The sequence below is a fragment of the Procambarus clarkii genome, chromosome 52, assembly GCF_040958095.1.
Source record: "Procambarus clarkii isolate CNS0578487 chromosome 52, FALCON_Pclarkii_2.0, whole genome shotgun sequence".
NCBI classification, from domain to species: domain Eukaryota; kingdom Metazoa; phylum Arthropoda; class Malacostraca; order Decapoda; family Cambaridae; genus Procambarus; species Procambarus clarkii.
This window is the reverse complement of record NC_091201.1, coordinates 29,923,835-30,068,013: the sequence shown is the minus strand read 5'-3', so window position 1 is coordinate 30,068,013 and position 144,179 is coordinate 29,923,835. Positions and strand designations below refer to the sequence as shown.

At 39.8% G+C, this 144,179-nt stretch overlaps 4 protein-coding genes across 8 annotated transcripts in view; 2 read left to right on the top strand and 2 right to left on the bottom strand.

The window, feature by feature from the left end:
• LOC123763491 (uncharacterized) overlaps positions 1 to 16,541 on the top strand; it is a 22,071-nt gene extending 5,530 nt beyond the window's left edge. The window contains exons 2-5 of the mRNA XM_069304490.1: positions 8,373 to 8,438; positions 8,931 to 9,071; positions 10,034 to 10,183; positions 15,433 to 16,541. Coding sequence (XP_069160591.1) covers positions 8,373 to 8,438; positions 8,931 to 9,071; positions 10,034 to 10,183; positions 15,433 to 16,163 — 1,088 coding nt within the window. The 3' untranslated portion in view covers positions 16,164 to 16,541. The remainder of the gene's footprint in view (positions 1 to 8,372; positions 8,439 to 8,930; positions 9,072 to 10,033; positions 10,184 to 15,432) is intronic.
• Positions 16,542 to 28,381: 11,840 nt separating this feature from the next.
• LOC123763614 (uncharacterized) lies at positions 28,382 to 48,519 on the bottom strand. The gene is made up of 3 exons (XM_045750836.2): positions 48,153 to 48,519; positions 40,998 to 41,200; positions 28,382 to 34,765 (listed from the first exon to the last, which is right to left on the bottom strand). The coding sequence occupies exons 1-3, from the start codon at positions 48,443 to 48,445 to the stop codon at positions 34,587 to 34,589; spliced, it is 675 nt and encodes a 224-aa protein (XP_045606792.2). The 5' UTR covers positions 48,446 to 48,519; the 3' UTR covers positions 28,382 to 34,586.
• Positions 48,520 to 48,801: 282 nt separating this feature from the next.
• On the top strand, positions 48,802 to 119,145 carry 5PtaseI (inositol polyphosphate-5-phosphatase A). 5 transcript variants are annotated; one of them, XR_011222729.1, is made up of 16 exons: positions 48,802 to 49,166; positions 60,238 to 60,279; positions 69,309 to 69,409; positions 72,593 to 72,680; positions 75,552 to 75,615; positions 80,729 to 80,832; positions 86,901 to 87,039; positions 89,149 to 89,265; positions 89,416 to 89,471; positions 90,341 to 90,425; positions 91,955 to 92,119; positions 93,173 to 93,361; positions 94,532 to 94,591; positions 109,529 to 110,898; positions 112,989 to 113,517; positions 117,138 to 117,275. XR_011222729.1 is itself a non-coding variant. In XM_069304610.1 (15 exons), exons 7-14 carry the CDS (start codon positions 87,019 to 87,021, stop codon positions 110,864 to 110,866), a joined length of 2,031 nt encoding a protein of 676 aa, XP_069160711.1. In that variant the 5' UTR covers positions 48,802 to 49,166; positions 60,238 to 60,279; positions 69,309 to 69,409; positions 72,593 to 72,680; positions 75,552 to 75,615; positions 80,729 to 80,832; positions 86,901 to 87,018; the 3' UTR covers positions 110,867 to 110,898; positions 117,138 to 119,145. The 5 variants fall into 5 exon arrangements, 3 of the variants coding, with proteins under 3 accessions (XP_069160711.1, XP_069160710.1, XP_045606791.1); XR_006773462.2 differs by lacking the exon at positions 86,901 to 87,039; XM_069304610.1 differs by lacking the exon at positions 112,989 to 113,517 and having other exon boundaries at positions 117,138 to 119,145.
• A 21,644-nt stretch (positions 119,146 to 140,789) lies between these two features.
• The window catches only part of LOC123763612 (protein CDV3 homolog), an 18,872-nt gene continuing 15,482 nt past the window's right edge, over positions 140,790 to 144,179 (bottom strand). The window contains exon 6 of the mRNA XM_069304489.1: positions 140,790 to 144,179. This exon is cut by the window's right edge and continues 597 nt beyond it. The gene's annotated coding sequence lies outside the window, so the exon portion shown is untranslated.

The window sequence follows — 144,179 nt, the reverse complement described above, 5'->3', positions numbered from 1 at the left end:
AGAGAGAGAGAGAGAGAGAGAGAGAGAGAGAGATGACAAGCTAAAATAAATTGTAATTCATCGCTTATTCTTCTCTCTCAAAGAAAAAAAAATAACCATATTGTCACGTTTCTGGAATTTTCACATCATTTAATTTTAATTTCACGCTAACATCTGGCACCTTCGTCCACCAGGGACTCGTGTACTAGTGGTCTTCGTGATAGAATTTATCTCAAATTGATACCGTTTGGTTACTGATAAAAGGCGATAGGTTAATGAAGTAGTAATTATTAACGCAAATGATTTTATATTTTGTGGTGCATTTCTTTCTCGTGGGATAATTTTAGTTGTTATTGTTGTATGGCGGAGTATGCTGAGTTGTATTGTATGCTGATGTATGTTATCATGGAGTGTAGGAATGTTATGCTGTGGGGGGCGTATTATACAGCACTATGGCTTGGTATAATGTAATGCTTTACTATGCTACGGTATTCTGGATGACATAATATGTTATACTATGCTATGTTATGCTGTAGTGCTATATGTAATATTATAGCATTTTTATACTATGATGCAACATATGACGCGTGTTATGCTACACTTCAGCATAATAATGTATAAAATGCTGCGTTTGTCACCACGATAGTAAACTATGATGCTGGATGTTGTTATCTCGCAGCATATATCATGCTGCGATATTATGGTACAATATCATACTACACTATCATGCTGCGATATTATGCTGTAATATTATACTGTAATGTTATGTAATAGGCTATTTTGCCCTTTCATTTGCAGAGCATTAACCTACAGCTCGCTTACTCGCTCCACTATGTAACCTCTGTAGTTTACCTGTAGTTGGTCTCGAGAGTTCTACTCCACAATCCTGGTCGTATTTTGTAATAATTTGTTCGGTCAGACTGTTACTTGCAGCGGCCCGCAGGCTCTGACATGTACACTACAACCCGCTTGATCCGGAACTTCCTACTGCTTTCCTACACCCAATAATGTAGGACAATAATTATGGCTCTGCCCGAAGCGCTGCGCGTACTAGTGGCTTTACAAGATTGTAATTACTATCCTATGTATCCTCACAATCCCAATGTACCTTCTTGTATATAAATAAATAAATAAATAAATGAGAAACATTAGAGCTGAGACTGAGAACCAGAGACAATCAAGACATGCTGGGAAGTGTATTAAACAAAACAGGTAGTTACTGACCTAGCCCGGCCTCTGAAGGTTCCCGAACGTCAAGAAACTGTCGTACTAAAGTGTGCCCTTATCCTAACCTACCAGAGGACCCAAAACAGAAAACGGGACAGTATATGATTATTACGGGCTCACCATAGCCCGTGCTACTTGCAACGTCTTGTTCCAGGTAGCAAATCTTAAACAACCACCACAGCAACAAGGGACAGTATGTCAATTTCGCGAGCCGTTATCATTTTCTAGTATGGCGATTTTTGGCCTGAAGTAGAGTATACGTCAAAATACGACGTGCTATTAGGAGGATGGGTTGAGGTCAGGCATACTCAACCCCATAGTTGAGCAAGTGACAATCTTGTGAAACTAGTTGCACAGTCGTTAGTATTACTTCATTCCTCCAAGGAGTGCCGGACCAACCGGGCTGTGGTGGGTATGTGGGCCTGCGGGCCGCTCCAAGCAACAGCCTGGTGGACCAAACTCTCACAAGTCAAGCCTGGCCTCGGGCCGGGTTTGGGGCGTAGAAGAACTCCCAGAACCCCATCAACCAGGTATCAACCAGGTATCAACCAGGTATCAACCAGGTACCTCCATGACTCTCCCTCACTAGCCACGTGTGTTGGTGTGGGGATGGCGCCCAAGGAGGCGTGTTCATCAGTGACAAAAGTCCCAGGAAGGGCTTGGTCCCAGGAAGGGTTTGGTCCCAGGAAGGGCTTGGTCCCAGGAAGGGTTTGGTCCCAGGAAGGGTTTGGTCCCAGGAAGGGTTTGGTCCCAGGAAGGGCTTGGTCCCAGGAAGGGTTTGGTCCCAGGAAGGGCTTGGTCCCAGGAAGGGCTTGGTCCCAGGAAGGGCTTGGTCCCAGGAAGGGCTTGGTCCCAGGAAGGGCTTGGTCCCAGGTAGGGCTTGGTCCCAGGAAGGGTTTGGTCCCAGGAAGGGCTTGGTCCCAGGAAGGGCTTGGTCCCAGGAAGGGCTTGGTCCCAGGAAGGGCTTGGTCCCAGGAAGGGCTTGGTCCCAGGAAGGGCTTGGTCCCAGGAAGGGTTTGGTCCCAGGAAGGGCTTGGTCCCAGGAAGGGCTTGGTCCCTGGAAGGGCTTGGTCCCAGGAAGGGCTTGGTCCCTGGAAGGGCTTGGTCCCTGGAAGGGCTTGGTCCCTGGAAGGGCTTGGTCCCTGGAAGGGCTCGTTGCGGCGCCTCCCTCCCGGGTCCTGCACCTCACCTTCCTCAGGCGGGGCGAGGACGGAAGGTCACAGGTCTTGGTGGGCCCGTCAGCGCCTGCCTTCACTTTAAGTTATTGATTTCCCATAACGAGGAAGGCGAGGGTCCTCCTGGTGTGGAGACGTGAGTGATGGCTGCCATTACAGGTAAACACGGCCCTTCCGCTCCTGGCAGGGTGCCCGCGGCCGCCATCTGCCCATTTGTCCTCGGCCGTCCGCCATGTTTGGTTATGGTTAATAATCTCAGGTGTGTGGTGTCCTCCACCCTGCTCCAGGCAGCTTCATTAGTGACAGGTAAACAAAAAGGTGGGGTAGGAGGTAAATACAAAGGTGAGGGGGGGTTGTGGGGAGGGGGGTCTTGGGGAAGGGGGGGGTCTTGGGGAAAGGGGGGCGGTTAGTGGTATAATGATTCCCGCCAGAAACTGCTCCAGCTGTTGGGAAACTAGAGGAGGGAAGATGGTGTTCTTGGGGGAATTGAGAAGATCGACCTTCCCCTACGAGGCAACCCCACAATTTTACTTATTTACCGCTAGGTGAATAGAGGTATTAGGTGAAAGTAACTCTGCCCAACCATTTCTGTCCGTATGGGGATCGAGACGAGAACGTAGCCACTGTAGTACGGAGGCTCCTTTACCACACATGGTTCAATAAGCTTACCAACTACTGAACGGTAACTACGGTTGTTATACAACTGTGGCAATAAGCCTCCTAAATTAAGCCACTGACGTCACAGACGCTAGTGGCGACTTAGATGGCTTCAACATCTTCTTAGCCAATCACACACTAAGCGAAGGTGACATCGGAAACCCCTAAGCCAATCACAGGCGTTCCCGCTTCGACGTCATCAAACAGGTGTACATTCTCATGGCAGAACTCTTATAACACTTGTGGCGTAGAGTCATTACAGCTGTGTAGTGACGTCATAACAGCTGTATCGCGATGTCATAACAGCTGGTTCATGACGTCGTCAGAGCCGTGCCATGGCCTCATAACACTCGTGCCGTGACGTCACAACAGCTGCACCACGACAGCAGCAGCAGCAGCAGCTGCCAGAAGACCCTTTGGCCTCAAAGTTTTAATTAAAATTCCTCGAGTGGATCTTTGTTTAGTGGGCGCAAACAATAATGCTTCACCTGAGACTCGTGTCATGAATCAGCCTCAGGTTAATGATCCAGATGCGTGCCGGGGACAGGTGTCTGGGACAGGTGTCTGCCTCCTCACGCTTGCCAAACTGCTTTTTCTCTAGGATTTCCGCTCTGAAAAACGTATATGTTGTTGTATAATATAAGTTATCTCTAACAATTGCTCACGTGGCCTCACAAAATGAGGTGGTTCTATGAAATATCTATGCCCAAGCTTACCACCAAGTGCTGTCGGGATGTTGGGGAATTTCATATTTCATCGAATCACCTCACTTGGTGGGGCCACGTGAGCAGCACAAATGCGAATAAGCTTGAATGGTCCCCAAACCAATATGCAACTGAAAACTCCACACCCCAGAAGGATTCGAATCCAGACAGCCAAGAGCACTATGCACCATAGCGTACCCGGTTCTTTAACCACTCGACTAACAGTGACTGTACAAAAGACATTGGTAGCCGAGGCTACTTCCCCGACATAAAGATAGCACTTGACTGGGTTCAAATCCTTCTGGAGTGTGGAGTATTCAGTTGCATATTAGCTTAGGGACCATTCAAGCTTGTCCGCATATATATATATATATATATATATATATATATATATATATATATATATATATATATATATATATATATATATATATGTCGTACCTAATAGCCAGAACGCACTTCTCAGCCTACTATTCAAGGCCCGATTTGCCTAATAAGCCAAGTTTTCATGAATTAATGTTTTTTCGTCTACCTAACCTACCTAACCTAACCTAACCTAGCTTTTTTTGGCTACCTAACCTAACCTTACATATAAATATAGGTTAGGTTAGGTTAGGTAGGGTTGGTTAGGTTCGGTCATATATCTACGTTAATTTTAACTCCAATAATAAAAAATTGACCTCATACATAGAGAAAAGGGTTGCTTTATCATTTCATAAGAAAAAAATTATAGTAAATATATTAATTCAGGAAAACTTGGCTTATTAGGCAAATCGGGCCTTGAATAGTAGGCTGAGAAGTGAGTTCTGGCTACTAGGTACGACATATATATATATATATATATATATAATTAATTTGTCTGAGTTGTAAACGGCAGAAACGAATTTTTCAAATTTGAAAGGAGGAAATGTATATGTTTATCTCTCAGAATGTTCGGTAATATGTTTATTGTTTGTGATGTGTGTCTATGTATGTATGAACACGTTGTACTGAACGGGGTGAGAATAGCTTGAGCTGCCTCATCCCTTTGTGTGTATTTTACCTCAATAAACTTATTTCAATTTCAATTCAATTTCAAATTTGAAAGTGTTTATTGGGTCGCTTCGAGGTAAACAAAATTTGAAACTTGCGCGCGCTGCTGTGATCTCGTTCAAACGGGATGACGGTTATATATTTAATTCCCCCATTCTGTGTTTTCTTAATTTTTTTTCCATACACAGTTTCAAGTGTAAATATGATAGAGCTCAGTAGGCTCTGGAATCTGTACACCAGTTGATTGACAGTTGAGAGGCGGGACCAAAGAGCCAAAGCTCAACCCCCCGCAAGCACAAATAGGTGAGTATAAATAGGTGATTCCACACACACACACACACACACACACACACACACACACACACACACACACACACACACACACACACACACACACACACACACACACACACACACATCACCAGGAAGCAGCCCATAGCAGCTGTCTAACTCCCAGGCATCTATATTTACTGCTACGTGAACAGTTGCATCAGGGTGAAAGAAACTCTGCCCATTTATACACAGAAATCACAATAGCGTGATATATCAAATGAACAAATCTACGAGGAAGATAATTAAAGCGCATCTGGGAACATCCCGTACGTAGGTTCGAACCCTCATCACAGCTCTTGTGGATTTGTTCATCTACCTATTTATTGCTGCCACTGCCGGGGATCGAACCCGGGCCCTTAGGACTACGACCCCAGAGCGCTGTCTAACCTTCTCATTTAGTTAATTACGTTTTTCTTCTCGTTTTACGTTAAACAAAATTCTAAAATCCTTATGACATTCGATCCCAGGCGCCGGCGAGAAACAATGGGCAGAGTTTCTTTCACCCTATGCCCCTGTTACCTAGCAGTAAATAGGTACGTGGGTGTTAGTCAGCTGTCACGGGCTGCTTCCTGGGGGTGGAGGCCTGGTCGAGGACCGGGCCGCGGGGACACTAAAAGCCCCGAAATCATCTCAAGATAACCTCAAGATAACACATCTTTTTTTTGTTTAAGAGGTGGGTACAGGAGGAGACGACCGCTGACTCCTGTTAGCAGGCTGAGACCTTTCCCTTCCCTCAGCTCATGGTGAGCCTTAATGACCTAACCACTCACCACAAGATGAGGAAACGACCCGGTCATTTCCTCCTCTTGTGGTGTATGGTTTGGTCATCATGTCATCAGCCACGTTATTGTAGTCGAATTCCCGCCAAACATACACCGAAACTACGACGTTGGTACAACGTTCCAACAAGTTTTAACACCTCCTAACCAGTTATAACAACCCATATAGCAAGTTGTAACAACGTTCTAATACGTCATAAACACGTTAAGCCAAGATGTAACAACTTTATTACAAGTTGTAACAAGCGGAAAATAGAGACAGTTACGGTTTGTGTTTCCAGGAGTGACTCCTCGTCTACTCATGGTAAGCCTTACCATGGAACACGACTCGCCAATCGTTTAACAACCAGGTACCCAATCACTGCTGGCTGAATAGAGGCATACAATTAAGGATTGGCGCCTATAGTCAATCCTCCTCGGCCTGGATACGAACCTTGGCCAAATCGCTCGCGGGGTGTGTTACCGCTGCCCCACGGGGCAATCCGTTCTCGCACTTGCTTATAGTGAATATTGGCTTATTTAATAAGTGCATATGTGACATACTAATTGATTGTGAATATTTTAGTTTACCTTGAAAAGCTTCATAGAAAACACCGACCTTACCTAACCTTCGTAGTATGTTAAGATAAGCATCTTATTGCTTCTTAATTACAATTATTACTTAACCTATACCGTTGATAGGTTAAGTAATAATTGTAATTAAGAAGCAATAAGATGCTTATCTTAACATACTAAGAAGGTTAGTATGTTAAGCACCCCCCCCTACTCCACAGAGTGCTTGTGGTGGAGTAGGGGGGGGGGGGGGGTGATGTAAACATTGGTGAGTTACCTGCTGCCACACCAAGTAACCAAGTCGATGTCTCCTTGTTGAGGGAGCTGGGATCACCATTCTCACTCTGGCTCCCGTGAGCTCAACACGTGAGTATGGTGGTGGTGGTATGGTGGTGGAAGTGTGGTGGTGGTGGTAGAGTGGTGGTAGGGTGGTGGAAGTGTGGTGGTGGCGGGGCATGGAACTGTAGTGGGTGGTTTTATGATGTGTGTGATAGCTATAGTTGCTGCTATGGTGGTGGTGGTGGGGGGGGGGGAAACAGTATAGTGATGTGGTAGTATAGTGTATATGGTGTATATTTACATCTCTATTAGTCGTAATTGGGTTCTAAGAGAAGTTTAGCACTTCAAACAGCGCAAAAACTACTTAAGAATATAAGAATAAGGGGAACGACAGGCCTATTGGCTCATATATATATATATATATATATATATATATATATATATATATATATATATATATATATATATATATATATATATATATATATATATATATATATAATGTCTAACCTACGATTGAAACAATGGATTCCATACCTGATATATTAGCTGCTAATTTGTTCCATAGATCAAAAACCCTATTTCCTAACCAGTATTTGCCCAGGTCTTTTCTAAATCTGAACTTGTCCAGTTTATATCCATTGTTTTGTGCTCTATTTTGTGTTAATATACTTAATATTTTATTAATATTTCCTTTCTTATACCCATTTGTATACTTCAATCATTTCCCTTCCAACTCTTCGCCTTCTTAGAGAATGTAAATTAATCTTTCTCAATCTCTCTCTCTTGAAATGAGAGGTTTCGAATTCCTGGGATTAACATTGTCATCATTCTTTGAACTCCTTCAAGAGAATCACTCTTCAGTTGTTAGTATGGCGACCAAAATTTAACTGCATAATCTAAACGTGGCCTAACAAGAGCAAGAATCTTTCTCTTTCTTTCTTGCATTCAAACTCCAGAAAGTTCTGGAAAGATTTTTCCAGATCTTTCTCGCATTCGAACTTCTCAATTTGAGCACCATCATGGTGATATTATTACCTAGTCTCAGATCCTTATGTTTTTCAGCATTAAACTGCATCTGCCAATATGTCGTTGGTTTCAAAAGCCTGTCAAGATCGTCTTGAAGAAATGTCAAGACTTCAAGAAAATCGAGTCTTCTGAATGGATTTCCATTCCAGATTTCCAGTTTCTGGATTTCCAGAAGTCCAGAATGGATTTCTAGCTTGATTTATATATTTATACAAAATTCCCGTCGAATTTTTTAATCGTCCACAAATGTGTAAATACTGCTGCTCAATCCCGCTTCTAAATCATTTATATGTGATTACACACACTATAGGATGATATAGGTGTATATAGCCCTATATCATCCTATAGTGAGCAGCGAAGGTCCCAGGAGAGAGCCTGGAGACTCCCCGCTTCAAAAGGTTTCCGCTTCATCTTAACGCAGACTTAAGATATCCATTATCTTAATTATCAAGATATCCTCAATATCCTCAGCCACAATACCCCTATATCATCCTATAGCCCCAATATCAGGAACCTCTAGCTTTCTAGTCAGTCTCTCCTGAGGCACAGTATCAGAAGCCTTGCTAAAATCAAGGTACAGAACGAAGCAGTTCATTCTGCTATCCTATGCCTCGGAATTTTTTTAGAAAAGATTGAAAGCAAATTTGTTAAATATGAGCGGCCCTTTTGTACAATTATTTTGTGGATCCTTTATTCATCTCTATTTTTCAAGATGTAGAGAAGAGTGACTTTTGTGATTATCAATTCAAACCAGTTTTCCGACGTTAAGATAATCGGTAGATAGTTTGACGCATGTTTATGGAGAGGTTGGTTGTTTGTTGTGGTTGTTCATGGAGAGGTTGGTTGTTTGTTGTGGTTGTTCATGGAGAGGTTGGTTGTTTGTTGTGGTTGTTCATGGAGAGGTTGGTTGTTTGTTGTGGTTGTTCATGGAGAGGTTGGTTGTTTGTTGTGGTTGTTCATGGAGAGGTTGGTTGTTTGTTGTGGTTGTTCATGAGGGACTAGGTTCATTGTTGTGGTTGTTCATGAAGGACTAGGTTCATTGTTGTAGTTGTTCAGATAGGTTGTATTTTGTGGATATATATGTGTGATGCCGTACTAACGAAGTGTTGTTGCAAACAGGATGGCCGGCCTGTTTGTAGGACGGGTGGTTAGCGGGCTCCTGCTGGTGGTGGTGGTGGTGGTGGTGGTGGTGGTGGTGGCAGGGGGCTCCTCCACACAGGTCACCACCAAGTACCGCCGACTGTCCCAATACACTCGCTGCGGGGTCACCCTTAGGACGGAGCGGGTCCCTTCCCTCACCTTCTGCGCCGCCTTCTGCAGCCTACGTAGGTTGACTGGCCTCGTGAGCGGGCACACACATACTTATACATACAAAAAACATGCATATATACATATACTCACAGGCCGAAGTGACACTGAATTAGATAATCGGCGGCTATAAAAGCTGGGTCCAAGAGCTGATGCTCGATCCTGCAGGCACACAGTTGAGAGACCCAAGAGCCGAAGCTCAACCCCCGCAAGCACAACTAGGTGAGTACACACATACATACACCAGCTCGTCCTCTCAAATTGCCACAACGTTACAAAAAATGATGTACTCAATTTCCCAGGACCTAACCTAATAGTGGACCCACGAATAGAAAACGGGACATCACGTCAATTTTGCCAGCCGCTCCCATTTATAGTACATCATATTTTGACCGTTGGGGATTTATATGTAAAAATATTTATTTATTTATTTATTTATTTATTTATTTATATACAAGAAGGTACATTGGATTTGTGAGTATACATAGCATAGTATTTACAATCTTATAAAGCCACTAGTACGCGCAGCGTTTCGGGCAGGTCCTTAATCTAACAGATTATTTTAAGTAGGTAAATTCTAGCAGAATTAATAAAATGATAACAGGTACATTGCAAGAAAAAAAATGAGATGAGAGAGATTAGTATGTATATTAAAGCACATCGGTAGCTCTGATTGATTGCATTGACAGCTTGATTGGTAATTCAAACAAAGATTAATAGGCACAATACAGCATATTGATAGCACATATAAGAAGACAGCAATGATCACACTGGTAAAGTTGTTTGCATTAGGTACATAAAGATTGAGAGGTTGGGCAGCACTAGATACAGTGCAATCTTAAATATGATCTACTATTGGAGAGGACGTGATTTATACCTGATGCATGGAAAACCTCAATATTACTCTAAATTGTGATATTTCGTTGCATTTTTAACGGATTGGTCGGGGTGATTCGCTCTAGAGATTGGAATTCCTCAGAGTCCGGCTGCGTCGGCTTCAACCTGGAGGCCGACGGTGGCTCTTCCAGGTCTTGTGAGCTCAGTAGCTCCTCCTCCAACTGTACCTCTGACGCAGCCGTCCACTTCTACTTCGCCTCCACCACAGAAGCATTAACGACTCTCCAAGCTGGTAAGTGGGATGTTTGACGTGTGTGTGTTGGGATTAAGGTGTGTCCACCATGGTAGGGTTACCTTGACAGCTGACTGACCAGCTGGAAAGTTTAGTTTAGGCATGACAAAGTTGGGGGGGGACTAGGGTAAACTTTTGATGTAGATACACCGAGAAGTGAGGCGTATATATATCCCTGGTTGGTTTACTTCCAGCTGCTTGGTGGAGGTGGAGTCTTATGTGCTGGAGGCGAGGAGTACAGACACAAGCTCCAGGCTGTAGTGTTCCTACTGGTTATTGAGTCAACACAACCATAACTACAACCACCAGTACCACCACTACTGCTACCACCACTATACCTATTACCAGCCACACCACTACACCCACCACCACTGCTGCCAACACCACCACCACCACACAACCATCATACAACCACCACCACCACACAACCATCATACAACCACCACCACCACACAACCATCATACAACCACCACCACACAACCATCATACCAGCACCACCACACAACCACCACCACACAACCAGCACCACCACACAACCACCACCACCACCACACAACCACCACCACCACCACACAACCACCACCACCACCACACAACCAGCACCACCACACAACCACCACCACCACCACACAACCACCACCACCACCACACAACCAGCACCACCACACAACCAGCACCACCACACAACCACCACCACCACCACCACACAACCACCACCACCACCACACAACCAGCACCACCACACAACCAGCACCACCACACAACCACCACCACCACACAACCACCACCACCACCACACCACCACCACACAACCACCACCACCACCACACAACCACCACCACCACAACACAACCATCATACAACCACCACCACACAACCATCATACCACCACCACCACACAACCACCACCACCACCACACAACCACCACCACCACCACACAACCACCACCACCACACCACCACCACACAACCCCCACCACCACCACACAACCATCATACCAGCACCACCACACAACCACCACCACCACCACCACACAACCAGCAGTGAGGGAGGGTAGGAATGTGAGGCCCAGGGAGCCTCAGACAGGGCCGCCAACCATATTGAGGCCCAGGGAGCCTCAGACAGGGCCGCCAACCATATTGAGGCCCAGGGAGCCTCAGACAGGGCCGCCAACCATATTGAGGCCCAGGGAGCCTCAGACAGGGCCGCCAACCATATTGAGGCCCAGGGAGCCTCAGACAGGGCCGCCAACCATATTGAGGCCCAGGGAGCCTCAGACAGGGCCGCCAACCATATTGAGGCCCAGGGAGCCTCAGACAGGGCCGCCAACCATATTGAGGCCCAGGGAGCCTCAGACAGGGCCGCCAACCATATTTGACTCACATCTCCAACCCAATTTCCTCAGAATTCCAGCTTCACTGATATCGGTATTTTTATATTAGTTTTTGTCCCGTAGTTTTCTTAACAAACTCTTTTGAAGTTTGAACATTTTTCTGGTCTTTGTTATTCGCGTATTTCCAGTTTATTGTTATAATTTGTCTCCTTGATCGTAATAAAACGGAGATTTTTAATTACATTAAGTTTAAGATCATGATAATTATTGAAAGTTTGCAGGTAAGTCCTCAGAGGATTATATAGCATGTTTTTGTCTTGTGTCCTCGTGAGGGCCTCTATATCAGTGTAGGTGGCAGATGTAGCCTACAATTTATTGGTCAAGAGGAATTAAATTATTTCAGAGTTGCAGAATCTGAGGTGAGAGTGAGGGACACCGCCTTGACCACTACCTGAGAGAGTGTGAACACCTGAGAGACATTAGAAATATGTGTGGAATAATAAACCTCACATTGTTTGAGTTTGGAAAACACTATTTGTCAAATATTGATATTGTTCTTAAAAGATTCCTCCATTTTGCTCCCGCAAGATAACGTAAGATTTTAAGGGTTGACAGATGTTAATCTTCTTGTTTGAGGAGCTGTTCACTTGAGACAGTTCAGCAAGTCCCAGCTGTGTCTGGGTACAAGTGACAGGATGAACAACCCAGCGGGTTTTCTTCCTATTGAGGAGTGTTGTACATGCTGCTATGGCGGTGTGTCCACTCACAGGATGAGTGGCGCTGCCCAATACTGTCACTATGGCGGTGTGTCCACTCACAGGATGAGTGGCGCTGCCCAATACTGTCACTATGGCGGTGTGTCCACTCACAAGATGAGTGGCGCTGCCCAATACTGTCACTATGGCGGTGTGTCCACTCACAGGATGAGTGGCGCTGCCCAATACTGTCACTATGGCGGTGTGTCCACTCACAGGATGGGTGACGCTGCCCAATACTGTCACTATGGCGGTGTGTCCACTCACAGGATGAGTGGCGCTGCCCACTAAACCCGAGGGAGGGACTCTGGATCACGGACCACAGCCCAGAATGAAAGCTCTCATACAACGTCAGCTCTTGCTTGTCAGGTTGTGAGTGGAGGTGCAGCTTTATGGCTCCAGCTTGCTGGTCAAACAATAGTATATTTGGGAGAAGGTTGTTGACCAGACCACACACTAGAAGGTGAAGGGGTTTCGGTCCGTCCTGGACATGGAAATGGCTCTTAATACCCGATTGATTGTAGTGTCCCTACCTACAGCCACCCAAAAGGTGGCACGGGCATGAATAGCCCGTAAGTGGAGGCCCTTTTGAGCCATTACCAGTATCAAGAGCTGATACTGGAGATCTGTGGAGGTGCGACTGCACCCTGCGTGACGGGAGATGTCTCCCGTGATGAATAGCCTGTATGTTATGGCATTTATACCTGGATTACCATTCAGGTGGGGTTGCTTCCCAGTGTAGCACTGCCCAAGTGGCTCTACCGTCCAACCACTTGGGCTGGACGGTAGAGCGACGGTCTCGCTTTTTGCAGGTCAATCCCCGACCGTCCAAGTGGTTGGGCACCATTCCTTCCCCGCCTCCCCATGCCAAATCCTTATCCTGGCGTAGAGAGACGTAGCCCTGTCCTATCCGGACGTAGTGACGTATGTGAAACGTACGCAACTCTCCTTTGTTTGTTGTGCTCTTGTGGAAGACGTGTTGAGCGCCCCAGTGAGGGGGGGGGGCCGTGACCTCACCCCGGGGAGGCTGTATCGGCATCATGTTCCTCTGCATGTGGGCCTAATAATCCCCCCTACTCCTCCTCCTCTCACCATGTGTTGGTCTCCTGCATCTTGTAACATCTATCTTTCCCATGATTTGTCAGCACCCTGCCTCAAGACCCAGGGCTGATCCCGGGGCTGATCCCAGGGCTGATCCATCCAAGGACTGATCTCAGGGCTTCGTGAGATTCTGAGGGCCGGAATGGACCCGCCTTCAGACCCCAAGGTGTTCCTTGCTCACTCTCCATCATCATTTTCTGTGCCTTTTTTACTCAGTTTCATACTCCATTACTCTCACGGTAAACACCCATTGGTGTTTACTCTAATTTTCTCATATTTTTCGTTTTTTTTGTAAAACTGAGAACTATCGGAACAGAGAAGTTACTGCCTTCAATAGTGCTTTTATATTCAATTCGTTCCGGGTCATTTGTATTCTTGGTGGAGAGATTGTGGAGGTTTGTTGTTGGTGTGGCCCTTCTTCCTCCTCGTGTGTCCTCACCCAGGTGTTGGGGAGCATGCTTCTCCCCACCAGTGTACTCAACAGTGTACTCACTGATGTACTCACCTAGTTGAGTGTGTGTGTGCTCACTTGGTTGTGCTTGCGGGGGTTGAGCTTTGCTCTTTCGGCCCGCCTCTCAACTGTCAATCAACTGTTTACTAACTACTTTTTTTTCCACACACACACACACACACACACACACACACACACACACACACACACACACACACACACACACACACACACACACACACACCTGGAAGCAGCCCGTGACAGCTGACTAGCGCCCAGGTACCTATTTACTGCTAGGTAACAGGGGCATTCAGGGCGAAAGAAACTTTGCCCATTTGGTTCTGCCTGGTGCGGGAATCGAACCCGCGTCACAGAATTACTAGTCCTGCGCGCTATCCACCAGGCTCCTAATCCTCATGTTCGGTTAATCCTCGTGTGTGTGTGTGTGAGTGTGTGTGTGTGTGTGTGTGTGTGAGAGTGTGTGTGTGTGTGTGTGAGAGTGTGTGTGTGTGTGTGTGTGTGTGTGTGTGTGTGTGTGTGTGTGTGTGTGTGTGTGTGTGTGTGTGTGTGTGTGTGTGTGTGTGTTTACTATTTGTGTCTGCAGAATCGAGCATTTTAGGTCTTGGACCCCCTTTCTAACCAATCTCGCTTATTTTCCTCTATTTTATCTACTACATATATTTCTCTCTTAACACACACACACATCCCCAGGAAGGAGCCCGTAACAGCTGTCTAGCACCTAGGTACATATTTACTGCTAGGTGAACAGATACATCAGGGGTGAAGGAAACTCTGCCCATTTGTTTCCGCCTCCATCAGGAATCGAACTCGGACCATTAGGACTACGACCCCCAAGCGTGTAACACCAGATTCCAACCCTGATTATACCCCAGCTTAACACAGCTTACAAAGCCCACTTTGACCCAGAAATGTTTTCACCGACTCTTAACTGAATTTTTTAAAAGGGAAAAACAATCTCTTGTTATGCCTTAATATTTAATAATGCTTATAAATAACACTGCCACAACTCCCCTGTTGACGAATATGACAATTATAGGCCTCTTAGGGAAGACGGAGTCCTATAATAATACTCGAAAGACGTAAGGGAAATTAATTACTTGGAAAAATTTATAGAAACTGTTTAATTTACTTCCTGAGAATCAGGGGACCTCTTTAATTAAACTGGTCCCGCCTCTCAACTGTCAATCAACTGGTGTACAGGTTCCTGAGCCTACTGGGCTCTATCATATCTACATTTGAAACTGTGTATGGAGTCAGCCTCCACCACATTACTGCCTAATGCATTCCACCTGTTAACTACTCTGACACTGAAAACGTTCTTTCTAACGTCCCTGTGGCTCATGTGGGTACTCAGTTTCCACCTGTGTCCCCTTGTTCGCGTCCCACCCGTGTTAAATAATATAATTAAATAAGAATAATAATGTGTGTGTGTGTGTGTGTATGTGTGTGTGTGTGTGTGTGTGTGTGTGTGTGTGTGTGTGTGTGTGTGTGTGTGTGTGTGTGTGTGTGTGTGTGTGTGTGTGTGTGTGTACAACTGTGCATATGCATGTGGTGTATATGTATATATTCATTATCTATTGTTGCAGATACAACAACAACCATCTCTACGACCGAGATCGACTCAACAACCACCACCCCAACCACGACTTCAACAACCACCACAATTACCCCCACTAGTCTCACCCCAACCACAACACCCCCAACTGTAACCACGGCGTCTACAATAACCAGCTCCATCACCACATCAATCCCCACCACGTCAAGACCCACCACTTCCGTGGCAACCACACCTCTGCCCTACACCATCGAACTCAGGTTCTTCGCCATCAACAAGGACATCCATTGCTCGGGCGACCATGCCATCACCACCGTGGTCATCACCCCAAGGGACTCTAACCTCACTACCATCTCCTACTTCATCTGCAGCAAGGTCATGGGCGTCAAGTTCAATGTGAACGACAAACCTAACGCCATAGTATCCACGGGCTCCGATACCAACTCCACGGGAAACTGTACTAACAACATGGTACTCTTCGAACTCCAGCCGGATTCTAAACAAAGTTTCATGGTTCCTGAAACAGTGGTGTGTAAGACGCTGGTCAACTGGAACGTAGACTACACTAACTGTCGTTACGAGTATCTGAATGGCACGGGGACCGTTTGGCCGACGGTAAGTGCCATGTACACGGAGACGTGGGAGAAGTGGATCTCCTGTCTCAACTTCTCCTTGGCGGTTGGTCTCCAGCGCGAGAAGGTCGGCTCCGTCTGGCAGATCAAATCCCTCCTCTGTTGCTACATTATTTATGCGCCCAACTAAATATGTGCTGTTGCCGCTGCTGCTCCTGTTGTTGTTACTGCTGCTGTTGCTCCTGTAACTGCTGCTGCTGCTGCTGTTACTGCTACTGCTACTCCTGAATAAATTATAAGTTTATAAGATCAATACTGTACCTAATTAGGAAACAGTCAGAGAACAATTATACACTAATGAACTGTACTAAAACTTTATAGATGTGGTACCACGTGAGATCTACACTATAGCTATTCCATGTACCATCATACTACCATGCAAGAAGAGCCACATATAAATGGATCACTCAGGAACACCAGAAGACTCCTAGACGTAACTACGCCTCACCTTCAGCCCGATCATAACTAGTTTTCACAGTACACATCACCTTTACGGGCTATTCATGCCCGTGTCACTTGGCACTTGGCACCTCGGGGGGGGGGTGTAGACCTGACCAAATGTAAACTGTGTCAGCAAAATTATTCGCACACCCCTGGCACCAATGTAATGCAATGTCAACAAATTAGAGAATTTAGAGATCATTCTATAAATAATTACAATAGTTCAATAGACGCCTAAGTTTTTCATTTAGAGTTGTGTGTTACCAGAAATATTTAGCCAAGCATTCAGAGTTTGCGTACGGCCGCCTTCTGAATGGATGCGAGGTGCACGATAGACAAATTAAAATTATATCTATCTGATCACATATGTGAATTGCTTGGCTGTAAGACCATTGAGGTCTTGTATATGGACCGTTATTTTCTTGCAAAATACTGCCACTCGCATACAGGATGAGTATGGGGTCTACTACTACTCACAGGATGAGTATGGGGGTCTACTACCACTCATAGGATGAGTGTGGGGTCTACTACCACTCACAGGATGAGTATGAGGTCTACTACCACTCACAGGATGAATATGGGGTCCACTACCACTCACAGGATGAGTATGAGGTCTACTACCACTCACAGGATGGGCATAGGATCCATTACGCTTCACAAGCTGGGTATGGGTTGCATAATAAATGACAACCTGGAGTAGTTCCATATAATGTCTCCCTGTTCGACATGTTTCCGAACCAGCGGTGTGGACTCAGGAATATGTGATACTTATGATGTATTACGTGTTGATACACTACTGATCTATATTGTGTATTCTATATTTATATATTTGGGATGTGACTAATGTGTCAATAAAGTAATTGCTGTAGTTTCTGGTTTAGCGATTGAATAAGTGTGTCTAGAGCAGTTAAGGAAACAAGAGGAGTGCTAACTGCCTCTCTAAGGTTAGGGTTTCTTTCACTATTCTCTGTGAAAAGGAATCAAAGAAGGAGGGAGGGGGGGGGGGTAGTTGGCAGTATTAAACACCAGCACAGAGCGGTGGTTGCCGCCTCGTAGTGACCCACGAAGTCGAAGTTACGAAGTCGAAGCCACGAGGTCGAAGCCACGAGGTCGAAGCCAAGAGGTCGAAGTCACGAGGTCGAAGCCACGAGGTCGAAGCCACGAGGTCGAAGCCACGAGGTCGAAGCCACGAGGTCGAAGCCACGAGGTCGAAGTCACGAGGTCGAAGCCACGAGGTCGAAGTCACGAGGTCGAAGCCGCGAGGTCGAAGCCAAGAGGTCGAAGTCACGAGGTCGAAGCCACGAGGTCGAAGTCACGAGGTCGAAGCCACGAGGTCGAAGCCACGAGGTCGAAGCCACGAGGTCGAAGCCACGAGGTCGAAGCCACGAGGTCGAAGTCACGAGGTCGAAGCCACTAGGTAGAAGCCTTCGACTTCAAGGCTGCCGTAACCGCCTGTCCTTGTGTCCGTAATTCTTGCTTTCAGAAGTCTTGAAGCTCAGTGGTCTACGTCCTTAACGTGCAGTCAAGAGAACTGGGTACAATTCCCCGTGCAGGAGAGAAGCGGTTGGGCACGCTTTCTTTCACCTGATGCCTCTACTTACCTCTCAGTAAACTAGGTATCTGGGAGTTAGGCAGCTGTTGTGGGGTGCATCCTGAGGAAGGCTAGTAGTTGAACTAAGGAAAACTGGACGACAGGAATTAATTACAATATTCCTGTACACTGTACAACAGTTGATTGACAGTCCAGAGACGGGACTGTCACAATAATCTTCAAACGCCTTTACCAAACTCCCCAAATCAACAAAAATACATGAAACATCATAAACTCTAAGATTTACCGTATTGGAGACCAGGAAGATATCAAAGGAAACCTTTCACCTGTTGCTCGTACTCGGCCGAGCGTTCCAGCCCAAAGCAATCAATGAAAAGGTATGAACGTCTCATCTTTAATACGAGTCTCTCTCTCTCTCTCTCTCTCTCTCTCTCTCTCTCTCTCTCTCTCTCTCTCTGGGTCTCTTGCCCCAATGAAGCAGTCTCTCAACCTGCCGGAATTAGAGCTTCGGCCAGGACAAACAGCTTTGTAAATTTGCATTTTGTCAAGTCATTTACTAAAGTTTGCTAGAACCTTTTATGCTCAGTTATCTGTAGCAATGTTGGATTTTATACTTTTATTGAACGCTGTATTATTGTGTAGTATTTGCTATTCGTTTGCGTTTTTAAGTTGTTTCTATTGGTGACCCCATGTCCAAAGTATCCTGAGAATAAACACAATTTCAGTCTGCCCAACGCCTTCTTTCCTGTTTGATTTATAGAATCTTGTCGTAAATCCCTAAAAAGTTGGGCAAGCAGGATTTATCCTCTCTGAATCTGTGTTGACGGAAACAAAACTCATCTCATCTAAGTGTTTTACTAGTCTGTTCCCACTTGGCCTCTTAGTACCTGTCAGGAGAGGCTTGTTAGCTACAACTGTCTGTCTTTCTGTGGTGCTTGTCTGCCATCTTTCTTATATACTCGCAGCACATTAGCCATTTTCCAAATCTCGGGTAGTTTTCCCCTCAGTTGTGGGAACAAAACTATAGCAACTGGTCAAAACAGTCCTGCTTCTTTACCATAGATCTTATCTATGGTAAGATCTTGTCTGGGCCTGTGGCTTTCATCTCATCAAAGTCTTCTAGTTGTTTCCATCTTCTGATGTCACTTATTTCTTGGGTCTCTTTTCTGAGAGTGGGTGTTCCCTCCGAAGTCATGGATATAGAGGTAGATCTGATTCCATCTTGAAAACTTGCTAGACATTTTAATGGAGTACTTAGTAGTAGTAGTAGTAGTAGTAGTAGTAGTAGTAGTAGTAGTAGTAGTAGTAGTAGTAGTAGTAGTAGTGGTAGTAGTAGTAGGCATCGTGTAGTCTCGGGAGACTATGGAGTCGCGCTCCGGTTGTCCATTACTCAACATATCTGGTGATCACTGTGTGTCAACACTTGCATCTGTGGCGCTCGATCACATTCGCTGATATTTCCCTGCTAGCGTGGCTGCGTAGTGCTGCGGTCGCTGGCCTTGGGCGCTGTGTCAGTCACATTTCCTCTGTGTTCATTCCTTGTATATATGTTACGGCTCACTTATGTTTAGTCTCCTTGTGTTTCTTGCCATTTATTTTCTTGGCCGCTTTAATCTCTATAGACTCAGCCTTCCTATGGTTCCTTTTCATTTGCTAGTTACGTAGTACGTCATGTTTTGTGCTGTTTTCTCACTAAGTTCTATTTTCCCCTGGTGTTCACTTTTAAGAATTCTCAGACTCATTGGTACTCACCCTGAGGGTTGGGTACCTCTCGCCCCGTCACCGTAGCATCACAGTAACGTAACCAGGGGCCAGATTCACGAAGCAGTTACGCAAGTACTTACGAACGTGTACATCTTTCCTCAATTTTTGACGGCTTTGGTTACGTTTATTAAGCAGTTTACAAGCATGAAAACCTTCCAATCAACTGTTGTTATTTTTATAAACAGCCTCCTGGTGCTTCGGAGCTCATTAACTGTTTAATAATTGCAAACAAAGCCGCAAAAAGATTGAGAAAAGATGTGCAGGTTCGTAAGCGCTTGCGTAACTGCTTCGTGAATCTGGCTTCGTTTATTAAATGCAAACAATGCCGCCATTATTGAGGAGTGGGGTATACAGCCCGTCCTCTCGAATAATACATCGTATTTTGACGTAAACTCCCCAATGTCAAAACATGGTGTGCTATCAATCACAGCGGCTCGCTCAATTGACGTTTTCTATTCTTGAGTTCGCGGTTAGGTTAGGTCCGGGCGATTTAGTACGTCATTTTTATGATGTTATGACACCTCGAGAGGACATGCTGGGTGTACATACTTCTAGCCTGTGTGTTCACCTAGTTGTGCTTGCGGGGTTGAGCTCTGCTCTTTCGGCCCGCCTCTCAACTGTCTATCAGGCAACTGTTTCTAACTACTAACTTTTTTCACACACACACACACACACACACACACACACACACACACACACACACACACACACACACACACACACACACACACACACACACACACACACACACAAAGCACAAGATCCAAGATCGGCATCCAAGAGTCAATGCTCGATCCTGCAGACACAATTAGGTGAGTACACACGAAGCAGCCCGTAACAGCTGTCTAACTCCCAGGTACCTATTTAGTGCTAGGTAACAGGGGCATCAGGGTGAAAAAAACTGCCCATTTTTGTTTCCGCCGGTGCCGGGAATCGAACCCCGGGACTACGTATCCAGCGTGCTGTCCACTCAGCCACCAGCGCCCTTCCACTCGGCCACCACTAATCCATCCAACACCAACATTATCACTAATGTGTGTATGCGCGCACGCGCATTTGCGACGGCGGGTGTGCCTGTATTTACCCGACTAGGTATTCACCTAGTTGTATTCACCTAGTTGTGTTTGCGGGGGTTGAGCTTTGCTCTTACGGCCCGCCTCTCAACTGTCAATCAACTGTTTACTAACTACTTTTTTTTCCCTCACACCACACCCCAGGAAGCAGCTCGTGACAGCTGACTTAACTCCCAGGTACCTATTTACTGCTAGGTAACAGGGGCATTCAGGATGAAAGAAACTTTGCCCATTTGTTTCGGGAATCGAACCCGCGCCACAGAATTACGAGTACTGCGCGCTATCTACCAGGCTACCAGGCCCCCCCAAACGTGAGGTGTTTGGGGGGGGGGCCTGGTGTAAGGTGTCCCCGCCACCCTGGGTACACCTCCCAGGTGGGATACAACTTGTCACATCACTATTCCTCTGACACATCAGCACTCATCAGGAAATTTCTTAATACAAACAGAACAATTATCGTAAGTCAATTCCCTAAACAGGTAAATAATATGAAATATTGACAAATTTTCTTGGTAAAAAAAAGGGGGGAATCGACATAATTAATGACTGCTGGTACGGATCCCCCCCCACACACCTGGTAGGTCCCTACAGGGCCTGGTAGCCTGGTGGATAGCGTGCAGGACTCGTAATTCTGTGGCGCGGGTTCGATTCCCCGCACCCGGCAGAAACAAATGGGCAAAGTTTCTTTCATCCTGAATGCCCTTGTTACCTAGGAGTAAATAGGTACCTGGGAGCTAGTCAGCTGTCACAGGCTGCTTCCTGGGGTATGTGTGTGGTGTGGTAAAAAAAATAGTAGTTATTAAACAGTTGATTGACAGTTGAGAGGCGGGCCGAAAGAGCAAAGCTGAACCCCCGCAAACACAACTAGGTGAATACAACTAGGGAAATACAACTAAGTGAATACAACTAGGTGAATACAACTAGGGAAATACAACTAAGTGAATACAACTAGGGAAATACAACTAGGTGAATACAACTAGGTCAATACACCTGTGGCGCTGGATCCTGTCTGGCCGTGTTGACGGCGCCGACGTCCCCAGGAATTTCCACCGGTCGTCCGGAGGCGTCAGGTAGGTACAGTACTTTTATTTTCTCTCCTCACAGTCGATGCGTTAACATTAAGCTCTTGTTGAAGTGAGCGGTTCATAGAGGCGCTATATACCCGAGGTCGTCACTATGGGAGCATTTATTTGTTTACGCAAACATCAACTAAATATCTGATTGAATGAATGAATGATGAAGATTAAGCCACCCAAGAGGTGGCACGGGCATGAATAGCCCGTAAGTGGTGGCCCTTTTGAGCCATTACCAGTATCAAAAGATGATACTGGAGATCTGTGGAGGCGCAACTGCACCCTGCGTGATGGGAGATGTCTCCCACGTGAATGTGTTAAGATGAACATGAAGGCACCCAAAAGGTGGCACGGGCATGAGTAGCTCGTAAGTGGTGGCCCTTTTGAGCCATCTCCAGTATCAATAGATGATACTGGAGATCTATGGTGGTGCGACAACACCCTGCGTGACGGGAGATGTCTCCCGGACCAAATGGTGACCAAATGGTGACTAAATATCTGAAGAACAAAATTCAGATCATGTGTTAACGACAGAGATAGAGACGGTGGGGGAAAATGGACAGACAGAAAGAGGTCCGTCACAAACAGAGACAGAGTGACGGACCTAGATGTAAGGGGAACTATTTCTTGGAGGAGAAACACTCACAGTTCCACCTGATCTTCTATGAATAAATTAATAAATTATGGAGAAGACATTTAATCAGGAAAAACAGGAAATTTATATCAGGCTCAAGAGGAAAAATATCCATAAGGAACAGCAAGAGGCACAAGTCAGCGCGATATACAACCCAAAGGCTGCACAGCATACCGTAGTATACATGAAACTATACAACACACTCAAGCAACACACTCAAGCAACACACTCGCATCTGATTATAAAACACTTCTCTCTAACAGTTGTAACATATAAAGTTCACAACATAGAAATGAATTAACAAGAGTTTATATATCTTAACAAATATATATATATACATATATATATATATATATATATATATATATATATATATATATATATATATATATATATATATATATATATATATATATATATATTACATTTTGCTAATGGTTTATATGTGCCCTCTACAAAATGAACAGTATAAACCATGAACATTATTGACCAACTTAGGAGTTTGGTGAGGCCAAATGATATATTCCCAAACAGCCTGGTCTCAGCTTGGCGTCTCTGCACATTGTTATCAATGCTTTGTGCAATGTCAAGCAACAATAACAATCTTGGCATAACATGCACAACCACTCCACAACAGCGTGACAAATGTTGTAAACAAGAGCAGGATAAACTACATAACAGCGCCACCACCAAATGTCACTTCTAAATACAACCGAAAAATAGTAATTCATCACTACACTTAACAATAACACAAAATACGACCAAAACGAATACATAAAAACATGATCTGTGTGTGTGTGTGTGTGTGTGTGTGTGTGTGTGTGTGTGTGTGTGTGTGTGTGTGTGTGTGTGTGTGTGTGTGTGTGTGTGTGAGTCTGTGTGTGTGTGTGTGTGTGTGTGTGTGTGTGTGTGTGTGTGTGTGTGTGTGTGTGTGTGTGTGTGTGTGTGTGTGTGTGTGTGTGTGTGTCAATCAATCAGGCAGTTGTTTTGACTGGCTGTGTACCGTCAAGTCATTAAGATTGACAACTTCCTCAGTACTGACCCAGTGACCACCGTCAACAACGGAATATTAGGTCAGAGTTCAGGGAAGCCGAGAATGGTATCATTACTTGAGTACCTGGATACGACGGATGGTGGTCTGGGTAACATAACACAGTACAGTACAGTACAGTACAGTACAGTACAGCTTCACTATACACACTACACTTCCTACAACTGTTCCATCAAATGTAAAATGTACAGTGTGCATCAAGTGGGTCCAGCAGTGCAGTCGAGGATCTCTGGTTTGATCCGCGAGCGAGACAGAAACGGTTGGGCACATTTTCTTCCCCCCCCCTAATGATTCTGTTCACCAAGCAATAAATATGTACCCGGGAGTTAGGCAACTGTTGTGGGTAGCATCCTGGGAAAGGTCATCAGTAACGGGTCTAAGGAGAGCCTCGGTAAGCCCAACCACAAACTTTCTCTCCTTGATAACGAGAATTTTATATTATAGTGTACTGTACTTTTGTTATAATTCAGTATGGTGGATACGTGATGACCAAACCACTCATAGGAAGGTGGAGAAGCGACGACGTTTCGGTCCGTCCAGGACACAGTACTAATCACTATCTACCGTACACTGTACTGTACTGTGCCACCAGTCTCCGTGGTGTAGTGGTAAGACACTCGCATGGCGTTCCGCGAGTGCTTTGTCATGGGTTCGTATCCTGGCCGGGGAGGATTTGCTGGCCGCAAATCCTTAACTGTAGCCTCTGTTTAACTCAACAGTAAAATGGGTACTTGGTTGTAACAACGATTCTTCGCGGCGGGGATCGTATTCCAGGGACCTGCCCGAAACGCTACGCGTACTAGTGGCTGTACAAGAATGTAACAACTCTTGTATATATCTAACAAAAAAAAAATACTCCATAAGCCACATACTTAATAATGGTCCAGGACGGATTGAAACGTCGTCATCTCTCCATCTCCATGTGTCTGTAACTTTAACAATTGTATAACTTGCTTCAAAAGATTGTCACTTGTTTAGCTAAACGAACTACGGAGGTTCAGTTCCCGAGCCCATTATAAATAAATAATAAATATGTTTATTCAGGTAAGGTACATACATACAAGTGATGTTACATTAATGGATTGATATATAGATAGAGCTAGTACATACAATGCCTAAAGCCACTATTACGCAATGCGTTTCGGGCAAATTATGTGCCTCTGTGACCCTCTCCACCACCTCCAACGGGATGGGTATGAGGCGCATAATAAAAAAAGAAATTGAATTGAAATTCTGGTGTGTGGTTTGGTCATGATATCTTCAGCCACGTTATTGTGACTCATCGTCTGCATCTGGAGGCTACGGGCGTATTTCAATCACCGGAGTCACATTTTTGGAAAATATTAGAATATAGAATGTTTCCATCGGTGAAGCTGGCTATCCAAAATAGTGTCTTGGTATGTTATGGAGATATTCTGGTACTGTGAATATTGTGTTGTACAGATATGGAGGTGACAGGACCGCTTATGTCAACCCCTCTACGAGGTTGACGCCCTAAAGCTGAGTAACCTCTCTCTCTCTCTCTCTCTCTCTCTCTCTCTCTCTCTCTCTCTCTCTCTCTCTCTCTCTCTCTCTCTCTCTCTCTCTCTCTCTCTCTCTCTCTCTCTCTCTCTCTCTCTCTCTCTCTCTCTCTCTCTCTCTCTCTCTCTCTCTCTCAACTTACTTGATACGAGGAGACACTACTAAGTTGTAAAGTTGACCTGGCAAGAGGGCGGGTAACACTGATGGAAAGGTCAATTGATTTGTAACATTGATGTGGGTGAAGGTAGAGTCTTGCTCTCCCTCTGCGTCTTCAAGGCGATGGTGTGACATTCTTACCCATATTCTTGTAAACAACTACGTCAACTTCACCCCAGGAAACATTACAAACTAAATTATGTGTTTGATACATTTCACGGAGGTGAGTGTGCGATATATCGAAGCTGATAGCTCATTGGTTAATGGTATATACCTGCTCTCTGGGTTGATTTGTTGATAGCATCTTTGTCATATGCTAATCAACAAATCAACTAATTGATCTGAGTAATTCAGTGTTGTTTCTAGATACTGATAGGTTAATGACGCCAACGCTCTCAGTCACTCTAACTTACACTTGAACTTTTATTATTGCTATTGATTTACAATGGCATTTAGTCATCTTATTTCCGTAGCTGTTAATTACACCAAGCACTTCCTCTCAAACCCGCTTGGGCTGGACGGTAGAGCGACGGTCTCCCTTCATGCAGGTCGGCGTTCAATCCCCGACCGTCCAAGGGGATGGAGCACCATTTCCTTCCCTTCTACATCATCATCTATCTCTTGTACTCCAACTCTCTTCCATACTTATCATTAATTATGTATGTATATATATATATATATATATATATATATATATATATATATATATATATATATATATATATATATATATATATATATATATATATATATATATATTTTTGGTGCCTCCCTCTGTGCTCTCAAAAAGAAGGACGAAGGAATCAGGCCAATCGCTGTTGGCAACACTCTCCGACGCCTGATTGCCAAGGCTGCTACGAGGGTTGTCAGCCAGCAAGCGGCTGAATTGCTGAAACCAATCCAGCTAGGATTTGGAATCCCCCAAGGCTGTGAAGCGGCTGCCCATGCAGCACGAGCATACATCACAAACATTTCTGATGAAAAGGCCCTGCTCAAACTGGACTTTAAGAATGCCTTCAACATGGTAAGAAGAGATGCAGTACTTTGTGCCGTACATCGCCATTTCCGGCCCCTCTACCCGTTCATACTATCGTGCTACAGTGGCGAGTCAAAACTGCTCTTTGGTGAACATGAAATCAGATCATGTGAAGGTGTTCAGCAAGGTGATCCTCTTGCTCCCCTTCTTTTCTGCTTAGTCTTAAAAGAAATCACCGAAAGTTTGTCCAGCGAGTTCAACATCTGGTTTTTGGATGATGGCACTATAGCTGGCACCGTAGACCACCTCTTGTCAGATATCAGGAAAATAAGGGAGCAAGAAGTAAGCCTGGGTCTCGTCCTGAACCCTTCCAAGTGTGAAGTAGTCTCCTCCAACCCAGACATCGTAGCTAGAATAAGGTCTGCCTTGCCTGGAGCCCATGTCATTAGGGCCGAGAACAGCACCCTCCTTGGAGCTCCCCTCGGGTCTAACGCCATTGAGGAGATCCTCGACAAGAAAATCGCAGACCTTAGGAGGATGGAAGACAGAATAGGTGACATCGATGCCCACGATGCTTTTTATCTCCTCACCAAATGCCTATCCCTTCCGAGGCTAACCTACTTTCTGAGGTGCGCCCCATCTTACAACAACCCAAAGCTTGACGAGTATGACCTCCTACTGAAGACCATGCTGGAAAAAGTTGTTAACCTCTCTCTCAACGAATGCCAGTGGAAACAAGCCACTCTTCCTGTCAGGCTCGGTGGCTTGGGTGTCCGCACCGCCACCCAAATTGCAGTCCCAGCCTTCCTGTCTTCCTCCTCAGCATCAGATGACCTGGTTAAGGAAATTCTACCTGACACCCTGAGTGATGTAGCGGGGATACAGGACCCCCACTACACGGAATGTGACACGAAATGGGGTGCCATGACAGACCCAGCACTCAGACCAGCCATGCCGAAAGCCAAGAAACAATCCAGTTGGGACAGCCCCATTGTAGACAAAGAAGCCACAGCTTTGCTGGAGGCAGCAACAACCCCCAGTGATCGTGCACGCCTCACAGCTGTGCAGGCTCCCCATGCAGGGGACTTCCTTCTGGCAGTCCCTATGTCTGCGACAGGCACACGTCTTGATCCGCAGGAGCTCCGTATTGCAGTCGCTCTCCGCCTTGCTGCCCCTATCCACACTGTTCACAGGTGTATTTGCGGCGAGGCAGATGCTGACGAATATGGATTGCATGGCCTGCACTGTGGAAAATCGGGTGGTTGGCACACTAGACACGACGAAGTCAACGACATCATTAAAAGAAGCCTTGCCTCTGCTCAGTGTCCAGCGGAGAGAGAGCCCCGCAACCTACTGAACCGTGACTCTGTTAGCTTTGCCGGCCGACCAGACGGAATCACACTGCGTCCGTGGAAGGGTGGCAGGCAGTTAGCATGGGACTATACTTGCGTATCCACCCTGGCAACGACATACATCACCCTCTCTGCCGGCACGGCAGGAGCCGCAGCGACACACAGAGAAAAACAAAAGTCAGTCAAGTACAGGCAATTAGATCAAAGGTACAATTTCGTTCCAATAGGGTCTGAGACCCTAGGCCCATGGGGTGAGAGTGCAAGAAGGTTTCTTAAGGATCTTGGTTCCAAGCTCATTGACACCACAAGAGACCCTAGAGCAGCAAGTTTTCTCTTTCAGCGCCTCAGTGTCGCGATCCAGAGGGGAAATGCCCGCTGCATCCTCGGTTCCTGCCCGGCGTCGGAGGAGTTCGAGGAAATCTACAGCCTCTAGGAAGCGAACTTTTTCTTGTGTCCTCTTAATGTTCATTTTTTGTATAAAATCAGATATGTAACTGTATAACCTTGCATAATAAAGTGTACATCATAATAAAAAAAAAAGGGGGTGGTAGGAGAAGTGAACACTCTTTCGTATTCAGAGTTAAATGTCAAGTTTTTCCCTGAGTGCTCTGTGTTCCCTTCTCTGAGGCTGTGGGTCCCTATAATTACACCAGTGGTGGTACCCCCCTATATATATATATATATATATATATATATATATTCACCAAGCAACTTTATTTTCTAAACCTCTATAAAGGACAAAAGATACTATTGAATATTTCGACAAAAACGTTTATTTGGTAAACATTCAAACTTGTCCCAGATCAAATGGTTCACACTTTTCACAATAGGTATAAAAATAGCGTATATTATATAATTCTCTGTAATATCATATTGTCAGTGTTGTGGGGTGTTATGTGATCACAGGGATCCTGTGTTTATAACATACACCTGCAACACGCTATCCTGAAGATAAAGTTATGTAAACATGTATGTATGTAATATAATACACTTACTTAAAGAAAAAAATGCATATCAAGATGCTGCCTGCAAAAATAACATTTTAATTTTCACGTCAAGATTTTCTAATTGTGTCGTATTAAGTGGACAAGTGACAATGTTAAGACACTCGGACCATCGCTTTATCTGTGACGTCACTAAGTCACACATTACGTGTGACGTCACAGGAGCACCTGTTGCGTGTGAGGGCCAAGGGTTTGCGTGTTACTGGTGACGTCACGAGGCCACGTGTTGCGTGTGACGTCACAGGAGCACCTGTTGCGTGTGAGGGCCAAGGGTCTGCGTGTTACTGGTGACGTCACGAGGCCACGTGTTGCATGTGACGTCACAGGAGCACCTGTTGCGTGTGAGGGCCAAGGGTCTGCGTGTTACTGGTGACGTCACGAGGCCACGTGTTGCATGTGACGTCACAGGAGCACCTGTTGCGTGTGAGGGCCAAGGGTCTGCGTGTTACTGGTGACGTCACGAGGCCACGTGTTGCATGTGACGTCACAGGAGCACCTGTTGCGTGTGAGGGCCAAGGGTCTGCGTGTTACTGGTGACGTCACGAGGCCACGTGTTGCATGTGACGTCACAGGAGCACCTGTTGCGTGTGAGGGCCAAGGGTCTGCGTGTTACTGGTGACGTCACGAGGTAACGTACCGATGACGTACCGCTGGTTCTGGCACTAATTGGGATAAAATTGTATCATATCCAAAGAACTATCAAACTCTCCACAGCATCTCAATATGGCTGATGGGAAATATTTAATTAAAAACGGGTTAAGTTGCTGAGCTGATGCGTCATTAGGCTGTGTTTACAAAACTCGTTGATGTTCCTTTTATATATTAAAAAAATATATATCTCGATGGCATTATTTTTTAATATTAATAAATACTGTGTAAGCGTCGTCAATGAAGTATTATGGAGCAAATTATCCAAATATGGTCCGGGGTATCTATTTACTGGTAAGTGAACAGAGGCACGAGGTGAAGGGAAACGTGTCCAGCTATTTCTGACTGGGAATCGAGCGGGTGATCACCAATTGTGAGTCGAGAACAAAGCAAATTGCACAAAGGGATCCGATACTCATATTGTCCACGCCACACTACCGTCGTGCGCCGCCTGACTCAGAATACACGCTGGTATTATACTCAATGTTTACATGGCCAATATATATATTTTAGCAGTGATAGTTAACATGTGTAAATTATCTTAGATACTGGATGTTTTATATAATATTTATGTGGAGACACTGCTACACACCCGCCCATTACTGTACTCACAGCTGTATCGTGGCTATTTTCAAGTGTAGTCTATAAATATATACACACAGGGATATATATATACACCGAGAGGTGAGCCTCTCTTCTCCGTGTATATATATAGTTGACTTTAGTCCTGTACTGTGTTTAGACTTCAGACCAACACCAAACTAATATATATACTGCCTATTATCTATGGTTTATTTATTTTCATTATATATCATTGCATTTACTCGCAAACACATTAATAAATACATATTTCATAACAAAATATATATTTTAAAGATGGGCGCAAACAATCGTACCTTATATAGTAACATTTAGCTCCAATTGTACATGAAAGATTCTCTTAACTGCTCAAATGTTATTGTGTGGGATAATTGGCATTATAAATGCTCTAACTTCCGATATAATCTAATGATTCAGAGCTGATGCTGTATTTTAAAACGGAGGCAGCATTGGTTACTCCCCCATAGTCAAATGTAAACAACAGGAGCACATGGCAGAGCATCATAGGGAAAGTGGGTCCATACTATATGTTTTAATAAGTTCATCTTATTATACCCTCCCGCGAGCTCCGCAAGAGATGTTTCCCCAATAGATTCTAATCCTTTGTCACCACGCAAACCTTTCATCCAATTAAGCTCATTAACGGCACTTTCCTCATCCTCTTTGTTTTCATATATTTTCCAGTCTTCCTTTACAAGATGTTGGTGTTCCGTCTCAACCACATGATCCCCTTATTTACCTCTTGTGCACCCTTCTCGATTGCTAACGAATTTCCAGGCAGTCTGTTAGCATCAGTAACATGTCCATACCACTTTCATGTATTGCTCCTCACCCAGTCCACTACTGCACATATTCCCTCACCCAGTCCACCAACCCGTTCTCGCACTTTCGTATAGTCAATATTGACTTATTAAATACGTGCATATGTGACATACTAAACATACTAGTTTACCTTGAAAAGCTTCATAGAAAACACCGACCTTCTTAGTATGTTAAGATAAGCATCTTATTGCTTCGTAATTACAATTATTGCTTAACTTATACCTATAATAGGTTAAGTAGTAATTGTAATTACGAAGCAATAAGATGCTTATCTTAACATACTAAGAAGGTTAGGTAAGGTTGGTGTTTTCTATGAAGCTTTTCAAGGTAAACTAGTATGTTTAGTATGTCACATATGCACGTATTTAATAAGTCAATATTGACTGTAATTGATATTGATTCCACATCTCGCCTGTACTTACTGATTGTTATAATCATTTTCACTGCTTGAGCACTGTGCCCTTTCCATATACCAGAGCTTTCTCTGTCATGTCTAAATTTCCATAATACAATTCCTTTCTTTCATTGTACTGATCACATCTATCAATCTTCTCCAACTTATTACTTTCTCTTATTTCACTTTCCGTACATCCATTTTAATCAAATATTGTTCACAAGTTATTTAAAACTTAATGCCTCTTCCCTCATGTTGCATCACTATATGTTTTGCCACTTTAAAATTTGTGGAACCAATTACCGCATAACGTGGTGGAGGTGGGGTCCCTCGATTGTTTCAAGTGTGAGTTGGACATGTTTATGAGTGGGATTGGGTGGTTATAGATAGGAGCTGCCTCGTATGGGCCAATAGGCCTTCTGCAGTTACCTTGTTCTTATGTTCTTAAAACGATCTACCATATCCACATCATCTCGTTCTTTTCTCTCAAACATCATAATCTTACCTTTTCCTACATTGACCATCAAATTTCTTCTGATGGAAGTTGTGGAATTTATTCAGAAACTTATGTAATTCTTCCTGGTGAGGAAAAATTACATAAGTTTCTTATGTAATTCTTATAAATAAACAACAATTTATCCCCATCACAGTCCACACTCCTGCGCCAATTACGACACATTAATTTGCACTAAAACCCTGCCATTTTGACGATTTGGCTAATTCAGTTAAAAATGCAATTATGTTGGCACGATTCCCCCCAAAACAGAGCTGTCACCATGATTATCACTTAGCATTAAACTTTGTTAATAATAATGACTAATAAACAAAAAACTCACCAAAAATTAGTTTTTAGGGACAGGCTTCAGATGAACTGATGTAGAATAACAGATCTTAGCTTGCAGATAAACTGTAGCACAATTACTAATCAATCCTAGTCTTCTACCTTCAGTTCAAGTGAAAATAGTGTAATAACAAGGCCACTGGGAGAATAACATGTCCTCCTAATAGTACGTCGCATTATGACGTATACTCTACTTAAGGCCAACAATTGTCGTACTAGAAAATTGAAGCGGATCACGAAATGGACACGTTGTCCAGTTTTCTGTTTTGGGTCTTCTAGTAGGCTAGGATAAGGGCACTTTAGTACGACGCTGGGGTTAGGCTATCATACTTTGTTTCATATAATATCCTACACCCAGGTGCTATGGTCTTATAAAACTCCCCTACAACACGTAGCTTTGCCAGTACAAACCTATTAGGTCTTACTGATTACAATGCCGCCACTGCACAAAGCATATATGGATGTCTAAGACTGAAAAACAAATTTTAAATGCTCTGCATTTTCAAATTTATTGATACTGTTATGTTTGGCTTGCACCGAAGCACCGGACGGAAATCCTGTGATAATAATGTGGCGAAATTATTTCAGTAAGAAACATTTATATAGTTTAATTGTAAAAGTAGAATTACAATCCTTCTCTTGATTAGGCTGCAACAGAGCAAAACTTGAGTAATTCAGCCCGTAGCCTCATTTATCTAAAATATACATCAAATAAAACGGAACAAAATAAGTTCATCCATTCTAAAACAGATATCCTTAATATTAAACTGTAAAACACATGAATTGAAGCTTAAGTATAGTCCAGTTGGTTCCTAAAATAAAATAAACCATAATGATCTGAACGATAACATCACATTCTCTTCTCATCCTCCACTACGCTTCAGAAAAAAACAAAATGTCATCGAAGTTCAAAACAAATTAAGTGGTTTAGCTTCCCGAAGTGGTAAGCCCCTGAGCAACACCGGGCGACTACTTGCTGTTGTGTAGCGTATATGGCTTACTTAATGATCTATGCTGCCAACTGTCCTTATTCCAGAAATGATTCCCTACAAGTGTGTGTGTGTGTGCGTGTGTGTGTGTGTGTGTGTGTGTGTGTGTGTGTGTGTGTGTGTGTGTGTGTGTGTGTGTGTGTGTGTGTGTGTGTGTGTGTGTGTGTGTGTGTGCGCGTGTGTGTGTGTGTGCGCGTGTGTGTGTGTGTGTGTGTGCGCGTGTGTGTGCGTGTGTGTGCGTGTGTGTGTGTGTGTGTGTGTGTGTGTGTGTGTGTGTGTGTGTGTGTGTGTGTGTGTGTGTGTGTGTGTGTGTGCGTGTGTGTGTGTGTACTCACCTAATTGTGCTTGCGGGGGTTGAGCTCTGGCTCTTTGGTCCCGCCTCTCAACCGTCAATCAACTGGTGTACAGATTCCTGAGCCTATTGGGCTCTGTCATATCTACATTTGAAACTGTGTATGGAGTCAGCCTCCACCACATCACTTCCTAATGCATTCCATTTACTAACTACTCTGACACTGAAAAAGTTCTTTCTAACGTCTCTGTGGCTCATTTGGGTACTCAGCTTCCACCTGTGTCCCCTTGTTCGCGTCCCACCAGTGTTGAATAGTTCATCCTTGTTTACCCGGTCGATTCTCCTGAGGATTTTGTAGGTTGTGATCATGTCCCCCCTTACTCTTCTGTCTTCCAGTGTCGTAAGGTGCATTTCCCGCAGCCTTTCCTCATAACTCATGCCTCTTAGTTCTGGGACTAGTCTAGTAGCATACCTTCGGACTTGTGTGTGTGTGTGTGTGTATTCACCTAGTTGTGTTTGCGGGAGTTGAGCTCTGCTCTTTCGGCCCGCTTCTCAACTGTCAATCAACTGTTACTAACTACTATTTCCCCCCCACCTCCCCACACACACACACGAAGCAGCCCGTGACAGCTGACTAACTCCCAGGTACCTATTTACTGCTAGGTAACAGGGGCATCAGGGTGAAGGAAACTATACCCATTGTTTCTCGCCGGCGCCGGGAATCGAACCCCGGACCACAGGATCACGCGTCCAGCGTGCTGTCCACTCAGCCACCCGCCCCCCCCCTGCGTGTGTAACTACCTTAGTGTAGTTACAGGACGAGAGTTATACGCACATGGTGTCTCGTCCTCCCAACACATATATAACGCCTTTAAGTTGCCTGTTAACTTTCAAGCCATGTATGTGTTGGTTCGAGACCCGTGGAGCAGAGCGGCACTGATCAGACGTCTCTGTGTCGGGTGAGTGTTCTCAAGTTTCTCTCCCTCTTGGTTCCTACATATAAAAAGGCATTAGGTGAAAGGAAACGTGCCCAACCATATCTGTCTCGCTGGGAATTGAACTCAGGATCCCCGATTACCTCCAAGGAGTGCCGGACCAACCGGGCTGTGGTGGGTATGGGGGCCTGCGGGCCGCTCCAAGCAACAGCCTGGTGGACCAAGCTCTCACAAGTCAAGCCTGGCCTCGGGCCGGGCTTGGGGAGTAGAAGAACTCCCAGAACCCCATGAACCAGGTATGAGTCGTGAACGAAGCGAACTGTACTGCATTGTCATGTATGTGTGTATGTGTCAAGAGTGTGAGAGAGCCCGTAGACTCCTCGGTAGTCTAGTAGTTAGCACCCGGTGGTTCACTACTAACTACTGCTGCCGGTTTTACTTGGCGAACCAGTTGCCCAGATTCTTGAAGAACTCGTGTCTGGCGAGGTTGATCTCAATAACGCAGAGGTAGTGGAAGAGGAGAGGACAGTCGCTGAAGACTTCCTGCTCTACCAGAGTGCCTTCCCGACCCTCTCGAGTGCTCCGTCGGAAGTGCATCTTGCCGTAGTTCTTGACTGTGGGCACCAAGAGGTAACAAATTAAAACGTAAACAAGATAATAATAATATAAATAATGACCCAACTACATGCAGGCGATGAGTCACAATAACGTGGCTAAAGTAAGTTGACCAGACCACGCATTAGAAGGTGAAGGGACGACGACGTTTCGGTCCGTCCTGGACCATTCTCAAGTCGATTGTGACTCAAAATGACCCAACTAGATATTTTCCGGTTTCAGTCAATCCATAAAGGCATCGCCCAGTTATGTATGCCAAGCATATATCACAATACAAAAGTTTAAGACATGGTGGGTGGAGAGGAGGTGGGTGTATTGCTAGTGGGATTGCAACATGGTGGTCGTGACTTCTGAAGGGATTGCTGCAATATCTGTATGGCAAATCGAAACTCCGAATGGAGCCTGAAAGGAAATCACGGTACCCAGGGAGATCACCTAACACCGAGATTAATAAAGTTTTCACAACACAGGTTTTTCTAAAGACCGCTCATGTTAGACAAATTTTCTCTCTCGTATTTTCCAGCATGTTTGAGGCAGTTGATAGTGGCAAGGATTGCAACGTTGTGTACCTTGACTTTAGCCAAGCCTTCGATACTGTGCCTCACGAAAGACACGTTAGAAAGTTAGTTGTTCATGGTATTATTCTAATTTAGAGAAGAGTATTGCTATTTCAAAGAAAACAATTACCATAAATGGAGCTAAGACGGATTGGGAAACTGTTGTAAGGCTCTGTCCTGAGACCTCTGTTGTTTACAATATATATATATATAATATATATATATAATATATATATATATATATATATATATATATATATATATATATATATATATATATATATATATATATATATATATATATATATATATATATTGCCGCCGGTTATATATACCAGTGTTATATATAATATATATATAATATTAAGGATTTGGAGAGGATTAAACAGTAATATTTTGATTTGCAGACGATACAAAATTAGACCGGGAAATAAATTCAAGACTCAAAATGGCTTCGAGACAATCTAGACAGGCTTTTAAAACGGAAGAAATCCTGGCAGATGCCGTGTAATGTTGACCAACGGAGTGTTCTCGGCCTACGAAGTATGATACTTGCCAGATATCAGCTGAATAGTGTTGAAATTGAGAATTCTGAATGCGAAAAAGATCAGAAAATCATTATTGTAGGAATTTTAAGCCAAAAATAATTGCATAAATATACGATATAAGGCCAATAGGATACTACGATATATTTTTAGAAGCGTTAGCGATCAGGGTTATTATGATCTTATTAGGCCGAAATTAGACTGTATTTCATTTTAAGTCGCAGTACTATAGGATGCTCATAACTTCACTCCAACGGGTACATAGAAAGATGACAAAGTTTATTCCAAGAATTAGAAACCTCCAATGTGTACATAGGTTAAGAAGGTTTAGTTTACATTCTAGAAACTAGAAGAGTAAAGGTGAAATGCCTGATGTATACAAATAAATTACAAGAAATATTAATGTGTTAAATACAGAAACACAAACTAGAACACGATACAATGTATACAAATTGGATAAGTTTAGATTAAAATAAGACCTGGGTAAATACTGGTTTGGAAACATGATAGTTGATTTTTGGCGTAAATTGCCGAGTGACATAATGGACGTGGGAGCTATGGATAGTTTTAAGCGTAAGTTAGACATATATATATATATATATATATATATATATATATATATATATATATATATATATATATATATATATATATATATATATATATATATATATGAATGTGTGTGGATATAAAGAAGAGCTGCCCCGTAAATGGGCCAATAATCCTGGTGCTTGTTATATTATTATGTTCTTATCTCTTGCAACAGTAGAAGACGGACTATTTTGTCTGGTAACATTACAGGGTTCCGACTGCACACTGCAGAGACTTCACACTTACAATACCTAATGAAGCTGACTATTACTATTACTACTACAACTACAGTATAATAGTACTACTACTACTATTATAAGTAATGATCAACATGAACAGCCAACGAGGCCACAGTTGAGTTGTAATGACCCTTACTTGGGTCCCTCTATCAATACTTCCTGACGCTGCAATTGACCTTTGACCTTAAGAACACAGCAAGTCATATAACATGGGACTCGAGGGAATTTAATAGATAAATAACTAACTTCGCCTCTATCAATCGCTGCTTACTATTTCATTGTTCCTGACCTTTGACCTCTGATGCCACAGACTAGAATGTAGCGAGGAGTAGTGTGGTGGCGTCGGCTTGTGGGTACCCTTTCTAACGCAGCTATTGTTAAATGAACAAATCCACAAGGGCCGTGACGAGGATTCGAACCTGCGTCCGGGAGCATCCCAGACACTGCCTTAATCGACTATATTATACTTAATCGACTAACGCAGCTATTGTTATTTTGTTGAAAAAGTTGCAAGTAGCACGGGCTATGGTGAGCCCGTGATGGACTTTAAAGCAGCTAGTCCATCCTCAGACTATGCTCGTCCAAGCTCTGGTCGTTCCCAAAGCCACAGTCGTAGATTCATTTGTACTCGTTATTCAAAAACGTATTTTCTCTAATATATATAAATTATTATTACGTAGTATATATTATAGTTTTGTGTCAAATTAAGCCTATGTTAGATGTTTTGGTTTTGTGGGAAATTATATCAAACACGACATACTGCCGAATATTCGACGCACTGCCGAATATTCGACACACTGCCGAATATTCGACACACTGCCGAATATTCGACACACTGCCGAATATTCGACACTGCCGAATATTCGACACACTGCCGAATATTCGACACACTGCCGAATATTCGACACACTGCCGAATATTCGACACACTGCAGAATATTCGACGCACTGCCGAATATTCGACACACTGCCGAATATTCGACACACTGCAGAATATTCGACGCACTGCCGAATATTCGACGCAAGCCGAATATTCGACACACTGCCGAATATTCGACGCACTGCCGAATATTCGACGCACTGCCGAATATTCGACGCACTGCCGAATATTCGACGCACTGCCGAATATTCGACACACTGCCGAATATTCGACGCACTGCCGAATATTCGACACACTGTCGAATATTCGACGCACTGCCGAATATTCGACACACTGCCGAATATTCGACACACTGCCGAATATTCGACACACTGCCGAATATTCGACACACTGCCGAATATTCGACACTGCCGAATATTCGACGCACTGCCGAATATTCGACACACTGCCGAATATTCGACACACTGCCGAATATTCGACACACTGCCGAATATTCGACGCACTGCCGAATATTCGACACACTGCCGAATATTCGACACACTGCCGAATATTCGACGCACTGCCGAATATTCGACACACTGCCGAATATTCGACGCACTGCCGAATATTCGACACACTGCCGAATATTCGACACACTGCCGAATATTCGACGCACTGCCGAATATTCGACGCACTGCCGAATATTCGACGCACTGCCGAATATTCGACGCACTGCCGAATATTCGACGCACTGCCGAATATTCGACACACTGCAGAATATTCGACGCACTGCCGAATATTCGACGCACTGCCGAATATTCGACACTGCCGAATATTCGACGCACTGCCGAATATTCGACGCACTGCCGAATATTCGACGCACTGCCGAATATTCGACGCACTGCCGAATATTCGACACACTGCCGAATATTCGACGCACTGCCGAATATTCGACACATTGTCGAATATTCGACGCACTGCCGAATATTCGACGCACTGCCGAATATTCGACACACTGCCGAATATTCGACACTGCCGAATATTCGACACACTGCCGAATATTCGACACACTGCCGAATATTCGACACTGCCGAATATTCGACGCACTGCCGAATATTCGACACACTGCCGAATATTCGACACACTGCCGAATATTCGACACACTGCCGAATATTCGACGCACTGCCGAATATTCGACACACTGCCGAATATTCGACACACTGCCGAATATTCGACGCACTGCCGAATATTCGACACACTGCCGAATATTCGACGCACTGCCGAATATTCGACACACTGCCGAATATTCGACGCACTGCCGAATATTCGACGCACTGAGGAATATTCGACGCACTGCCGAATATTCGACGCACTGCCGAATATTCGACGCACTGCCGAATATTCGACGCACTGCCGAATATTCGACGCACTGCCGAATATTCGACGCACTGCCAAACATCCATATTCCGGAGTCTGGACCGTGTCTTTCACAGTTTACAAAATCCCGCTCTGCGTATTAGTGGCTATATATATAATGTACATTTCTTGCATGTGAATTTTCCATTGTATCATATGTATATACTTTAACATTGATAAATTATTATTTTTATTGTTATTTTTATTATTATTTATATTATTATTATTATTATTATTATTATTATTATTATTATTATTATTATTATTATTATTATTATTATAAAGTTCCTTTGTGCAAGATAGCACGCCTGAGGATGGGTTTGGGACGACCATAGCTTGGACGAGGATAGCCTGTGGATGGGCCAGTGCTGACTCTCCTATCATAACACGCACAATTAGCTATCTTGCTCTGACAATAGGCTGCCAATCATAACGTGGTCACTTCAAACATCGTGAATGGATGTCTGTGACACAAAATGGTGTTTAACAGACGTCAAGTGCTATAATTTTACTAAAAGAAATTAACAATACTAATAAGCCAATATAATAACAATTATTATTGTTAATTATTGTCATTGTTACTATTATTATGAAGGTTGCCCGTAGCCAAAAATGGTTTGGTGCTGCGTTTAGGCCTATCAGCTTCTGGAAGGTTATTACGGCCACCATAATAGTTTACTAACCAACTCGTAAGTATACTTTAGTTTTGAACAGTCAGAACTAACCTAACCTAACCTAACCTAACCTAACCTAACCAACTCGTAAGTATACTTTAGTTTTGAACAGTCAGAACTAACCTAACCTAACCTAACCTAACCTAACCTAACCTAACCTAACCAACTCGTAAGTATACTTTAGTTTTGAACAGTCAGAACTAACCTAACCTAACCTTTCAGTGTCTATACATCTAAACGAGGAATACACCTCTCGATGTATATCCTTGTGGTCGACAAACATGAGTTACAAGGATGTTAACTATTAGGCTGCGGACATCGTCACTTGTTGATTCACAGGGTAACTGAGGTAGAGCAATTTTAGCTTACTGAGTGACCAGATGTACATGAGGTAGTAGAAGCTGATATAATGTCTTAGACAGACCTCAAGCCTCCGTGTAAGGTCATAGGTGTGGTCATGCTTGTTCTTTGACCTTATGTCGTGAACCAGCCCGTTCTTTTGATTTGCCTTTGATCCAACCTTTTAGCCGGACGAAACCAATCAACCCACCCAACCTATCGAGTCTGATGCATAGAAAACGTGAATATTTATGAGCTATTACTTTCGTAATAGGTTGTATTTTGTAACGTTAGTTACATTAACGTATTAAAAACGCGACCAATTAGTCGAGAGGACTAGTTAAGCAGCAGCAATCTGAGAACGCTGGGCTCGAATTCCCGTCAAGGTTTTCACTTGTCAAATACAATGACTTTTTTATCTAACCTAATTAGGTTAGATAATTTGTTATGATACAAAAAAATGTTTTTTGTATCATATACGCTTTTGAAATTATAAATGGAGTTCACTTCCACAATCTGCTTAATTAGTTTATGCAATTTTCCTCCTACATTTAAGGCTCGTCTGTTTTTTTTTTCTCTCAATCTTCCATCCACACCGTCTTGTTCTATTGGTGTTCATTATGAAGATTTCTTCATTTTCCACTCTGTCAATCCCCATAAGTATTTTATGTGTTTTTAATAGGATTATCAAGCTAATCAATTCTGAGCTCAACTGCAGTTTAAGTAATCCATTTTAAAAGAAATTTACCTTCAATAAAGGTTGAACTAGAGTATTCTATAGAGATTAAAGCACTAATTTCTTGGATTATTGTTTTCATTTATTCAATATCATATCATAATTAACATTGCCCTTTTTATTATATATATAAATTGTATAATTATGACTATATATATAGGTACAATTAGTCTTTTCTGGTGTAAGTAAATGAATAATGTGCTTTAAATTTTGTAAACTAATTCAATTATAATTGTCCAACCATTCAGAAATAAAGTTTGTGATTGGTAGACTGACCAGTGATGAGGCCGTAGAGGCTGTTGGTGGTGTAGACCTCCTGTTGGTAGTAGTGGTCAGGGGCGGCCAGGGGCTCCACCAGCACCTCTCCGTGGTTCTCGTTCAGCCCCAGCACCGACCCCCCCAGCATCGTCTCGTAGGTGATGACCCCGTACCTCCAGCTGTCGTAGTTGCCAGACTCGTCCACCAGCTCCCACCGCACTCTGGCGGCATTAAAACATTGATTGTAACCATGATATATATGTGCTTCAGCCTACAGTTTAGACCTATTGTCTTATGTATGACCCTCTGTCCTGCGTGACAGTGAATACCAGCATTATCCTCACTTTAATAAGACTAGCAAAATCCTCAGATTAGGCAAAATTGTAATTAATTTTGTCAATAGAGATGTTAATAATAATAAATAACATACACAGCATAGCGTGAGAGGCGGGTGGCAGAGAGAGGCGGGGAGAACGAGAGAAAGTGAGATGCAGAGGAGAGGGGGGACAGAGAAAGTAAGAGGCATGCAGTAATTGGATGGGCGACAGGTATGGCCGCACCACAAGTGTTGGAGGAAGGTGGTCATGGGTAAGGTACAGGTACATTGCAATAAACACTCAATATATTCGAGATCACAAATACAATCATTGAGAGGGGGATATCGACGAAATACATGCAGACTTCGTTATGCAAGTCCCTTGGGAATCCCTCTCACCGCACTTTTAACATTGTGTCTCCTGAAGGAAAAAAAGAATCAGACTAATCCCCAACTGCTACGCAACATTGCACAGATGAATATAGAAGCAAACTTGGTATCTGACAGCTTCACATACTTCACAGATGGGTCAGTAGACCAGCAGATGCGACGGTGAAGTCGACAGTTTAGGAGAGACCCAGAAAATCCTTTGGGATAATTCAGTGCCATATCTCCCGATCCAGCACAGGGCGGGAAAATGCGGCAACCCCCATGTACACAGACGAGACCCCTCGATGGTGCACAGACATGCTTAGAGCCTTCTTTGCAAGAGATAACATAATAAAGGGTCGACATAATCAAATTGTCGACATAATCAGAGGACTCCCCCTCTGCCTGGGAAATTTTAGCCACCACCACTGTTGTGGGTGTGGGGAGAAGATAAAGCCTATTGTATGCGCCACAAGGGTGCTTGGGTCCCATGTAGGGACTCGTTAGATATACGACAAGGTCTTTAACTAAAACCTGTTGACACTTCCGTCTATGACAACTGCTGACTCCTCCGTCTATGACAGCTGTTGATCCCTCCGTCTATGACAACTGCTGACTCCTCCGTCTATGACAGCTGTTGACCCCTCCGTCTATGACAACTGCTGACTCCTCCGTCTATGACAGCTGTTGACTCCTCCGTCTATGACAACTGCTGACTCCTCTGTCTATGACAGCTGTTGATCCCTCCGTCTATGACAACTGCTGACTCCTCCGTCTATGACAGCTGTTGACCCCTCCGTCTATGACAACTGCTGACTCCTCCGTCTATGACAGCTGTTGACCCCTCCGTCTATGACAACTGCTGACTCCTCCGTCTATGACAGCTGTTGACTCCTCCGTCTATGACAACTGCTGACTCCTCTGTCTATGACAGCTGTTGACTCATCCGTCTATGACAGTTGTAACACCGTTTCTGGGAGCGAGGAAGCTGACTATACAATATATAAGTCCTCGAGGGACCCTCTTCCGCTGGAGAGTCTCGGCTGATTAACTTATTTCCCGTTCTGACCTGTGTATATCTTAGGTGTAGAGACCTGGTAATAAAGGTTATTACACGACCTCCTAAGATCTATATTGTATACTTGTAGGAGTATACCGCCAGGTCGCATAGTTGTAGGAGTATACCGCCAGGTCGCATAGTTGTAGGAGTATACCGCCAGGTCGCATAGTTGTAGGAGTATACCGCCAGGTCGCATAGTTGTAGGAGTATACCGCCAGGTCGCATAGTTGTAGGAGTATACCGCCAGGTCGCATAGTTGTAGGAGTATACCGCCAGGTCGCATAGTTGTAGGAGTATACCGCCAGGTCGCATAGTTGTAGGAGTATACCGCCAGGTCGCATAGTTGTAGGAGTATACCGCCAGGTCGCATACTTGTAGGAGTATACCGCCAGGTCGCATAGTTGTAGGAGTATACCGCCAGGTCGCATAGTTGTAGGAGTATAACCTGCCTGAGGTCGTATCGTGTGCTTGCTCTATATCGACGAAGACTTCGACAGAGGGGTGAAGACTTCGACAGAGGGGTGAAGACTTCGACAGAGGGGTGAAGACTTCGACAGAGGGGTGAAGACTTCGACAGAGGGGTGAAGACTTCGACAGAGGGGTGAAGACTTCGACAGAGGGGTGAAGACTTCGACAGAGGGGTGAAGACTTCAACAGAGGGACGATGACTTCGACAGAGGGGTGAAGACTTCGACAGAGGGGTGAAGACTTCGACAGTGGGACGATGACTTCGACAGAGGGGTGAAGACTTCGACAGAGGGGTGAAGACTTCGACAGTGGGACGATGACTTCGACAGAGGGGTGAAGACTTCGACAGAGGGGTGAAGACTTCGACAGAGGGGTGAAGACTTCGACAGAGGGGTGAAGACTTCGACAGAGGGGTGAAGACTTCGACAGTGGGACGATGACTTCGACAGAGGGGTGAAGACTTCGACAGAGGGGTGAAGACTTCGACAGTGAGGGGTTCGTCGACTTCGACGAACCTTTGACGAATCCCCGGCTTCATGCCCCGTCGAGGCCACTAAAGCTAGTGGCCCTCAGATAAACCAGGTAAATTCAGGAACTACCCTCAAGATCCAGCACACACTTGCAGTTAGCATCATAAACAAGGGGATGGAGTTGCAGGATAATATTGACGAAGCAATATAATACCAATGGCGGAATAATATGTGATGTAGTATTCCCCAAGAATTACCAGATCATAATGGAAATGGAGACATGATAACGACATACAAGATTCTAATAGAAATTGGCTACATGGGTAAAGAATTAGTGTTCACAGGGAGGAATAAGACAGTGAGGCATATGAAAACTAAAGACACTGAGATGAAAGAAAGAACTTATTTAGTGGACGAGAGTTAACATGCAGATAGACAAGACCAGTGAAACAGTAGACATTGTGTCAAACAGTAAGTATAGCTGTTACCTAGCAGTAAATAGGTACCTGGGAGTTAGTCAGCTGTCACGGGCTGCTTCCTGGGGGTGGAGGCCTGGTCGAGGATCGGGCCGCGGGGACACTAAAACTCCGAAATCAACTCAAGATAACCTCAAGATAGCTTCTACGGCGGGGCACAGGCGCTGACGGCCGACCCAACAAGCACATCTAGGTGAGCACTCGTCACACAACAATCACCAGTAAAAACACAATAAAAGAGGATAGTGGAGAGGCAAGTGGGGGACGAGGGGACGACAGGTGAACAATGTATGAGGGGGAGGGGAAGGATAGAGGGGAGGGGGGGAGGGGGTGTTATCCTGGATCTGGGGTCGGGATGATGACGTCAGAGGGCCAGATATGGAGGGTAGGGAAGGGGGGGGGGGTAGGGAAGAGACCCGTGTAAAACAATGGCATGTCAATCCTGTACAAGGTCCTGCATCACACACACACACACACACACACACACACACACACACACACACACACACACACACACACACACACACAGTGTTGTGTGTGTGTGTGTGTGTGTGTGTGTGTGTGTGTGTGTGTGTGTGTGTGTGTGTGTGTGTGTGTGTGTGTGTGTGTGTGTGTGTGTGTGTGTGTGTGTGTGTGTGTGTGTGTGTGTGTGTGTGTGTGTGTGTGTGAGTGGTCAAGTCGCCGTTAGTCTTCCACCTTCATCACGAACTGAGAGATATGATTAAGCAGTTAATTAAAAAATTATTAAAAGTAATGGAATTTTCCATTATTCAGATGTTTGCCGTATAAAATGTTTAGTTACAGCTCCTGTAGACTTCGATTATATAGAAAAAATAGCAGCACAGTATGTTTTTTTTTTTTTGTTAATTCTCAGAATCTGAAAAGAAAGCCAAAATAAAGATAATAATTGAGAGGGTAGACAAGGAGAGTTATAGGCTGCACACGAGCATGGGGGACATAGGTGGAAATATATTACTCACAATGTTGCTTCGGCTCTGTTGTCCAGCATATTCAATTGCAATTATACAGTGGCTATGAGGTTAAAGTGCAGATATGAGGCTTGTACATCAATATCGGGTGGACCATGTTAAGAACCGCAGCCCTTTTTGTTCATAGATTCCCATTATGGAGGATTAAAAGTAACTTAACACATTAATATACTCTTGAACAAAGCTGTCGTATTTACTATTTGGTTGGAAATCCTTTGCATGCGATGAGCGCCTTATGTCTGCGATCTATAGACATCACCAGAGGCTGGATGTCTTCCCTGGTGAACCTCTGCCAGTCCTCTACTGCAGTACCTAAGTTTGTTAATAACAAAAGAGCCATCTACAGTTGCTGTTTGTTTCAAGGGCTTTTTATCTTCCGTGTTCATCAATTAAAACGCATGCTCACATGGGTTCAGGTCAGATGATTGACTTAAGCATTTAAGAACATTACACTTTTCGGCCTTGAACAACTCCTTGGTTGCTTCGGCAGTATCTTGTTAGTGTCCTGCTGCGAGGTAGCAGCTGTCGGGGTCACGACGGTACAAGTTCCACGTGTGCCCCGGGGGTTCCTGTGCAGGGTGAAACGAAGTCTTGCGGCTATATTTACGTCGCCTATCCACAGAAAACCATTATGCTTAGCGGTAAATAAACACTGTTAGGAAGATGTTTATTGAGGCCTGCCTCAGGCGGGGAAGACCTCTGGAGGGGAGAGATCAAGAGGAGCGTTCAAGATCCCAATCTATACAGAAAACCAGAAGGGAAAACTATTGATATCTGGTGACCCCCCAGGCGATAAGGCGTCAGGCGTCCTATTGCCTTTGGGTAGTCGAACGAAGCCATGACCAAACGGCAGAATCACGATAGCGTCTAAAGTCGAGCCCAATTGGCCATGAACACAATTACGTCTTACAGTGACATTCGGCAAAGCAGGAGCCAGACGCTCAGCACGCCCCGAGGGCACACCAGGACCCCACCAAGATCACCTAACCACAAGCACCTGAGTATCGAGAACCACTATCAAAATCGCGCCAGGTGTTCCGGCGGTTCCAAGGTAGAGCAGGTGTGCAGACACCCGCTCGTCGTCTAGGTTGAACCAGGAGTCTTGCTGGAAGGTGAAGGGCTGCCCAATGGGGTTTAAAGAATTTAATTGGGTCTGAGCAGATATGTTTCTGTATACCTCCGAAGTTATTCTGTTGATGCACTCAGCAGTTGCATCATCAATAAAGTCAAGTTAGACAGTTCAAGCGGCAACTATACATGCACAAGCCATACTACTACCTCCACCATGTCTCACAGATTATATATATATATATATATATATATATATATATATATATATATATATATATATATATATATATATATATATATATATATATATATATATATATATATATAAACAAGCCTGAATGATCCCCAGGACTATATGCAACTGAAAACTCACACCCCAGAAGTGACTCGAACCCATACTGCCAGGAGCACTCTGCTGGCATACAGGATCCCTTAACCGCTCGACCAACACGACCGGACAAAAGAGGATGGTAGCCGAGGCTATTTCCATCCCCCCGCCGGCACTCGGTTGGTAATCTTGGGCATGGTATTTTATCAAATCACCTCATTCTTTTGGGCATACGTGAGGAACACAACCATCCTCTTATGTCCGGTCGTGATGGTCGAGTGGTTAAGGGATCCTGTACATCAGTTGCAGAGTGCTTCTGGCAGTATGAGTTCGAGTCACTTCTGGGGTGTGAGTTTTCAGTTGCATATGTGCCTGGAGACCGTTCAGGCTTGTTTGCATATACATATACATACACATACATACATACATACATACATACATACATACATACATACATACATACATACGTACATACATACATACATACATACATACATACATACATACATACATACATACATGGGGGCCTCGTAGCCTGGTGGATAGCGCGCAGGACTCGTAATTCTGTGGCGCGGGTTCGATTCCCGCACAAGGCAGAAACAAATGGGCAAAGTTTCTTTCACATTAAGTGCCCCTGTTACCTAGCAGTAAAGAGGTACCTGGGAGTTAGTCAGCTGTCACGGGCTGCTTCCTGGGGTGTGTGTGTGTGTGTGTGTGTGGTGTGGAAAAAAAAAGTAGTTAGTAAACAGTTGAGAGGCGGGCCGAAAGAGCAAAGCTCAACCCCCGCAAAAACACAACTAGTAAACACATACATACATACATACAAACAAAACGTTAGTAGTTAATAAAAGTTGATTGACAGTTGAGAGGCGGGCCGAAAGAGCAGAGCTCAACCCCCGCAAACACAACTAAATGAATACATACATACATATATTGGTGTGTGTGTGTGTGTGTGTGTGTGTGTGTGTGTGTGTGTGTGTGTGTGTGTGTGTGTGTGTGTGTGTGTGTGTGTGTGTGTGTGTGTGTGTATTTACTAGTAAAGAGTTCATCTAATATCCTCCTTCTCACAGGATAGTTAGTCATACATAGAATCATGAGAGAGCAAATGAAATGCGAGAGTGCATGTGTTCTGGCGAGTGTGTGTGCTTGCCTTGTGTACATGTGGGTAGGTGTACTGGTGTATGGATAATTAAGCTTATTAACTATTTCCTGAATATATATATATATATATATATATATATATATATATATATATATATATATATATATATATATATATATATATATATATATATATATATATATATACATTTACCTGACATCACATTAATAGACTTTCACTTATATTTCTGCTTGGGCAAGTCTTCGAATATTATGCAATGTTTGATATATTGAAGGATGCTGCATTCGGAGCCTGACTCCAGTTTGGGCTTATTGGTGTCCTCTTGCGACGCCTGATCAAAGTCGTGTATTTTCTTACCTAAGATCATTAACAAACTTACCACCTTTGAAATAAACCGCTACGTTCTTAACCCAATCGAAGAACAGTTCTGAGGACAGGAGAGCACACCTTTGAGAGTTAAGAATGTATATAGAGGGAGACGTTTGGGGCTATACAGTACTCACATTCTCGTGTTCAACTGTGGCATGTTACTGAAATCGGCCACCACGTCCCACACATCCTTGGGCTCTTGGCTGGGGATGAAGTGCTCGAAGTGCAGCAGCTGCGTCCCCTTCTTCAGGAGTAAGAAGAGCACCAGGAAGCATCCTAGGACTATTGAAACCTTGCTCCGTCGCATCCTAAATCCGGCCATCTCGGAGTGAGACAAGTGGGAGATTCGGAGGCGGGGAGTGTGTGGGTGGGGGCGCGGCGCTTCTTGCCACACCTCCCTCTCTAACCAAACTCTTCTTTCACCCATTTTAAACACACATTAACACTCGAATCCAAGAGACATGTGTTACAAAATCTTCATGGACACGGCAAATCCATCCTCACATACGTCTGACGTATTGTTACCTTCCTGTATATGATTGAAATAAAATATAATAAAATACCATTGCATGCTATCGCTCAGGGAACACAAAAAATAAGTAGAACACAAGCCTACATTTTATTAAAAAAACAACATTGCGTCACAAGTTACTAGAGCAATGGGAATAACTCATACAAGAAAAGCCTTGGCTCACGATGCAGATGGGAGTGGAAAGGCAATAATAAGAGAAGTTGTAATGAGTGTGAGGCATAATATTATGGCGGCGTAGCCCCCCTCGGCCCCTGGCGGCCCGTTTTCTGTGGTGCGGGACGAGGTCAGTGTGGAGTATCGACGGGCGGCGGCGGCGGCGGCGGCTGTAGGCGTGGTTTATTGCTCCTCCAGTTGGCTCACCCATGCACCAGTGCCGGCAGGTGGTGGAGGTGCTCTTCTCGACGGGATGGCGCCGTAATCTAATAAAGAGGAAGCCCGCGAAGTGAGGCGAGAGACTGGCACCGCCACCACCCCCCCCTCCTCTAGTTGGCCCTCCCCTTGGCTAGTCTGTGTGTGGCACTCGCAGGTTGTGACAGTGCCTCTCCTCACCATGGCTGGCACCCCTAGTACTCGGATGCTGCTCGTTACGGCCAATATTGCCTCGTGCTTCGAGCAGGTGAGGAAAGGGCGGGCTGGCGAGGGGGGCGGTGACCCCCATATCAGAGCTGCTGCTGCTGTATTTTGGTGTGTGTTGTTTTTAAGGGGGTCAGGTCAAGAGGTCAAGAGAAAACTCGCCTCGGGTCAGGTCATTGACAACTTGAGAGAATCAATACGTATAATTTAAAACTTGTGTAGGCCTTTCCTTAGGCTTACAAAATGTGTTAAATGACTATCACATCGACGCTGGCTCAAGAGCTCAGACTTAACAATTATAATACTATATAGAATCAAAAGTATAGAAGCAGATCGTAACTGTACGTGAAGATGGCAATGTTGTCTGGAAAACTCGTCATATTAGAAAATAGTTAAAACTTTTCAGCATCACGGGATATTAAGAGTAATTTGGATAATGAATGAACTGTATTGTAACCAAAATATTGCTAAATGTTGGATACAGACCCATAGTGCACTGTATTATATGGATACAAGATGTATTGTAAAGAAAATGCAGTTGGTACAAGCAAGGTAGTGATTGTTATGTGGTGAACTGTAGCCTAGGAGAGTAGTACCCCAATGACAGTTGCCTGAATACTGTAGTATAGTTTACCTTAATACACAAACCATATACTTCTATCCATCATATCCACTCTCCTTAGGTTCTTTTTTTTAGAGACCAAACTAGGATTAGGGCATTATCGAAGCCTAGTTTTGTGTAAAGTACGTACAGGCCTCAAAGATATTATTATTATTATATATATATATATATATATATATATATATATATATATATATATATATATATATATATATATATATATATATATATATATATATATATATATATATATATATATATAATATATATATATATATATATATATATATATATATATATATATATATATATATATATATATATATATATATATATATATATATATATATATATATATATATATATATATATATATGTCGTACCTAGTAGCCAGAACTCACTTTTCAGCCTACAATGCAAGGCCCGATTTGCCTAATAAGCCAAGTTTTCATGAATTAATATATTTTCTCTAATTTTTTTCTTATGAAATGATAAAGCAACCCATTTCATTATGTAAGAGGTCAATTTTTTTTATTGGAGTTAAAATTAACGTAGATATATGACCGAACCTAACCAACCCTACCTAACCTAACCTAACCTATCTTTATAGGTTAGGTTAGGTTAGGTAGCCGAAAAAGTAAGGTTAGGTTAGGTAGGTTAGGTAGTCGAAAAGCAATTAATTCATGAAAACTTGGCTTATTAGGCAAATCGGGCCTTGCATAGTAGGCTGAGAAGTGAGTTCTGGCTACTAGGTACGACATATATATATATATATATATATATATATATATATATATATATATATATATATATGTCGTACCTAGTAGCCAGAACGCACTTCTCAGCCTACTATTCAAGGCCCGATTTGCCTAATAAGCCAAGTTTTCATGAATTAATTGTTTTTCGACTACCTAACCTACCTAACCTAACCTAACCTAACTTTTTCGGCTACCTAACCTAACCTAACCTATGAAGATAGGTTAGGTTAGGTTAGGTAGGGTTGGTTAGGTTCTGTCATAAATCTACGTTAATTTTAACTCCAATAAAAAAAAATTGACCTCATACATAATGAAATGGGTAGCTCTATCATTTCATAAGAAACAAATTAGAGAAAATATATTATTTCAGGAAAACTTGGCTTATTAGGCAAATCGGGCCTTGCATAGTAGGCTGAGAAGTGCGTTCTGGCTACTAGGTACGACATATATATATATATATATATATATATATATATATATATATATATATATATATATATATATATATATATATATATATATATATATATATATATATATATATATATATATATATATATATATATATATATATATATATATATATATATATATATATATATATATATATGTCGTACCTAATAGCCAGAACGCACTTCTCAGCCTACTATTCAAGGCCCGATTTGCCTAATAAGCCAAGTTTTCATGAATTAATGTTTTTTCGTCTACCTAACCTACCTAACCTAACCTAACCTAGCTTTTTTTGGCTACCTAACCTAACCTTACCTATAAATATACGTTAGGTTAGGTTAGGTAGGGTTGGTTAGGTTCGGTCATATATCTACGTTAATTTTAACTCCAATAAAAAAAAATTGACCTCATACATAGAGAAAAGGGTTGCTTTATCATTTCATAAGAAAAAAATTATAGTAAATATATTAATTCAGGAAAAATTGGCTTATTAGGCAAATCGGGCCTTGAATAGTAGGCTGAGAAGTGAGTTCTGGCTATTAGGTACGACATATATATATATATATATATATATATATATATATATATATATATATATATATATATATATATATATATATATATATATATATATATATATATATATATATATATATATATATATATATATATATATATATATATATATATATATATATATATATATATATATATATATATATATATATATATATATATATATATATATATATATATATATATATATATATATATATATATATATATATATATATATATATATATATATATATATATATATATATATATATATATATATATATATATATATATATATATATATATATATATATATATATATATATATATATATATATATTACACAGTATATAATTTTTTTATATATATATATATATATATATATACACCTGGAGAGGGTTCTGGGAGGAGTTCTACTCCCCGAGGCCAGGCTCGACTTGTGATAACTTTGTCCAAGAGGCTGCTGCTTGGAGTGGCCCGCAGGCCCACATATCCACCGCAGCCTGGTTGGTCCGGCATCTATATGGTTGCTTGTACTTTAAGTTGATTGTACATTAACCAGCCAGTCATTTTAGAAACAAATATTTTGTTCTCTGATATTCTATTTAGATGGGGCATGGTTAAATGCCCCAACCCTAGCATTTTGCCTAAACTTTTCTTTGAAAACTTGATACAGGTGTGTGTTGGCGAGTTATTAGGGTGTGTTAGCTTGTGTTGGGTAAAGCTAGGTAGGTTTTAAAATTCTTTTGTAAACCTACCCTAGAATCTTTTGTAATCTTGTGTACGATGTAGTTTGTATTCATTTAAAGGTAGAATGTTTTATACCATGATCTGGAAGGAAACGCATGCCTGTCGGAACCTCTTTTAATTACCGGGTACTCTATTTATAAATTGCTTACGGTAAAGTTGCCAACATCTTTTTTTTTTTTTTTTTTTTTTTTTTTTGAGATATATACAAGAGTTGTTACATTCTTGTACAGCCACTAGTACGCGTAGCGTTTCGGGCAGGTCCCTGGAATACGATCCCCTGCCGCGAAGAATCGTTTTTTCATCCAAGTACACATTTTACTGTTGCGTTAAACAGAGGCTACAGTTAAGGAATTGCGCCCAGTAAATCCTCCCCGGCCAGGATACGAACCCATGACATAGCGCTCGCGGAACGCCAGGCGAGTGTCTTACCACTACACCACGGAGACTGTGAGACATCTTTATAATCACTAGTGTAAAAGAAAACATGAGATAAATGAGGTTTACAAGGATGTGTAGAATGAAACCAAAACATTTCAGAAACTTTTTGAATATATGTACATAATACAAATACATATTCAAATATGAAAGGTATATAATACAGAATTATTATAGCGTATATTAGAACATTCAGTTTTCCATAATTCTATGTATGCTCTTTGCAAAAATCATTTTTTATCTCTAAATTTAAGGGGAATGTTTGGTTCTTAAACTGTAGAATGACACGGGTAGACATAAAAAAATATGCATCATGGATCGTAAACGATGTGTATGGATTTCAACACCACAGATAGTCTGTTGCCAATATGAGAACCAATACCAAGCACAGTATTGTATCTTCAAATCATTTGAAAATAGAAGCAGTGTATTTTAAATACATCATGCTGCCTTGTATATTAACAACAGACTTTGTCAGTTGTTTTGAAGGAATGACCTTCCAAACATGGAAGTGTCCAATGTTCAGCTATAAGGGAGTGGCAAAATAAGTTGCCAACAATATAAAACTACTTTGGTTCATTCTAAACTCACAATCGGGAATCCAGGGTTTGAGTCACGGGCAGAACAGAAATAGGCACGTTTTCCTTCCATCTAACAGTAATAGGTACTCGAAAATTAAGCAACTGTTGTGTCGTTGCATCCTAGGAAAAAGGGCACTAGTTCAGCCTGGAGAGATACCTTGATACAAACCTAAAGTACATACTGTATATGCACAGGGTTACCTGTTCATGACAAAAATGATTAATTATTATTACAGATCTTGACTCTTAGGGGTTCCCATAAAATTAGCCACTGAACTTTTGTACCTGATGTGGTATCTGGCTCGCTGTGATACCAGTGTTTGAATCCCCAGGAGCCCGAATACTGTATATGGGATCTAAGTACAGTACATTGTTATAGTGTCCCCCCGGCTTGGTGCCTTCTTTTGATAATTACTTATGTTTTACAAATATATACTAATATTGTAGTATTGAAACAAAATAGGCGGTGTAATATAAAAAATATTCACCAACTTCTTATACTTAAAAAATTCCTTTACTAATAAATGATACAATGCCTTGGCATCTGAATTTTGACACCAGGTTTTCTGACAATTGGCAGAACGCTTTATATCTATTCGTCTATGGATATTATTTTGGTTAATTGCAAATTACCTAATTTACCTGACGGCCACTAACCCTAGTGGCCTCAATGAGGACAGGAAGCCAGCGGCTTGTTGAAGATCCCCCCCCCCCCATTTGCCTGTTGCTGTACATTACTGTTTTTATTTCATGTTTAAATACTTTTAGGACTAGCTAATCTTGTGTGAAAATAATATTTCAAAAATTGTATTGTTCATTAAATAATAAATTACATTATTATTGTCCCATTCCCACTTTTATGGGGTGGGGGAGATATCAAGCCAGAGAGAAAAAGGTGAATAATATAGTGGAATAAATAAATATTGCTCGTCCATTCATTAATTAATTCATGCTCCAGCATGAATTAATTAATGAACACTAATCCACAGCAGCAGCACTATTGCTTTATAAGACCAGATGTACTGTTGTGCTCATAACTTGTCACACAATTCACCATTTCAATTCGCTTCCACCCAGCCTGGACCCCCTAATATATCCTGTGAAGTGTTAAGTTACTATACACCACCTCACATTCTCATCATGTCTCCCTACTATCTAGTTGACCTTTTGCTTCTCTTCTCTTCTCTTTCCCTCAAATTTACTTGAATGTAGTCTTTTTTTTCTGATCTACCATCGTAGATTTGTTCAAAGTGCACCAATCGTCATGCACCGCTCAATCTTGTGGTTTATTGACTTTTAATACTTTGTTGACCAGACCACACACTAGAAGTTGAAGGGACGACGACGTTTCGGTCCGTCCTGGACCATTCTCAAGTCGATTGTGAGAATGGTCCAGGACGGACCGAAACGTCGTCGTCCCTTCAACTTCTAGTGTGTGGTCTGGTCAACATACTTCAGCCACGTTATTGTGACTCATCGCCTGCATATTTAATACTTCGTCTATTTACAGCATTTTCACTCCTTACTTTAATACCACACACATTTCTTAAATTACCCATTTGCAGTATCTGTATATTGTTTTGGTTTGATTTTTAATGTTCATATTACACCATAGTGTTGCAACCATAAATGGGTCTTCGGGTCAGCACTACCAATCTTTCATGCAGCCTTCCAGCCTTGGTTGCACCAACCAATTTCTTCCACCGACTTATAAATTGCATATCATAAGTGTTCAGATTGAAAATTTCCAGTACCTCATTATTCACATTTATTTCACTCGCAGAATTGCATCCTCTCTTTGCCACCATAACTACTTTTTGTCCATATTATCTTTTAACAGTTCTACACAGATAAAATTTTCATCTAGTCTATATATATCTCTCACTGCAAAAAACAAATATCATTTGCATACATGAAATTTGGCATACTACAATTATTAATATTTGGTCTGCACCAGATTAACACCCCTCCACATTTTTACCCTGACCTTCAAGGCACAATTCTTGTATACTGAATTTTTGAATTGTGTAAGTGACATCACAAAACTCTGGAACACACCTAAATTGCAGTTTTATCAAACCAGTCATCCATTACAAAATTATTTCTTACAAGAAAAACAAAAACAAAATGCAGATGTTGTACACACACTGCACTGGCATTTGACAAATGTGACCATGGCATGATAGTCAATAAAATAAAGGAGTAGGAAAATCGGACAAGTAAGGCAAAGGATTTGCCTTACTGTTTGACATTTCATGTCAAACAGAATGCAAAGGGTAACAGTAAAACAAAATCAATTCCAATATTGCCGTGCTTAAACTGATGTACACAGCCTATGTGTGCTCTGTCATAGACTATGCCGCACCAGTTTTGTGCACTTATTCTCAAAGCGGTGTGAAAAAACTTGAAAGCATCCAAAATGAAGCCCTGCCAATCATTCTTAGAATCCCAAGAACTGCCAAAACATCTAATCTGTGAGAGAAGCTCTCTCCCCAGTATTAAAAGCAGAATTAAGGAACTGAATGTGAAGCTTACAATTAAGATAGCCAGAGATTCTCATAACCATGATATTGCCAAAAAAAACTAAGTTCTGTGCTACTTACAGGAGGAAACAGGAGAAGCAAAAAATGGCATCTCAGATCAGTCTGCTACCTCGAAGAATGTTGCCTACTTGAGCAAGCCCGTGAGCTCATGCCTGTAGAGAAGTTACCTTTCTGGGAGGATGACCCATGCAGGATTATCATCAATGTAATGACAGTGAAAAAATCCAACATAATACAACAAGAAATGAGGCACAGGTATCTTCAGGAAACGTATAAAGAAGCCGGAAGTGAATTAGATCAAATATACACTGATGGGTCATCTAATCCTGTCAATGGCAGGGCTGGTGCAGCATACACTGTAATTAGGAATAATGCCTTTCAACACGGAAATGAAGAAAAAGCACGTATTGAGAACTATGCCTCTTCAACACAAGCAGAGCTAACTGCAGTTGTTATGAGGTTAAGATTCCTTGAACAAAACACTAATGGTGCAGTGATCTGAACTGATTCACAAGCAGTGCTACAAAGCCTTAGTAAACATCGGGCAGAAAATCTTGCGATTGTCGCTGAAATCAAGAGAGTTGTGAGAGTACTAATTAATCAGGGAAGAGTCGTCAAATTTCTGTGGATCCCCTCCCATGTTAGAATCTGTGGAAATGAGCAGATGTGCTGGCTGCTAAAGGCACTGAAAGAGACCATATTGAATATTAGAGGTACTGTATTATCAGGCACTATTATCAGGTACTATTATCAGGTATTATCAGGTACTATTATTATCATTGTGACAAGGTAACTGAGGAAAGGAGGATAGAAGAACAAATCGGTGAATCTGTATGCTGGTATAATATGGTTGCTGCTGGTAATTCCAATCATTATGGACGAAGAGGAGGTGGCCGCGGGAGAGAATCGGTAATAGCAAGAATCCGTCTTGGATACAAATATCCATGGTGATTCAGAATGGAAACAACAGTTGAGCAAAGGAGTTGCAGAATCTGAAGTGAGATTGATGGACACTGCCTTGACTACTACCTGAGAGAAAGTGAACATTTAAAAGTCATTAGAAATATGTGTAGAATAATAAACCCCACATTGTTTGAGATAGGAAAACACTATCTTCTTGAGGTTATCTTGAGATGATTTCGGGGCTTTAGTGTCCCCGCGGCCCGGTCCTCGACCAGGCCTCCACCCCCAGGAAGCAGCCCGTGACAGCTGACTAACACCCAGGTACCTATTTACTGCTAGGTAACAGGGGCATAGGGTGAAAGAAACTTTGCCCATTGTTTCTCGCCGGCGCCTGGGATCGAACCCAGGACCACAGGATCACAAGTCCAGTGTGCTGTCCGCTCGGCCGACCGGCTCCCCTATTTATCAAATATAGGTACAGTACTGTTCCTAAGATATTCCCCCATTTTTGCACCCGCAAGATAACGTAAGATTTTAAGGGTTGACAATGTTAATCTTCTTGTTTGAGAATTTGTTCACTTGGGACAGTTAAGAAAGTCCAAGCTATGTCTGGGTATAAGTGACAGGATGAACAACCCAGCAGGTTTTCTTCCTATAGGGGGTGTTGTACATGCTACTATGGCAATATGTCCTCTCGCAGGATGAGTGGCACTGCTCAATAAACTCGCCCCTCTGGGCAAAATTAACAAAAAAAAATCAAGCCAATATAAATGTTGTCTTCATCTGAGCAACAGAAAAAACTAGATTTTTAACAGTAATAAATTCCAGATACATTACTTATGTATGGTAAAAATTAAGAACTTGATGAAATAGTATATGGTTCAATACACCATTAGTTCTCGGTAATCTTCATAGATGGAAAAGGACATGTAAAGGATTTGGGAATAACGATGGCAGATGACCTGCTGTTTATGAGCATAACAAATTAAACATCATCATCAGTCAGAAAAATGACAGGGTAGATTATGAGAATCTTCAAATCCAGGGATTTCTTCCACAATGTTCTTACTATTGAAATCATTTATGCTTCCCTGCATTATGTACAACTCAGTACTCGCTTCTCTTTTCAAAGCAGAAGAGATTTCTGAAAAAGTTAAAAAAGGACATATGCATCATGCATAGACATGGTAAAATACCTAAATTATTGGGACTGTTTCAGAAGCACTCAACGAGTGCTTTAGAAAGGTATCATATAATATATACTGTATATGGAAGATAGTGGTGCCTCGATTAATGAATTTAATCCGTTCTGTCACCGAGCTCATTATGTGAAACGCTCAACTTGCAAAACAACAACACTGTCGTCGGAGGCGTCCGAGAATCAGCGGGAACACTAGGAATCACCATGTGGTTAGCTCGTTAATCGAGCGTAAGCTCGTCAATCGAGACAGATTTTCTGGAGTGGCTCGTTCGTTACTCAAAATGATCGTAACTGGAGTCGCTGGTCACTTGAGGTTCCACTGTACTTAAATGCCAGATTCCTAACATGCACAGCAAAAATAACAAAATGGAGTGAAAAATACAGTAGAAAATGCGGAATAGAGCCTGTGAAGAGTAGAGATGCTATTGGCATAATCAAAAACTGTGTGAACATCAGAGGTCCATGGCTCTTCAATCTCCTGCTAACAAATATAAGAAATATTGCAAGAACCAAACTGGAAGTGTTAAAAAAATGCCTGCAAGAAGTGCCAGACCATCCGGATTGTAATGCAGTCCCAAGTAATTACAAGGGTCCCGGTAGTACAGTCGGGTTCGGTCTCGATGCACAATCGAGAATTATGGGTTTGAATCCCATGCGGGACAGAAATGGTTGGGCACATTTCCTTTCACCTAATGCCTCTGTTCACCTAGTAGTGAGTAGGTACTCAAGAGTTAGTCAGCTTGTTGTGGGGTTGCATCCTGGGTGGGGTCAGTAATTTGGCCTTGGGGAGGGTAGCACCTCGATAAAAGCCAAACGTGTATAATGTATACACCGGCTTACTGTGCCCCGATGCAATGAATTAAGGCAAGCATGGCCCCAGGCTGGGCTTGGGGAGTAGAAGAACTTCCAGAACCCACTCCAGGTATACACTGGGTACTGTATAATGGGAATGGGGGCGAGTTTTTGGTAGGGTTAACGACCCTATTCTCCAGATAATTTGTGCAGTGTTCTTTACAATTGAATATGTACTGTACCTGTGCTGTCTTACAAATGTTAAGTTGGAAAGTGACCAAAGTTGAATTTGAAAAAGATCCTAATGATATATTTACACAATTCCTTTGCAGTTTCTCTTCATATAGGGTAATTTCTTTTGCATTAACATTATTAAGATGGTCCATACTTTACAGAAGAGTGTTAAGGGTTTTATTTATATACCATGAAGAGAGCCGGTCGGCCGAGCGGACTGCTGGACTTGTGATCCTGTGGTCCCGGGTTCGATCCCAGGTGCCGGCGAGAAACAATGGGCAGAGTTTCTTTCACCCTATGCCCCTGTTACCTAGCAGTAAAATAGGTACCTGGGTGTTAGTCAGCTGTCACGGGCTGCTTCCTGGGGGTGGAGGCCTGGTCGAGGACCGGGCCGCGGGGACACTAAAAGCCCCGAAATCATCTCAAGATAACCTCAAGATACTGTACATGATTGAGTAAAATAATAACATATGCTTGTTGTCACTTAAAGTATGCCAAGTTTTATAAATATTAAACATATTGGCTCTAAGAATATTTTTTATTCCATGCAAAAATCTCAGATTAATGCACATGGAAAATTATATCCACAAATATTTTTAGTTGTAATAAGGAAGTGACTGGATTTATTTTCAAGTTTGTTATTCCTTTTTAATGCAAAATGACCGTTTCTTTGGCCAATATAATAAGTACTGCAGTAACCCCATAACAATTTTATTAAGACATGTTTTCTTTCACCTTCCTATGATACCAAATCTGAAAATTTAAAATTCATGCAATTGATGCTTTTAAAGGCATTTAATTGCTTATTAAAACTAGAAATCTTACATGGGCAAATAATTGGAGGCGAGTATATCCGGTACTTGGGTAAGAATAGTGCAAGGAGAGAATGGCTATGTGGAGGGGTCAGGATCAGCCTGTCCAACACCTTTAACTTTGAAATTATTCAGCCCTTACAGCGACACCCAGTCACCCGGATGAATAATAGAATCCACCCAATTGTTTTTGTCCACAGCTTGTTTGCCTTTTTTTTCAACTTTCCCTCCTTTTTTTTCATGTATTCCTACTGGGTATAGATTTTTATTATTACATTATTTGTACTTGTGTAAATCAAATACAGTATACTTCATTTATACAAAATAAATAAATATATATATATATATATATATATAAATATTATAAATAATAGTACTTGTATTTATTCAAGTAACATTAATTAAAACATTAAAACTGAGAAAACATTTTCAGTATTAATTAGTAAATTCTTAAATGTTTTTCCTTTTGTTCCAGCCGGACACAATGCTGAAGCCGTGGATTACTGAATTTTTGAAGGCAAGTTCTTGTGTGCTGTACTTATCATCTGTAGTCTAATTTTATTAAGTAATTAATTTGAGTTACAATAGAAATGAGATGCCTCTTACTATATTTGTAGTGCTTGCAAATTGTACAGTATTCCATTTAAGTTGTATTTTGGCCAGGCACAAGCTATCTGACTTTATTTTTGTATATACTGTATACATTTTTCTAATATATTTTATTTTGTAAATACATAATACAAAAAGCTGGTAAACGTTTTGTTGTTTTTGTTTTAAAGCATGTGCTGGTTCAGTTACTATCTGGTTAAATTAAATCCATAATCAAGCATTGTGGCATTTCCTCTAAAATTTACAAGTCTGCTGCATGAGATAAACATTTAGGCTGGTTGTAATATTACTTAGACTAGGAAATTTAAAATAATTTTTTTTTGTAAACCTCGATATATTTTGAACATAACTGTACTGCAATTTGATGTTAACCCTAAAAGTCCAGTAATCGTCATGTGTTGATCACCTAGAACACTCTAGGTTAATGCGATCATTGCCATATTACGACGTAGGTTTGGCGTTTGAATATCTATTTTGGTCGTATGGTTCCAATAGCTCAGTGCAGTGGTGTTATGGGAGGCCACAAAATAAGTTGGACTTGCATGAGGACTTCAGCTCCTGGTCTCCATAATCTTATGATCCTCTGTGTGTGCAATTACCTAAGTTTAGGCAAATTAGTGCATAAAGCATAGACACATTGTTCTCCCATATTAACAGGGACTTGATGAAAAACGTGAGTGACCTCTCACCTGCTCTGGTGCTCTTGGGGGGTGGGGATTTTTTGGGAGTTAAATACCCCGAAATTTCCATCCCTTTTAGGGTCTGAGTTTGGTGTAGTGGGTTACTGGCATATCAGCTATGCCAGTTGTGAAGCATCTGTGCTAGCTAGGGTTCGAGTCTCCTGGTGGTTGTGTGTCTAAAGTTGTATGTATGTGTATGTGTGTGTATGTGTGCAGTACTAACACTAAACAGCTTATCCGTCTTACTTATACTCACATTTAGGTGAGGTGATATGGTGCAACAGTTTTGGATGAGGTGAACATACAGTACTTGTGACAAATACAAGACAGAATGCGAATCAATGGGTATTGGTTGGATATGAGAGCATAAGAATGGAAGTAACTGCAGAGGGCCTATTGGCCCATACTTCTTCTTGATGCTTCTTTATTGGTTCGGAGTCTTGAAGTGGGTAGAATATAGATTTATCATTTCATAAAAAAAAATTAGAAAAATATATAAATTAACCAAAACTTGGCTTACAAAACTAGTACTTGCATAGTAGGCCGAGTACAACGTTCTGGCTACTTACATATACTGTACTGTATATACAGTGGCACCTCGACTTACGATTGCCCCTACTTACGATAATTTTGAATTACGATGTAAATTTCATCGAAAAATGCGACTCTACATCCGATGGTGTCGTCGACTTACGATATTTGTTGGTACACGTTCGGGTTGACCGAGCGTGTGGTTCCCGGTCACGCGGCTGACCTGCCTCGGTTTACTACAGCTGCCCGCTTAGTGACGATCGCGGCTATAAGAAATTTCGCTTTTGTGGTGATTTTTTGCATTTTGAACATTAAAGTAATTATTACATATCACGCCATGAGTCCCAAGAAAGTCAGTGGTAAGGCTCAACATATGAGATCCCATGTAAGGATGACCATAGAGCAGAAACAAGAGATCATTCGTAAATATGAAGATGGTGTGTGGGTTGTTGGACTGGCTAGGCATTACAACAAATCTCAGTCAACGATATCCACCATACTGGCTAAGAAAAAGGATGAGTGCTAAAGTGGCAAAAGGCGTATCAATAATCACGAAACATAGAACACAAACACTTGAGGATGTTGAACAGTTATTATTAATTTGGATACACAACAAGGAGTTAACGGGTGATAGCGTTTCGGAGGCCATCATTTGTGAAAAGGCAAGAAAATTGCATGAAGACATTTTAAAGAAAACCCCTGGAACGAGTGATGCAGAAGTGAAAGAGTTTAAGGCGAGCAGGGGATGGTTTGAGAAATTTAGAAAAAGAAGTGGAATTCATAGTGTTGTGAGGCATGAGGAGGCTGCCAGCGCAGACAAACCAGCGGCTGAAAGATTCATTGGCCAATTTAAAGATTTTGTGCAGAGTGAGGCATACCTACCACAACAAGTGTTTGTGACGAGACAGGGCTATTCTGGAAAAGATTGCCAAAGAAAACATACATTACCAAGGAGGAGAAGTCATTGCCTGGACACAAGCCTATGAAAGATTGGTTTACTCTTGTGTTGTGTGGTAATTCGAGTGGCGATTTGAAAATTAAACCCTTGCTTGTGTATCATTCCGAAAATCCAAGGGTTTTCAAAAAATATAATGTGCAGAAACACAAAATGTGTGTGATGTGGAAGGCTAATGCTAAGGCATGGGTGACTAGGCAATTTTTTACGGAGTGGGTGAATATGGTGGTGTGCCCTGCCATCAAAAAATATTTGCAGGAGAACAGTTTGCCACTCAAGGCCCTGCTTCACCTCGATAATGCTCCATCCTACAGGCTTGGAGGATTCATTGGATGAGGAATTTAAGTTTCTTACAATAAAGTTCCTTCCTCCCAACACCACTCCTCTACTTCAGCCTATGGACCAGAAAATCATTGCCAATTTTATGAAACTTTATGAAAGGGCACTTTTCCGGAGATGTGTCGAAGTGATGGATGCCACAAACCTCACCCTCAAAGAGTTCTGGAAAAAACATTTTAACATTTATAGTGCTTTAAAACTGTTGACAAAGCCTGGCAAGAAGTGACTGTGAGAACCATGATCTCTGGCTGGAGAAAACTGTGGCCTGAATGTGTTGTAGAACAAGACTTTGAGGGGTTTGAGCCTGAACCTGAAGTGCCTCTCATTGAGGAAATTGTTTCTCTGGGTTGGCAATTGGGTTTGGAGTTGGATGGTGCTGATGTGGAGGAGTTGGTGTCTCCCCAGCACTCTGTCATATAATGCTTTGAAATTACTGATGGTTTTGGCCTCCACCACCTTCTCACCTAACTTGTTCCAACCGCCTACCACTCTGTTTACAAAAGTGAATTTTCTTATATTTCTCTGGCAGCTTTGTTTCGTTAGTTTAAATCTATGACCTCTTGTTCTTGAAGTTCCGGGTCTCAGGAATTCTTCCCTATCAATTTTATCGATTCCTGTTACTATTTTGAATGTAGTGATCATATCGCCTCTTTTTTCTTCTATCTTCTAGTTTTTGCATATTTAATGCCTCTAACCTCTCCTCGTAGCTCTTGTCCTTCAGTTCTGGGAGCCACTTAGTGACATGTCGTTGGACCTTTTCCAGTTTGTTGATGTGCTTCTTAAGATATGGGCACCATACAACCGCTGCATATTCCAGCTTTGGTCTAACAAAAATCATGAACAATTTTTTTAGTATTTCCCCATCCATGTATTTAAAAGCAATTCTGAAGTTAGAAAGTGTAGCATAGGCTCCTCGCACAATGTTCTTAATGTGGTCCTCAGGTGACAGTTTTCTATCTAGAACCACCCCTAGATCCCTTTCTTTGTCAGAATTCTTTAAAGATTTCTCACATAATTTATAGGTTGTGTGGGGTCTATGTTCTCCAATTCCACATTCCATAACATGGCATTTATTCACATTAAATTTCATTTGCCAAGTGTTGCTCCATATACTTATTTTGTCCAGGTCTTCTTGAAAGGCATGACAATCATCTAGGTTTCTTATCTTCCCTATTATCTTAGCATCATCAGCAAACATGTTCATATAATTCTGTATTCCCACTGTAGATCGTTTATGTAGACAATGAACATTACCGGTGCAAGAACTGAACCCTGTGGTACTTCACTCGTGACATTCCTCCAATCCGATACCTTGCCTCTGATTACGGCCCTCATTTTTCTGTCAGGAAATTTTTCATCCATGTTAGAAGTTTACCTGTTACCCCTCCAATATGTTCCAGTTTCCAGAACAACCTCTTATGGGGAACTCTGTCAAAAGCCTTTTTTAGGTCCAGATAGATGCAGTCAACCCAATCATCTCTTTCCTGTAAAATCTCTGTGGCTCGATCATAAAAACTGAGTAAGTTCGTTACACAGGATCTTCCAGATCGAAAACCATACTGTCTGTTTGATATTATATCGTTTTTCTCCAGGTGTTCTACCCATTTAGTTTTAATTATTTTTTCCAATATTTTGACTATTACACTTGTCAATGATACAGGTCTATAATTAAGGGGTCTTCCCTGCTTCCACTTTTGTAGATTGGAGCTATGTTAGCCTTTTTCCACACATCAGCTACAACTCCTGTAAACAAGGATGCCTGAAAAATCATGATGCCTGTGTGTGTGTGTGTGTATCTATTGTGATGGAAACGTTGATGGTAAAGCAATCTGTAATGCCAGTCACAAAATATTTAAAAACAAAAAAGAAAAAAAAAGTTAAACTGCAAAAGGTGTCTTCACAGTGTGGTAAACTGTAGGATAAAGCAGAGGGAAAAAACATTTAAAAATACTTTACTTTACTTTAAAAATAAATTAAACAAATTACAAAAAAATATCCAGGCTTGGCTTTAATACAAAATGTGCAAAACAAACAAGATGAATAATCAAATTTACATTACGTTAAGGTGAAAATAATATATGGTGCAGAATACCATGAGCCAGTCTGATTAAATCTGTTACCACACCGAGATGTGTCAACAGGTCTACTCAGTTGAGCACACAAGAGTAGTCTGAATCTTAGAGAGCTTGATAGCCCTACATATACAGAATATCGGCCAAGCAGAGGGCGCTGATGTCTTCTTTAAACTATGAACCGGCTGCTTTAACTGCTTGTTTGGAAGGGGTCGGGGCCTCACAGCGACCCCAGGTGCGAGGTGGGGTGACGGGCCCTGGTAGAGGAGGGAGACTGGTGCTATTGTCTAGCCGTCTGGAAGTAGTAGTAGTTGTTGTTGGCTGCAGTTCTTGATTACATAGACGTGAATGAGTAGAATAGGCGATAATGGAGTAGGTCAAATCTCTTCCTAGAGATTTTACTGTGACACTATACAGTACTCATATATCCATACATAATTATATTTTCAAAGTTATACATAATAGACAGTACCTTTGACACAAATACAACCTGTTAGCGTGAAAAAACTAAATAAATAAAGTGAGAAACAATGAAAATAAATCAACAAAGTTATTCCTATGTGGCACCTCAACCCATTTTACCTAAAAATATGCAACTTCTCCAGGCCACTACAGCTGAACCACAAGAGCTAGACACTTTTTATTTGGATTTTTGTGCTTCCTGAAGGCTAATTAAGTGTCACAAGAAAAAAAAATCAGAATTTTTTTCTAGAGTGCACTGGGGATATCAGTTAATTAACAGTTAGCTGTTTAAGGGTTAATGAAAAAAAAACAAAACAAGCAGTGAGCCACCAGCAGGTCCTAGTGGTATGCAGGCAAAACATAGGAGAGAGAGAGAGTACCCCCAGAAAAGTCATCACTGCCTGATGTTATAATGGAAGGGGACTCTCCCTTCCAAACAGTAACACACTCCTTCCCTTCTCTTCCCTTTCCTCCTCACTGTCTTCCATATGCCAACAAGAGTCCTCATTCAAGGTAAGATGTACATACTGTATTAAAGCTAGTACAAAATGAGTGTTATTTGGTATAAAATGTATTTTTAAGGTAATATTTTTTGGGGTGTGGAACGGATTAATTTAATTTACATTATTTCTTATGGAAAAATTTGTTTTGGTTGACGACACGTTTCTGGGAACGGATTACGATTGTAAACGAAGGAACCACTGTATTTCCAAAACAGTGCTGTATTTTGTTAATTTATCGCACATTTATAAATGTTTCATGCAAAATTCAAAATGAAAATAAACAAACAGTGATCGAACAATTCAAAATCAAACACTACTTTTAATTTTGCTCCAATCTTTGGAAACCATTAAAAAATCAGTCATGATTTAAAAGTTGTGATTTATTGTGATCATTAGAAGTGGTGATTTACTCCCCGATTTTTTTATGAGATAAACAACAATGACAATATTATTATTAATAACAATAATAATAATAATAATAATACAGTATAATAATCATAATAATGAGAGATGGCCAATTAATGTAAATTGCACATTTGTTAATAAAAATGATTGATAATTAATTGGGGTTTACCAAATTGTTTTTATTCCATTTAGTCATTATTTTTATTACAAGTCTGTACTGCAACAGCAGTAAATGAATTAATTTGACGGGGGGGAAAAGAGGAAAAATTTACATACTTACTTATTTATATTTCAGTACAAGTACAAAGAAGCATACAGGTAGAGAAAATTACAATGAAGCAGCAGTACACAACATCACACAGGAGCAAGGTACATTACTGAGCCAAATCATCTTGAACACAATGAGAGTAGAGGCATGCTTTGATCTCACATTGAAACTGCACACTTATTGGCCATCCCTCAGAGTTGTCAGCTCTTAAATATGATCAGATTAAGTTTTTATATATATTGAGAGGGGGTGAATTTTTTTACCTGGAATTTGGTGATTATCTATTGGGATATATACTATATCCACAAGGGTCAGGCCTAAGAGTAATTAGTAACTCACTTTTGTGGATACCATGGGTATATTGTTGGAATAAAAAACAAAAAACAAATCTGATACTTTTATCCTTAGTAGTGATTTTTTATCTTCTTAAAGATGGCACGATTGTAAGAGTAGAAAGTAGCATTTCTGGTAGATTAGTGGCTGAAGTTCTAAACTCACGAACTGTAGAGTTTCGGTGAAACATTGTACACAAAGCAGTAGCTATCTATCTACATGATGAAAATGTGAGGATTTAATTACTGTAGGTACAGTATTTACAATTCTATAGGTACATGAAGGCAACAAGAAAAAGATAGTTGCCTCAGTGTAAAAACATTAACTGTGATAGACCTGACCGCCACCAGGCTACGGCATAGATCACCCCCGTACTTTTCTGGCCACAACATCGGAGGAACGGAACCTCTGGTCGTTTCAACATCGGGTGCAACATCGGATGCACGGAACCTCTGGTGGGATCTAGTAAAGTTGTACCAAATGGCTTTAAGGTCTGAAAACTAAGAGCTATGATGAGAGATTTTAGGCTTTTAAGTATGCCAAAGCTAGTAGATAGAAGGAGATGATGCAATGTAATCTTCAAGTACAAAATTGTGACAGGAATCAACAAATAGTAAAATTTTGTTAAAACCTGCAACTCTAGAGTAAGAAACCATAGATGCAGACTGTAAGAACAAAGGTGTAAAAAAAGAAACTTCTGAGTTTCTTTCAGAGTGAATGAAGAAACTTCATTCACTTCTCTTTTGTGAATGGCATTGTAGATGGTTGAAATAATTTAAGTGAGGTGGCAGATGCCAAAACCTTCAGCACTTTCAGTGTCATATGACAGAGTGTAGGGAAGATAGGACACCACTAGCATAGCTCTCATCCTGTAACTACAATTAGGTAGTAAAATACACATGCACTTAATTCCCCTAACCCTTGAACCCCCACTACCCCCTAATCCCCCTACCCCCCTAAACAACCCAAAGTGCCAACCGCCCCCACCCAACCCCACCCCAATCTCCCTACCACACTGGTGTACAACATACATCAACATAATAAAACATCTAAATTACTGAGAGCAAATACAAAATTTATTCTCTGACTAGAGATGAGAGATCACATAATCTGTACATGGCAAACATGTGAAGGTTAAGTCTCCAAGTTGCACAGTAAATTAAAAAATTTTAAAGTGAAAGCTATAGTAGGAAATATAGAATAGCCCCAGTGAAAATTAGAGGCACCGTTAGCTCCAGCAGAGAAGACATTATTGTAATATAATGAAAATGTTAATAATAATAATAATAATAATAATAATAATATTTTATTTAGGAAAAGTACATACATAGATGTAGTTACAAACATACTGTTGGATTTATAGAGCTAGTACATAAAATACCTAAAGCCACTAATATGCATAGCGTTTCTGGCAAAAATATGAATATTCCAGGCCCACAACTTTCCTACAGAAAGTTGGCAAATATTGCTGAAAAACTGGTTGAAGTTTAGAAAAGGGAACTAAGCAGGTTTTTGCAGAAAGTGCTGAATCAGCAGGGTTATGATGGCTGTGGGGGTCTTTGGGTTGCTGCCCGCTACAGTCATTCTGTGATACTTGTCACTAGAAAAGTGTGGTTTTCCATGCTGAACTACATGATTATAACCTTTTGAAATCAGTTGCAAGTAAAGCCCCATCCCAGCCATGCCCAACGTATGCCTATTCCCTTCAACCACATTAATTACAAACTCTCGCCACACTCATACTCTCTCCCTCTGTAAGACCATATTTTAAAATATATGTACATCAGAGTGAGGAGAGGAGAGGCATCTTTAGTGTTTGCAGTGTGAGATATGTCTGGCATAAGGACCTGAGATACCTCCTTTGATATAATGGTAACCTGTTTAGTTTTAAGAATCAATTTGATCAGAGTAAGCTCATCTCCTTTACAAATGACCGGACCTAATTGTTACATGTGTCCAGAGTTTAAGTATTGGCAGGCTTTAATTAAAACCACATGGGATTTATGGGTCTTGCTCTAATTTTCTTATATTGTGTACATTAGTTCTTCTAGAATATAGTGAACGCATGCAAGGTTGCCAGTTTTTTCATTTAATGCATTTCTATTTTATAAGTTTATGTAAAAACTATTGTACTGTGCTTGTATTAACAATTAGTAGTACTGTACTGGTTTTCCTCAACTGATATTTATCCCAGTTGGTAGCTTCTGCCATTAAATTAAGATAGTAAATTGTTATGTCTGTCTCTCTGACCCTAAAGTCGTATATACTGATTTAAATTTGCTAATTATGATTTTTAATATTATTATTATTATTATTATTATTATTATTATTATTATTATTATTATTATTATTATTATTATTATTATTATTATTAATATTTGTGCTGCAGACTGTTGAGGAGCATGAGCCGCATTTCATTGCGCTCCACTGCCAGGAGGTTGGAGGCAAGCACTATGAGGAGAGCATGCAGCATGTGGAACACTTCGTCAGGTGGGGCCTCGTGCTGTCTGGCACTTGCATTTCTGTCCTCATATGCTTCATTATATGTGCATGACCTTGGCCTTCCTTTTGTGTGAATATTAGCCTAATGAATGTTTGATGTTTGTTCGTGTTAGCTAGGTTAGGTTTCTGTGCGACTTCATCTTTATGTAAGTACAGGCATGTGTATTTGTGTCTTGAGAAGATAGTGAATATATATGGTGTATATTGTGTGTAAATACCTAAGTGCAGTTACGTTATATGAGCTATGTTTATGGTGTCCTGGCTTCCCAATTCTCTTTGTTATATAATGATCAAAACTTTTTTTTTTTTTTTAAATGACGGAAAATTTGTCATCTTCCTGGTCATCTTTTGTCATCATTTTTGTCATCTTTTGTCATCTTTTTGTCATCAAAATTTGTCATCTTCCTGGAGGAGGCCTGGTCGACGACCGGGCCGCGGGGACACTAAGCCCCGGAAGCACCTCAAGGTAGCCTCAAGGTAGCCTCGCAAAACAGACCTGATGTAGGCCAAAGTTTTTCTAACCATTTCTTAGTGCTGTTTGCTTTATCTCGTCCCATGCACTAGCAATAGTCCAGATAGCTGACTTTATTGTAAGGACTTTAAAAAAAGTCCTTAACTGTTCCTGGCTGATTATTAAGACTTTTAGCAAACATCTTCTTGTAGTGGTGCTTAAGAGTCTTAATTATCCCTTGATCCATGGGTTGGATCAGTGACATTGTACTGGGTGGTAAGAACATACCATTGATACAGTATTGCCATTTACTAGCTCATCACTTCGTGGATGCGTTGCACCATTATCTAGCAGCAGCACAACTTTACTGTTTTGCGGGAGGCCAACACTTTTCAAGTGCTCCTTCACTTCGGGTACAAAGTTCTTATTAAACCACTCGGCAAATATCACTCGAGATATCCACCCACTTGACTGGTTCTTATAAATCACAGGGAGGCACCTAGCTGACTTTAAAGCCCTGGAGTTTTTGCTAATTCCAATCGCAAGTAGTAATTTCAATTTGTGCGTGCCAGCTTCATTTGCACAGCACAGTACAACACACAAATTCTGTTTGTTCAGCTTATAACCACCTGAAGGATCGTCTTCACCACTATGACCCATCGTGTCTGTGGGTAACATACGCCAACACAAACCTGTCTCATTTGCATTATAAATTTGCTCTGGAGATAAATTTTGTTCCTGCACCATCTCTGCAAATTTACTTAAATACTTGTCAGCACCAGTAGTGTCAACAGATCCTTTCACCATGTTCCCTATTGAATCTAATACCATGGTGGATTTTAAAGCTTCTGAGCCATTCATCACACTATAAACACTTTTCAGGAATTTTCATAGCTTGGTGAAACTCTCGTGCCTTTTCCATGAACAGCCAGCCTGCCACTGGCTTCTTCGACTCCTCACGCTTCTGTTTGTACCAATGCCACACTGCATTATCAACAGTCTCCACTTTTGCTTTACTTACTACCTTTCTATTTCGTTTTGCCTTACCACTTCCACTTCTAGAGAAATAGTCAAAATGATAGATTTAGTCTTAAGATGTTAAAAAACGGTACTCTTGCTAATGCCATAATCAGCGCGCACAACACTTCTCAGGACTCTTCTCTCCACCTTCTTAATTATTTCACCTTTCTTTTCAAATGTCATCACTGACCTCTTTCTTTTACATATCCCGCTTGTTGATGCTGCTACTGACATAATGTATGCATTTGGACATGACATCGTGCACGGATGTTACTCAATTGTGACGATATATCCAACAAAGTCACGGAATGAACACTCCAGTCTCGTAACAAATCAAAATAATGGGAACAATGGGCCGTGAATCTGTGACGTCACAGGTAGAAGGCACTAGAGTGGCGCCGACATGGTCATTGGGCAAACTAGGCCCATCTCCCACCCAACCATCCCCCACCACCCTGGGCTGTGAGGCTTGGCAGATTCCCGAACCATTTTATGCCAACCTTGTGCTTCCCGAACTTCAGTATCCGAACCAACCCCAATCGGGAAACTGGCATTTTTAGATAGACGGCATTCACAAAGCACGTGGCTATCTGTAGCAACAAGAGTCCTCAATAAAGGTAAGGTATAGTAAAAAAAAAATTAGTAGTAGTCTCTCTAAAATGCATTTTTAAGTTAATATATTTTAAGTGGATTTTGTACCAAAAACTCTTACTTCCTCTAAGATCATCTGTACAGTTGTTTATATTTTGGGCAAAAGAATTGCTATACAGGATGTGAAACTTGTATTTTTGGATGTGATGTTTTGTATTGCCGCTTCAGGCCACCAGGGCAGCGCACCCGATGGTGGCACTCCATCACAGTGCTCTGGTTTTGTTGTCATTCACTCATTGCAAATGGCTGACAGGTGGATGAAAGTTTAACATTCCTTTCAAATTTCTAGGAGCATTCATCGTTTAGATAATGAATAAATGTTTCTTAAAGGTAACAGTCATTAAATAATGTATGACATATAACAGGTGTGGGTTATGTATGCTGGGTAAGGTGGTGAGTTGTGAGCCGCCTTCATAACTGCCGACATATATCATGAGCTATTTTTCGTAAGTTTGTGATAAAAACAAGCCAAGTTATCACAGTCTGTTAATATTTTATTATTAGTAACGATTTTTTGTGCCTAGAAGACTTACCCAGTACATGTATGCTCATCCGGCTCCCTAGCCTATGGTGCTTGGTCTCACATCTGTAATACATCCGCATTAGATGCAGGGTAATTTTTTCTACATTTAAAAATAAATAAAGTGCGTCTTATACATCGGTGTACAAATATTCAGTTTATGATCCATCTCTTGGAAGGAATTAAATTTGTACACTGAGGTTCTACTGTATAGAGGTAACTGCAAAGGTTAAATGCAATGCATACCCTTTATGTTGGAACTAAGACATACCTAATAGAATGGATGGACATACTGTACTTCCCATGTATGTGTGTGTGCGAGCGTATGTTTGTGTGTTGTGGCATGCCTTTAAATTGTGTCTCCCCCCCTCCTTTTTTTCTTTAAAGATTACTTTGGTAACATTGTATAGACTATCCTCCTCCATTTAAAATTAATAGGTATGTACCTGTGTTTGGAAGTCAGTAATAGCGATAGATATGCAGAATACTCTATACAACAATAAAAATGTATTTATTTGTATTCCCGCAGATCATTAATGAACAGAGGTACGATGTTACCATATGACAAGGTCAGAGTATTCCTAGACGAGGAATATGAGTCGGCTGAAAAATTTACTGTGAGTATAATTATAAAAGCCAAATAGGTAATTTTAATTGTTTTGCTTTACTCTGTACTGTTAGAGTTCGGTAATCTGGATTCTGGTATCTCAAATCTTTGGGTAATCTGAATAAATTTGAGTTTGAATTTTTGTCTGCTTAACTTGAATAAAAATTCAAGTTACTGAGATTTCTGCTGAATGGGAAACCCGAATAAATTCAGGTTCAATATTTTTACTGCACAGCATGAACAAAAAATTGGGTTACCAAGATTTCTGCCAAACAAAATGGAAATACAGTAAATTTAATTGTTTTCATTTTTTAACTTCCAGAATTTTTTTTTGGCTAACTTGAATGTCCAGCTAACTCTAATGGTGGTGGGCCCCGTATAATTCAGATTATAGAGCGGAGATAGTACTGTACGTGATTTTATTCTGGCACCCTAGGTCCGTCCAATACTATCTTTCCATTGGCTTATTGAAGACAAGAGCCAGAATCCTCTCCCCTCACAGAAGCAAGGCAGGTGAGAATGTCAAAGACACCACACACACACACACACACACTGAGGCAAAAACTCTGCCAAAAACTCAAAACAGTCATAGAGAAATGTTTTATAGAAGCAAATACCAGAAAAAAAAACTAGTGAACTATTCACAACCAAGGAAAAACAACCCGGCTGTTTTCCTTTTCATCCACCAGATGGCATCGCTGGTCTATTAGGGAGCCTGGTGCTGCCTAGCCCATCACACCTGCTTGATGATGGGCTAACATCTTCTTGAGAGTGTTTTGTTTTATGCCTAATTTATTTACATACCGTACATTTTCTGAAGCATATCCTATTTACTTTTCTTAATGCTGGATAGGTAAAAAGAAAATAAGTAGAAGCCATGATGAGGGATTCAAACCTGCACACTGGGTACTCCAAGCATATGCCCTAAGCAAGTGGAGTACCCAGTGTGTAGGTTCAAAACCTCATCATGGCTTCTACTGATTTTATCATTGATACATCATGTTATGTGATTTCTTTGTGTATTGGATAGGTACTCTTGTCACCAAGCGTCTACAGCTGCATGTGCACTTTTTTTTTTTTTTTTACCTTGGGTAAAAAATGGAAACCTTGCACAGTAGGGTGGTTTTTGCTTGTTTGTGACTTCTGTAGTTTTGAATTTTGTTTATAGCAAACATTTCTTTATGACTGAGTTTTTGTCAGATTTCCCCCTCATTGTATGGTGTCTTTAACTCCCTTAGCTCTCTTGCTACTGTAAGGGAAGAGGATTCTGGCCTAGGAAGCAACAGTAGGACATAAGAATATGGGGCAAAAATGAGTGGATAAACTAGACTGTAATGAGAATGGAACCATTCAAAAAGCAGGAGACCCTTTCGTGGCTAATGAAAGTGATGGAGGCTGCAACTGCAAAGGGTAATCATTTGGACAAAAGACCAACAAGAACAGCCACCACTGCAAACCATAAAACTTGCCAACCCTATGACTAGAACCAGGACCAGAAGGCATACAGCCTTCATCATGAGATCCTCTGAGGAGGAGATATCCAAAACGGCTAAGAAGATAAGTCAAGGACCACATTGAATAACCAACCAGATTGTTCAGTGTGATCCTTGTGTTCACTGAAGGATTAGCAAGAAAGAGGGGAAAGAAAGACATGGCTGAACTTGAGAAAAACGGTAGATGAAAGATCTAAACCAAAATCCATAAAAAGTGGTTTTGAAACTGTTGATTGATACAAAAAAAATTTCAGCATCAACCATGCTTGAAAAAAGCCAGAGTAAAAACAATATGAGGAGGGCCACATACAAGGAAAAATGCTGGTAAGAAGAAAAAAAGGGAGAGCTGTAAAAAACACCAAGCTGCCGCCTCATACTGATGGGAAGGAGGCTCGTGCAAATATACCACCAACAGATCTACCACCTGCCTCTAATACTGCCAGAGGTCAAACATCCCTAAGAACTTCAGACACAGATTTGCCTCGAGACATTAAAAGTCTACACAAGACCTACTGCCAATTGCCTGGGTGAGCTAAAGGTCTTGGAAGAGCAATGAGAAAGGAGAGCTAAACTGGATACATGAGTCAACATAATGTGGCCTACAAAACTCTCCACTTTGCATGGCATAGATGCAGTATCTGAGCAGGTAGAAAGAGGTCTCACCAGTTCACCCAGATGCATAATATCCCACAGTAATGCTTCCCTGTAAGGGAACAAAACCACAGAGTACAACACAATCCTCTGGTTTCCAAGGCAACCAGGTCCACCTGAGACAAGTCGAAGAACTTTCATATCCAAAGAAATTGCCTGACTATTAGACAATGGCAAAAGACATATTGGCCAAGTTTTTGACTCTGGATATACTGGCTGTTATTAACCCAGGATATACTGGCTGTGTTATTAACCCAGGATATACTGGCTGTGTTATTGAACAAGAACTTACTGGATATTAGGTTACTGTCCAATTAAAAAATAAGGTTTAAGTGAGGGTAGGTGTAGAAGGTTCTAGTATAATAAATTTTAAGATTGTGATATAATAAGTCAATTTATCTTTGTATGCTCTCGTGTATTGTTAAATACACGAGCACATAAATAAGTAAATAAATATATAAATAAATACTTAATCGTATTACATGCATTGTTAATATTTTTAGGCTTTGTATACTGCCGTATACTTCAGTAATAACTTTAGTCTTTATAGTACTGAATGGTTCATTTAATTTCATATTTCAAAGGTGTAATGCAGTTTATAATGTATGATTGCTGGAGTAACAGCTGCTACTTAGTTTTAAATTATTCAACACTTACCTCACTACTTTTAAGATGTCTTAATAAAGATTTTCATGCATATACCATTGAACATTGAAGGCTTATGTATTGTGTTCCAGGCACTGGGGAACTTATATTTTATTCATCAGAATGTTCAAGATCTTCAAATATGGGATTTTAAAGGTAAGTTGATACCACAACCTTACTTCAGGATATGATTTGATTAGTATTTTATTAATGTAGATATTTATGTGTGGATGATTTATTGTTTGATACAGTTACAGTACAATAAGGTGTCTCTTAACTACTTTTTGGGGTTCTCTGTAATTATGTAATTTCAAAGGGATCCATAATACTGTAGTTACCACCGAGTCTTTTTCTGGGAGAGCACCAAAAGTAGCAACAATTTTCTGCTTTGCTTTTCTCCGGTTACTAATTTCTTTCAAGCAGATGCTTGTTTTGATGCACTTACTATCCCCCTTCCCCTCCACCCGAGTTGACCTCGAATCCCTAAGAGCCCTCCTTCCCCCTCACCTCATAGAAAGAGCCAGATTTCAGTCCAGGTGTGATTCCCTAAGGTTTGGCAGCCCCAGTTCTGTAGCTATGGGAAGCTACTGAATGGACCACCGAAAATGTGTGTCGTTTCATTTTTCTGTGAGGAGCCCCATCGGTTTCCTGGAGCTATTGGACTGATATTAGCTATATTAGTCTGGGACTTCAGTCATATGGAGTTCTTATGCCTACCGGGAACCATGAGCCAGAACCTGGTTCCCTCAGAGAGGCGAAGGAAGACCTATAAAAACTCCACTCTTTGAAAGCATATTCATGTCTGCCATCGACCGGGGTTAGGCACCCAGAAAGGTAGGTGCCCAAAAAATAGACCCCCCCCAACTGGTAGAAACCAGGGTCTAGGGGAACCAGGTTCTGGCTCGTGGTTCCTGGTAGGTATAAGAACATCATATGACTGAAGGCCCTTGGTTACCTTGAGGTTACCTTGAGGTGCTTCCGGGGCTTAGCGTCCCCGCGGCCCGGTCGTCGACCAGGCCTCCTGGTTGCCGGACTGATCAACCAGGCTGTTGGACGCGGCTGCTCGCAGCCTGACGTACGAGTCACAGCCTGGTTGATCAGGTATCCTTTGGAGGTGCTTATCCAGTTCTCTCTTTAACACTGTGAGGGGTCGGCCAGTTATGCCCCTTATGTGTAGTGGAAGCGTGTTGAACAGTCTCGGACCTCTGATGTTGATAGAGTTCTCTCTCAGAGTACCAGTTGCACCTCTGTTTTTCAACGGGGGTATTCTGCACATCCTGCCATGTCTTCTGGTCTCATGTGATGTTATTTCTGTGTGCAGGTTTGGGACCAGCCCCTCTAATATTTTCCACGTGTAAATTATTATGTACCTCTCCCGCCTGCGCTCAAGGGAGTACAGTTTTAGGCTCTTTAGTCGGTCCCAATAGTTTAGATGTTTTACTGAGTGGATTCTAGCAGTAAAGGATCACTGCACGCTCTCCAGGTCAGACTAATATAGTTAATATCAGTCTGATAGCTCTAGGAATCCTCCGAGGCTCACCCAGAAAATGGCGTTTCATTACATGCAACACTGGTTATTTATTTTTTTCAAATTTCTATTCTTGTGCAATGTCTGGAGAATGCCTTCACATTTAGGCTTGAAACTTTCAAGAATTATGTACAGTATAGTGGTACATGGAGGATCTGTCTAGTTACCAAGGATTCTGGTGATTGAATTCATAATTTGAAAATGACTGAGGGTGGGAAGGGGGGAAATGACCTTGAGCAATACCGCACCTTGAAAATTAATTTGTTGTAGCTGCTCAAAGCTTTCTACACGCATGCCTTTATCTTAAATTTAAAAAGTGCTGCTATGCATCTAAGGTAGTCATTCTCAACCTTTTTTTTTTTTTTTTTTTTTTTAATAGCACATTTTCTAGTTGGCCTAAACCCTTGCTGCTAACCAACATGAATTTTGTCAAAAATCAAATATTTTTTAACTGAAAATAAATACAGTATGCATAAAGAAGTCTCTTCAAATGTTCACTCTGTACTCAGTGCCAGTAATATAAAACAAAATTCAGTATGTTATTTCATAAAAAAATAAAAAATAAAATAGAATGTTAAAATACAGCAATATAGTTTAATTTGACTGTAATCACAAAAGTGCTGTGGCATATTATAGTCGTGTCAAGGCAAACTGGTTTAAATATTATTCACGTTGCACATTCCCTTGCTTTATATTTCACTCCAACTGTAGGGTAGGGATTCCTTCCTTGGTAGCCAGTATGTTTTCCTTGCCCTGCTAAAGATATCTACTCTGAGGGGGTACATGTGCCTCCTCTACAAACTGATTCCTCTAGAGTAGCCTCAGTTATGGCTATCACATGGGATGTTCTCCACTGCAAAGCCTATTGATGAGTGTAGAAGTTAGGTGTATGTGTTGCCTCATGTGCTCTGATCATGTCTAGTCCTGCTCCTTGTGCGTGCTGGAGCTTTTCATTTTTGCTTTATGCGATTGTTCTTTTGCAAAGATAACTTTGGCCTTTCCTTGCAAGGTGTTTTATGAACAAATCCACAAGGGCCGTGAAGAGGATCCTCATCACTGCCCTTGTGGATTTGTTCATTTGATGCATCACGTTAGTGTGATCTCTTTCCTTGCAAGGTGTTTTATGGTTGGGGTTTGTGGTTTGTTCAACCAAGATGCTCACTTTGCACTCGGTATGCCTGTCTGTCTACGTGACAGTTCAGTTCAGTTAGCTGGATTCCCTAATGCCTGGGGGATTTTCTCAGGCTTCTATTTTCAGGCTTGTTGTTATGGCTTCTCCATATGACTTTGACATACTACTGTTTTTAGTTTTTCAGAGTGTTTGTTTTTGAACATCATTGATTGTTCCTTTTCTCTCTTGTCATTCAGTCTCTTGGGTTTGTACTTGCCTAGTTGTGCTTGCGGGGGTTGAGCTGTGGCTCTTTGGTCCCATCTCGGGGACCTTTCTAGGAATGTTAGAGGGTGTCACACTTCTTTCCCATCTCCAGGCGAGATACTCTAGAGCCTCACTTTAGCCTGGACCTGTTAGTTCTCAATGGGTTCATTCCTTGTCCCACAATACAGTACAAAGATACAATGCAGTCCTACAACAGTGTGGACCTATTCTGCGATGTGCATATACCTCGGTGTTATATGCCTCTCTTGATACAGATGTGATTTTCATTGTTTTCTTTGGATACTGCTTCATTTGTGAGTAGAATTGCTATCTATCAGGAAGAGAAGTCTGTATAGGAAAATTGGTTATATTAACATGATGAAAACAACTAAATCGGTGTTGAAAAGTAATGAAGACTGGAAGCGAGGATCTGCCACTGGAGAACGATGATGGAAAACTCCAGATCCACAGGTAATTTCATGTGTTAGTGCAGTGTTTTCTCTTATTATTAAAGGGTGTTCATAAATTTTTCTAAAGACATTTAATTTGATAGCAGTAAATATGTCTGCCAGCAATAGTAGTCTGACTATACATGTACTTGATAAGAGAAGAGGCATCTTAATATTGACAAGAATGGTTAGTTGATTTAAAGTGATCATAGTTTCAGAGTAAGATGTGGTAGTCCAAGCAGTATGATCATGGCAGTTTCTAAAAAAAAATAAAACTAGAAAGTAAGGAATTTTAAAGTCATTACCATGGGTGTGCTCTGCTGACTAAGAAAATTGAAGGAAAATTTTCATTGGCTAAAATTGTGTTAGATTATGCAGTTTACTAGAATAAATGTGGTCTTTTTAAAAGGTAAGTACACAATTAAGTTTTATTATATATTTTTATTTTTACACTAAAAAAAATCCATGTACTGTACATATTATTTGAGTACAGTGTATAAACTTGCAAATATATGTTCAATCATTTTTGGTGATGAAAACTTTCCAAAGAACCATAAAAATGCAATATTTAGTGAAACTCTGAAGAGGTCTAGAACGATTGTCTGTATGTTTGAGGTTCCACTCTACTGTATATATATGTATTTGCCTCGCAGGTCTGTTTTATGCCCATTGATTATTCATTACCTTTATATTGTACAGTGTGTCATAAATGTTAATGTATTCCTCATCAGTTAGATGTAAATGCTATAAAGTGTTCAATCATTTTTCTCATGAGACAATTGTCATTAGAAATGGTAGAGCCACTGATTAAGCTTGGTATTCTCACCTTTATATAAACATATGGTTACACGATATGTACAATGTGCATCTATACCATGCCAATAACTTGTTTTGTTGGGGAATTTTTCCTTCTTTCGGTGGGTTGGTCACATGTAGAATCACCTTCTTGCATTTCAAATACTTTTAAGTGCTTAAAGACTGAATAAATTGTATAGTCATAATGACTTAGCCCTTTCTCCTGATAATTACCTTACCTTACCAACACATTAGGCAGAGAATTACATGAATGTTGGCTGACAATAAGAAACAAGTGTGTGTGTGTTTGTGAAGGATTAAATTAAGAATTACTTCTACTGTTCTGTACCAATAGGAAAGGTGGCAGAAAGAAATTGGAAAGACAAATTGGCAGACGTTTAATAAACAAAAGTGAATTGGAAATAATAATTACTGAGAGGGCAGTTTAGTGGTGGGTAAACTGAATGTTAAGGCTGCAATTTCTTCTCATCTTCCCCTATAATAAAACATTGAATGTAATGAAATGGCCTTGTCTAGGGGGGTCCACCCATTAGCTTCCCAAGATCCCCATTAGCTCCTCTGGATCTCAAGAGGAGATCCTGGACCAGGAAAAGGTCTCTCAAACAGATGAGGGGAGCCTTTATATAGGAGATCAACCCAAAAACAAGCATTTGCTTGAAAGAACTTAGTAAACCTAAGGAAAACCAGCAAATAATCATTGCCACTGGGTGACTTAAGCTGCTATCTAGTGAGAAGCACATGTGGAATGTTTACCCAGTGTGACTAATATCCTACAAGCATTTGCTTGTTTTGATATTTTTTTCTGGTAGGTTTTTTCATCAGATTTGGTTTGATTTCCAATCCATAAGCCTTGTCCCTAATCCTAATCTCCCGACATGCCTTGTCGTGAGAGTTGAATTCTGGCCCTGGCTTCCAATAGGTTCAGCTGGATCTTAATGATTTGTTGCAATTCTTGGACTTGGCAGCTCCAGTTCTCTGGCTTAGGGAACTAACGAGGGTTTCTTCCCCTATAAAGAATACAAAAATAAAAATGCGAGAATAGGTTGATTGTATGAAAGCATTAATGTCCTTATTGTACTCATTTAGACTTTAATGTTTCAGAAAAGAAATTTACTGATTGTGTAGACAGAAGAGAATATTCAGGAAATATTGAAGATGTCAGCACCAAGGAGAAGGCCAAGTTTCCTCAAGAATTTTTTCCTGAGGTGTGTTGAAGGTTGAATGGTGTCAACTGAATGTAAATATTTTGTATATCACAGCCTTAACTTTACATGTGCAGTATTTTCACCAGTTACACAATGCTATCATGAAAGATTAATCATTTATCTTGGGAAAAGATGAAATAGTCTGAAATACTTCTATGCTTTTTACACACCGCTCCATACTGCAGTGTCTTCCAGCTGTGAAGTTTTTGCTCATCTTGCATGTTTTTCTTCAGTGTGTAGTCCTTTGGTTCTGCCTGTAGTTTGCACAGTAAACATTTTCCTCATCCATTTTTCATACTTGATGCACTTAAGTTATCATACATACCTTTTCATTATATTTTCCAGAGTGATACACAACAATATTTTTTACCCTCGCTTTATAATTCATGTCTTTTAAATTCTAGTACATATTTGGCAGCATGTCTACACGTTCTTATTTCATGGTATGTTTCTTCAGGTAAGGGAATTACATCGTTGCTGCATACTCCAACTTTGTGTGACTGTTATACAGCTTTATAAATGTTTCTCAATATTTTTCCATCAGTGTACTATACAGTTACACGCCGTTTATTCACTCTTCATATTTCCGAAAACCAATATAATGTGCAAGTATTTATGAATTGGGCATGATGTGCAAAACATCCAACTACTGTAGTGCATAACTGCCACAAACTGCTGCTCTGGATGTGGTAATAATAATGAAGGTGCCCACGGCTTAGTACTCCAGTAGCAATACGTACCTATGCTAGTGCCGTCTTATTTATCCCATCATGTCTTAAAACTATGTTTACTTTCTGTACTGTACTTGTCAAATTTTTCCTCAGACCAACAAAATGCACAATGAAAATTCTGACTACAGTATATTATACCACTAGAAACATTCATAAATCTAAAAACTTTCTTTAAATTCTGATATTCCTGCATATCTATTGCTAAATCTTTATAATTTTGTTCAAAGTAATATGATTTTCACACGTAAATTAGAGAAATTCATTTTCATGCATTAGCAACTCTTTTTTTTTTCACTTACCTCTGCTGGCATGTTGATATTCAGAGACTTGAGGGGTTCTACCCCTATCAGCCCTTGTGTTGTGACCTTGTGTTGTGACCTTGAGTGAACTCCATTGTAAATATTATCTAAACGTTGGGGAATAGAAGAACTCCCAAAACCCTCTCCGGGATACGTTCCAGGTTTGCCTCTCATAAAATTTTGTAAGATTACTGGATAACCAAAAAAAGTATTTTATTAATACTATTAGCAGGAAGATAAGCAAAAGCACATACTGTATATAGTAAATGTGTTGTTGCACTTTTGTGGATTACATATGACAGGATGGCCACTTAAAAAAAAAAATTGACAGTTACCCTAATAAAATTTATCGTCATAATTTTATATACAGTACATATAGATATATTCCGTGAATTTAAGCTGAAGAATTAGCCAGAGACATGTTAAGGATGGTCTCCCAGTCTTGACATATACTGTATGTTGGATTAGGGTTTATGCATGTTGAAATGCAACTTTGCTATTGTGTAAATGTGAAGGATCAGACTGAAAAGTTTAACTGATTGAATTGATTAACCAATGTGGCAAAGTGCTGGGTGTGGGGAGCGGTGAATGACTGTTGGCAGCTGTTGTGGGGGAAAAAGTGGCTGGCATGTTGGTGCAAAAGTATTTTACAGATCTTGGATTGGTGCAACATGGAAAACAATATTTATTATGTAAAGAATTTGAGAGCATACAGAGATATAGGTCCTCAGACACACTTCCCTTTCTTATAAATAACAGATTGAAATAGAAAAATTGACATTGACAGATGGTTCGTAAGTACAAGTGTTCATAAAGCAGAGGTTTGTAATTCAGGAACTCTTGTGTATTCGTCTGACTTTTTGGTTTTTCAAAAATTCTTGATTTGAACTTTTTTTCTAAGTTATGTTAAAAAATGCTTTTGCATATTTAGACTCGGTTTAGTTTACCGTATGCACGTGCAATTTTAACGATAAAAATATTAAAACTAAAATAGAAGCGGCTTGTTTTACTTACCTCTTTGCTATACAGCCTCCTTGTTGCTCACTGGCAGAAAAATTGTGTTGTAATGATGAGGATTTTCATCTAATGCTGGAACTGTACAATTAATTTTTAAATAAATTTACTTGTAATTTTTAAGCATTGTACAGTGCAGGTGTAAATTAAGAATTGAGGTCCAAATAAATTATTCCTTTTTTAACAAATCCCCTCAGATGCTCCTTTAGCCAGAACCTGTGCCCATTCAGGTCCTCACATTCCTGTTAGGCTTGTCGACCTGTTCCCTGTGCTGAGACATATTTTTGGAAATGGTCTTGCCATCTCAATTAGGAGGGGAATTAATTGGACAAAACACTAAAGAGAGGCAACAAAAACTAGACATCCTCTCCAAGAATTAATTTGTAAACATAAGGAACAACAATTAAAACTGCTAATTAAGAAAACAAATTAAACTGCTAATTAGGAAATACTATACTATTAGCTACACTGACTTCCACTAGATGGCAGCAGCACCACCACCACACTGGGTTAAAGTCGGGTAATATCACTTATGGCCTGATGCCCATTTTGCATCCTGTTCAGCTCCGTTCTGAGGTCAATTGTTTCATTTTACTACTGATGTTCTTTAAGAATATTTTCTTAACGACTGCTTAATGTTCACCTCGCTGTATGTGACCAGTTATTTGTGTGCCTCTGACTTTTGTTGATCTAAGTCACCAAGGTTTCAGGGCTATTTCCTTGACATGTTGGAAGATTATCAACCATCAGATACACCACATCCTTAGCAGTGTGGTACATAGTTGACATAGTCTGGCCGCTCTTGAGTAAGGCAACCTCTGTGGTAGTCATATTATTACAATACTGTACGGTATTTTATATGTAAAACAATTCCATTCTTTATACTTAGGAGGGAAATATTTTCTGGTTGTGCAATTAGGATTGGCTTTCTCTGGGACAGTGCACATTCTTGGGATGGGTTGATGTACAGTATTGCAATTGTAGTGCTCTGGTATGTTGGACATATCTCGTGTTGCCTGGTGTCTGGCCTCCTTGCCTGGCTGCATATGTATCGGCAGAGCAGGTTCAAACTCTTGGCCTCCTTTTCAACTGCCTGTTGTTCTCTGCTTTTGTTGGCATTGTTAAGATCTTGCCACAGCATTTATATTTATAATGCTGTATTAATTTACTGTATTTGTACACTAAATTATACATACTGTTATCTGGCCACAATGTATGCACTGTGCTTTGCACTGTTGTCATACTTGTGGTTATGATTTGTGACTCGCTTCTCATCTGTGTAAAGCTTGCTATCCTGTTTCAGGCATTTATTGTGGTTTGTTTGATATGTTTCAGGCTTTGGCTTCACATCCTCTTTTCCTGGTAGAGTCCCCACCATGCACTTGGCAACAGAGGTCAACTTTGGAGGTTGGTGTCGCAAAGACTGTAACACATGAAGCATAACTAGGAACATTCTACATGATCTGGAGCCTTTGCTGCAACATTTTTATGCTTGGGGTGGACCAATGGTTCATTTCTGTGGGATGCCATAGCCCTGATGTTTAGAATCTTCTGCCCCCTCCTCCTCTTGTTTATCATTCTTTGCTTTGTATGTGGTCTCATTTTAATGCTAGAATTGGCCATCCTTTTTCTTTGGGGCACTTTCTATCTGATTTGACATGAACTTTATGGAAGTGCCCCCACGTTCTCTCGGCATTTATGGATCTTGGTGTCCCAGTCCCGGTCATCTGCAGTTCTTGTGAGTGCTCCTTTGAGCTCATTGAGACTTTCTTCAAGTGTTTTCTACAGCTGCTCATGAATTGTAGTTCAGGAATCCTGAGTGGAATCACTCGGGATTACTTTCCCAGGGTTCTGGGTGCATGTGTGTCTGGAATGGTTGCATGCCTTGTGTATGCTCCTAGTACCTGAGGTTGGTGCCCTAGCTCCCAGGAGATATAGAGCCCAGTGTGGACTCCATATCTCCTGGGAACGTCTGGTCTTTCTGGGGAAAATGATTTTCCCCTTTTTATTAGGAGCAATATGCATTTTCCATTCTTGTTTCTCTCATGTGTCAATGGCCACCTGGATAATATTCCTTCTCCAGCTGATTCCTGGCACATTTCCAAGTTCTTTGGGATTTTGCCATTGTTTCCTATGGGTATTCCCCAGTTTTTCTAAGTTCATGCTTAGGGAGTCCTTGCTGGCTCCTGGTGGGGTTCATTTCCAGGGGCCTCTGTTCCTAGGGGGAGTGATCATAGAGCTTCCCTACATCAGTACATGGGTTCAGAGTCCTGCAGTGTTTCATGTTGCAGGACTCGCTGGTGGTTATGTTGGGCACCTTCACTTTGTCATTTGTTATGGCATATTCTTTCCCCTGTGATGGAATATTCATTTTTCTGCTCCACATTTCTGGTGTCCCAGACATTTCCTACCCCCAGAGTTTTCTCCAAGGGTAGCATCTATTTTATCACAGATTTTCATGTTGATAGTCGTATATTGGCCTTCTCTCTGTTGATGCCAGTGCTGTTTGGGCTGTGCATGCATTCACACTGGGTTGCTTCCACTTCATCTGCATTCCTTTTAAATAGCACTGCTATCATTATCAACCATTTTGAGGTGCATTCCACTGCAGGATGTGTACCCCCTGTCCTTGAAAATTGACTGTTCCTATCCAGATGCTGGTTATCTTGAGATGATTTCGGGACTTGGTGTCCCCGCGGCCCGATCCTCGACCAGGCCTCCTTTTTGTTACACATTCCCAAGAAGCAGCTCATAGCTGCTGTCTAACTCCCAGGTACCTATTTACTGCTAGGTGAGCAGGGACATCAGGGTGAAAGAGAAACTGCCCATTTGTTTCCAACTCCACCAGGGAATGAACCTGGAACCTTAGGACTATGAATCCCGAGTGTTGTCCACTCAGCTGTCAGGCCGCTGTTAGCTTGGCTTGAACTGTTTATCTTTTTTCAAAGAGAGATGATTGCCTTTTATGGTTAGGTGTTCCATAGCTATTAGCCTTTTGTTTGGTGTGGTGGTTGGCTTTCTTACCCTGACAGTTAGGCATGCCTTTTGTGTAATGTTTGGCTGTGTCTTGGCTTTGCCATTGTGCTCGTCTTTCTGACTCCTTTTGGTGATTTGAAAGTCTTTGTTGCTGATCCTCTTCTATCCCCCCCATCCCTTTTTGGTTTGGGGCTGCCAGGTGTCACAAGCTGTTTTCTGGTTTGCCTTGTCATTGCTTAGCAGGGGTGTGTGCTCAGCTGTTTGCTTATCTTGCCCTCATATTTTGACTTGGAGTTTAGTCTTGCTTTTGGGTGTGGATATCCTTTCCCCATTTTTTGGAGGGTGGGGTGGGATTGCACCGTGGTTCTTTAGCCCATGGCATCTAATCCGGTAGGGGTGTTCTTTTTTGCTCATTTGGCCATTCTTTGGTTAGTCCTGTGCTTATGGTTCTTAGTTCTCCCACATTATTTGAGGTTGATGTCTGGTTTCCTGTTGGTTGTTCTTGGGTGATTTTTTTCCCCTTCTTTTTCTCCTTCAACTGGTGATTGGATTCTGGTTCACCTCAGCCTTACAGTCTTGAGGACACCTTTGGTTTGCAGAATGCCTGTAGGTTCCACATCCCAGCATGCTTCTGGTCATCCAGATTTCTCTATTCTGGGGGGTGGGGGAGATGGGCCTTCTGTTCTGGGTGGTGGTGGCCTGTTGGGTCCATTTTGGGTGGGGTCCTATTGGTGTTTCATTTTGTGGTGCATTTGTAGTTGCCTTAGGGCTATGTTGTGACAGTGAGTGTAGCTTTTCATGAAACTAGGTTTGTGTTAGGAGAGCTCTGGGATGTTTTCCTAGGGAGTTCATTGGGCTCCTTCCACATGAATTTGAACTGGATGGGTTTGGGCTTTCCTTCTGCCTATTACTTTTTCCAATCTGATCTTGGGTTAAAGAGCCTTCAGGGAAGGTTTTTTTGGGGGTATTCCTTCCTTGAAACCAATGTTCTGGTTTTCTCTGGTGGCTTTTCCTCTTATTTTCTGGTGTTCATACTTATTTCTTTCAGGTGATTCCTGATCCCCCTTCAAGTAAGATTGTCAGCCTCCTTTCCAGTATGCTCCTAATCCGCTGGAGGGGCTTCCCATGTTCTTTTGGCAAGTTACTCCCTCCTTTGACAGTCTTGTATGGCTGCAACCTTGGTCCCGGTAAGTCCCCTATTAATTTCTTATCTGGAGGCATTTCCGTTCTGGGTGGGTCTTTTTGGCGAGTTGGCTAGTTGAGCGACCGAGGGGGGACCTTTCTCAGAAAAAGGGTGTCAAATTTTTTAAACACGTTCTATGAGCAAATCCTGGGACACTGCCTTTTCTACTCTTCCAGTCCCAACTTACTGTGTCTATGAGGGTGGTTTGGACTTCCAATGAAGGGAGCTGACTTTCCTGACCCAATAGTCATTGTAGTCCTGTTATTTAATAGTGGTCACTGTAGGCAGTAAAGTAACATTTTTTAGCAGTCTTAACTGTCATTCTTTGTGTTTCCCAGTTAATTCTTGGAAGAAGTTGCAAGTTTTGTTTATGCTCTCTGATACTATAGTGGGTAACCCCACGTTGGTACTGTTCATTGAACTTTATCTTCCTCGTCTCCCCTCTCCAACTGAGTTGACAAGACTTTGCAAAGTTTCTTGTTTCCATGGGGCACAGGTTGTCAGCCTTATGGGAATGTAAGGATCTGAACATTCACAGGTCCTGGCTAGGAGAGTGACTAAGGAGCTGGTCAGAAGTCATAATTCAACACCCCTAATTTTAAACATGCTTCAATTTAACATAAATGATAGCAACTTGCATTATCAAGTTGACTGGCAGATGCTCTTGACATAACACTAGCACTGGCCACGTCTGTGGTTGAAAAAAATAAAAAAAAAAAAAATAAAAAAAAAACTGCTCGAGGGACCTTCAAAGGTTGACTGCTCTTACACCATACCTCAACAGGTAAAGCTCCTTTGCAACTCTGAAGTTTGGGTATAGACCAGCAATGTCGTCATTATCTGTCTTGCAGGCTTCATTCAACTGATAATCAGCATAAGTCAAACATTATTTGTAATCTTCATTACACATGTTTCATCCTGCACACTATCACCACTCCCAGCCATATCTTCTGTAGGCATATCTATAGCCAGGATCATATATGTAAGGAACCCATGCCACATCATTCTCCAATAATGTATCTTCTCTAACCTCAATAAACTACAAATGCATTTGAACATCAGAATCCTCACAATCATTGTCATCACCATCATTACACTTTGAGCCTTAATCAGCTACAGTATTCCAGGACATTTGTAATATACATTGATCAAATCCCAAGCTTTATGTAAGTTGTAAATAGTATTTTGTATTGTGTAGGCTTTATGGTTCTATGATTTTTGCCATCTAGTGTCATAATTTCCTTCCACATTAACTACCAAAATCTGGTCCATCAGATTTTGTCCTGTATATATAACTATTCATAGTATTTAACAGAGTTTGACCAACTCTGTGCATATTTTTCACTCTCTAGAGGACTGTTAAGTGTGTTTGTATGCTTTTCTTAGTGTCTAAAAAGGTTACGAGCACTATGCTTTTTTTTGCATGCTATTTCCACAAGTTGTCCTAATGCAGATATCTGATGTGTTCACATACTTCTACCATGAAACTCGTCTTACTCATGACTAGCCACATTTTTCAGTCTTTCCTGCATTCTTCTAATGCTAACCTGCCATATACTTTCCAGTACACTATAGTAGTCTACACTCTGTAAAAAAAAAAATATTCGGTCCTCTGGCACTACCTCTCTTCCATACTTTCTGGTAAATTCTCATCTACTCCAATCCTTTTTCTCCACAACATTTATTAAATTCTGCATTTATCTCATAAATGTGTGCAGCTATTTTACATTTTACACTGGTATATTTAGTTATGTTTACATTTGCATCACTGCTGTCACTTCTGCCCATCAGACTTTTTAAGTATTATTTCCACCAAGTTCTTAAACATTTTATTTTAATCTGGCTTCTGTGAGAAAACTAAGCTTGGCTACATACAACTGCATAAAATGTAGATCTGTTAGTCTGTAGTTCAACACCTGAGAAATTTGGAGTGATAAGATACACTGCATAAATTTAGTACATGAATCTTAACTCCTTACACGCTTATAGTGTAGGTCGCTTAGAGGATCTCCTTTAAAAATTTTAAAACTTCATAATATGTAGTTGAGTACATAATGAAATTGTTGTAAGAAATTTATTTCTAAACTTTTTTTTTTATATTCTCACTCAACAGTGTAAATGGTCTCGCAAAGGTTTTATGCGAACACGGTGGTGTCTAAATGGTACAAAATTCGACCTGGTAAACATCCACCTTTTCCATGATGCCTCTAATTTTATTGCTATGGAGGGGGTAAGTGACATTACCCTACTTGTAATAGTGAAAATATTGAGAATAATTTATTTTTTATTTTATTTTATGTATCATAAGGACCTGAAGCAACTAACATTTTATACATATTCAAGTATATATTTTTGTAATGTTTTGAATTTTTATTTGCAGTTTCCATCTGTGTATAGCCTCAACAGGAAGAGAGCACTAGAGCACACGTTAGACAGGTATGTGTGTGTGTGTGTATTTTCCTAGAGTTCATCATTATATTGTACTGTAATTTGCAACACATACTCTACTGTAATAGAGTGCAGAGTGGGGGAGGTATAATACCCTGAGGTGGTGTGTGAGGTGCCTCTGATTACTGCCCTCATTTTTCTGTCAGAAATTTTTTCATCCATGTTAGAAACCTACCTGTCCTGTTACCTCCTACCTCCAATGTTTCAGTTTCCAGAACAACCTCTTATGTCGAACTGTTGAAAGCCTTTTTTAGGTCCAGATAGATGCAATCAACCCAACCATCTCTCTCTGTAAAATCTCTGTGGCTTGATCATAGAAATTGAGCAAATTCGTTACACAGGATCTTCCAGATCGAAAACCATACTGTCTGTCTCTGTCTGTTATATAGTTTTTCTCTGGGTGTTATACCCATTTAGTTTTAATTATTTTTTCCAAATTTTGATTATTACTCTTGTCAATGATACAGGTCTATAATTAAGGGTGAGGGGGGGGGGTCTTCCCTGCTGCCACTTTTGTAGATTGGAACTATGTTAGCCTTTTTCCACACATCTGCTAGGACCTCTGTATACAGGAATGCCTTTATGTTGTTCTTTGGAATTCTTATTGTGCCTGGTTCTCTGAAGATTTAATTTTGCACAAACACACTTTGGAACTGTTCGTTTAATGTTTCACACATTTCCTTTTTATTTTCCGTAAATCTGTTTCCCATTTTCAACCTCTGAATATTAGTGATTAATGACACGCGTGTTCATGCAGCCTGTCACATATACATATGTACAGTATACTTTATGTATTATGAAAATTTAAGGCAAAATTATATTAAATTATTACAAAATGCAATATTGTTTTCTCCTAGATTTCACAATGATGGATTTGAAAAAGTGCCAATATTCCTATTTGGGGACTTTAACTTTAGAATGAATACTCGCGCAGTTGTGGAGGTAAGTTACAAATTATTATTTGTTATGGTAGCCTACTTATGCTTATTTTGTTAGTGAAGCTTATATTGATTGGGTGGAATATCACTTCAATGTGTTTGATGAGCGATAATGTTTTTACTATCAAATTAAGTATCATAATTTTGCACTTGTTTCTAGTGAGTAAAATTATTATATAAACTTTGTTATTTTTAGAGAAGAGAATGAATGGGGTGTAGGATAAAAGTGGAGTACTGTATTGGAAGAGATAATAAGCTTTAAATACTTTGGGACAGTGTTAAAAATTGCACTATGGAAAATTAAATGTGTGTGTGTGCGAAAGAGTATGAGTGAGAGAGTAATTACCTAAGTGTACTTACAAGATGAAGATATTGTGAGTACTTAATAGGAGACGTGTGATAGGAGAGGTGAATTGTATAAAGAAGGGGGGGTCTGAGTGCTCAAGAGTACAAAGGAACTATTAACGGTAATATCTTCTCACATACATAATAACATAGATAAAAAGCCACACTTCTGTAATTGTGTATTTTATGTAAAGATTTACACCAAGTCTATCGCACTCCCCTGAGTGCTTTATCAAAGTCTGAGTACTGTGTATGGTTAGCACGAGACTTAAATCTCAACGACTTACATCTCGATGTATTTGGCGTTGAGATGTAAGTCTCATCCTAACCATATACTCAAACCTTGAGAAAGCACTCGGAAGATCAGGGGCGTGCAAAAGATTTGGTGTAAATTTTTACATAAAATACACAAATATATAAGTGTGGATTTTTATCCTGAAGGAATTATTATTATTACTGTATTTATTTATTATTATTAATTATTATTTATTATTATTTATAAATTATTATTATTATTACTATGTTTATTATTTATTATTATTATTCATTATTATTAGTTATTATTACTATTGTTTATTATTATTAATTATTATTATTATTATTATTATTATTATTATTATTATTATTGTAAAAGCAGCTAGTGGAAGTATAGCATATATAAGATAGGTAGAAGAATGATGTGTAAGAGATGTGGCGTGAATGAAAAGGGTAAGAGAATAGAGTGCAGAGTGAGGGAGGTGTAATACCCTGAGGTGGTGTGCGAGTAGGATGCATGAGAAACATTTAACAAGAAAGGTGTACATGATAGTATGTGGGGATCTTGTAGATAACAGCAGATGACCTGCATATTGAAGTAGAGCAAGGTTGTCCACAACATTTTTGTTGTCATCATGCATGTGTGGTATCTTGAAAGGGGGTCTCACTGTATTGATTTGAAGTGTGCAAAACATATCTGTGATTGTAATCCTGGAACTTGATTTAATTATTAGGCATTGTAGCTAAAAAAAATGACCCGTGTTTATATATACTGGGAGAATGTAAAAGTGTAATTACGTTGGTGTGGATGCAGAATGAGATCTATACTCGTAGTGTCCCTTCAGTGTTTGGAAAGGTTGTGATGCATCATCGTCAAAGTGGCTCCAATATTTTAATATGTTCTGGCACTACTTTCATATTTTCTCTAACCAGAAATTGACTCAAGGGTGTACAGTGGTGGACACAGAACTGCCGAACTCCAGTGAAAAGGCTCAAGAGTTTTTGGACAACAAAGGCACTGTACAACTCGTTGTCTCTAAGAAGTCCTTCAAGCACTGTGACCATCATTCAATCTTCCTTAAGGAAAATGGCAGCTGGGTAAGTTAAATACAGATTAGAAATGAGTTTAATTCAGTATATAGATTGTTCTATTCTTTAATGTCCTTATTTACAACATTTTTATATTAGTGCATTTAAAATATTAATTTTATCATCACCACTGCCCCTTTCCTACTTTCACAAAGTTGAGTCATCAGCCCAAAGAGATTCTACAAACCCTCTCATGGCTAAGGTCTTCCTGCATAGTCAATTCTTCATCTATCTTCCTAAATGCCTCAGAGGTGTCTCGGCCATCACCTCTGCACAGTCTCTTTACAATGTTTGACCGACTCCTATTCTATGAGGATCTTATTGAGCGAGTTTGCTGTACACTTGAATATGTTGAAGCAACCACAATGTGCTTAAAATGTATCATTGCTACCATTGGCACTTAATTTCTTCTTTAAATCCTCGTTAAGATTACAAGCCTTCTCCTGGATGAGCAGCATAAAACTCATGGGAAATCTGCATGGGTTCTGGAGTTAAATTCACATTATTTGACCCTTAACATATTCCAAAATTAATTCATTGTCTTTTTATAATACAGTAGTAATGGTTATTATTATAATCAATACATACAAGTAGTCAGTCTGTGATCGTTTCTCAAAAAATTAGAGTATCTAGAGAATGTACAGTGTTCTCATTTGGGATGATGTAATCAGCTAATTGATCAGCATTTCCTGACCACATTGTGATATGCATTGCAGTCCCCATGAGTGCATTTGTAGCATGTTCACAAGTACGGTGTAACTTCCCAACCATAGACCTCTTTATAACAAAATATAGTACCAATTCCTGCAATCACTGTTGCTATCATTGCTACCACAACCACTACTGCAGCCATCACCACACTTCTAACTATCACTGCAATTACCACATCTGCTATAAATAACCACTGTTCATTACATCAGCCTGTGCAAATTATATGATTGTATGCATTAATCATCCTGCAATCATTTTTCCCTCTACTCTTTTTATCCTGATATATGCCAACTTGAGGCTATTTTTATCACAAATGTTATTGAAAGTTACCTTATCTATTTGGTATTCCAGCTTCGTGAGTTTGATCAAGAATTGGCTCAGTTCGGCAATAGGCTGGCTGAGTTTCCTATCAACTTTCCTCCAAGTTACCCTTTTGAAGAAGGTGCTGATGGGGATGGGTCTCACTACATGCAGACCAGGTGCCCATCCTGGTGCGATAGAATCATCTTGGACAAAGCAGCTAAGAAGCTCATTGATTCAGTAAGGCTTGTTTGTATTACTTTTAATGTAACAAAAGAAAAATTTCCTATTTGTCTGTATTGAGGTTCAAGGGGGAAGATAATGTACTGTATTTGGCATAGCAGTGTATCAGTATTACAGCTTGTTTTTATGCTGTCTGCTGAAACGGCAAAGGTTCTGCAATATAAATTTTCATTTATCACCTTGTTACCTTTCAGTGTTAGTGTCATAAGAGAATATACCTGAATAAAATCCCAGTTTTTTAAGTGATATGTCTGAAGATGACCGAGGTAGTCTTTTGAAATGTACGAAAGATTGGCAGATGTGGTTTAATGCTGAAAAGTGTAAGGTTCTAAGGCTAAATAAGGATGATACAGGTTCCTGTTATCAGATATCAGCTGGATAGTGTTGACATTTTGAAGTCTAAATTGGAAAAAGAGGTAGGAGTTATGAGTAGTAGAGATCTAAAACCAAAAAATCTATGCAAATGCTGTTCAGAATATTGTAAGGCAAATTAGGATACTGGGATTTATTTCTATAAGCATTAGCAATAAATCAACTAATTGTTTTTCTCATCTTTATTTGTTTTGCTTTTCTTGGAGGCCCATTTAGATCATGCATTTCAATTTTGGCTGCCATACTATGTAATGGACATAAATTCATTTAAATGAGTTCAGTACAGAGAATGATGACAAAGTTAATCCCAGGAATTAGATACTTTCCATGTAAAAAATTATTAAGAAAGCTTAATTACATTCTCAATAAAGGCAAAGAGTAAGGAGTGAGATGATTGAAGTATCCAAATGGATGAAAGTGTATTACAAAGGGGGATATTAATAGTGTTGTATATATATCATCACATGAGAGAACATGAAAACGGTGGATATAAATTGGATAAGTTTAAATTGAGGAAAAGACCTGAGTAAATACTGATTTTGAAATAGTGTAGTTTATTTCTGGAACACATTACTGGATAACATAATAGATGTGGAATTCCTTGCATGTGTCACACTTAGGATGGACATGTGTGAGAATTATAAATATGACCTGTCTCTTATGGGGGATAATAATAGGCCTCTGCAGCTTTATTTTGTGTTCTTATGTAATGAGATACTGTACTTGTATAAAATGTTAGTACAGGTATTGATAATAAAATAATATTCCCAAATTAAGCTGTTTAATAATTTCCAGAGTGGGGGAAAGGTTGCGTACAATATCATCGGCTTGAGTACCACTATGGGGGATCATAAGGTAATTATTTTACATGTAAATCATAATGTCTGCTTAGCTTGTGTATGTATAGCAACTGTACTTAAGTGGTTAGAGTTGCTTTCTATAATCATATAAACTATATAGGTGATCATGCATATTCATAAGTGTGTGTGTGTGTTTGTGTGTATGTACTCACCTATTTGTGCTTGCGGGGGTTGAGGTTTGGCTCTTTGGTCCTGCCTTCAGCTGTCAATCATCTGGTGTACAGGTTCCTGAGCCTACTGGGCTCTATCATATCTACACTTGAAACTGTGTATGGAGTCAGTCTCCACGATACATACATGTATGTATGTATGTGTGTGTGTGTGTGTGTGTGTATTTGCCTAGTTATGCTTGCAGAGGTTGAACTCTGGCTCTTTGGTCCTGCCTTTCAACCGGCAATCTACTGGTGTACAGGTTCATAAGCTTATGAAGTTCTATCATATCTACATTTGAAACTGTGTATGGAGTCAGCCTCCACCACATCACTTCCTAATACATTCCATTTATTAACTACTCTGACAAGGAAAAAGTTCTTTCAAATATTTCATTTGGGTACTCAGTTTCCACCTGTGTTCCTTGTGTGAGTACCATCTGTGCTAAATAAAGTCCTTTTCTACCCCTGTCAATTTCCCTGAGAATTTTGTTTGTGGTTATCATGTCTTCCTAAACTCTTCTGTCTTCCAGCAACAAGAGGTGCAATTCATGCAGCCTTTCCTCGTAACTCATACCTCTTAGACTAGTCTGGTGTCATACCTTTAAACCTTCTCCAGCTTCATCTTATGCTTGACAAAATATGGACTCCATATTGGAGTTGCATACTCCAGGATTAGTCTTACATATGTGGTATACAAGGTTCTAAATGATTCCTTACACAAGTTTCTAAAGGCAGTTCTGATGTTAGCCAGCCTAGGATATGCCACCGATATTCTTTTGATGTGGGCTTCTGGAGATAGGTTCGGTGTAATGTCAATTCCTAGATTATCTCTCTCCATTTCGTGGAAGTACTTCATCTCCCATTTGGTACCCTGTGTCTGGCCTCCTATTCCCTCCACCTAGTTTCACTACCTACCAACTTGTGTTGATTTTAAGTAGCCATTTGTTGAATTATTCCTTTAGTTTCTTGATGTTATAGCCTCTTGCTATCTTCCGTGGTCTTACTCCTCCTCATAGTTTTTACATCATCAGCAAACATTGAGAGGAACAGTCTATTCCCTCTAGGAGATGATTTACATATCAGAAACAAGATAGGTCCAAGGGCTGAACCCTGTGGGACTCCACTGGTAACATCTCGCCACTCTTGAGACCTCGTCCCTCACAGTATCTCACTGTGTGTGTGCATGTGTACTCACCTAGTTGTGCTTGAAGGTGTGTGTGTGTGTGTGAGATTACCCAAGTGTCATTACTGGACGAGAGCTACGCTTGTGGTGTCCCATCTTCCCAGCACTCTTTGTCGTATAACTCTATAAACTACTGACAGTTTTGGTCTCCAACACCACCTCACCTATCTCGTTCCAACTGTCTACTATTTTGTTTGCAAGTGAATATTCTTATATTTCTTCGACAGCTGTGTATGTGTTGTGGTGAGGGGGTGCGTATGCGTTCATGTCTGCATGTGTGTGTGTGTATAAATGGATGCATACATACATACATATATTCTTACATATACATACACACACCTTGATCAAAGAGCCAGAGCTCAACCCCCGCAAGCACAATTAGGTGAGTATATAACATATACTGTATATGTGTATTGCACACAATAGTCAGAGTTGCCCAACAAGCCAAATTTTTTCAAATAATAAATTTTAATCTACATGAATAGATTTTGTTTAGTTTGAGACAACCCTTACATAGAAACTTGACCTAATCTAAATATAGTATGTTAATTATTTCTCATTACTGCCTCACATGGGTAAAACTAAGCCTATCAAAGTAATTTATGTTGCTAATATAATATTGTAATATTATTACGAGTGAACTAATTTTGAAAAATACAGTACTGTGTTTGAAATTATGCAAAATTGCTCTGACCATTAGGCTCGACATATATACATGCACACATTCATACCTATGTATAGTGTATATATATACCTTATTAATAGTGATTATAACAATTTTAATACAAATTCACACTGAATCTTGATTTGCAATTATAAGAGAATATTCAGTATTATGCTGTGTTTTGTTTAATGTTTAGATTTTGTTAGTTGACAATGAGCCGTTCCTCACAACCGGAGTGTGTTGCCACACCCTTCATTTTTGTGTGAAGATCTGTCGCCGTGTGCCCTAGTTGTTCTCTGCACACGTCTCCTTGTACAGGCCATTATCACACGAGATTCTAGACCAGCCTTCGATTTGTTAGTCCATTAACTTCCTGCCTTTTCACTCGCCCAAGTAGAAGCCCTGATAAGACCTGAGAGTATTAGGAGAATGTTTGCTCCTTTTTAATTAATGTTAACATTAGTATAATATTCCTTATTGTACAATTTTTTTTTCTTTTGTGGTACTTTTGTGTACTAATTAGAAAATCCATTGCAAGTGTAGGAAGAGAAAGTCATCATTTACCAACAAGTTTCTTCAAAGAGCCCAGACTTTGTTACTTCAAAAGTGTATAATTTTATTTATATATATATATATATATATATATATATATATATATATATATATATATATATATATATATATATATATATATATATATGTATATATATATATATACTATATATGTATATAAATGTATATACATATGTATGGTCTATATATGTATATATATATGTATATGTATGCAGGCGATGAGTCACAATAATGTGGCTAAAGTATGTTGACTAGACCACACACTAGACGGTGAAGGGACGATGACGTTTCGGTCTGTCCTGGACCATTCTCAAGTCGATTGTGTGATTGAAAATAAATGAATAAAATAAATAAATATATATATATATATATATATATATATATATATATATATATATATATATATATATATATATATATATATATATATATAATATATATTATTATATATATATTATTATATAATACTGTATAATATTCAACCGAAAACTCCACACCCCAGAGGGATTTGAACCCAGATAGCCGGGAGCGCTATGCACCTTGGCGTACCTGATACCTTAACCACTAGACCATACGACTGTACAAGAATCTTGGTAGTCGTGAGACTATTTATATCCAAGATCTGACAGCGCACATTGGTCGACTCGGGCATAGATATTTCATCGAATCACCTGATTTTATCCTTATCCTTAAGAATCACCTCTTATCCTCTCCTCCTTCCACCCTCTTCCACTCCCTTCCTCCTTCCTTCCTGTTCTTCCTCTCTCCTTCAACCACCCTCCTCCTTCCTTCTCCTCCTCTTCCTTCTCCTCCTCTTCCTTCCACCCCCTCCTCCACCCCCTCTGCCTCCTTCCTCTTCTGCCCCCTCTTTCTTCTTCCTCCTCTACCCCTTCTTCCTTTTTTCTGCTCCTCAACATCATCAGTGAGAAAATCCACAGGAGCCAGGAAGATGATTTAAAGCTATGCGCTGGTTGTTGCTAGATGCACGCTGTAAACAGCTACGCCACGACATGGTCAAAAGAATTGCAACCGTGTTTACTACTGCACCCTTGAGGATTATCGAGGCTTCCACTGAAGCCCAACCAGGGTTTCCCACAATTCCTCCATGCACTCTGGCTCTGTCGTCCAGTAATTCTTTCTCTAATGCCCCTCTTTCAGTACACAGAGAAATCACATTATTGTGATATATCATTGAGAAAATCCAGAGAGACCAAAGAGAAAATAAAGTCACAATCGACTTGATAATGGTCCAGGATGGACCGAAACGTTGTCGTCTCTTGACTTTCTAGTGTGTGGTTTGGTCAACATTTTTCAGCCATGTTATTGTGACTCATCATCTGCAAATCGAACATAGGTTCAAATCCTCATCACAGCTCCTGTGGATTTTCTCATTGATGTATCACGATAATGTGATTTCTCTGTGTATCAACATCATTATTATTTCCAGTAGCAGTGGGTAATCTTATCTGTTAATTTACCATAACATGGGTTGCCAGCATCATCATCTAACCACTTACATCAGAAAGTTGTAAATATTCCTTGCCATCATCCATAATACTTTAAAAGTGGTATTGTCAATGCCCTCAAAATCATAGTCCTCTTCCTCAACAATCTCACCAGGTGGAAAACTCAGAATTATATTCCAAGTCTTAGTTTGTGATCACCTTTAACTAACCCCATACTTTTGTCCAATTGTGTATAGCGTCTCTGATTAAATATTTCTGAAAATTTCTGGCATTCAACTGACCCTTGTATCCAGATCTTGGATATCACCTTCTTAATACTAGTATAACAGAACAACCATAATGGCTTGGTTCATTCAGTTGATCTTGTTTCGTGCAGGGTCAGCTTTAAATCCCTGCAGGTCCGAAGGGACCTGCAGGGTTCACACCGTTCTTTCACTCCGTCCTCATATCCCTTCCAAGTGCAATATAGTCAGATTGGCTTATTGCTTTCTCTAGATTATTACCGTGCCCTTCCTGTATTCGAAACACTTTATAGAGCGATGTGGTAACAAAAGATAACCCGACCTGTCCCAGTGTTAAAAAAGAACGATAAACATTTCCAAAGGATATCTAATCAACCAGTTTATAATTTATACAAGCAGTGATGTCCAATAGCCTAGTTGACAACACCTACCAACCAGGAGGCCTTCTAATCAGAGACCAGGCCACAAGGACATTGATCCTCAGAACCACTTCAAGGTAACCTCTAGTCAGCGGTCGCCAATCTTTCGGAGCTCACGAATCACCCAATTCATAATTTTAAATCCCGCGGACCACTAATATGAATCCTGCGATCCACCAAGTAAGAAATGATAGTTACTAAAGTCAAACTATTTCATGCCATTAATATAACAGTTAAAGAAAATAGTTATATACAATAAACAAATAAAGTTGTTGCGGACCACCAGTTGGCGACTGCTGCTCTAGGTAATCTCAAGGTAACCCCATATGATTCATGATCTCGAACACGGATGAAATGTTTGAGAGTAAAGAAAAATACTTGCTCTCAATTGATGCTGATTTAGCAATGGGAGTGAGCTGGGTCATTATTAACCAACAGTAATGTTTTAATCTCAACACAGCAAAGTTCCCCCTTATTAATCAGATATTTTTTCTGTTTACAAAAGTAATTTTAAAACCAGCTTTAACGTTTTTCTGAGTGAACATTTTTAGAGTTGAAATAGGCCACATTTCAATGTTCTGGGATTGGAATTTTTTTTACCAATAATTGCTTACACTATTCTGTCATCTATGTTGCCACACAATAATACTGACATTCCTTTCTTGAATATCTTATGACCAAGACACTTGCCACGCACCAACCACTGGCATCATTATTTAATATATATCCATGGGTTTTGCATGTACATCATCCATTCCAGTGTAATATTATAGAACAATGTCTCCTGTTTTTGAGTCATGACAAAACTTTTGCCCAAAACTTAATTCAGTACAGTACAGTATTTCTATTTATAATCCATCGAAAATGTCAATAGCGTTCTTAAATGTCCGAATGCCAGCAAATTTATCCTAGCCAATTCTATCCAATCCACTGCAGGCTGTTTAAGCAAGTCCCAAAGAACATTCAAGACTCACTGCTCAAAGAAAGTTCTATAACATAAACACGTGGCTTAACTTTATCCATATTACCATTTTGTTTTTGCACTAATAAGCTTCAATTTCTTTTTTCATGTAATGGGAATATCTACAATGATGCTGCAGTATGCAGTTTGTTATACAGTATAAGTGTTAGGAGGTATACAGCTATAAAGATACAATTTCATACAGAATTATAAATAATGCAATGCTTGTGCCGTTGGAGATAATGAGTTTGGACTGTATTCAATGTAATTTTTGGAGTTGATAAGGAGTAATTTGTGAATCTTAAAATTGTAATCAGCTCTGCATGCATTGTAAGTTATAACATCCTGCCAGTTCAACATAGGGGAAATAAAAATAAGTGCATGTTTTCATAATTTATGTAGCTGCATAATTATAAGAGCATGTACATTTCTTACTTGGAAGCATTAATGTTGACAGGCAACTTCAGAAATAAAGGGCTACCTCTGCATTAATGCAGAATTAAAGGGCAAAGTCTGAGGCATTTATTACAGTTTATAGAAACTCAATTTAGCTACTTAAAGCACTCGGCTCTTTGGAAAAGGAGAGAGTATTTGCGGGATGTGTTTTAAAGAGGAGTATAAAATCAAAGGCCAATGAAAATCTGGATGAAGCCTGTTGGTGTACCTCTCGTAGACATGACTGAGAAATCTGTGCATGTCTGTAAATAATAATGTGTCACTCTGGACTTGATGGTGAATTCAATCTGTCTGTCTCTCTCCTTCCTTTCGGCAGCCTGTGTATATGGATATCACCATAAACTGTTAAAAGGTATTGGCTCTCGGTGTACCAGATGCCTTAAAGCACCACCTCTAGTTACTAGTTTATGGCCTTTGTATTATTTGGTTACTAATGTATTTTGTAAACAAGTATGCCTTGTTTTTTGTTTAGATAAAGGAAAGTTGAGTTTTGTTGTAGTTGGAGAGTATTTGGTTCTCTTGAGGATGTGTGTCTTCATGGTGTCACGGTATAGTAGTATTTTCTGTTGTACGTTTTGTGTGTAGTTTGATCTTGTACATATTAGAGATGTATCTGTGCTTGCATAATACATTATTGCATGTGAGTGTGTGCCTAATGACCCTGTGCACAGACAATTGGTCATGTGTGTGTGTTGTGTATACATTATTTATATACCTGTATATATATATATATATATATGAATAAAATATATATACTAGCTGTACCTGGCCATGCGTTGCTGTGGCTCGGCAATCTTTCCTCATCTCCCATTCCCCCCCATCCCCTCGTCCTCCCAACCATTCCCCACTCCCCCGTCTCCTTGTCCTCCCCACCATTCACCCCCTTCCCCCGTTCCTTTGTCCTCCCACCCTCCCCCACTTCACCGTCCCCTCGTCCTCCTAACCATTCTCCACTCCTCTGTCCCCTCTTTCTCCCCAACATCTTCGACTCCCCTCGTCCTCCCTACCATTCCTCCCCATCCCCCATCCCCTCGTCCTCCCCACTATTCTCCATTCCCCTGTCCCCTTGTCCCCACCATCCCCCACTCCCGTCCCCTCATCCTCCCCTCCATTCCCCACTCCCTTGTCCAATGCATTCCCAAATGATCTGATGTTTCCATCAGAAAATTTGGAACATCAAATGATCTGATGTTCCCATCACTGAAATATAAGAAAAAGTTAAAAAACGAATTGAAAAACATTGAAAAAATAAATAAACTATGCTCATGAAATGAATGATATGATAAACAACACAGCTCGATTCCAATGCAATGTCTCACAAAATAATTAAACAAAAATGAAATTAAATAAAAATCTGTGAAAATTCAATTTATCAATGAAATCGGAAACATTGAAATGGAATCATAAAAAATTTAGTATAGCGCGTGTTGCTCTTACGTGCAACAGATGTCGCTGTTTTTTTTTTTTTTTTTTTTTTAAATTCCTGGCACAGGTGCCAGGAAAAATAGATGCGCCAGGTTTCCTGGCGCATCTATACTTAGACCTAAGAAATGAATGGTATGGTAAACAACACAGCACAATTCCAATGCAATTTCACACAAAATAATTAAATCAAAATGAAAATATATCAAAATCTATGAAAATTCAATTTATCAATGCAATTGGAAATATTGAAATGGAATCGTAACATATCTAGAATAGCATGTGTTATTACATGCAACAGATGGCACTGTTTAAATAAAAAGTGTTTTTACTTGTCACAGGTGTGGCATCTATATGGTAAGTATATAAAAACACGCGCGTGTTCGGATGGACCGTTCTGTCAAAATTTCAAAGCAGTCGGTGAAGAACTTTTGGAGATTACAGCATGTGTTGCTCTTACGTCCAACAGATGGCATTTAAAAAAAAAAGCATGTTTTTTCCTGTCACAGGTGAGGCATGTATATAATAGGTATATAAAAACACACGCCTATTTGAATGCAATGATGTGTCAAAATTTCAAATAAATCGGTAAAGAGGTTTTGAAGATTTCCTTCACCTGAAAACACATGAAAAAAAACATGTTTTTTCCCATCACAGACATGGCATCTATATACTATGTATATAAAAACCCGCTTGGATGTGAATGGAACGTTGTGTTAAAATTTCAAAGCAATTGGTGGAGAACTTTTGGAGATTAGCGTTTTTGAACAAACGATCATTTCCATTTTTATTTATATAGATATATAAATATATATATGTATATATATATAATAAGGGTACCACCTCCGGTGCAATTGTAGGGACCCACGTCCTCGAAGAAGAAAATAAAGAGTATTCAGAGAAGACCTTGTGGATTCTCACTGAATACTATAATCTTTTCTTCTCCTACCACCCCTATTATTTTTTTTAATTTTTTTTAATTTTTGTTTTGTTTTATTGCAATGATACAGTTTACAGAGAACACACACACACACATATATATGACAATTGCAAAAAAGTTTATTCATTTGTGAAGTTACTCGGCTCACTGTCAGTTCAGAGTCTTTAAATTCTTTCTGATTTTTATGCCATTATTTTATATTTAAAATGCATACCCTATATCTTCAAACACACACACACACACATTCACCAGGAAAGAAGAAGAGATTTTTGACATCCAGTACCTTCCTCCCTTGGGAAAGAGTGATCACGTCCTGTTAGACATTAAATATGCTTTAAGATATCATCTAGAAGAAAATGGGGACATTGAAACAGTTGATAAACTCGATTTAAAGAGAGGCAACTATGGGGAACTTCGAAATTTTTTTAATGAGTGTAATTGGACAGAATTGTTGCTAGGCAGGGAAGTAAATGAAATGTATGCCAAATTTTTAAAACTATACGAGGAAGGCACACAAACATTCATACCAAAACAGAGATGCAGGACCAGAAAACAGGATTGGTTCGACAGAAATTGTGAGAGGGCAAGAGACCAAAAGACACAAAAATGGAATCAGTATAGGAAGAGGCCAAACCCCCAAACATACCAGCGATACAAAGATGCGAGAAACAATTATACAGCAGTAAGGAGAGAGGCAGAAAGAAATTTTGAAAAAGGGATAGCAGATAAATGTAAAACAGAACCGGGCCTATTCTACAAATTCATAAACAACAAATTGCAGGTAAAGGATAATATCCAGAGGTTGGAAATGGGAAACAGATTCACGGAAAATGAAAAGGAAATGTGTGAAACATTAAATGAAAAGTTCCAAAGTGTGTTTGTACAAAATGAAATCTTCAGAGAACCAGACACAATAAGAATTCCAGAGAACAACATAGAGCGGATAGAGGTGTCTAGAGATGAAGTGGAAAATATGCTAAAGGAGCTCGGGAAGAACAAAGCAGCTGGCCCAGATGGCGTTTCACCATGGGTTCTGAGAGAATGTGCATCTGAGCTCAGCATTCCACTTCACCTGATCTTTCAGGCATCCCTGTGTACAGGAATCGTAGCAGACGTGTGGAAACAGGCTAACATAGTTCCAATCTACAAAAGTGGCAGCAGGGAAGACCCCCTCAATTATAGACCTGTATCATTGACAAGTGTAATAGTGAAAGTATTGGAAAAGCTAATCAAAACTAAATGGGTAGAACACCTGGAGAGAAATGATATAATATCAGACAGACAGTATGGTTTTCGATCAGGAAGATCCTGTGTATCGAATTTACTCAGTTTCTATGATCGGGCCACAGAGATATTACAGGAAAGAGATGGCTGGGTTGACTGCATCTATCTGGACCTAAAAAAGGCTTTCGACAGAGTTCCACATAAGAGGTTGTTCTGGAAACTGGAAAATATTGGAGGGGTGACAGGTAAGCTTCTATCATGGATGAAAAATTTTCTGACTGATAGAAAAATGAGGGCAGTAATCAGAGGCAATGTATCGGAATGGAGAAATGTCACAAGTGGAGTACCACAGGGTTCAGTTCTTGCACCAGTGATGTTTATTGTGTACATAAATGATCTACCAGTTGGTATACAGAATTATATGAACATGTTTGCTGATGATGCTAAGATAATAGGAAGGATAAGAAATTTAGATGATTGTCATGCCCTTCAAGAAGACCTGGACAAAATAAGTATATGGAGCACCACTTGGCAAATGGAATTTAATGTTAATAAATGTCATGTTATGGAATGTGGAATAGGAGAACATAGACCCCACACAACCTATATATTATGTGAGAAATCTTTAAAGAATTCTGATAAAGAAAGAGATCTAGGAGTGGTTCTAGATAGAAAACTATCACCTGAGGACCACATTAAGAATATTGTGCAAGGAGCCTATGCAATGCTTTCTAACTTCAGAATTGCATTTAAATACATGGATGGCGATATACTAAAGAAATTGTTCATGACTTTTGTTAGGCCAAAGCTAGAATATGCAGCTGTTGTGTGGTGCCCATATCTTAAGAAGCACATCAACAAACTGGAAAAGGTGCAAAGACATGCTACTAAGTGGCTCCCAGAACTGAAGGGCAAGAGCTACGAGGAGAGGTTAGAAGCATTAAATATGCCAAAACTAGAAGACAGAAGAAAAAGAGGTGATATGATCACTACGTACAAAATAGTAACAGGAATTGATAAAATCGACAGGGAAGACTTCCTGAGACCTGGAACTTCAAGAACAAGAGGCCATAGATTTAAACTAGCTAAACACAGATGCCGAAGAAATATAAGAAAATTCACCTTCGCAAATAGAGTGGTAGACGGTTGGAACAAGTTAAGTGAGAAGGTGGTGGAGGCCAAGACCGTCAGTAGTTTCAAAGCGTTATATGACAAAGAGTGCTGGGAAGACGGGACACCACGAGCGTAGCTCTCATCCTGTAACTACACTTAGGTAATTACACTTAGGTAATTACATACACACACACACACACACACACAACCTGAACATAGCTCTTATCCAGTAACTACACTTGGGTAGTTCCTCATCCCCTTCCCCCCTTCCCTTACAAAAAAAAATGTGGGTTAGTGTAACGTGGGTTCGCAGGACTTCCAAGAATTCTGTACATGTCTACAGAGAGCAGGTTGTGAGGGTACTGCAGATAGGGTTGTGACAAGTTTGAGTTAGTAGAAAATTGTAATGGGGTAATTTAGCCCTCAAAATTGAAAATAGAATAAAGATATACTGTATAAAGCAGTTAATGATCTTGGATTGAGTATTGTTGTCAACATGGGGAAGCTGTTCTGGCACATTGGTGTGATGAATGACAATAATTTTGTATGTTTTATCATGAGTACATTAAGAAATAAATTTGAAAGCGAATATATGAAGTAAGGTAAAAAGAGATAATGCAAGCCCACACCACCTGCCCACCAACACTCCCACCCCACCAAAACGTCAGGTCCAACCCCCCTTAACATCATCCCCACCCCCTATAAAATCTACCCCACAAACCCCTCACTTCTATTTCATCTGAGAAGGAGGAAGAGAGCAGAAGGGAGTGAAAGAGTAAGAAGGGGAAGGGAATAAGAGGAAAGGGAGGGAGATCTGAGAAGCTCAATGTGCTGTAGTATTTTCCCACATCGCTTCACATACAAAAAGTTCTAGGTTCAAGCTCTAGACAGAGTTGGATGATTGGACACTGTTCCTTCACTACCTTTACCCCTTCATGCCCAGCAGTAATTGGAGACTTGCAAATAACATGATTGGCAGGTTGTGTTACAAAAGAAAAAAAGAAGAGGGTGCTATAACTTGACCAGTTCCAGTCCCTGGCTGGAAACTAATTTTAACTAAGGAAGAGGGAGGGGAGGGAAGGGAAATGCTGTACAGTACAGCATTTATATTTACAATAATTGTTCATATTGTGCCATCTTTAGAAATTCATTATTTGTATTTTAAGCAATAATAATACTGCTTGTCCTGTACTGACCTAGTTGTGCTTGCAGGGATTGTGTTTCAGCTCTTTGTTTCACTTCTAAACTGTGAATCAACTGGTGTACAGATTTCTGAGCCTGATGAGCTCTTATATCTACAGTTGAAACTGTGTGGAGTGTGCCTCCACCACATCACTTCCTAGATCATTTAATATGTTAACTACTGACACTGAAACACTTGTTTCTAATGTCTCTGTGGCTCATTTTGGTACTCAGTTTCCACCTCTCTCCCCTCCTGTGAATTCCACCCATGTTAAACAGTTTGTCTTTATATGCCATATCATTTTCCCTGAGAAATTTTGTATCTGGTAATCATGTCTCCCTTAGCTTTTCTGTCTTCCAGCAATGCAAGGTTCAATTCATGTTGCCTTTCCTTATAACTCATACCCCCATAGTCCTGGTACTAATTTCATGGCATACTTTTGAACCTTCTCCATCTTTGTCTTATGCTTGATTAGGTATGGACTCCAGCTGGAGTTGCATACTCCAAGATTGGTTTATATACACATGTAAGGTTCTAAATGATTCTTAACACAAATTTAGAAAAGCAGTTCTGATGTTAACCAGTCTTGCACATGTGGCTGATGATATCCCTTTGATGTGGGCTTCAGGAGACAGGTTTAATGTGATATCAACCCCTAGATCTTTCTTTGTCCATTTCATGGAAAATTTCATCTCACATTAGGTACTTTGTGTCTGGTTACCTGCTTCATTACTTTACAATTACTTGAGTTAAACTCTGGTAGCCATTTGTTGGACATTCAGTTTGTCCAGGTCATCTTGTAGCCTCTTGTTGTCTTCCTCTGTTTTAATCCTCATAATTTTTGCATCATCTGCAAAACATTGAGAGGAATGAGTCTATTCCCTTTGTAAGATCATTTACATGTACTGTATGAGAAAGAGGATCGAAAACAAGAACCGAAACCTGGGGGGACTCCACTAGTAACATCTTGCTTCTCTAAAATCTTGCCCCTCATAGTGACTGGCAGTCTTCTGCCAGTTGCTTAGGTACTTCCTTATTTAAATTTTTCCTGCTCACATGTTGTAGTGATGTGTTCAAGAAGCACAATATTAAATTAGAGAAAGGTGCAAAGACGTGTGCTGGTAAATGGCTTCTGGAACTGAAAAATAAGAGCTACGAGGAGAGGCTATAAATTTTCAATACGCCAAAGCTAGAAAAACGGAAGAAAAAGAGGCGATATGATCACACAAAATGGTAACAAAAATTGACAGGAATTCTTGAAACCTGCAACATCACTAACAAGAGGTCATAGATTCAGTCTTAAGAAAACAAACGTACCAAAAAAATATTAGAAAGTTCTATTTTGCAAACATAATAGTAGACGGTTGGATACAGTTAAGTGAGAAGGCGGTGGATACCAAAACTGTCAGTGGTTTCAAAGTCATATGACAGAGTACTGGGAAGATGGGATGCTACGAGCATAGCGCTCATCTTGTAACTACACTTGGGTAATTACACACACAGCACAGATATAAATATGGTCAGTGTGTTTTTGTATTTATATGGTGTGAAAATGCATGTATGTGTACTTTAATATCATTGTCAGAATAATATACACATGCTTACATTCATGATCTTTTAAGCTGAAGCATAGCCCTCAAATGTTAATATTTCTGCTAACTAAAGGATAACATGGCAATTTTGTAATTGTTTCAGCAACTACTGTAGCTTTTCCAAGTTTCATAAATGCCAATTTCTGAGTCTTGTGTTTTTAGTGCCTTATGCCCACAAAAAGTTTGTATCAGGACAGAATCATGATAATTTAAGCCATTCTTATGTCTAGAATTTTGTTTTTCTTCATTTGTCCTGAATTCAAATATCAAATATAATTTGACAGCTTCATGTACAGACACATGTGCAAATAGTAATTAAAACAAACATTAAATGGGCTTTATGTGGACAAATACCTGTTTCTTATAGGGAAATAATAATAATAATTAATAATTCTTTATTTAGGTAAAAGTATATACATACAAAATGAGTTACAGAATGTTGGATTTCTAGATAGAGCTAGTATGGTATATACTAAACCTAAAGCCACTAATGTAATACGCACAGTGTTTCAGGCAAAAAATATTGGAAGGCTCCACATTGAGTATGAATGTATTTTATTTATTTTTTATTTATTTATTTATATATACAAGAGTTCTTTAATTCTTGTACAGCCACTAGCATGCATAGCGTTTCGGGCAGGTCCTTAATCGTAATTTTCCCCAGGATACAACCCGCCAAATCATTTAACAACCAGGTACCCATTCACTGCTGGGTGAACAGTGGCACTCGGTCAATCAATTCTTAATCCAATAATTAAGGATCTGGCACTCGGTCAATCCTTCCCGGCCAGAATACGAACCCTGGCCAAAGTGCTCACAAAGTGCCAGGTAAGTGTCTTACCACTGCACCACAGGGACTGCTCTTAATGTACAGTAATTGAAATAAAATGTACTTAAAAAGTTTGCAAAATTAGCGATGTCCAGTATTAACTGAAAAAGGAATATTGTTTTATTATTTTCAGTTTTATGGTCATAGGCCTAGTAAACTAATTACATTGGTTTCCACATGCATTTTGTTTCTTCCTGTTTAATTTTTGTGTATCAGTACCCCTGTATGAATGTACAGTATATATATAACAAGAGATCTTGTATGAACAAAGTGTTCTCTATGGCATTGATTTTCATTGCCAGAGCAACAGATGTTGGCTCTTAGACAGCTTTAGCTATACATCAAGGTTGTGCTTTTGCAAATTATAGATAAATTGCATGTCCAGACTTATAGTTATTAGCCCCAGAGCTGTAATTATTTGCTTGGATATTGTTCAGATAAAGTAGGATAGACTAGTAATTTGATAACTGTAACTTCCATATTCTAACGCCGTACTTTTTTGTTCTCATGCAGCCCGTGAGTTTGTGTGTGGAGGTGCCCATGGGAGCAGGTATAGTGACGTGTTGCTCTCCTCATGCACCATGTCGTAACTTTGTGCATGAACCTGACGCTCACTGTTTTGTGCAGGCGGGTTGGTGCCTGTGTCAGTCCTACCCACCCTGCCCAAGACCTGTAGTCACGTCTGTGTGCCCCAACAGTAGTACCCCGCCCTCCCTTCCAGGCCAGGTCACCCCAGTCATTCCAGCTGCTGCATGTGTTACCCCAGTAAGGGTAGATGTGGCTCCTGCTCCAGGTAGTGTCAGCAGTCACGGGCCATGTTTAGTGCCTCAATGTGTGTGTAGTGCTGGTGCTAGTGAAGAGAAAATTAGCCATCACTGTCAATGTGGCTACCCAGCTAGAGAACCTCAAATGAGAACTGAAGGTGGAGTACAATCTAGAGACCTTTTACGCAACCTTTTGTTACTGGGTGGAACCTCTGTGGATGGGACAAGTGTAATTGGCCATGAACAGCTACTGAAACGAGTCAATTCAGCACCAAACACAAGCTTTGTGCCATTAAAACCTCACTGGCATATACCTTTAGCTGCTTCTCATTCTCTTGACACTGGTAGCTGCCTCCATCAGACATATCCGCCGTGTGCTAAGCTCCGACTCCGAGCCTCATCATCCCGGTTAATCTCCCATCATAGCTCTTCAACTGAAGAATGGTTTGAAGAGGTTCCTGTGCATCAAGATGCTGACCACGTTAAAAAAAATTCAAGTGTGTATGTCCGTTCTGAATCTCTGAAACCCACTCAGGAAGTTAGTCCACCATCTTCACCAAAACTTTGTGAAAGTGGAGACAAGCCACCACCTTCTCCAGTATCAGGAGGGTTCCAGGATATGGACACGGGTGTTTGGTTACCCTCTAGCCAGATAGCAGAGGAATCTGGAGAAAGTGTTGGTGCATGTAGCATGGGTGAGAGTGGAGGGGCAGACAGCAGAGGTGAAGGTGAATGCCATAGTACAAAGGGAATGCTTGGAGTTGTCCGCAAACAAGTGAGCACTGAACAACACTCTCTCAATAATCTGCTTCTTGCCGATAGTTGTGACCAACTTTCTACTAAACACCTAACTCATTCAGAATCAAGTTTAAGTGTACATTACAGTGAAGATAGTGTTTCCAGTATGGGAAGGCCACTGAAAGATGGAGAGACAGTTTCACAAGCTCCCACATTTGACATTGCTGACGTAGATCCCAGTGACGTAAGCTCTCCAAAACCCCATATTAAGTGCCAAAAGCCTAGCCACAAGCCCAATGCTGATATATCTGAGCGCCCGCCTGGCCAGTGCTGTTGTGTTGTGTCTTAACCTAGACTCCGTAGTGCTTCTCTTAGTGCTCCGTAAGTTCAGAGTTATGTTAATTTTTCACACTTTCTGAAGCAAGTAATAGTTTGAACATACAGTAGAATTTTATGTAATTATTATTCATAATTTAAAAAAGTGGTCACGTTAAGAACATTTGACTTGAACGTGCTTAATGCTAAATCCATTTCCTGCATATGTATTTCTCTTGTAGCCTCAAGTATTTCATGCAGAATATTATGACTTGCTTCAGTTTTCATATTTGCTGTTTTTGTTCACCAGGAACTAATGCTCCAGGAACTAATTTGTTTAAGTATTGAAAACATGACTTTCAGTATGATGCCTGATATTTTTACAGTCATAGTACATATTTTTTGCCTGCCCTGGTGCTCACCAGGAGCAGTAGTGCATCATGAGTAAAGTTTAGGATGGATGTAAAGAAATATTTATCTTTTTGTATTCTCTCTCTCTCTCTCTCTGTATAAACAATTCTAGCCGCATCTTTTTATTGTACTGCTCTGTAGTTACTCTTCCATACTGCCCCATATGCTCACCTCGGTACTTGTTGTTTCTTTAATTTCTGTCTTGCTCTTACATGGCTGCACTTCTTCACGCTTTATGCTTTATCTCTTTAAATTGATTTAAATGCCCTCTTTTTATCTTTGTCTTTTTCATGTCTTGGATATGATCCTGCATGCCTTTTTACTTTATATTCTTAGCAGTGATAACAATATGATCGTCTTGACATAATTTTGATGTTATTGTTTAAATGTCACATATCATCCACTGTATAGTATATAATATAAAAAAAAACAAAGGAGAGAAAGGAGATATTAGAGTTAAAGCATTAATTAGTTTGAAGGAATGTAAATCAATGGATTAATTTGTTAAAATTTATATAAATGAAAATGAAAGGTAACTCTTCTTTTGTTAGAATCCATTAGAAATGTTTAAAGTCAGATTGCTTAATGTTTACTGGTATCTTTTTGTGATGCACAAATTATTTTTTTGGAAAACATTTACCAATTGTATTCATATAGGATGACCATTGTTGCTAGTAAAAACACTTCTTTATGGGGAGTAAAGCGATTGTTTTTCACTGGGGAAGGGAAATCCATACACAAAAAAAAGTGCTGTTACCTAGTTGTCTTTTAAACCTCATACCATTTTTGTTCAACTATTATGCACACCTTTTCTGGGCGGGCCCTTCAGTAGCCATGTTTCCGGGAGATGCACCAGGCCTCCAAGACCCACCCTTTCCCACCAGGAGCTGGACCAGTAATTGGCTCTCCCCTGTGAAGTGAGTGGAGCAAAACAAGCAACTGCTTTTTAAGAAAACACGATACCCAAAGAGAACGAGGCAGACATTCGTTGCAGTAGTGTAAACACACTAACTGTTAAGTGCCTGACCACCACCAGCTGTTTCGTCACCAACGTTGTGTGCTCTAGCTTTGTACAGTATGTCACTCTGTAGGTCAGGGTTCCCTTCCTTAGTAGTCAGCTGGCATTTTCCTTGTCCCACCATTGATGCTTGCTCTGAGGGGGTTTGGGTTCTTTCTTTGTTGGAAGTTGGCTTCTGTTGAGTCACTTTGCTTAATGGTAATGCACAGGACTTGTTTCCCACTGCCAGGCCTGTTACCTGTGTGCTTGTCGCAATTGTGCCTGGCCCAATTCATTATGCGTGCTGGGTCTTTGCGCTTGGATTGTGTGAATGAGTGTTTTTTCCATGACTGTGAACATCTTCACTTGCCAGCAAGACAGCAGGTCGCTTGCACCACAAACTAAGCAAGCTTTTTATCAAAGATGTAATGTGAGGCAAAGTGCATAGGTACTGTAGCTGGTAATGCAAGACGCCATGCAACAAGAGGTGGTGGTGATGTGGCCACATTTATATGGAATTCTGGCAAAGATTCTGTGCCACATATTCATGACTGTTTCAAAAGCTGCATTATTGATAATTTCATGATGTTGAAAATACCAATAACATTTATTATTTTAAGATGTTCATCGATGAAAAATTATTGGCCAGATTATTTTTTAATGAAACCGAAATTATTGCAAGTTTTGTGTAGAAAGGTTAGTAATCTCACAATAGAAAAAATCATCAGTGCAAGTGTTTTCCATATAGGTCGGTGTATTAACTTATTTAGAAGTATAGTGTGGCATACCTGCGTGAATCTGCCATTGCCTAGTCATAGAAAAATGTGTGTGTGTATAAACCAAAGTGTTATAAGAAAATTTAAGTACTGTATGAATTGACTGAAATCACTCATTCAGTCATATAACATTGTGTAGTGATGTTATGAAACTTATATATTTCATGGACACTGTGGCAAGTGTGAATATGTATACAGTACCCAGTACTTTTCTATAATTAGATAATTAGTGAACTTAATTTATATAAATATAAAATTAAACATTTTGATAATAAGTTAACAAGTGCATGATAAAGAAAAAATATTAGGAATAAATGCTCTGAAACAAAAGACAAATGTACGGCACCGTCATATGGTCTTACAGCTGTCTACACTGCATGCCAAGATCAGCTGTTTATTCCCGCCTAACTGTGGTGGTGACATGCTGCGAACAGCTGACTTGGCTGACTCATAATGAACACCTTCAGTTCACCTTTCTTAAATTTGTACAGACTGCCTGTGGTAAGTACTTATATAATTAATTTTTATGATCTATTTTGGGTTCCTATTGTGAATGGTCTTTCTGTCTTCTTCCTACACACAGACTATGTAAACTAGACATTTCTTAAATATTTTTCTCATAATTCCCCTATATTTTTCATAGCCTACATACAAAATTGGTTTTGAATTATTTTCTCTGTGGCAGAATAAAGGGAAAAATTCACTTGTACCATCTTGCCACATGTAAAGTATAGCAACTAGATTTTTGTACAGAATTTTTAGGTGATCACCATATTTTCTGGGATGACTTCTCTCAGTAGGTTCTAAAGCACTGGTACTATACTGCAAAGTCATAGCAATTGCACCAGGCCGCCTCCTACGAGGTGAAGGGAAGCTCAAAGTTCATACAGTATATCAATAAAAATGGAGGAAAACGCGCTAGAAAGAATAGGACCAAACAAAACAAGCGACTTTACCTCAGTATTTTTAATTTACTTAAACAAAGCATGATCATTTCTATGGGGTAAATGCCCTCACCATGATGCATCCAACCACCACCATATGGCGGCCCAGATCATTCAGGGTCCCAGCCAGCCTGGCACCTTATTCATGAGCCAGTCAAACAGAACTCTCCAACTTGTCCCATCTTCTGGATGCATTCATAACAATCTTCAACTGTTGGAGAGATGATTAGTCATTTTGAGTAACAAATTGCATACAGTACTATCAAGTGACCTGTTCCCTTGGCCTTCCTCTTGTCACTGAAACAGTGGAACACATCTCTGGTTATGTACTGGTCACACAAGATTAATTCATGGGTACTTAATGGAACAGAGACCTGCATCTTGTTGTCAGAATTGTATTGTTCAGCTGTCACTCATTTCGTTGTATATTGTGTTGATTTTCTGGGTCAGAAAATTTGCATTTGTTCCTTTGAGTCATACTTTTATCTTTCAATAAAATCCAGTGAATCTGACTTCTTTATAAAACATGCTAATCTTATATCTTTCTAAAATTGTGTTGGCATCTTGAATGACATCTAGGAACTCTTGAACATTTTAACACTGATAGCACTACAGTATTCAGTACAGTATAGCTTTCCTGGCTTAGCAGTTTCTTTTGATAGTTGTTTGTTTTGTCACTATGGTGGTAACTTCCCATTTTTCAGCTCACCCCAACCAGAGTACTGTATGGCACCTTGTACTGATATACTGGGGCTGAAAGAATTGCACTATCCATATGGCAGAGTCCCTGCAGCCCGGTCTCTGACCAGGCCTCCTGGTCGGTGGTCTGATCAACCATGCTGTTTGATACCAAGGGTTAATAAAATTAATTAATTATTATTATATTTACTGTATAATATATACATTATTAAGCAATTATTGATTTTCAAGGCTTATTTGAATGCTTGTTTTAAAGTAAGTGATTTTTTCTTGTGTTATCCTACATACTGTACTAAGTGTGCGTGACATGGTGCCACTGGCTAATGAAAAAAGGAAATGGGGGCAAAGTAGATAAATATTTTGCTAAATCTTATAGCACAGGACTTTGTCAGCCAAGCATAAAATTAAAGTATAATGTAGATTAAGTTTTAGGTTGCTTAACCCTTTAACTGCGCAATGCGCCTGCAGGCCCAGGCTTTGGGTGTGCAGCGCGCCTCCGGGTGTTTTTATTTTTCACGTTCAATTGCCCAAAAGATTCTCGCCTTTTGCCCTCTGCAGCATGCTCAGCTCTTGTTCAGTTTCTCCTTCAGGATTAGGATCTCGCATCCTTGATGGACCCCGTCTTTTGAATTTGGGCCAGCCACCTCTTTTTCGTTCTAGTACAGTATGAGGTTTCTGATTCGTCTTGGCTTGCAGGCAACCTTCTATTTTCCTTAGGGTCTTCCATTGTTTTTGACATACTTAAATGCTCCAGTGGTATGAGGCTAGTTCTATCGGTCAGACATTTTAGGGTGGTGCTTCCTATGTGCTGTTTCAGGCTTGTCTGTCTGCATCCTAGTCCTGGGGTGTGGGTGTGTGGCAGCTGTACGTTTAGTTGCCTTCACTTTCTGGGCCCAATATCACGGAGGATCATAGGGCTCGTACTCGCTTGGCCATGGTTATGCATATTTAGGCTGCTATAGAGCTGTTCTTCACTCAGCTGTATGGCAGCTTGGACACCATACTATGCTCCTCACTGCATGTTCCTGAGTATAAACATTGCTGGTTGTCCAGGTCCCACTCAGCGATGCTTGAAATGCTTACAATCATTTTGTTTCTCAATTTTTGTTTTTGTAACTAAAAATGTTTGTCTTAAAATGTTTGCAAATGAATTCTCTTTAGAATAGATGCAAAAATAAAAGTACTGTGTTTAGGATAGATTATGTATGATAGCAATGAATATATGAATGCTTGTGAATAGCAATTGGATGGTGCATTTTAGTGTAATCAGAATGCGAAAGTGCTTAACATGTCCTTGGTAGATATTTGGGCAAGGGGGGAGGTGGGGGTTTGGCAGTCCAACAAAGTGCTGGCAGCTCGTTACTTAGCAAGTGTTCCTGGTCCAAGTCAGGATTATGTGGATCTGGGTCACTCTCCATATTCCTGGGGGGATGGGGGTACCTTCTGCTGATCTCCATCCCTGGTGAGTACCCCTTTGGTTTTTCTTCTGTGATGACGTAGCAACAAGGAACCACCAATAGAATCCTTCCCAGAAAACCAGTGTTGAATGTAATAAAAAGACCTCTTTCTGGTGGATCCTTGGTGGTGCCTTGGAACCCTCCCTCCCTTCCCCATTTATGGGCTATAGTTTTCATCTTCCTGGCTAAATGACTGATATCAAGGTTGTTAAATCAAGGAGGAAATTGTAAATAGGTCAACAAAGTTATTCTCATGCAGTAACTCTCCAAATTTTTACCCAAAAAATGCAACTTCTCCAGGCAACTACAGCTAAACTACAAGAGATGGAGACTTTGTACTTGGATTTTCGTGCTTCCTGGGTGCTAATTAACAATACCAAAAGAACAAATACTGTACTGTTTTTGGAACACTATTTTCGGCGCACTGCCAGAATGTCGCAATAAATCCGGCACATCACAGTGGTGAACGGTGGCTAGGTTTTGGCCTCTGCTGCCTGATAGGCTTATAATGACTCCCAGGGGCCTGGTATGGATTGAATTGGGTGGATCTTGCCAGGTAGCATACACCAAGGAGCCACTAAGGACTCTCCAGAAAGAGACATTTCATTTCCATACATTTAACACTGGTTTTAAAAGTGTAATAGCTCTAGAGGTGACTGAATTCTAGTCATATTAGGGAGCAGCCAAATGTAATAGCTCAGGAAAGCCTTGTGGAATAACATACTGTAAAAAGAAAATTTGATAGTGATAGCCTGCATTTCCATATAACTCCTAATCCACAGCATATGGTTGGGAAGTATAAACCATGCACTATAGCCCTACTGTGAACTTACAAAAACAATACATTTTGTGAATGAGACTAAATATACTAAACTTTCAAGTGCTAAGTAGTAGATCTAAATAAATAAAAAATTTCTGTAGACTTGCCATTTATAATACAGTAGTTATTTGTGGCTGATAGATTCTCAATTAATAAAATGTCATGATTGTCCATAGTTCTATCAGGTACTTTGCCTTACAGATGACGGCACCCCAGTGGATGAACCTGTGTGGCAGCTTCGGGAGCTGGGAGAGATGACTGCACTGCCCAACCAGGCAACAGACGTGGAAGAAGAAAGCAACGTACCAACTAGAACATTGAGATGTGGTTCTCAGGGTATCGTCTCCACTCACTACTTGGCCTCTGCCGCCACCACTCCCGACTCCCATGCTCATGTGTTCAGGGAAACCACAGTATAGTGTAGGGCCAATCACACACATTATTGACAAATCTGGATTTGACTACAAATTGGTTTATATAGTGCTAACACAGTAGCTCAGTGCTGAAGCTGGGTAGCCAATAGAGCTTTAAATGAACAGGTAGCACCAAGATTGCTCGAAATTTAATTTAATCTATATAATATTTTTAGTACTATGGTCTCATAAAATGTGAATACCTCCAGATTTCTGTGTTGCGCTGGAAAGCAGGTACACAAATTCTCAAGTGTACAAATTAAATGTTGAAGATTTTTATATATATATACAGTAGTATATGATACAGAATTTGAGGTCAAGGAATTCTGTAGTAGTACCATTTCATTCATGAAAAGTCAATCTCATTTCATATATATACTTTGTCTTCATTTCATACACACAGTCTGTTCATAAGATTATTTCTATTTTGTATTCAGCAAAAATGCTGTGCATTATGTTTACACCTTAAACAGAGTGGCCATGGAACAGTGTGAATAAAGCATTTAGTGTTTCATTTGCACGAAGTTTCGACATGCTATCGAGAGCCATGCCAAGAACTAGCGCCCCTGAATATTAATCTGGAATCACAACTTTGAATGCTGGCTTTTACGTTGATCCAGGCCTATTGCCTTAAGCCAACGTATATCATATAACCTATATGTAATTCCTTTTATATTATTTAAAAAATTGCAATATTTATTATTGATTAAAAACTTGCATCCTGATAGCATGGTGCAGCTTTACCAAATGTTTTTAAATCTTGACAATCTTAAATAGCTGCAACATCAGTATTATAGACACTAAAAATACTGTTTATTTTTAAATGTGTACTTTTGTAACGTAGATGGATTATGAAATATAAAACAGTAAGCATAATAAAATATTAAGAGGATTAATAAATTGTTAATGTTAAATTTTATTGCTTGCGTGTGTGCAATTGTACATGTGTTTTGTGTTTTACACAAGTACACTGTATGAGTGTGAACCATGAAGGAAACTTAAAGCAGAGCAAACGCTTAAGTGTGTATATAACACATCTTTTCATCATCTCGTTCTCCTCTTCCTTCCCTTCATCGTAACCCAAATCGTTATCCTCGTGTCCTTCCCAAGTGCTATATAATCGTAATGGCTTAGTGCTATCTCCTGATGATTAACTTACCTTGCTCTCTTCATGTTTTAAATAACACTTTACTCGCTCTTACCCTCTGTCATCTTTTTTGTCCTCCTGGTTTTCTAGGAATGATAAGCATTAAGTTATAATTATACATTATTCTATGACCAAACATTAATGTGAATAATGTTATGCCCTTGTGGGCATTGAAACAAGGTGCCAATGTAGAATAGCACTCTTTATTTTTATGAAAATTTATGGCTTCTCTTGCAAAATCTAATATTAGTTAATATGAACATTATCTTTAGACATAAATGTGTTTTATAGGAATCTTTCATGTTAACTGCTGTATTGTTAACTTTTACTAACATTAGTCAATTCTAGTTAGGTATTTGTAAATTAATTTTTGTATATTGGCTTATGGATGTATGAAAATAGTGAAGATTGTCCCTTAACCAACAAATATTTGTGAAAATAATTTTAGATTAGTGTACTTCTTATAAATTTGTAATAAAATATTAATACAGTAATAGTATTAGATTTTCAAGCTGAGGTATTGCCTGTTTTTGTTAAGTCTGATTCAACAAATTTTATGAAGGTACCACAGTGGCCTTGTTATCTTCATTTTCCTCATCACATTTTTCACCAACATTAACATAAAAAAAATAAAAGTTATGGGTCTTCCTGAAGTGTTCATATTGCCATATAATACAGTACCTGTTACTGGAAATGTTCACAGGAATGTATGAAGGATGATCGGAAAGCTACAGGACTGGGTATATTTTGCAAACGAGATAAAAAAAATCACATCAACCAACACCTGGTATCATGCTACTTTCCAGTGCTGTTTGAGGCAAAAGTGCAGTTAATAATGTATCGTGTCTCATTTCACATTGAGAGGACCTGCCACACTGCAATCTGTTTCACAGGTTTACAGTTATTAATTGCAGACGATAAGTCACAATAACGTGACTGAATCATGTAATACGATGACCAAACCACACACCAGAAAATGGAGAAATTGACATTTTAGTCTGTCCTGGGCCATTATGTAATAGAAGAGAGGAAGATACAGGCAAATATCGTACCTTAATGGGTTTCTGGGAGTTCCTATATTTCCCAATCCAGGCCCAGGGCCAGGCTTGACTGCATATATAAGGTAAGAGAGTAAGATGAGAGGTAAGGAGCAGGTAAGCATAGGATCAATGTAAGAATAGAAAGATAAGAATAAGAAAAATGGGTAAAAATACGCAACTGGGGTAAAGCTTAAGAAAGATCATGTTTGTTAAGGTTAGAACATTTAAGTAGGTACTGTGAAAGGGAAGTCAACTTGATAATGGTCCAGGACAGACCAAAACACCGTCGTTTCTCCATTTTCTGATGTGTAGTTTGGTCAACACAGTTATTAATTCTTTGAAATAGCTTTCTTTGAAGCATCAATATTGTAAATGTTACTTAAAGAGGCCCCGAGTGCCTAACCATATGGAACAAATTTGTTATATGCCAAACCTTTCATATAAAATACTCCTCATTGTACAAGCACTTTTCTGCCTTCTACATAGCATTATAAAAAGTATGCTAAAATATAAATTATGGGGAGTCATAAGATACCATCATGCATTTAAATTCTACAACCCACTGTTTTCACAGTATACCCAGTCTTAAAAACTTACCACACCTTATATAAACAAATATACTGTACATATATATATATATATATATATATATATATATATATATATATATATATATATATATATATATATAATATGTTGTACCTAGTAGCCAGAATGCACTTCTCGGCCTACTATGCAATGTCCGATTTGCCTAATAGGCCGAGTGATTTTCTTTATTTTCAATAAATTGTTTCCAATTAGTTTATTTGAATTATTGTTATTATATTATATTAAGAACATAAATTATTGACTTAGTTGTGTTAGTTAGGTTAGGTAGGGTTGGTTAGGTTCGGTCATATATCTACGTTAGTTTTAACTAAAATTTAAACAAATTAACTTATACCTAATGAAATGGACAAATTTATCATTTCATAAAAATTTTGGAAAAATATATAAATTCAGGAAAATTTGGCTTATTAGGCAAGGACCATTTGCCTAATAAGCCAAATTTTCCTGAATTTATATATTTTTCCAAACAAAAAATTTATGAAATGATAAATTTGTCCATTTCATTAGGTATAAGTTAATTTGTTTAAATTTTAGTTAAAACTAACGTAGATATATGACCGAACCTAACCAACCCTACCTAACCTAAACTAACACAACTAAGTCAATAAATTATGGTCTTAATATAAAATAATAATAATTCAAATGAACTATTTGGAAAAATTTATTGAAAATAAAGAAAATGACTCGGCCTATTAGGCAAATCGGGCCTTGCATAGTAGGCCGAGAAGTGCATTCTGGCTACCAGGTAAGACATATATATATATATATATATATATATATATATGTCGTACCTAGTAGCCAGAACTCACTTTTCAGCCTACTATGCAAGGCCCGATTTGCCAAATAAGCCAAGTTTTCTTTAATTAATATATTTTCTTTAATTTTTTTCTTATGAAATGATAAAGCTACCCATTTCATTACGTATGACGTCAATTTTTTTTTATTGGAGTTAAAATTAACGTAGATATATGACCAAACCTAACCAACCCTACCTAACCTAACCTAACCTATCTTTATAGGTTAGGTTCGGTTAGGTAGCCGAAAAAGTTAGGTTAGGTTAGGTAGGTTAGGTAGTCGAAAAAACATTAATTCATGAAAACTTGGCTTATTAGGCAAATCGGGCCTTGCATGGTAGGCTGAGAAGTGCGTTCTGGCTACTAGGTACGACATATATATATATATATATATATATATATATGTATATATATATATATATATATATATATATATATATATATATATATATATATATATATAAATAAAATGTTGTACCACATGCGCACGGGCTTTCCAAACACCTCTTATCTAGATATTCCTGTTATTTGTTTAGGGCTTGTCCGAATAAAAATGTGCAATAAAATGGCGAGGTAAGCGGACGGTCTGAATTAAAATGTGATAAATTAGTGTGGGAGTGGTACTAGCACTTTAAAATCTGAAGGTACCTCATCAGGCTATACAGACTGCCAAGCTCGATACTGTAAGGCAAGAAAGGCTGTCAGGCTAGACACTGTTGAGCAAGACAGGCTAGACACTGTTGAGCAAGACAGGCTAGACAGACTGTACTGCAAGACAGGTTAGACAGACTGTACTGCAAGACAGGTTAGACAGACTGTACTGCAAGATAGGCTAAACATTATAATGCAAGACAGGCTTCACAGACTGTAATGCAAGACAGGCTTCACAGACTGTAATGCAAGACAGGCTAAACATTATAATGCAAGACAGGCTAGACAGACTGTAATGCAAGACAGGCTTCACAGACTGTAATGCAAGACAGGCTAGACATACTGTAATGCAAGACAGACTAGACAGACTGTAATGCAAGACAGACTATACAGGACTGTAATGCAAGGCAGGCTAGACAGACTGTAATGCAAGGCAGGCTAGACAGACTGTAATGCAAGACAGGCTAGACAGACTGTAATGCAAGACAGGCTAGACAGACTGTCCAGATGGACAGGTTCACAGACTGGAGAGAGAATGCTGGACAGATGATGATCACACATCTCCCTGTTCAATTTCCCCTCCCCTACTTTCTCCTTCCCCAACTCACCCCATGCAAGCGTTAACATTTGCTGTAGGATGATCGAACACCAAATGCCTTGAATTGTATGAAAACATTTTATTTTCTTGTAAATATTTATATGAATCAATAACTAAATACAAATGTCATGTTATTTATAAATTTGTCACACGAGTGAGCAACACCCACGCCACCCCCAACCCTCCTGCTAATAACCAATGCTCTCTGACCACTCCCTAGCTAGGGTTAACATGAACCTGTGGGCCTGTGTGAATCATGTTCATTTCAGTAATTCACTGAAAATGTACAAGACCCACCATTCTTCCAGTAACACTAATACCCCCCCCCCTATATGCCTATGCCTTCACCCTGACATCCATATGCAGGCACCCACATCCACATGACAATACCTAGACACTATTACCCGCACCTACATGCCAATACCCCATACTCGTATACTGTACCAATACCATTCCCACTCCCAACATTCACACCCACTCCCGGCACCCACAGCCATTCCAGATACACACCCATGCCCAACACTTGCATCCACTCCTGATACCCTCACCCACTCCTAGCCCCCATACACCCTATGGGAATTTCTTACAGTCCTGTACAGTATTAAGTTCTATAGACCAACATTGTGGTTATTAACTACTGCACCGCTCACCTAGTTTCGGCAAAAATATCCTAGTGCAATCGTCAAGGACATTTTTTTTTTGTTTTTATAAATGTTCAGGTAAAGTTAATGTCAAAATGTTTCCAAACTCAACCATTTCAAAACACAGTGATGAAAACACAAAAACATTAAAATATCACCTAATTAAAAAAAAAAAAAGCACAACTCTCAAGAGTGCCTAGAGGCACTTTGCACAGCGCAGTGGTTAAGTTTCAGTAAGGAATTCTAAACTACTAGTCTCTAACAATAAGCAATAAATACATTCTAATTAACACTTAAGTGGAATATTCAGAATTTGTTTAAGAATGTTATCAATAATTGCTTAGCTGCAAGGATCTGAAGTGTTGACTTGCAAGCAGACTAATCTTCCGAGTGATCCTAGAACTCAACTGGCCAGGTCGTTGACTGCTGCTTCACCACTCTGTGGAGAATACTATCATATGAAATGTGTTTAATATATCCTATGCAGCCAGACACTGATTTGTCTGATTAATACAAATCAGACATCTTGATCAATAACAGTAATTACTGATAATATAACAATCTACTAACCATGAAGAATTTAATCAACTATGATATAATTATGTTTACTCTTATATTCAGATATTTAAATATATAATCACAATGATAGGGTAATATTGGAATTAATATCCCATTGGGTTGGGTTAAAACCCATCGTGTAACAGGTGCTCCTGTAAGGTAATACAGTATGATTAGTGACATTTCAAATATATAGGTAGATCCAAAATCAATTAGGAGAAACTACCACCAACCGCTCTTGTAATTGTAAGGGTCGAAGACCAGGTTCTCCTAGTCTGTATGGATTCTAAAGATATAATTAGTTTGCCTGTGAACTGAGCAATATCTAACTGTTGACTGACTAAAACGTGACCTCATGGCCTAATACTATGTCCTTATTGTTCCACTGTCTGTATTAGTTTTTGATTCATAGTTCAATTCAATCCTTGATCATTTAAGTATATTTGTATTCTGCTGACAAAATCTACAAGATTATTATTCAGCTACAAATGTCCCATAAAATCTTGTAATGAACCAAAGCATGTATAGGGACTTCTCTTTTGTGACTGGCATCGCCTCCTCCCTTTCGGTTCTCTTGTCATGGCCTACTACGAGAGAACCCCCAAGTCTTGGCACAACCCTTCCAGGAAGGCCCACCACAGGACCACCGGAGAACCAGCAAGTCCGACATAGGACAGCAAGAACCCCACCAGACAAGGCCGGTACAGCCATAGAAGCCGGATAGAAGGGGGCCCACTGGTCAGACCCAGAGGCTTCGGCCAGGGTACTAGACTCGAATGCCTCCGTCGCCACACCGGAATGGGCATCCCCCGAGGCTGCCCGAGACTCAAGACCAACTAACCCCTGCCCTGACTCCGAAACCCTCAGACGTTTCGGGATTGGAAGCAGGGGAGGGGGACCAGAACGAACAACAGGAGGGGAAGGACAATGAGGTGCGGACTGAACCAGGGTCGAAGCGACCCCACCCCCAAGTCCGGGTCCCTATAAGCAAAACGGGGCATCCAGGTGAGCAACCAATGAGCACGTTGCAACAACCAAAACCTAGAATACAACGCCTGTGCAGCCTGTACCCGAAGATGATCATCCACAGATTGGGTAAATTGAGTCACCAGCAAGCAGCAAAACTCACAGGACTCCGGGTCGAAAGTGTCACCGATCCAACAGGCTGCGTGACAGAGGCAAAAACAGTGAGGGTCGCCCTGAGACAGTGGGACCGAACAATCCTCAAACTCACATGAAGTGAGGGGGGGTGGGGGAATCCGGGGTCACATCCATCGGACCCACGCATCCCCTAGGGGATTCCCAGGGTCCTGAGCATTTACTTGAAGAGGACTCACTCTCAGGTAAACCCAGATAGGGTACTGCTAACCGGCGCCCAAAACTACCAAACAAACTGTCTACAGCTGAATCCCAGGGACGTGTACACTCACGGGGACCAAGCAGGGGGCACCACCAAGTATCAGGATGAGCCCAAACACCAGTGGCAAGTAGGGCAGAACCCCCACCAAGGCAAAAACAAAAAGAAAAACAAAACCCCGCAAGAGGACAACGTACCCCAAGGAACAGAGCTGGCCGCTGTGATAGGTGACAAGCTGCGCAGCATCCTGCGCCCCTTACCAGTGCAAAAACTGCCTCTTACCCTAAGGTAAACGAGGGAGACAAAACACCCAAATATCCAAAGGACAGCCGAAAAACCGAGCAGTTAAACGGACCCACAGAGGCAGACCCCAAGGAACTTGTGGAAGGTAACCCCAGGCTCCAAGGGCAGTACTTACAAGGCACCTAGGGAGGGGAACCCTAGGTGCATTCAGCCCGAGTACTGAAGACATACTAGTTTCTTCGTTTTTGTTTGGGGAGTTCTATCCACTCGTTTAGCTTTTGGTTGCAATTTTCACCAGAATAGGGGTTTGTTTTGGAACGCTTACCTTTCTGGGTGCCTAACCCGGTCGATGGCAGACAGAATGCTTCCAATCACATGGGGGTTTCTATAGGCCATTGCTTCCCTTGCCTCTCTAGAGGGGGGCCAGGTTCTGGCTTGTGGTCCCCAGTAGGCCCAAAGAACTCCATACACATGACTGATGCCAAAATCTGACATTAGCATATCAGCCTAGTAAGCTCTGGGAAGCCGTAGGGGCTCCCCCCAGAAAAATACATTTATAAAAGCATTTTTACTTAAATTTAACTCGTTTACAAGACATACAGGAAAACCAAAACAAAACAGATGCAAATTTATTCTCACTTTATCTGTACTTAAGTGGAAGGTGGTGAGGAAGAGATATTATTGTTTGGCAAGAGTCCCCCCTTCCATAAGAACGTCATGGTAACTTATTTACCAAAAAACACAATAAAGTTTACAGAAAAGTCTAGTGGGGTTGTGCACTGAATGACAGCTACTGGAAATTGACTCATTATCCTTTGTTACGAGCCAAGTTGTACGGTCAAGTGCCAAGCAAACTGTCAACTTTCAAACTTTTTTTTTCTAGAATAAAGTGTTTGAGTTCGAGGCCAATCGAGTGTCAAGGTATCCCTGTACAGTATATATAATCTGGCTAATATTCAACACCTGAATTATATATTAGCATACTGTGCACATTTAGGCATTGGTTAGGTTAGCTGTTGGAAATTATTTGTATTTATAGTACATGGGTGAAACATTTACAGTGTTGTGGTTCGAACAAGTCGTCAGTGATGCACTTGTTCGAAAAGTGTTCGGACATCATCAGTTGCGAGTCGTGTGTAAACTGTTTTTCATTCATAAACGGGGTTTGGCTGGTGCATGGAATGGACTTTGGCTTTTGCTCATGTGGACGGGCTGTAGGTGGACACGACCATTCGTTCATTCTCGGTCTAGAGACGTCCGGGAAGCATGTGTGTGTAGGGAGGGTAATAGGGGGTACCACCTCTGGTGCAATTGAAGGGACCCACAGCCTCGAAGAAGAAAATAGAGTGTTCAGAGAAGACCTTGTGGATTCTCACTTTCTCACTGAACACTTTAATCTTTTCTTCTCCTACCACCCCTATTCTTTTTTTTTAATTTTGTTATATATATATATATATATATATATATATATATATATATATATATATATATATATATATATATATATATATATATATATATATATATATATATATATATATATATATATATATATATATATATATATATATATATATATATATATATATATATATATATATATATATATATATATATATATATATATATATATATATATATATATATATATATATATATATATATATATATATATATATATATATATATATATATATATATATATATATATATATATATATATATATATATATATATATATATATATATATATATATATATATATATATATATATATATATATATATATATATATATATATATATATATATATATATATATATATATATATATATATATATATATATATATATATATATATATATATATATATATATATATATATATATATATATATATATATATATATATATGTCGTACCTAGTAGCTCAGAATGCACTTCTCTTCTCATCTCACTTCTTTTCGCAGGCTGAAAAGTGCATTCTGGCTACTAGGTACGACACATATATATATATATATATATATATATATATATATATATATATATATATATATATATATATATATATATATATATATATATGCACAACTCTCCTAAACACGGAAGACACTGTGTCTTCCCATATTAACAGGGACTTGATGAAATTAACGTCTAAATGACCCCTCACTTGCTCTGGTGCTCTTGGGAGGTGTTGATCTTTGAGGTATTTAAATACTCCGAAATTACCATCTCTTTTAGGGGTCTGAGCGGGTGGTGGAGAGGGTTAAGGCGTACCTGTTATGCCAGTTGCTGGAAGGCTTCTGTGCTGGCTAGGGTTCGAGTCTCCTGGTGGGAAAGTGTTCTAAAGTTGTATATATATATATATATATATACACACACACACACAAAACAGCTTCTACATTTTCAGTGGTTTTTATATATATACCCCCTGTATATATTATATATTATATATATATATATATATATATATATATATATATATATATATATATATATGTATATATATATGTATATATATATGTATATATATATATATATATATATATATATATATATATATATATATATATATATATATATATATAATATATATACAGGGGGTATATATATAAAAACCACTGAAAATGTAGAAGCTGTTTTGTAATGGGCCAAACATACTTCTTGTTGTTGAACAAGATTTTGTATTTTCTCATAAGCATTGCATTTTCATAATTTAACTCTTTCATTAGGCCATATTTTATTGGTTTATTTAATATTTAAACACTTGTCCTGAACACAAGACATGAAAGTCCAATATTTTTTTCATAATTTCATTGTCATCTACATGCAGATTTACTCATCCCATCTATATGTATAATGTAGAATATATTTCATGCGTTACTTCCATTCCTGTCAGTTGTTGGTTGAACCTGTGCATCTCCAATTAATTTTGCCACAGGTGGTATTGGTTTCAGTAGTCAAGCCCTCCTTTTCAATGTGCCTCGCAGGGCACATATTTAAACTCTTATTGGTGTTTATTTATCGACGACACTAAAACTGTAAATACAAAAATTCTTATTATTATTGTCTATGTAATCAGTTGTAGCAATTATATTTTGGTTTCCCTAAATAATCACTGACCTTCTTCCAAAGCTATACCTGCAGTAGACATTTTAACTCCACACACACCTGTGCCAACTATCATGTCTGTGTTAACCATTCACTTTTTAATAGTTTGTATTCATGATATAACAAAATAATTCTGTGCTCACCACACACTGAATAATGTACAGCAAGGTTTTATTAGTGTTTGTCATATATTTGCAGCACATTATTTGGAAAGAATTCTCCAGTAAAGCTGTCGGTGGAACTTGTTCCGGGTTCATATTCATTCAAAACATTCCTGCTCACTATTGTTAAGTTTGTCATTGTGCCATGGTGTTTCATAGTAGCATTAGTGGGAGGTGTGCCAGTCATTGAAATTAACATTATAGACATTTTAGTGTAACAAAAACAACAGCCCATCCTCCTGTTTAGTTACTTATCATTACTAGCTGTACTTATAGTAATGATGAAGACCATCGTACATATATGATGTAATGGACAATTAGAAAGTAGAAATCGTTACTATTGAATTTCGACAAACCGGAAAAGGTTTTGTCTATAATGTGAATAGTACCAAATTCTACTAATTGCCTTTTATGTCAATTTTTGTACTATGAGTACTATTTTGTACTTTTGTACTATAGTTACAAAAAGTACTATCTAAACAGGAGGATGGGTTGGAGACAAACAGATAAATGAAACATCATTGATCTGTTAGGGGTATGAATGCACATCTTTGATCATACTCATTTAAAAAATTATGAATTTTATGTAATACAAAAATCTATTTAATATTTTGAGTTAGTGTAAAGAACTATTTCAGACAGCTATGGCTGCTGATGTCTACATAGAATGAGTCAATTAAAGGAAGTACAGTACAGTGTTCCCTTGAAAATTCAGAACGTGTTGTTCCAGACCAAATACGGATTTGTGTAAACTCTGTTTACATTTTTTTTATTTTATCTATTGCCAATTTTTTTTTATTTTTCTTGTAGCAACTGATATAATACATGTTTCAGCATATTCAGACATACAAATACTGTAATACAGTATACAGATACCGTGTAATTATTTTGTGTATGTATAGTAATAATGTGCAATAAATTAAGAGTACAGAACTGTACTTCAATCACTTACCATTTTGTAGCAGAAGGTTGGTCAAAATGTGGTTACTTGTATTGCCACTTGTTGAACTTCTGCAGTCACCCAGAACTGGCCTTGAAGTGCTCAGTGCTCATCATTAATGTCATTCTTTGAGCTAGCCTATAACTGTGTATCACCAACAGCCAGCCCCAGGCTACAGTACTTTATGTATCATAGTGAACAGTATCTTTCAAATGCTCTTGCTTAATAGGTTTCAACGTGTTTGTCGCTACTGCTTTCCATTTTCTTAAACTGTTACGCTTTTTTTTTGTCAGAAACAGCACTAGTACTGTACTAATACCATACTCCTCTGCTATTCATGCTTGTATTGCACCTTGATGGCTGCCCCAATTGAGAGCTTGTTCCCTCTCCTTTACATTCTTTTACTGCAAGGATAGACTGTGCAAGATTCTCGGAACATGCACAGTGCGTCCCCTCGTATTGTTCCTACTTGCCTGTGGAGAGTCTCACTTGTTAAATTTTGTAAAGCCCAGACCTGTTCAGCAAAGGCTTGTACTCTTCCTACAATAATGAAACTCCTTTTTCTTTAACATTTTCACTGACATTCACACATTACTACAGTACTCTGTTTATGGATGGGTAAGTCTAATTTTTACTGATCAAAAGTGTCATCTTGATGTGGCCTCTAATGCCCTCGTGGACACCACTGCTAAATAAGTTGTTTAATGTCTGTTCCCATTTCCCAAAAACAGTTTCCATGTTCAGGTTTCTAACTCAATTTGCAACTTCCAGAGAATTAGATACAGTAATGTAACAAATAGTCACATTTAATAGTACACAATCACCATGGAAATCCTTCTACTACTGTAACAAGTGAAAAAACGGTTCTTAACTAGGTTACGTATTGACCAGACAATTAAATCATGGGCACATAACGGAACAGAGACTTGTACCTTATTGACAGACCAGCATTGTGCTGCTTAGTCACACATCTCATAGAATGTTCTGATTTTCATGGTGATTGGAAATCTTGCTTCCTAAAAATACCTTCAAGTCATTTGTCCCTCGATAAAATCCTTGATGAATCCGATGCAGTACTTTCAACATTGTCCTGTGTCCTTTTGTTTTCATAATGGTGTCTTGAATGATATCTAGATGTTTTTCACCATTCTGTGCCTCAGTTGGTGCTACGTCTTCTAGGTTTCTGCCTTCTTTTGGAGAGAGCTTTGGGAGTTCTACTTCGCAAGCCCGGCCGGAGGCTAGGCTCGACTTACTTACCCTTACCCTTGCCTAATATACCCACACTTCTCTTGCCACATAACATGCCTTGAACCCACAAATAATGACACATCAGAAAAGCCAGTGAAAAGCTTGAATGAGTGGTCAGACCACATGCACACACACACACACACACACACATACATGGTGTGTGTATGAGCTGGAGGAGGCAGGAGTCACACTGCAGCAAGCTCCTGGAAATATCGAATTACCTAAGTATTGGGCACAGGTTGAGGGCTACAGTGGTGTCCCAGGTTGCATAAAGGTTCAGGGAAGAGTAAAAGCAAATAAAATACAATAAACAAGTAAAAGTGAGTGAAAATAGCCAAGTGGAAAAGTTTGTTTTGCTCTAGAACAAAAACAAAGATGGCCACCGCCACCACCCCCACTGAGAATGTAGACACACCAACAGATGATGGTTTCAAAGGATTCTCACCACAAGATATAAGGAAAGGAGGTGTTCTTGGCAGGTTAGAGATAATTGAGGATATGCAAAAGAAATATGAAGAAAAAGTGCTTAAATTGGAAGAGGACAATGGAGCTCTTTGGAGTGAGCTTTGCACTCTAAAAGGGAGTATTCTTCAGCAAGGTAAGATTATTACTGCATTAACAGACAAGGTAACAAATCAGGAGGAGCAAATCAAGGAACTAGTGAAAGAAAATGAGGTGTGGAAAGTGAAGTGTGGTGACTTTGAAGAAATAAACAAGAAAATAGACTCATATGGTGAACAACTCCAAGCAAGCCTAAGGGCTAACATAGAGTTAGGTAAGGATCTCCAACTGGAAACTTCACTGACAACTCACATAGAGGAGGTGAATAAAGAAATAGAAAAGTATAAAGAAGAAATAAAAGCGACATATGCTGAAGTTGTAAAAGAGAAAGAGACTATCAAAGAAGTGTGTTCGGAAGTCAAAACCAGAAATGACCAACAAGAAGCAGAAATTAGGCAAGCAATTAGGAAAGAACTGGTTACCAACAGTAAACTGGTACAAAACACTGCAGATAGAACTAAGTCCATAATCATTTTTGGATGTTTAGAGAAGGAAATTTCATCTAGGGTGGACCGAGCGGCAGAAGAGATGAAAATCATAGAGAAAATAGTAGGTTTAGGAGAAGGCTCAAAGGAAAATGTCAGTGATTTTAGAAGAATAGGAAAATATGAGAAAGAAAAGAACCGCCCCATGAGGGTGACGTTTAATGGAGTGAAAAACATGATGGAAGTGCTAAGAAATGCCAGGAAACTGCAGTGATGAGGTTGGCAAATTTTGGTCAATAAGACAAGACCTCTCCAAGGAAGACAGAGAAAAGCTGAAAATGAACCTAATTGAGGCAAAACGTCTAAATGGGGATAGAAATGAAGAAGACAGAAATTTTTTTTTTACAAAGTGACAGGGACTGGAAAGCTTGTGAAATGGTACATAAAAACAAAGCAACAAGATCAGTAGTGGAAGGGGGAGTAAAGAGCAAAGGAAAAGGGAACATGTTCCTGAAAATTGTATATACCAACATAGATGGAGTGAGGTCAAAAACTTTGGAGTTGCAAGATATAATCCAGCTTAGGGTCCCAGATATTGTTGCATTATCAGAAACGAAACTTGAAGGAAATATAATAAATGAAGTCATATTCCCAAGAGGCTACTCAGTTTGGAGACGTGACAGGAAAACTAGGAAGGGAGGAGGAGTGGCTGTACTGGTGAAAAAACACCTGAAGGTAAAAGAGTTAATATTTGAAAACCCTCGAGATATTGACATAATGGCATTGCAGGTCTGGAATCAGGATGATAAGCTGATAATTGTAAATACCTACAGCCCACCAGCAAGCAACACTTGGACAAAGGAAGAACTGGATGACAAACGAGAGGGCCTCATAATGGTCATGATATTATTGTACAAGCAGATAAAGATAAATCACGATTGTTGATACTGGGGGACTTCAACTTTAGAGCAATAGACTGGGAGGCCTATGAAGCAAGAACGGAGGACTTTTGGACATGCAGATTTGTGAACCTCATTCTGGAGACATTCTTGTATCAACACATAAAGCAAGCCACAAGAATGAGGGAAGGAGATGTACCGTCAGTACTGGATCTAGTATTCACCAGGAAAGAAGAAGAGATTTTTGACATCCAGTACCTTCCTCCCTTGGGAAAGAGTGATCACGTCCTGTTAGACATTAAATATGCTTTAAGATATCATCTAGAAGAAAATGGGGACATTGAAACAGTTGATAAACTCGATTTAAAGAGAGGCAACTATGGGGAACTTCAAAATTTTTTTAATGAGTGTAATTGGACAGAATTGTTGCTAGGCAGGGAAGTAAATGAAATGTATGCCAAATTTTTAAAACTATACGAGGAAGGCACACAAACATTCATACCAAAACAGAGATGCAGGACCAGAAAACAGGATTGGTTCGACAGAAATTGTGAGAGGGCAAGAGACCAAAAGACACAAAAATGGAATCAGTATAGGAAGAGGCCAAACCCCCAAACATACCAGCGATACAAAGATGCGAGAAACAACTATACAGCAGTAAGGAGAGAGGCAGAAAGAAATTTTGAAAAAGGGATAGCAGATAAATGTAAAACAGAACCGGGCCTATTCTACAAATTCATAAACAACAAATTGCAGGTAAAGGATAATATCCAGAGGTTGAAAATGGGAAACAGATTCACGGACAATGAAAAGGAAATGTGTGAAACATTAAATGAAAAGTTCCAAAGTGTGTTTGTACAAAATGAAATCTTCAGAGAACCAGACACAATAAGAATTCCAGAGAACAACATAGAGCGGATAGAGGTGTCTAGAGATGAAGTGGAAAATATGCTAAAGGAGCTCGGGAGGAACAAAGCAGCTGGCCCAGATGGCGTTTCACCATGGGTTCTGAGAGAATGTGCATCTGAGCTCAGCATTCCACTTCACCTGATCTTTCAGGCATCCCTGTGTACAGGAATCGTAGCAGACGTGTGGAAACAGGCTAACATAGTTCCAATCTACAAAAGTGGCAGCAGGGAAGACCCCCTCAATTATAGACCTGTATCATTGACAAGTGTAATAGTGAAAGTATTGGAAAAGCTAATCAAAACTAAATGGGTAGAACACCTGGAGAGAAATGATATAATATCAGACAGACAGTATGGTTTTCGATCAGGAAGATCCTGTGTATCGAATTTACTCAGTTTCTATGATCGGGCCACAGAGATATTACAGGAAAGAGATGGCTGGGTTGACTGCATCTATCTGGACCTAAAAAAGGCTTTCGACAGAGTTCCACATAAGAGGTTGTTCTGGAAACTGGAAAATATTGGAGGGGTGACAGGTAAGCTTCTATCATGGATGAAAAATTTTCTGACTGATAGAAAAATGAGGGCAGTAATCAGAGGCAATGTATCGGAATGGAGAAATGTCACAAGTGGAGTACCACAGGGTTCAGTTCTTGCACCAGTGATGTTTATTGTGTACATAAATGATCTACCAGTTGGTATACAGAATTATATGAACATGTTTGCTGATGATGCTAAGATAATAGGAAGGATAAGAAATTTAGATGATTGTCATGCCCTTCAAGAAGACCTGGACAAAATAAGTATATGGAGCACCACCTGGCAAATGGAATTTAATGTTAATAAATGTCATGTTATGGAATGTGGAATAGGAGAACATAGACCCCCATACAACCTATATATTATGTGAGAAATCTTTAAAGAAGTCTGATAAAGAAAAAGATCTAGGGGTGGTTCTAGATAGAAAACTATCACCTGAGGACCACATAAAGAATATTGTGCAAGGAGCCTATGCGATGCTTTCTAACTTCAGAATTGCATTTAAATACATGGATGGCGATATACTAAAGAAATTGTTCATGACTTTTGTTAGGCCAAAGCTAGAATATGCAGTTGTTGTGTGGTGCCCATATCTTAAGAAGCACATCAAGCTGGAAAAGGTGCAAAGACATGCTACGAAGTGGCTCCCAGAACTGAAGGGCAAGAGCTACGAGGAGAGGTTGGAAGCATTAAACATGCCAAAACTAGAAGACAGAAGAAAAAGAGGTGATATGATCACTACGTACAAAATAGTAACAGGAATTGATAAAATCGACAGGGAAGGATTCCTGAGACCTGGCACTTCAAGAACAAGAGGTCATAGATTTAAACTAGCTAAACACAGATGCCGAAGAAATATAAGAAAATTCACCTTCGCAAATAGAGTGGTAGACGGTTGGAACAAGTTAAGTGAGAAGGTGGTGGAGGCCAAGACCGTCAGTAGTTTCAAAGCGTTATATGACAAAGAGTGCTGGGAAGACGGGACACCACGAGCGTAGCTCTCATCCTGTAACTACACTTAGGTAATTACACTTAGGTAATTACACACACAGTGAAAACATGATCAGTAGATGAGACTTATGGCAGGCTTTAGATGTTTTGGAAAAATTCTACATAAACTCATTTGAACAAATTTATAACAGTATAAGCTTAGTAAAGCTTTTATATAATACAGTATATGCATTATGTCAAATAATATTTAGTAACAAAACTAAAAAAAAAATACATTTTAATAACAAATACTTTACATGATGAACCAACAATCCAGTTACTACTCTATTGCATTCCCTTTCAGTCTTATTTTTTTTCTGTAAATCCAAATTTCATGGATTGAAAATCTGTGAGGCATATTTTGCCTCCCATTTAAAGGAATCCATTAGTAATAGTTCTGAAATTTTCAAGAGAGCACTGTGTATGAAGAAAATAGAAGCGTAAAGAAGTATTTAATTTTCATATTAAGTTTGATACTATATAAGAAATAAAGAAATATATTCTCCCTTTGATGGTTATTTTCTTCAGTTCACATTACTGCAGGGTTTGCTTATCCTTTTATCTCGTAAGTTTTCTGAACTTTGCATATTTTTCCTGTTATTTCCATTTCCCATATTGTTGAATACTTACATGATATCAGTGTTGTGTATATACAGTACTTGCTGGGGGTAACAATTAGTACAGAAGAGTAAATGTGGCTGGAACCAATAAACATTTTAAACCTATTTCTTGTGTTTAGTGCAGTGATAGCTATTAGAATGTATGTTTGAGGAATGTTTTGCATGTGCAATCATACCGATATTTTGTACGAACATGTTATCACATCTCGGTACCTTGTATACTATGTATTTACCTTTTAGTATGATACTGTACCGTAAATTAAAATTAAATGAAATTAACAGAAAACTACCCCTAACATGGACAAATTCTGTGCCGCCCTTAGATACATATTGTGGTAAGGCTAACTGTATGACTTGTACGCCTTTATCCTACATGATGGCAGTACTTGTCTCCCCAAGTGTGTAGATTCGTAGTTGTCGGATGTTTGCTTTCTGTACAAAATGATCTCATACAAGATCTGAAAATGGATGCTAACACTTGTTAGCTGCAAAATATTTTCAGATGTCTGTTTGGCTGAAATTGTTTTGTTATTGTGTATAAAATTTATGAATAAATTATTGTCATTCAAAAGTTTTATTAAATATTTTTTACATTTACAATAATTAAAAAAGATCCATTTGAACATCTTTTGTGATCCTTGAATCCCCCCCACCCCCACCCTCCCTCTCATACGGTCTGCCTTGTTGAGGCAAGGGGGCTCACATACACTGCCCTTGGGGTGGTGTGGGTGGCCTCGGTTCCCTCCTGTCCATCGGGATGGTGCACTTGCCAAGGAGCCCTCTGAATTGAGGTCCCTATTTGGATCATCGAACCACCTGCTGGAGGGGTCACCAGTGAAGGTCCGTTCTCAGGGGATGGGAGGAATGTTGGGTGTCAAGTGGGTGGTGGGGGAAGGGGGAGGGTGCATGAGAAAGGTCATTACACTGGTGTAGGAGAATGTTTTATGTAGTAGGGCTACCCCATCGAAATGGTTGCACTACTTGGAATGATACACCCTTTCCTGCACCGGCTTACGCTTGGCGCCTCTCACTGCCCTTGAATTTAATATCCCATTGCTCTGGGGATCAAACCTTTTTAATTTCTTCAATGATTATCACAATTTCTACTTCCTCTTGGACTCATTTGGTGGGCAATCCAATTCCTCCTTCTTAATACCTGCTTGTTGGGGTTCTGGGAGTTGTTCTACTCCCCATAACCAACACTATGACTTGTGAGAGCTTGGTCCACCAGGCTGTTGCTTGGAGCGGCCCGCAGGCCCACATACCTACTACAGCCCGGTTGATCCGGCACTTCTTTTAGAAAACAATCTGGTTTTCTCTTGAAGATGTCCACGGTTGTTCCTGCAATATTTCTTATGTCTTATTTGAAATATTTCAATATTTCCCTCTTGTCCATACTTTTTCCGACACTCATGCTCTCTAGAGTAGAATACTGTTGCACAATGATAGCCCCTTTCAAAGCTGGAAAAATTATTGACCTGGAGAGCGTGCAGAGATTCTTTACTGCTAGAATCCACTCAGTAAAACATCTAAACTACTGGGACTGACTAAAGAGCCCAAATCTGTATTCTCTTGAGCGCAGGCGGGAGAGATACATAATAATTTATACGTGGAAAATATTAGAGGGGCTGGTCCCAAACCTGCACACACAAATAACATCACATAAGACCAGGAGGCATGGCAGGATGTGCAGAGTACCCCCAATGAAAAGCAGAGGAGCAACAGGTACTCTGAGAGAGAACTATCAACATCAGAGGCCCAAGACTGTTCAACACGCTTCTACTACACTTAAGGGGCATAACTGGCCAACCCTTCCCAGTGTTCAAGAGAGAGAACTGGATAAACACCTCCAAAGGATACCTGATCAACCAGGCTGTAATTCATATGTCAGGCTGCAAGCAGCCGCATCAAACAGCCTGGTTGACCAGTCCAGCAACGAGGAAACCTGGTCAACAACCGGACCGCGGGAACGCTAAGCCCCGGAAACACTTCAAGGTAAGGTATCCTCACATGTGTTTTCTTAGGTTGAACCTTACCAATGACTTTCTTGGGACCCATGGCACGATATATAATAATTAGTTACATGTTCAAAAAACAAAAAAGCACCAAAATAACGGAATTCTTTACAAGCGCAATCATCACTAAGCGAGTGGCTCTGGTAAACTGAGGCTAGGTCGACCCATGCCACAGGAACCACGAGCTCGGTCGACCCAAATGCGTATCAACAAAGTCGATAGTTGAGGCAAAGTTTGTAAGTTGAGATGATTTTCCGACGAAATTTACGTTGTAACTCAAAATATTTGTAAGTAGGGGCAGTTGTAAGTGGAGGTACCACTGTACCATAAATGGTACTAAAAATACAGGGAACTAAGGTTCAGATTCATAAAAAGTCAGTCAGGCAGCATAAGTAAGTTGAACAGAGATCTACTGGGAAAGAAGATCAGCTATGCATAGATTTAGATGAGGGAGAAGAGAACTTGGATAATAAACTAATCCACAAGGGATCAACTTGGATAAATTTTGCTGCACCAAAAGGTGCTACATTCTGAAATGAGCAGTTGCAACCGAGGCCTCTCTCTCCATAGAGGAAGAAAAGGGATACAGCTTACACTTCGGTCTGGAATATGTGGCATGGAGGAAGGGGCTGTGGCTGAGATGTCAGGGCAGCAAGGATTCGGGGATGAACATCAGCTGTGACAGAAGGTCAAGAGGGAGTGTGCTTTCATAACTGGCGGAGACTATGCTCAGAGGAGCCTGCAATGGTTATGGGAGTGCCCAGAGACCACTGAACAAGGAAGACCACTGCATATGAAGGGCAGGGACATGGACATGGGGAGAGTGGGCTGAGAGGGACATGGACATGGGGAGAGTGGGCTGAGAGGGACATGGACATGGGGAGAGTGGGCTGAGAGGGACATGGACATGGGGAGAGTGGGCTGAGAGGGACACTCCCAGAAGCAGAGTGCAGAAAAGGGTAAGGACTGAAGTGTGTCTTGAGTCAAGATATGAAAAGAATTATTCCAATGTAGGGGTATGAAAGGAAGGTACCATAGAGGGTTCTTGACAAGCTGCAGGAGAATGTATCACATCTGTAAAGAGGCCCAAGCTTTGTAGTTGGTGCATTGACTTAAAAACAAAAAGATGTTGTATCTGTGCTTGAGGGTTGCATTTAAATAGACTTAACATGGTTGAAGATTCCACAAAGAAAAAAAACATGGCCAAACTTACATATATTGTATTGGCACAGGAAGGACCCCACAGTTACAGAATAACAGGTCGGAAGGGTGCAACTACAAAAAGTAATTTCAGCAATACATAGGAGACTAGTATGTTAGCTAAGTGGGAAGCAGGTGAATTTGAAACTAGACAAGTGAGTGTCCCTCTACTCTAAAACAGTCTTGATATCATCAAGGCAGTCAAGTGAGTCACTGCCTTTAACTGCAAGATGAGAAAGAACAAAAATATTCACACTTGCCTTCAGACAGACACTTTTTGATGAACTTTACTGGAACCTCACTGATGTATAGTGGTAAACCAAGGTAGTTGACCTATTTCTGCAGCTGGTCCTCACCAACTTGCCAGATCATCTAGGATGGGAGGTAACATTCAAGCTAACAGACTGAAGCAGGTGAATATGCAGCTGGAGATCAACAACTGTTTGGCCCTTTTCCAACCGAGGATCAAAATACAGGCATTCCATTAACATACTGGTAAAAAAATAAAATATGCATGCTTAAAGAAAAATAAATTTCAATACTGGTATATAAAAATAAAAAAAATAAAATATAAATATATATATATATATATATATATATATATATATGACAATGTCAGACCAACCTTCTGAAGATGTATTTAATATACGAAAGTACTTAAGGAAATTTCCTGTTTCATTTTTCCTCCGTGGTCTGACATTGTCACATTCTTAATCACGTGTTTATTTTCGTGATATACACACATATATATATATATATATATATATATATATATATATATATATATACATATACACTACATATATATGCACATACAGTATGTGTGTGTAATTACCTAAGTGTAGTTACAGGATGAGAACTACACTCGTGGGGTCCTGTCTTACCAGTACTCTTTGTCGTATACATAATGCTTTGAAACTTTTGATGGTTTTGGCCTCCACCACCACCTCACTTAACTTGTTCCAATCATCTATCACTGTTTGCAAAAGAATTTTTTTTATTTTTTTGGCACCTTTGTTTCCTTAGCTTGAAATCTGTTCTCTTTGATCTTGAAGTTGCTAGTTTCAGAATTCATTTTCATCAATTTGGTCGATTCCTGTTAGTATTGTATTTTGTAAGTGGTGATCATACCACCTCCTTTTCTTCTATCTTCTAGTTTTGGCATGTTTAACACCTCTAGTCTTTCCTCATAACTCTTGTTTTTTAGTTTCAGAAGCCATTTTGTAGCATGCCATTGCTTTTTTTTCCAGTTCATTTATGTGCTTCTTGAGATATGGGCACCATATGGGCATACCAAGGAATGCTGCACATTCCAGTTTTGGTCTCACAAAAGTCACATACGTGCACGCTATGTCATACCTAATAGCCGGTGCCTAACCAGCTGAATTTTAGTAAGTATTAAAAATTTCAAAATTTGTCTTGGATTCTGTTTTTCATTGTAATACACATTAAACAGATTTTTATGTTTTAACTAAACTTAGAAACTTCACTTTACCTAAACATGCTGATTATTTATCAATGCCTGTACTGCCTCACGCAAGCAAAACTAGGCTTATGTTGCAAATTTGTTTTGAAAATATATAAATAACATTACAGGTAACACTAATTTCTAAAAAAATTTGAAAAAAATTACCCAAGGTGTAAGCCAAAATGGGCCTCGTTTACTAGACCAAGCAGTGTGGTTATGGCTGTTAGGCACAACATACATCAAATGTATGCAAGTCATGAATTCTGTGATACGTAAATACAGAAAACACCACAGAAATGAAACAAAATTCCAAATGTTTTCATGTTCAACACATTATCATACTTACCGTGTGTTTTGTGTGTGTACAAATTTTAGGGAGGGTTAGAAGTGTAGCGTTCTTAGAACTGTTGGTATCCTAATTTAGTCTGGATTCCTCCCTCCCCTTAAATATCTTGCTTGCTATTCATGGAATGTCTAATGGTAATTAGTGGCATGTAAATGTAGTGCATTAAAAAAAATCCTAAATTTAAATATTTGCAGTTCATAAAAACACTCATTGCCTAAAATTAAACCTTTGCAATCTTCTACTGTATATACATGTTGCTATCTTCATCAATTCCATACCAAAGATTTTTTTTTTTTAGTGGCATATAGAAGCTTTGACCCAATAAAGATGTTTCTTACTTCACAAAGCCTTTTGTATACTAAAACAACATGACCCTTTCCACAAAATTTTAATAAATGTCATTTCAAATAAGCTTTTACATTCATCATCCAGTCTACCTTTCCATAACCAAGTCCCAAAAATTAACTTGGCCTCTTAATATATCCAACACAATCAAATTAGTTATAGAACAAAACTTTCCTCTTTAGGATGTCCTAAGGTAGTCTGGCCACTTTTTGTAAATATACAGAGTTAAAAACTTAACAAATTAATTACTCATTTACAAATGTCAAGCTCTCTTGGACCTGCTCAGCACCACAGCACTGTGAATACCAGTGATATATATAAAGTAATGGCCTCTTCAAAATCACAGTACTGACGAGAAAACAGTTATAATTTTTGTGGTTAGTCAGAATTTGATGAATAATTAACAATATGATAAACAATAATAAATAAAATATCTGCCAGGCAGGAGCAAGATGTGGTGCAATAAGCAATTTCAGGCTTTGTGAGACCCACATACTAAATGCTCTAGTTAATAAAACGGACAAGACTAATCACAAAGCTCAAAATAACAATTCACTCCACACAAGTTGTGAGAAAGAAGCACAGAGTACCATAAGCTTCAATGGCTTCAGGAAGACCCGAGACTCAACAGGCACAGAGGAATCATCTTGCCGTTATTAAAGTAATACAAGAACTACATGCCTCTGCACTTTCAAATGGGAAGAAGAAATAGTCTGAGAAAGAATACCTATAAATTGCACCCTTAAAAATCATAGCTTTCCAAAAATAGGTTCTGGCTTTTCTTGCAGACATGAAAATTTCATGTGATTCTCCTGAAAAACACACTTCATAAACTGACAAGAACACACAAGCCCTTGGCAGTTGACAAATGGAACAGGACAGGTGTCACAATATACATCTGTAGAAATCTTTCCTTTCTCTTGATACTAATCTGACAATTTTAGTTCCTTTTCTCTGTACAGTATACCTGTTAAATTCTATTAAATTTGGTTCCATTAAAAAAAATACCATTTAATTAAAATGACAATTAAAAACACTTTCCCAAGCTCTTTCATTTATTACAACTTCATTGTAGTTCAGATGGGTGATTATCATTACTCTTACTAGCTACTTTTCTAGAAAGAAATAAATGTTAATTTGATTAAACACTAAATAATAATGTTAGCAATGGTAGGTATAAATGAAGACATCTTCATTGTTAACATGGTTTAAGGAAAAATAAAAAATTAACAGGTAATGACGTTCAAATCACGCATGTCCTTTTACCCAACTTGTTCCATTTGTATAAAGAGTACTAACAAGTCTGTTCATTGTTATATCTTACTACCTGAAGATGTAATATATGAAGTTTTTTTTTCCTATTATGGTTTCTCTGCATTTAGATAATTGTGTGTTCCAGATTTTGTTGCATATATATATTTTTACATACAGTATATAATTTATACAGTACATTTAATAAAAGAAACCTATCCATTTGCCCTTGCTTAATATTTTATGAAAAACAAAACTCAAATGTAAAGAAAAACAGATGCCTAAAGGAGGAATCATTTTATTTTATCTTAAAGACTACTTATTTCACAGTATACAAGATTGTCTTTACAAATGATACATTTGTCTTGCAAGACTATCATAATTCATCATAGCCATCTTAGAACACTAGCTCGCATATGTTATGGCTATGTACGAATGCTAGCTTGCATGTTTTATGGCTATGAACGAATACTAGCTCGCATGTTTTATGGCAGAGTGTATGATGTGTGCAGGCGAGCATAACTGGTGCATGTACCCCACGCTGTATGCACACAAGCATGCACATTGCACATTAACATGCATGCATCCTGTGCATGCATGCTGAGTGGAAACAAATATGCACACTGCTCACACTGCACAATCATGCAAATTTTGCACTCAACATGCACTTTCACTTGTATGCCTTGCACCATAATAATGACAATAGGAAGCTTTGATTCTCCAAGGACTGCATGCTGAATGTCAGGGGTACCAAGTCACCAGGACATTATGTACCACAGAATCACCAACTTGAGCTACATTTTGTTAATAGGATAAATATCGGATATCCAAGGACCAGCAGACCCAATGCAAACAACAATTTCTTTCTATGAATAATGAACAAGATATTCAGAAAAAGTACATTCTTCACTAACAGTATTCTTACAGAACTATATATATTGGTCATCAATTAACACACAGGCTATGAATTTATTCCTGTATTATGGTGCCCCCGTTAGAATTTGGGTCTACGGCTGAACACCATAACTAAAGTTTATTCAGTGACCCCCCCCCCCCATGTTAAATTTAATTTAGACCAATCTTGGAAATATACAATACCAGAATCTCAGATTGCTTCGTAAAACCTAATTCCCTTCCCTAAGGAATTAAGTTAATATCAGGAAAGCATTTTTTTCCAACAAGGGGAACAAGATTACATCTAGAAAATAGAATTTCAAATTAGATCCATGATAATTTTTGTGAAATGGTCATCTCGTATCAATATCTTAGTTATTCCAAATGCCTATGATTTTTTCACAACCATACTTTTAATAAATTTTGTTTTCAGTTGATCCCTCAGATAATGTGCAGGAAGAACCCACATATGGTTGATGCATAAAGACAGAAATCACAGCCATGGTGGTCAGTTTTAGCAAAAGTTTGGTTACAGAAAACTGTACAAGGTATTCATAAATTATACTGGATACTCAGACCGAAGCTACGTAAACATGACTGGAAACTTTCAAGCCTTGTGTGTTTGATACCAAATACAGTACTGTAAGTATAGTGCCAGCAATGCAGTTCAATACATATACAGTATTGTAAACATTTAAAACTAATGTAACTTTTTCTGGACACAGTCTAGAATTTGATTCAAATAAACTTAGTAATACACTAACAGACAATAGTGTTAACCAGTTCTTGGAGAGCAGAGAGCACATGCTCCAAGACACTGCAGCAGGTCGTGGTGTGAGCAACTGCTGGAATTTGATGTGATCTTTGATATATGCATCCTAATACCAAATGTTAAGTGTAAGAGCTAGTTCTGCTGATTCAATATGCAAGCATTATTTGGTTCTCTGGCATATGCCACAATTAAGAACAGTTTTCCAAGGAGGTACATACAACAGGAATTCACTTTTCTTTGGCCCACCATATGACTTAATGCCTTTGGCAGCAAATTTATTAAAATAAAAAGTATATTAATTTTTTCTACATTGGTATTTCCTTTAGAAATAAAATATATAAAAATAACATTTTCCAAGTGCCAGTAGGGTGTAAAATGTTCAAAAGCTATACCTCAACACCACTAATATCTGACAATATAGTAATGAAAACAACCACAGGATGTCCATTTAGTTTTAGTCAGACTGGTTGCCAAGGAACAAGATTTACTCCCATTCATGA

Bases quoted from the DNA above. Each gene is read 5' to 3' on its own strand.
- LOC123763614 (XM_045750836.2), bottom strand. From the start codon at position 48,445: ATGGGTGAAAGAAGAGTTTGGTTAGAGAGGGAGGTGTGGCAAGAAGCG. The intron at 41,201-48,152 runs GTGAGTACTGTA...TAATGCCGCCAG, and splicing joins CCACAGTTGAACACGAGAAT to AGTGCGGTGGGAGCTGGTGG. The intron at 34,766-40,997 runs GTCAGTCTACCA...TGGTGCCCACAG, and splicing joins CCTCTACGGCCTCATCACTG to TCAAGAACTACGGCAAGATG.
- 5PtaseI (XM_069304609.1), top strand. From the start codon at position 49,101: ATGGCTGGCACCCCTAGTACTCGGATGCTGCTCGTTACGGCCAATATT. The intron at 75,616-80,728 runs GTAAGTTGATAC...TTAATGTTTCAG, and splicing joins TCAAATATGGGATTTTAAAG to AAAAGAAATTTACTGATTGT. The intron at 89,472-90,340 runs GTATGTGTGTGT...GTTTTCTCCTAG, and splicing joins CTAGAGCACACGTTAGACAG to ATTTCACAATGATGGATTTG.